At 40.0% G+C, this 144,179-nt stretch overlaps 1 protein-coding gene across 3 annotated transcripts; it reads left to right on the top strand.

Moving 5' to 3' along the window:
- The first annotated feature begins 29,487 nt into the window (after window positions 1-29,487).
- On the top strand, window positions 29,488-111,671 carry LOC149468500 (rho guanine nucleotide exchange factor 18-like). Of its 3 annotated transcripts, XM_089670015.1 has the most exons (21): window positions 29,488-29,552; window positions 35,089-35,146; window positions 39,269-39,407; window positions 44,294-44,406; window positions 50,836-50,976; window positions 51,099-51,346; window positions 56,778-56,903; window positions 59,101-59,218; window positions 64,219-64,467; window positions 68,081-68,157; window positions 69,814-69,992; window positions 71,763-71,851; window positions 71,970-72,158; window positions 72,397-72,522; window positions 80,001-80,086; window positions 84,259-84,318; window positions 86,178-86,225; window positions 89,013-89,477; window positions 92,597-92,930; window positions 95,733-95,855; window positions 106,909-111,671. In XM_089670015.1, the coding sequence occupies exons 3-21, from the start codon at window positions 39,343-39,345 to the stop codon at window positions 107,070-107,072; spliced, it is 3,000 nt and encodes a 999-aa protein (XP_089526141.1). In that variant the 5' UTR covers window positions 29,488-29,552; window positions 35,089-35,146; window positions 39,269-39,342; the 3' UTR covers window positions 107,073-111,671. The 3 variants fall into 3 exon arrangements, with proteins under 3 accessions (XP_089526141.1, XP_089526139.1, XP_089526140.1); XM_089670013.1 differs by lacking the exon at window positions 29,488-29,552 and having other exon boundaries at window positions 35,093-35,146; window positions 89,013-89,468; XM_089670014.1 differs by lacking the exons at window positions 29,488-29,552; window positions 84,259-84,318 and having other exon boundaries at window positions 35,093-35,146.
- The last annotated feature ends 32,508 nt before the right edge of the window (window positions 111,672-144,179 follow it).

Here is a 144,179-nt window from a genome sequence, read left to right as displayed (position 1 = left end):
CAGCACTGTGCTAATTTATTTATTTATTTCAGGTACTTGTATAGCTCCATCAATTTACGCCGTGCTTTACATATATATTGTACGTTCACATCAGTCCCTAACCCTCAAGGGGTGTACAATCTAAGGTCCCTAACTCACATTCATACACAGACTAGGATCAATTTAGACAGGAGCCAATTAACCTACCAGCATGTCTTTGGAGTGTGGGAGGAAACCAGAGTATCCGGAGGAAACCCACGCAGTCACAGGGAGAACATGCAAACTCCAGGAAGGTGGTTGGGATTTAACTGGCATTTGCACAGCCATGCAATACCCAAATTAAATTTATATAATTTCCCCCCACAAATAGAGCTTTCTTTTGGTGGTATTTGATCACCACTGGATTTTTTTAATATATAAACGAAAACATTTTGAAAAAAAAACCTCAATATTTTTACTTTTTTATAAAACACATCCAATAAAAAAAAATCTAATTCTTCATAAACTTTGGTCAAAATGTATTCTGCTACATATTTTGGTTAAAAAAAATTCCAATAAGTGTATATTTAAAGCAGTAGTAAACTGCCCCTCAGATGCTCCTCCTTGATAAAAGCAGTACAATAAAGCTTTTTGAAACATTCTGTATTATTATGAAGCCACTTCGCATGCCTCTTTAATTATTTTGAAGTGGTTTCTGAAATCATTCTTTTCTGGAGCAGTGGAGGCCATGTTGAGTAATGCTGTCTGAGTCAGCACTGTGCTTTACTTCCGCCCTTTCTTCTTGTCCCAGTGTAATCTCGCGCATGCTCGATAAATTTTAGCAGCAACTGTAGGGAAATAAAATCTCGCGGGATCTCACTGCAGTGCCGTAGCAAGAGGATATGACTGAGCCACGGCAAGTAATGAAAGGACCAACGGCACAATGAGTGTGCCATGAACAAGGGGAAATGTGCGCATGCGCTGGTGACGTCATAAAAAGAAACCGAACGGATTACAAGAAAATGAAGAAGGTTAGGATCCATGTACACACAGCGATCAGTAAAGTTTCTAAGGCTACTTTCACACTGATCCACCGCAAAAACGCATAGGTGTTTTTACTGCGCTGTCTGAGCTTTTTTAAAGGACCAGTGACTTAAAAACTGTACCAAAAACGCTTCTCAGAGGTGTTTTTCAGGTGCTTCCCTTTGATTTCAATGGGAAGAGGCGTTTTTGGGGCTTTTTTTTTTTAATTCCCCAAACGTACCCAAAAGATGCTGCAAACAGGAGTTTTTACACCGCACCACAAGCGCAACGCCTCAAAATAAAAACAGTATCGAGTCCACAGTACAACTTGAAAAGCTAGTGACGTACATGACAAGTATAGTACAGAGAGTCACCTAATTAGGTTATAAAATACGGCATAGAATAGGGGTTCGGCTGCATAAAGGACCAGAGATTTTTTTTTTCTTTTGGGGGGTGTGGTATAATGTGGGAAAGAACAAGTAGGCGGACTGCTATAAAGAAAGACAGAGACATGGGAAGAAATTAACTTACCTAGATACACAGATGTGAATGCAAGAGGATGGGGAGAGAAGCCAATGGAGACAGAGAAGAAAGGGGGAAAAACCCTCTAAATATTATGTGCAATATCACCAAAAAGAATGGAGTGCAAAACGTTGCAATTATTGAGAGAGATACATGCGTCAATTAGTATTCCTTTTTAACCTGTTCCTGCTAGCCATATGCATACATTGGGTGGGTGGGCTTTAACGCCAGGCAGCCACAGATATGCGTTCATTGGGAATGGCTTTTCTGTGCTGAGAGCGTGCTCACTGCGCAGTAACTAAAATGTCACAGGGCTCCCAATGCATACTTGCAATTGGTGGCTTCCACTCATGTAACCAGTCAGAAAACCCACGTCCACCTCCCTGCATTTAGATCCTCTTAAAGGGCCAAAGGCAAGGGGTTAAACGGAAGTACATGATCTGTAACTGTAGAAAAACACCTGTAGTTGATTCTGCCAGAAACCCAGTGAGGGGTATTTACTCAGGCTGGCCATAGATAGCCCCTGGAAAAAATGAGGAAAAAAATGAATGGGTTCCCCCATCCACACAATCCTACCTGCCGAGACATTGGAGGTTGATTTACTAAAACTGGAGAGTGCAAAATCTGATGCAGCTCTGCATAGAAACAGCTTCTAGGTTTTTTTTTTTATCCAGCTTAATTGAACAAGCTGAAGTTAGAAGTTGGTTGTCTACCATGCACAGCTGCTTCAATTTTTGCTCTCTCGAGTTTTAGTAAATCAGCCCCCACTGTATTTTGATAGCGGTGACCCCGCTAATGGGCTGCAGCAGCTGCTGACTTGAGAGTCAACATCAGTTGTTAGACTGACTACTGTTAGCAAGAGCAACCCCAAATAGATCGAAATTCAGCTGGTCCCTGCTGAACTGGCCAAATTTTAATCCATCTATTGCTAGTTTAAGACTGGAGCCGATGTGTATGGCAACCAGTTCAGTCTTTAGTTTCATTTTCAAAGCATAATTGTGCAAGCTTAAAATAGAAACTGGTTGGTTACTATGCATAGCTGCTTCAGATTCTGCCTGCTCCATTTTTAATCATTTCCCCACCACTTGTACTTGACATTTCCAGTGCACTGAACTAAAATTTTCAGCATTATTAAAGTGGAACTGAACTCAAAATTACAAAACCTATGAGCAGACGGGCTATTATTCTTGTCTAATATGTACAGGACAGTTTACATCATTGGCACGGTCCCTATGCGCTGGGATGACGGACTCCTGCACATGCACAGGAGTTACAAACATCAGACCGGTGGAGAGAAGGTAAGTATCATGAATTCAGTGCCACTTTAACAGCCTTCCCAGTTCTTTTCTGTAGACTACAGAACACCCCCATACTACTTAATAGACACAAAGAGTGGGGGGATTGTGAGCCTGTTCTAGGGTGACAACACTGTTCCTCCGTAAAGTAACGTCAGATGGGAAAAAAAATCAGCTGCAACCACCACATCTAAGGAAATGTTTGTTTTTGCATTTATATATAATTGAAAGTGGATCATGTCTGAAAGTTCAAAGTCTGTCTGAATTGTTGCTCTTCACCCATGAAAGCTATGAAAATAAAATATTTGAAGAAAAAATATTTCCATTACACCCTAATAAGAGTGATGTCATTGGACTTGCTCATATGAGGCTGCCAAATCCCATTGGAATTCATTTCTGCACTGTGGTGTCTGATGAGATTTAGGATCCTCAGCTTTCGCAGGCTCCTGCACTGAGGCCCAGTGATGTAAGCTGAGTATTTTTACATCTGTCTTCAAAGGTTTTATTCTGTTATAGCTTTCACTCAGTGCTTTTTATTCAGGAGTGGGGCTTACAACAAGCGTAGACCTTGTATTTCATTAAAGGTTCATTTTAAAAGTTTCCTGTTCACCCCAGCAAACAGAACCATACTTTCATTTTCCACCCCAGATGCTAGAAAGAACAGTTGGAAGCTTTTCACTTTTCCTATATAACACATTCTTTGTACATCAAGTCTGGACTTTTTACTATGTTAATAGGTGCTTTATGACAGATGGTTTAAAATGTAAGCCTTCATTTAAATCGGGGGTCCTCAAACTGTTTAAACAGGGGGCCCGGTTCACGGACCTTCACACTGTTGTTGGGCTGGCCTATAGTTTGAATAAAAATATGAACAAATTCCTCTGCACACCGCACTTATCTTATTTGTAGTGCAAAAAACAGGAAAAAAGCAACCCTCTGCAGATTGTTTTCAGTGAGTGGCATTCATGTAAACAGGCCCTAAAAAAAAACTGTAGCAGCAACTTAACTTTTAACTGTCACTTTGGAAGCCCAGATCTACATGGATTTTGAATGGTTGTTATGGGTAATATAAAATATTCCTGTTTAGTGCTATCGTAGTTTGTTGTCTTGGTTGTTGTAAATGGACAGTCTTGCACCTGTTACTTAAAAAAAATAAATGTGGAAAATTCCAAATGAAAGAGAAGAATTAAGACCTAAAATGTATGAGAAGAAATGTTAATATAAGAATTTGTTTTAGGCCCCTTTCACAAGGGGCGGACCCGTCAGTGGATCCACTTGGTAAGCGGGGGATGTCTCTGCTGATCCCTGCTGAGCAAGCAGATGACAGGTCCGTGTCCACTCCGCTGCTGCAGAGCGGATACAGACACAGCCTGCTGTCCTCTATGGGTGGTCAGATGGCAATGGACAGCATGTCCATTACCATCTGACTGTCATCCAATCCGACGGGCGGAAGGGGAATGGATCCCCATCCGTTTCTTTTTGGCAGAGCAGATCGGATTGGATGTCGGTGGGTGTAAACGGACACCTGTCTGTTTACACTCGCCGCTCCATAGAGGAGAATAGAGGTTTCGACCAGGTCCACCTGAAAAACAGACAGGAGGACCCAATCAAAATGTCCATGTGAAAGGTATCTTATGGAATGGTATGTATAATAGTGGGAAGTGCAAGTGTTTTGGCATTTTAAACATGGTTCATTATTTGTCTACTATGTACGCGTCAGATTTTAGGTGCCTGATTACAGCAGCATATCTAGATCGAAGTCAATACATACATTTACGCTGCATTCACATTATAGTGTTTAATGAATGCGTGTGTTCACAAAATGTGAAAAAAGTGTCGTCGTGCTCATGGTCGCTCATTGATTGTTAAAGCGAAACTAAACGCTGTCAAAGAATATTTAACTATTTGTAATAATTATGCTGCTAGCATTAGTACATGGAGAGGAAAGTGTATTATATTTACTTTTTTTAAAGGAGTGTGGGAAGTGAAAAAAAACAAAAACATAAAAACATACACATCTGTATAGTCCGATGCTGCAACTGTCTGCTGCTGGCTCTAAGCCCAAGAAAAGCAATCACATGACCGAAGATCGCTCAATTCTCAGTTTGCCCTGAGTAGAGGGAAGTGACTGTCAGTTATGGCTCTCTGCTCTGCCTCTCCAGTGCTCAGTGAAACAGTGAGCTGTGGAGGTAGGTGGGAGTAGCTTGCTTAGGCTCTCAGTGGGGCGTTGAGAGGCTGAGCCAACTGCCTGGTCAGGCACCTGGGTGGATCCCGACATTATTGTTGGAATACATCTAGAGACTGAAGTTTCTCTGTGATGTTAGCTGACAGTTTACTTTAGCCCGCGGTTGGCTGATTCTGGGTCACCAAAGAGTACAAGTGAAGTATGACCATAACTTTTTTTTTTAAAACATTTTTTTAAATTTTAACATTTCTTTAGTTTATTCCTGGTTTCTAGCATAGGCCAAAATGATATCATACATCCCAGGAGTTTTCTTCATGGGCATTTTTTAAATTTCATCTGGAGGAGGGTGTTTTCTCAGCTAGGCACACCCTCCTGTCTGCATGCTTGAGCTAAGGGCAGATGGATTCCAGGAAGTAAATGCTACTTAAATCATCTGCCCTTAATCGAGATGACCGCAGCTAGAAATGCTAGGGGGTGTTTTTCAAAGTGATTTCTTAACAAAATAAGGCATAGAGACATAAATAGATGGGTGAGTTTGCTATGAATATTATCCTCAAATACAGTTTAGTTCTGCTTTAATGGCACCCCAAATGCAGCAAAACAGATGCACGAAGCTCAGAGAGGTACATGAACTACTTTGACACATGTAGTGCAGCCCCTTGAAATAGGCGGTCCTGTACCACAAAAATATGATTTGGCACAGGATCACGAGATTCTATAGTGTGAATGCAGCCTAAATTTTTTTTTTTTTACTGCTATTTGGCTTACAAAGATAATTGTGGATTTTATATTACTGTAGGATGACTGGAGCTCATAAAATTTTGTCTGATCACCATATAAACATGTGCTGTATATCTGTCCTTCTATAAAGCGCCTTACCTGTCAAATATATAATTTATGGAATATTTCAGTTCCCAGGTTAGACACAGGAGATTCTACCATTTGCTTAAATGTGTGAATGACAGATCCATTTCCCCTTGTATGTTGTTAATGGCTGGGGGTATTCTCTTCCCTGTGGAGATGGTAATTATTCAATTGTGTAGGGTAATGTATACAACTGTTAAACTAAGTGAGCAATTACATGTTGCTCAGCGAGTGGTATGCCGCTTTGTACTCATGTGCCCTCTGTATTCAGTATATCCTGGGATCTACTAATAATAAAATATTATTTCTAAAAATGCATGTTTATAGAAGGTAACAGTAACCCAATGAGATGTTCGATGACTTAGCGTGCAGACAACCTGCATTTATCTCTGTAATAAAAGTAGGCTGGAAAGCATGCAGAGCAGAGGTCTTGTCAGCAGCATATCTCTGTGCACAATCTGCATGGAGCTACATCCCTGTGGTTGCTGATCTGTTTTATATGTGTGTTATATCTTGGCTTTCTCAGAAAGGTATCTATAGACTGAATGCCCATCAAAAAATGTCTGTTTGAAGTGCAATAACATGTGAAAATCAGTAAGAATCTCTCTGATCTGGCAAATTCAGGTTGTCACTATGGGCTGCTGCCTTTTGCAAGTTGTCATTAAAATAATTGAATATATGGCAGTATTACTTCAGACTATATGCTGTATTGTTTTATGTAAAAGTAAAACACATGTTCTTAGAAAATGGTACAGTACAAAGACGCAGTGATGGGAAATCTGATTTTGGCTGTTAATATAGTCAGACTGATGAAAATTGATTTCTTGTTAGTTTGTGCTGGTGATTTCATTCATCAATATAACCCAGTGAATACTATGATGGGTTGCATTGGATAACCTGCTGCCTTTATGGCCCTGGCCTCATGTACACTGCTGCTCCGAAACGTTTAGGAGTTTAGGAGCTTTTGACATTATTTTGCCAAAGCCCCTGAACTTAGATTAATAAAAGTTTGTGTACATGTACACATAGGCTTTTATCAGTTTAGGAGCAGTTAAACGTTCCTCTCCTAAACACAGAAGAATCACATTCAGGAAAGGAACTTTTTGGCCAAAAAAATCGCAAAACGCTATCCGTGTTTAGTGCTTGAGCGTTTATCCTTGTCAGTGGAAAATACTGTGGCCAATCAAATGAATAAATATCCAAGCGCTATATGTGGGTAAATGCGGTACTGCTTTTACACATGTTTTTGCCACATTTACTGTTTATCTGCTTCCAGGAGAGCCTAACGTCTACAGGAGTTCATGTATACATAAGGCCTTAGAAACCTTTTTAGGCATAGCATAAAAGAACTATTTGTGTAAAGTAACGTCTTTGTGGATACGTCATCTAGGATTTCATGTTTATACAATGTGCTTCATCACCTAAATGCTTTTGGAGGCAATGGTAATTTAATTGCAAACTTTACAAATTTCTGAAATGTTTTACATATTTGTCATCCTCTGTATCAATGACAGAACATATGTTACCCATCAAGCTAGGTAATCCTGACTCATGTTACAGGTTTTTCTTTTTGTTTTTTTTTTTGCTGGAAAAAAAAGAATGTGAAGAAAGATACATGTGACAATACTGTATTTAGGGTATTTTGTTATAATAATAATAGACCACATATCTTAAAATAATAAATGATGTAACTTTTATCAGAAGTGCAATTACAGTGTAAATTGCAAATGTATGTCACATTCATCTCCGATCTACTTAATTCTAGTGTAAATACACAGATCAGCCATAAGATTATTACCAGAGACTGGACTGATGTCTAAAGTGTCAGCTGGAAACAGGTCACAGGAGTGCTAAACAAACTTCACTCCTGTGATCCATAGAAGTACAGCCAAAATAGCTTTGACCATACTTCTTCCTAACCGCCTCCAAAGGGATTCCGACGCTGCACTTTCCTCATTAAAACACTGCAAGTGCATCAGCCGATTAATAATGGAAGTCACTCCCATTCAAATTCATTTTGCACAATTCACTAAAGGTTATCGCATGTGTTGTGAAAGTCACGTGACCACTAAATGCATTCGATAATAAAAAATGGAAATTCACTTTTGCTTGTATGCGGTATTTAGCGCAAACACAAAAAACGCTCCGTAAATACCACATAAAAAGGTGCTATTCACAGAAGGAAATAAATAAGTGCAGTAATTAAGTAGTGGTCTAAGCTTGCAATAACTATGTGATAAGTATGGCAATGATCCTGGGTAGTAGGTCAGTGATTGGTTTAAAAAAATAATAGGTGGAATACTGCAAGCTGGAGCAGGTGGCAGCTAGATTCCACTCTGGAGTTCTCTCTGGAGGCTGGCATACTGCATAGCACAGAAGATGGGGCCGTTTGAATTCTGTCGTCTGGAGTTTAAAGTAATGCAGAAGAGGAAGAGAAGATCTAAAGTTGTCTTTTTAAAGGAAAGATGCATTAAAGAGCGCACATTACTGGATAAATGCATGGATGCTGATACCCTGCGATCGTTCCAGCTATCCAAGGCACTATGGAGCTGCATATCCAACTCATAGGGTACCATGAACCCTAAACCAAGAGAAGTCATACCATACCAGCCATGAGAAAATTGTTGGCTGCCTTACAATTTTTGGGAACGCATCCTACCAGATGGTAGCTGGCGAGATAGTGGGAATTTTACAGGCCTTATTTTCCCGTCTCCTCACCAGTATATTGCACAGTTTCTGTTATGTTCACGTTCACTTACTGCATGGGCTCATGTGATAATTAGCTCATGTTTCAGAAATACATGCAAGATTTGAAGGAGCGTTTCTTCATGAATTACACTTTTTTTTTTTTTTTTTTAAACGCTTTGCATTATTTTACTGCATACTACAGGGGTGTGGAAATTTAAAAAAAAAAAACTACTTGTCCAAGGGACTAAATTGGGGCCCCAATCTACTTGTCCTTCATGACAATCTACTTGTCCAGATCTCCTCCCCTCCCTGCCTCTCTCCAGCACCGCACTTGGGGACTAGCAGAGAGCAGAAAGACACCGTGTAGTGTAATGAGCTGCTCCTCAGGAAAGCGGCGTGTCCGGGTTATCCTTTATCTCTTTCGCTGCCGGAGCCGTTTTTGCGTTTTTTGCACAAGATTAAAAAAATCATTTTAGGCCTCAAGATTATACAAAACCCCCAAACATGATATATTTTCTGAAATCAGAGGCCCTAGAGATACAAATAAGTTAATTTTAGGGCACAAAAAATAAATTACCCTTATTTTTTAAAAATATGAAAGATGAGGTGCAGCGAGTAAATAGATATCCAAAATGTCAAACGTTAAATTTGTGCGCACTTGTGAAATGGCGACGAACTTCAGTACTCTATATTTTCTATAGGTGACGCTTTTAAAGCCCCCTTTAGGTCATGAGTATAGTGTTACAGAGGAGGTCTGGTGCTAGGATTATTGCTCTCATTCTGGCGTGTGCGGTGATATGTAATGTGTATCGCAATCAACGTTTTCATGCGTAGGCACCCCAGCGTGTGCTTTTAAATTTGTATGTGCGTATATGTGGGGGGGGCTCAATTTTTTTTTTTTGGGGGGGTAGGATGTTATGTGCATCTTTCATTTTTTACAATCAAGAACAAAAGAAATTGTTTTTACTTTTTTTTTTCCATCACATAGTGGACAATGTCCCCTATATGATAATTTTTTGGTGACAGGTTCTCTTTATTGAGACATCCACGGTCTAAAATAAAAGACCCTGCATGTCTCTCCTCTACTCCCCTGAATGTAATGCAGTGCACATTGCACTGCATTACATTCTTTCCTGGCCTCAGTTGCTGGGAACCTGTCAACGGGGATCCAGAAGTGACATCATAGCATCACTTTCGGGTCAGGACAAGAAGGGGAGGGGAGCAGACGTGTCCGCTGTCCTCCCTCCTCTCTAGCCGCCGGCGGTGAGCTGGTCCCAGACCCTCAGATGGGCAAACGGAGCCTGGGAGACAGTGGTTGGGGGAAGCTTCACAAGGAGGGGTGCAGAGGCTGGCACTGTGTGGAAGCATTGGGGCGGCAGCGCTACCGCCCAAATACTTCCACCTGACAGATGAGCCCTGCTGCTTGCCCGCAGTAGGGCTGAAGGTAAAATAAAACCTACCTGCTCAATGCCCAGACCTACATGTCCCGGGTGTCGGTCGATAGGAATTCAACATGATACTAGGATGTGGTAAAATATGACTTAGTAAATTGTGCTCATTGAAACAGACCAAAAAAACTGTATTTTTTTTTTTTTTTTTCAGAGCAAAAAAAGGTAGGACTCTGCAACAAAGTTTGTTAAAATCCTTGCTATTTACATTGATTACCCAAAGGGGATTGTCTCAATAAACGTTCAGTTACTTTTTAAACCTCTGCTGGCTTGCGTTCTTCCCTTAGTGCCTCCTCATTCCATTTTTTCCCCCAGGTAAGGGATGCAGACTCACACACACACCGGGCCATCCACATAAAAGAAAATGTGATTCATCAGACTAGGCCACCTTCTTCCACTGCACCCTGGTCCGGTTCTAATACCCATTGTAGGTGCTTTTGGCTGTGGACTTGGGCCAGCATGGGTACCCTGATTGGTCTATGACAATGTTAATATTACGATTTGCCAGTACCCATGCTGTTCTATTTAGCCTCTATTTCTCACCCTTCCAAGCCTACTGGAAAACCAACAGTTCTGGGTATTTTAATCTTCTGTTTTGTTTTCCCCAGTGCAATCGCTGCTTCCTTCCTTTTGACCTCACATCACTGTAGGATACAACAGTGACATGTCAGAAGGAGAAACCCAGTGAGAGTTGAGGAGAACACAGAAGATCAGTGCATCTGTATGTGTGATATTCCCAGCAGACTTTGAAGAACTGTTTGTCATTCGAGGCAATGGGAAAGTCTTTACACTGTTCTTTAACCAGTGACAGCGTTTCTAAGCATTCTACATTCTATACATTATTTTTCACAGCGTATTTGACACATAGTGAAACATTTTTTTAGAGCATCAAGTTTAGGAAAACATATAAAGCTTATAGGATTAGTTCACCTTTTGGCCAAAAATAATAAATGTACATTTTTTGCAGGTTAAAAAAATGTGCATTTATTATTTTTGGCCAAAGGAGCCTGTAAAGGATCAGTAGATCACTGATGCCATGCAGGTCTCCTGCAGACCTATCACAATATCTGCTTGCCCTATGGGATGTATGGCCAAGCAGATATTCTGACAGGAAGCTTGAATGAGCTTCCACGGCGCTCCACAGTGCCGTGGTAGTTCATTGAAAACTACAAGCCCACAGCCGCTAGGGCAGCGGGACTTGTAGGCACTCATTCACAGAACTCTATGAATGAGTGACGCAGTAGTGTGGGTGGAGCCCCGCATGGCCACACTGTTTTCAAATCTGACAGATAATACGGGGAGAAGTTTCCCTGTACTATCTGTCAGAGGGAGCGGGGGGCAGCGGGAGCTGCTGCTGCTATGGGAACATGTTACATGTTCCGCCCTAAATATGAGTGGAACATGTAACAAGTTCCAAAAATGAACTTCTCCTTTAAAGCAACCCTGTAAAAGTACTTGTCGGCACCATTTCATGGAATCTCCATTCTGCAGCAAGATTTTCACATCTGAAACTCCCAGAACTCTGATTTGAAGGCCCTTTGAATAGTGTAGCTTTGCTGCAGGATGAAAGATTCCATCAACAGGAAAGTTGTATGGATCATGCCATTCCCTTCTCCCCAATGTGCTAACAATGGGGGCCATTCCATGTCGTGACCGCTCTTATCCGTCATACTGTAATGTCATCTAAAATGATTTCGGCATATATTGCTAGTGACAATTGAGTGTTTCAATGGTTCCTCTTACAATCCATCGGTTCCCCCACACATAGCCCTAGGCAATGGTCGCTATGTTGGCACATTGGGATCAGGGAATAGTCTGATTCATGCAAGTAAAGGGAAAATCTGAAAGCACACCAGAATCCCCTCAACCTGGGTAGGCATCAAGATTATACACATTGCTATCCTCTATAATGCTGGCCATATATGAAAAATCTGTCAAAATTTGAATGATTTGAACATTCAGCCGATTTTCTAATAGTAAGTGGATGACAAACGAGAATTGTTTTAAAATTTTCAGAGCCGAAAAGTTGAGTTTAAAATATTTTTATTGAATGAACAAAATTTCTAAGGTTAGTGGCTTTCACGCACAGTAAAAATCGGTACAGTTTTAATACGCATGTGCAAGGTCAATTTTATTTTAATCATTTTGATTCTAATATGACCACATCGAATGACAAACCAAATGATTTTTCTCTATTGAATGATTTATCTTTTTAAATTTGATCGCTACGTGATGGTATTTTTAAGACTGCCTAAAATTGTTTTGTTTTTCGAAAAGCGCTCTCAACTGATTTTTGGTATAGGGTATGGCCGGTAATCGGATCACATTACATCATTACACATTACACAGCTCACATTATATTGCATCATGCCCATTGGGTGCGTTTGTTAGGCATGGCTCCTCTCCTAAATAGATCGCCCTCCTTAACCCCCGTCTGAATTAACACATTTGAATAGGTGAGACATACACGGAGTGGGTGACTTCCTCTCCCAATATTCTCCCGGAGGGCACCTACACACAGATGACAGCAGTGATTGGTTTTAAAACACATGTTGGAATTTGGTCATTGTGACACACATACCCACCCCTCTCCTGAAGAAGTGAACCGATTGACAAAACTTTGAGAATGTATACAGCCAACTCATCATCAAATAATAGGTTATTTTATTAATATCCATTAATAAATTCTTCTGTATACAGTATATAGATAAGGGTATGGTTGGGTGGTGGTCAGAAGTGTGGATGAATACTGTACACGTTTCATCAAAACAATTCTTTATACAATATTAATACAATATAATTTATAGCAGTTGGTATATACATATTTTTATCCTAAAATTCCATTTTTTTTGTCATGGATTTGGTTACTGTTCTGTTTTAATTTTGTTTTTCTCACCATGCCTCTGGATGACCTTGAAATGATGTAGGTGAGACAGTAGCAAGACTACTAGGACAGGTAACAAAGAAATGTAGACAGAATCTGGAGAAATAACACATTGACGTTTAACGGCAAAAACTTTTTTTAAATTAAAGTTTTTGGATTGAGTGGAGATGGGTTAGAACACCTGTCAGTGTTTTACTGTCTGTGCCCCCGTTAGGGAGATTCACCCTCTCTGTTTGTCCTGTTTACCATTATCATTAAAAGTAAAGGAAAATCCCAAATTTTGGGTTGTCCCCAGAAAAGTAATAGAGGGGAAATCTTCCAATGGGGACACTAGTTCAGGTGAACTGGAGGGGGGGCAAAGGGTCCCGTTAATTTGCAGAGATTTCATCTTACTTCCTGTTTTGGCTATGGAACAGGAAGTGAAGGTAAATCTGCTCAATGGGACACAGATGGCAGAAAAGCTGACAGGGGGTATAACAGTCCTTTACTCTAACCGAAATGGGAAAAAAGTTTTGCCTATAGTTCTACTTTAAAGTGGAACTGCACTGCACCTGAGTACCACAAACCAAAAATGCTTTATTTTGCTGAGAAATAATTTTGAAAAACACCTCCTGGCATTTCTGGCAGTGACCATCTTGAGTAAGAAAATTAATGTGGCAGTTACTTCCTGGAATCCATCTGTCTTTAGCTCAGGTATTGATTGAACTGAGAACCCTCCCTCCCCTCCTGAAGACTTCTGGGATATATAACATAATTTGCCTAGGCATGCAAACCAGGAAGTAAATGAAGGAGTTAAAAAAAAAGATTAAAACGAGTAAATATGATATACTTTCCTATTAATTTACTAGTGCTAGCAGCATAAGGATTAGAAATAGTCCATGTGATTGAGAGAGTGAAGTTCCACTTTAATGAATGTATGCAGGTATGAAATATCCATACAGCCTATTGCTGTAACAAAATTTCTGTAGGATGCCTCTATTAAATGTTGGTGTGGGATGTTTTCTGAACAGCTATGAAACTGTATGACTTAACATTTATTTTGCAGAGCAAGTTAATTAGTGCATACTTTGCATTCCTGAGCCCAGCCCAGTTTTGGTTTCTCTTTATTTAGTTGCACAACATATTACTTCATGGGATCATTATTTTATACTCTTTTGATGTAGCAAAGTCTGTTTATTATGATATTAGTCTTCGTCATTTGGGATATCAGAATACCTTATTTTTGTTGTATTGTGTAAAAAAAAAAAAAAAAAAAAAAAACTAACAAGAACTTTCAGGATCCTGCGAATGCTAGCTTAAAGTGGTATTAAACCCAAAACCAAACATTTAATATGTCAGTTTACTAATCTTTCGATGTGGTGGCTGCATTTCTTTTTTTTTTTTTTTTGGCTTTTTTTTCTCCATTGTTTTTTTTTCACCAGGTGAAGGTAATATATAAAGAGCCTAAAAAAAGAAAACAAATGCAGCCACCACATCTAAGAATTATATAACAAGTATAACAAATATTTACTTTTGGGTTTAATAGCATTTTAATTTGACAAAAGTTTGGATATTTGAAGGATATATTTAGATTGGCGGATCACTAATGTGCCAGCTATGTGCATAGTCATTTATGCTGTCAGTATGTGGGTGTGTGTGAATGCTTATTTGTTCATACTAATGTTCATATTAATGTAATGAAATGACTACGTGAGGCTTTGACTCACTTTGGGCCTAAGGGCTCATTCACACTTTGAGGTGCATACGGGCGCGTGTGCTTTTTTTCTTTTTTACATAGCCTATTCATTTTATTGCTCTGCCCTGCATGTGTGAAACATGTAAAAATAGTGCAGGCAAATTTGTTTAAATCACACCACACCAAACCGCCTGGTATTATGAATTTCTCACATAATGTGCACTGATCAATTTCTTCTATCACTATAGTAATAGAAGAAATTGTTCACTATACTTTATGTGAGAAATTGATTTTATTTTCACAGCAAAAATAAGTTAGTTTATGGGGTCTTATATTAGATGAATTAATTTATTCCAATTACATGTGCAGTGCCATCCTTTAGAATATATTTAAAATAGGTTGTTAATTTATACAACAGGGAGGCAGCAGCATTGCTTATGTTTTTTTGTGAAGGTGGTTAATACATGCCAAAAACATGCTGTGGTGCAAATCCCCAGCTTTCTTTATTTTTGTTGCATAGTACTATGGTTTCATGTGTTTTGCTGTATGCAAACGCCTTTGCGTTTTCCAGATGTGTGAGATGCCATTAAGAATTAATGGAACCCATGCGCACCTGCAGAAAGGCGACACGTTTCTATGCGGTGCAGACTTGCATGTGTTCCCACACCACACCTGATGTGAACAATCCATATGTTCTCCACTAGCAGTGCCAAGTCTTTTCGAAGATGTGCCCAAAGGACATTCCCACTGCAACAGGTGACCTCAGCCAATACTCTTTCGTTGCTGTTAGGGGCAAATTTGCAGTATTTCTAGCTGTGGCTGTCGCCTACAACATAGATCCTGGGATCTTTTAATATCCATGTCAACCTTCTGGTTCTGGCGCCATGTGGAGCAGATGTAATTTTTGTCAGCTCCCGCTGAGCTTACTGTAATCAACCTTTAAAACCTGCCTTGCACCCTCTACCACCCAATCCTCCTCTGCTCCTCACAGCTTACATCCCATGGAGCGCTATCTGGACACGATCGGGTCCCGTTTGCAGCTGCCATCCTGCCAGCCAGCCTTACAGAAGCAGCCCCTGAAGCCATTGTGACAGATGCTACAGAAGTAGGCCACAGCACTGTCAATCACAACACTCCTGCTTCTCTGTGTACTAGGGATGACTCCTAGTCTGAACACTGGAGGATGAGCTGCAACACTCTTATGCTACTATCTAGCATCATTCAAAAATCCAACAATCTCTATTGGAGAAGGTGGAGGACCTAGAGAACCGATCAATGTACAGCAATCTGAAGGTGATCGGTCTTTCGGAGTCTTAAAGGTGAGATTTCTTATGAATTTTTGCTCTACTCAAATACCTGAAGCTCTGGGACTCAATTCACCATGTGTACCTGAAAGATCCCACAGTTTAGAGGTCCCTTCAGAAGAAAGCGCATCACCTTGTCCTGTTATTGTTAAGTATTTAAGCAGATAAGCTGGCTGTTTTGCAACGCTTTTGTGTTGCAAGCTCACCAACCATCGATGGCAACAACATTTTACTTATTGCTGATTACTCTCTGAAAGTAACCCGCAGGCGCAAGTCTTTTCAGCAAATATGCTGCACGTTATTACACAAAAATATGAGATTCACCTTAGCCTATCCAACTGTTTTACATCTACGCTTGCCAAATGAACAACTCTTTTAAGTCCCTCTCTGACACAGACCTTTCTGCAGTTCACCCACTCTGACTCTCATAGTAATTCTACCTTTCGGGACTCAGGCTCTCTCAGACCATTAGATCATTGCAGTCCCAGATAAGACTCTCTAAAGCGACTATGCATCTCCTGATTGCCACAGGCTTGCTCTCAGGGAGTTACTTTTTATGATTTCCTGATAAGTACAGTACTACATTTTTCTTATTTCTCTTTGTTACTTTTGATAGTTTTGTCTGATATTATGCTACTTTTTGCGGTTTGACTTGATGTGGGTGATGGAACTGCTACCTTGACCTTATCTCCGAAAGACTTTTTGTATCTGCCAATAGCCCGTATGTGAAGTTATTTGTAGGGTGGCAACAACACATAGTCCTATCCGACATAAGCTCATAGGAGTCATGTTATGCTAAGACTCCATGTGAGGAAATGTGAAGTCGCGAATCTCTGGTAGTTTAGTTATTATGTAGTTTAGTTACTACACTGTTGTTACCCTCTTTCTCTAGTGAGCACTTGCTCCTGGCTAGTCTTCCTACTTCTATTATTATGTCATTATATCTTGGCCAAAAAGATTCTCACTGCTGTGTCATCTTGCATACACACTTCTGCCCATCTGCTCCCTGTTTATTTATTAAATAAACAAAAAAATTGCCTCTGCATAGTTTTATTTATATATATATATATATATATATATATATATATATATATTACACATGCTACAAAACCCTTGTGAACTGTGTTGTGTCGATGTATATTTTACATATGAATAATCATTTTCAAAAAAATAATTTTTTTGAGAATAGCCTGCATGCTGGAAATTGTGCATCAAGAAACTTCTGTATGTGAAGTCTTAATAAATAACACTCCAATTCACTAATGCCAATATATATACACACACACTGTATGTAATGGTCCCAACTAAATCTTCACAATGTATAACCATTCCCTCTCTCCTACTGATATCAATATACTGATGGAAACCTTTTACTCTGCTCTGTATGTCTTTGAACCAATTGATCAAACACTACCTTTTTGGACAAACTAATTCTTCCCATGGTCACCTCTTCCCAGCTTGCAAAGTTAAATGCACCCATAACACAGAATGAAATCTCCCAGATAGTAAAGGGTCTAGAAAATAATAAAGCTCCAGGCCCAGATGGCTACTCCCCTGAATTTTTCAAAATGCTCCATTTCTTATCAACATTACTTGAGGTTTACAAATGGGATATGGATGGTTATTTTGCAGGCATATTTCAAACTGCTAGCAAAAAAGGGTAAAGATCCTACAAAATCTGGTTCCTACCAACCAATCTCATTGTTAAACATTGATGCTCATATCCTTTCTCTAATACATCCAGCACAATCTGAATTTGTGAAAGGTAGAACCCCTTCTGCCAACATCAGAAATATCCTAACGATTTTGGAACATGCTAAATCCAATACCTTGGATAATTTTGCTGTTGTTACATCTGACGAAGATAGCCTATGATAACGTCCACTTCCAATTACTTCCTAAGGTCTTTTCTTTGGTTCTCTCCTCCTTGCCTGTGGCCAGGAACAACATCACTTACTTGAGTGTTAAAATTGATAAATCATTGTCATCTCTGTACTATTTAATTTATCCTCCTTTTTGAATACGAAAATTGTGGATAAATTGGAGTTGCCTCTTTTGATCTTTGAGATGTCATTTGTTTAAAATGGTATGCTTCCTCGCTTGCTTTATCTGCTTCAAACCATTCCACTTTTGCTGAAGCACAAGGATATCCAAAAAATAGTGGTTTCTTCCTTTTTATGGCGAAACACCCAACCACGAATTGCTGTGTCAAAGCTGTATCTCCCTAGGAGCAAAGGCAGGGCTAACGCGCCGAACATTGGAATAAAGAATTTAGCTTGTCCTCTTTGTATAGGCCTAGACTGGGTATCACTGGTCATGCCTGCTTATCTCTACTTTTTGTGATAAGGTGGCCATCTTCATACATGGGATCACCAGAAGTCCCATCCCTAAGGATCCACTGCTACTGGTATTAGGCCCTGACCTGTCAACAGTACAACCTATCCTGCAACAATCTAATCTAGTGTTTCTTAACCTTTTTTAAGTCAAGGCACCTTTTAAAATTCTGCACAATCTTGGGGCACCCAATTGTAAAATGTAAAAAACAAAACTAATAGTTTTACATAACACAGCAACGTCCACACATGTAGGACTTCCATTGTTAGAGGTGATTTATTCTTCCAAAGCAAACATACCTTTTCACTCTGGTATTGACTAATATTCCAATGTTTTCTACGTAGACTAAGCACTCTATTTTATAGAGAAACACTTGAAATCAAACTGCCTAACTGTATCACTTAAAGCATTTTACCTCTAGATGGAAGGAATTTATAGATTTTACCTTTGGCAGATGTGGAAAAAACAGCCTTATTATCATTGTTCAGTTTCTCCACCTGGCTTCATTAGCCTTTCCTGACAACTTAGCAACACGTTGATCATTTCCTCCAACCTATGTACCAGCCTTTCAGCCTAGGCCTCATTGACCTTTCAGAGTTCTTCATATCCATGAGTCAACCAAGGACTGTAGTGCTCTACTCCTAGTAGTTAGGTATTTCTCTCAGTTTTAAGTATTATTTTGTTGTCCTTGTTCTTCCTATCCCTCACTTTTATCTTCCTCTTCTTCCCCTTTCATTTGGAACTATGACTGGCTGTCTTAGCCATATCTGGATCCCTCACGGCTGGCCCCAACCCACTCGGATGGGAGCGACCTCCTTGCTCAATCTACCATCCATGCTTCAGTACCCTCCAGGGATAGTTTTGAGTGTGTGTTGTTTTAGAGGATCTAACTTGGCTGTCAGTTTTGATTGCTGAATTTGTACATGTCCAAGTTATCTCTGTGACAATCCAGCTTGTACCGTGTTTTCTTTTGATTTCATGGTAAAATTCATTTTGCCTGAGGTGATTGTAGCCCTGTTAGTGCACTTGTGACAGAAACAATTGAGTGATGTCCGTGATACTTTTTTTATTTGCACTAACAATTTTGAGAGTACTGCTTGGACCTTGAAGAAAGGGACATACCCCGAAAGCTTGTTCTCCAAATTGTATGTTAGTGCAAATAAAGTATCACGGACAGTACTTAATTGTTTCTATGGTAAAATTCAGTAACATTTGTCAGAATTTTTTTTATTGCTTTATGCTCAATTAATGCGCAATCTGCTTCCAGCACCTTCCACAACAGATTCCAATTCTGACTGTACTGGGCCCCCACCTCTGTCTGTGCCTGAGGGCCTCTCTTACCATTTCTGATTCTGTCTTTTCAGCAATCTCCTGAAGAGCCTATATTCCAACAAATTCCAAATGACTAGCTGTACAAGGAGTCCTTGAAACTGATACAGTGCATTCTACCCTTCCAAGAGTCCTACCCTACTATTGGATGATCATCATAACCTGTCAGGCTAGGGAGGAGTCTTAGAGGGGGAGGGAGGGGAATTGCACTAATGTTTGGTAATAACAGTAGGAACTGTGTGAATATGATTTTATATGATAGTACGTTGTACAGAAAAGTTTAAATGTGTCATCTGTGACTGTATGGTTTTTTTTTTGTTTTGTTTTTTTACATAACCCTGGTTTGAGCTTTATTAACTGTTTTATATAATATGTTTTGCTGAAGCTAAATTTACTGTTTGGCTAATGGTATAGTTTTTGTTTTGTCTTCAGTAAAAAAACTTCATTAAATTGGAAGGAGAGAGTATTTGTAAAGTTACTGGAAATGTGGACTTTGTTTTGTAGATAATTAGGTCTTCAGTAGGTAACGGTTGAAAGTACAGGTCAGTCAGCAGGGTTCAATTTTTCTGTGATCAATATGTCTCCACCATACTAGAAATCAATGTTCAAAGCAGCAGGGACTCCAGGAAAACATTAACAGGCTAACAATCTGCACCCCAGTAGATGCTAGCACAGGAACTTGTTCAAATTAGCTGCTGCTAGCTTTCTGTTCTGTCTGCCGTTCTTCCAGTAACCAAGTTACACTATTGCAGATCATTACTGCTGCCTTTATTATGCAGAAAACTGGTCTGTCTGGCCAAAATACACATGAAGTGTGTGGTGTACTGTTTCCTGTCACTTATGTTGATGACATACAATGCAGGTGTGCACACTTTTGAAATCCTAAATGTTAACTATTACTTGGCTGTTGATAGGTGTGATTGATATATTTGCATATGAGACTGTTTTATATTTTGGAGAATAATAAGTGTCATTAAATCCATATTAAACCCAACAGTAAATAATTATAATATAGCTTACCAATTCTTAGGCTGTATTTAGGCTTTCTTTCTTTTATTTTCATCTGGTGATCCTGCCACTAAGTCTGTTATTTTTCAGCAGAAAAAGCTGTCCTGCAGATTTTGCAGTTAGAGGGATGAGACAAACAATTTAACACAGTGTTGCTTACAATGATCAGCTTTTATATACAGGATGTAAAACCTTTTTTCCCTAAAGGAAAACAGCTGTTGCTGTAACTGCTCAAAAAGTGTTAGCTGGAGTTTGGCTTCAATTTGTTTAGAGAGTCTAAATCTGCTAAGTTCATCTATCACTCCCCCCAGACTGACTATGTTGCTGTCCAAATGTGTCAATGTGCTACTTCATCTAGAGCAGTGGTCTCCAGACTGCTGCCCTTTGCTTGCCTTTTATGTCCTTGTGCTATTCATTCTACTGATACCAATCACTATTTCTCCCACTGACACCAATAGTGGTGCACAATTCCTCCCACTGACACCAGAGTGATATAATTGATTGCCAAAGATGGGGCATAATTCCTTCCACTAACGCCACCGGGGACATAATTCCTCCCACTAATACCAATGATGGGGCACTGTCCCCCCTCCTCCTACTGACCACAGGCATGATTTGTTTTTCTTTCCACCACCACCAAGCCTGAGGCATTGTTTGCTCCTAATGATGTCAGGAAATTTTCTGCTCCCACTTGTCCACAATCCAACCCCCTTAAAGTCTGAAGGACAACACAGTGGCCCTTTGTGTAGAAAGCTTGGAGACTACTGATCCAGAGTGTAGGTACTGTAATACAGGAGGTGTGTTCACATACCTTGGGTGTAATTGATGCACGTAGGGCAGCTCATTGATATAAATGGGCTGCCCTACATGCGGCACGCTGAAAACACGCGTGTACTATTGCACCTGCAAAGAAGATAAGTAGAACCTACATTTTTCAACTCGGGCCATTTTGGATTTCCGTTTTCTACTCATTCCTGTGAATTTTATTGCATTTTCAGGTCAACTGGAAGACTTAATTTTCTCTGTTCTGTTTCTGCCTGGGGACTCCTGTCTTGATGTTTTAATATGCTCTATACAGTGGAAACTCCCATGTGACATCCACATAATATGCTCCAAACCACCATATTTGGTACCTTTTGATTGGAATGAAAAGCAGAATGTTTGGAATTTGGATTATTGTCCTGAGACCACTTTAAGGGTCACTGATCCCAGTAAGCTTATTGCTATTGTACTAACATTTCATGCACTTTTTATCAATCATGAACAGTATCCCAAGAATTATACTGGAACACTGGGAAGTATGATCTCTCTATACATGGAAAGCACCCTCCGGTGTCTTTTCCAGAGTTTGTCATTATGGCCAATTACAGTGACACCACATCCACTTGCCATACATTTTGGTGGTTCCTTGCTTTTCACATCTGTAGTTTTTTTTTTTTTTTTTTTAAGGCTGCTTTCACACTGTTCTGTTGCAAAAACGCATATGCATTTTTGCTGTATTTCCAGTGTATTTTCTGATTGCCTGCACCTGTGAAAAATTGTTACTCAAAAAAGCTCAAACGCGGCGCATTTTTGATGTGTTTTTGCTGAGTGATGGAGAGAAGAGGGAGAATAGAAACATTAGAATACTATTCAATACCAGTGTGCAAAAGTGTATTTGCATTGGAAGAATAAATCCCGTCTAACATTGGGTGTCCTACATGTGTGGGTGTTGCTGCACTAGGTAAAACTATTAGAATAATTTTTTACATTTTAGAATGAGGTGCATTGAGACCGTCCATAATGTTAAAGGTTGCCTCAATACTGTTCATAACTTTAAAGGGTGCCTTGAATGAAAAAAGGTTGAGAAACACTGCTATAGCCAAACCAGGAAGTGAGAAAACCACTGAAAATTAAGGGAATTCCTTGGGGACCCCCAGATCACCAGAACTAGTGTCCCCATTGGAATATTTTCCGTCTATTACTTTTTTGGGGACAGCCCAAAATGTGGGGTTTCTTTTACTGTCATGTTTGATGACAATGGTAAACAGGACATATAGTGAGAGTGAATCTCCCTAATGGGGGCACAGACTGCAATAAAACCCTGACAGGCGCTCTAATTTGTCTCTATCCTGTCCAAAACTGAACAAAAAAGTTTTGCTTTTTAGTTATACTTTAAATATTAAATTGATTGTAAACCTACTTTTTAAAATTATTTTAATGAAATTAAAAAAGATGTTCTACTTGACTGTACAATGGTATTGCACAGAGAGGTCCCCCTTTTGAAGTCCCTGCTGGCACTCCACTCCTCTTCTGTGTGTGCCCCCATAGCAAGCCATGTGCTGGGGGGGCACTCTCTCAGGCTGTGCTCTGTGTGTCCATAGAGCACAGCTTGGCTCGGCCCTCTCCCCCGCTCCCTCTTCACAGAATTTGACTCACAACAGCAGGAGTCAATGGCTTGCTTTCAGTAAATCCAGTGAGACCAAGAAGAGAGATTGGTGCTACTGCACAGGGGCACAGCAATGGATTAAGAGATGGCTCAGGTATGTTTTTAGCTGTGTGGGGGATGGAAGGTTTTTCGACTTAATGCAGAGAATACATTAAGGTAAAAAAAATCTTTAGCGTTTGTAACCACTAAAGGTAAAAATTTTTTTTCTTTTTAAATTTTGGATAGAGATGAGAAAGAGTGATGACCCCTGTCAGTTTTATTTATGCCGTCTGTATTCCATTGGGGAGATTTTGCTTCACTTCCTGTTCCAATAACTAAAACAAAGTGAGAGGAAATCCCTCTAAACTGAGGGAATCCCTGGTTATCACCAGGGTCCCCAGAACAAGTGACCCCATTGGAAGATTTCTTGTTTACTACTGTTCTGGAGACAACCCAGGATTTTTTTTTTTTTCTTATACATTCACTTTCAGTGATAGCGGTAAACATGACAAACTAAGAGGGTGAATCTCAATAACAGGGATGCAAACAGTAATAAAAGCATGACAGGTATTCTAATCCCACTCTGCTTCATCCAAAACAAGGAACAAACTTTGCCGTTAGTTATACTTTAATGCTTAGGAAAATAGAAAAAAGTCTGCAGGAAAAAAAGTAAGTTTAAAAGCAGTTCATTAGCACCAATTAGGGTTTGCATAGGTTGCTTTAACTGAGGACGTATGCAGATCAAGGCTCACCCCTTTGATCTGCAGATGGATGAAGCAGTATTACTTTATATCTCTCAACTGATTCTTTTTCGGCATTTTTGCCATGATAGCAAAACGTTTTATGCATGGCAAATGTGCCACGATCGTGCAAACAAAATTGCAGGACGCCCAAAAAATTGTTCCAGAACCCATTGAAATCTGTTTAACCAAAAACACAAGGTTATGTGTTTAAAAAAAAAAAAAAAAAGAGTCCCTGGCCCTTTCCAAAAACGCGGCAGCCCAAAATAGCATAGATGTGAACGTGTCCTATAAGAAACTGTGTTAAATGGACTTCAGTCCATTTCTGCAAGAATCCCTAAAAAACTAGGCCTCAATGGGGTGGTGAGTTTTTGGTGTGTTTGTTTATTTTTCAACTCGCCAAATATGCACCAAAAATGCAGCAAGCAGGATTTGTAACACTACAAGGGAAACGCAATGGACCAATGTGAAGACACACATTGAATTTAAAGGGATGCATTTTTCTTGTGCCTTTTTTTAAAAACGTTTTTTAACACAAAAGCGCTGCAAAAACTGCTCAGTTTGAAAGCTACCTATTGGCCGAAAAGGCTCTGAAAATAAATTCATATTCATTTAAATTCATGATATTAACCACCTCCCGTCCGGCCGTTGTGCAGGGGCGGGTGGGCGTTTATAAAAGGCCTCCCCGCCCCCTGCTTGTGCGTGCTCCCTGGGAGTGCGCAGCACCGCGATCCGGTGCCCGCTGTGTCCTCCGGACACAGTGGAACACCGATCTTCATACGGGACCTCTGTGCAAGGTCCCGATCATGTGATCACTGATTGGCCAATCAGTGATCACATGCAGAGTAGTAAGCAAGATGTCACTTCTGATGTCACTTTACGTGTGAAATCTGTGACCAATCACAGCTCACACAGTATTTCTCATTGAGTGCATGAATGCAGACAGAGAGGAGAAATGATTGCTTTTACAGCTTTTATGGTTGTAAAAGCAATCGGTGTAAGAAAAAAAAAAAATTCTTCATCACCCCCCACAAGTGGTACAGGGTGACAGTATGTAAAAAAAAAATGTAAAAAATTTTTGGTTATAAACTAATTTGGGTTATTTTTTTTTTACTAAAAAGATAACTGAAGAAATTTTGGCCAAGATTTATGATGAAATATTATTTATTTGCAAAATTTTATAAGAAAAATGCTTTTTTAAAATTTTTTTGGACTTTTTCATTTATATAGCAAAAAAAAATAAAAATCCCTGCGGCGAATAAGTACCACCAAAATAAAGTTTTATCTGTCTCAAAAAAATGCAAAAATATTCATATGGGTACAGTGTTGCATGACTGCGCAATTGTCATTCAAAGTGTGATAGCACTGAAAATTGGCCTGGACAGGAAGGGGGTAAAAGTGTCTGGACTTGAAGTGGTTAATTAAAAAGTCGAATATAATACAATTATAAATAAAATAATACTTTTTTTTTTTTTTTAAACTGTCTACTTGGGATTTGGTTTTCGGCCAAATGCATCCTGAATTTTCGGTTTTGGTCCAAGAATTTTCATTTGGGTGTGCCACTAATAATAAACATGTTATACTAACTTGCCCTGTTCAATGGTATTTTGCAAAGCATCTGCGAACCTCCACTTCTGCGGTCCCTTGCTGGCATTTTCAGCTCCTCTTCTGTGTGTGCCCTCATAGCAAGCTGTGTGCTGTGCTGTTGCGCTCCTGAGCCCCGATGTGTTTGTCCATAGACCTCTACAGCGCAGCTCAGCCCCACCCCTGCTTCTTCCTAACAGGATTTGATTGACAGCAGCGGGAGCCTATGGAAACTGGCTGTTCTGTCTCCTTTGCATCAGCATCTTCAGTGTGTCCACTGCGCCTTCGCGAGTAGTGCTGCACATTGTGAATTGTCCCATAGTCTTCTGGGTCCTGTCACGTGTCCCAGAAGACTACAGCGAGGGTGACAACTTCCGCTTCCGATCGCTTAGGCGGTCATAGCGGAAGTGGGAGCGGGTATCTGTCAATCTGGTACTTGTTCTCCAAAGGTGCAAATTCCTCATGGGGAGCGAGGGACTAGTCCTTAAAGCAGAACGTCCCATTTTGGGTAGAGCTCCGCCTTTAAGGAAAGGATTATGAATATCTTGCCTTTAGAACCTCTTTAAGACAGGAAGTTAGTTACTGGCTGTATCACCTGGTTAAAATAAAGGAGAAAACTAATGCAGCCACCTCATGCAAGGATTGTTTATCTGCAATATGTTCTTTTTTTATTTTGGGTTTAATTTTGCATTAAAATGATATCAGCAAGGTCTGTGAGACCAGGCAGAGGAGAGAGAAGACTTGCAGCTGGGCACAGTACTGGATCAATAAATGTAAAGGTAAATGTTTTGAAGGGTGGGTGGTGTGGTAACAGGCAGTGCAAGTTTAAAACAGGTAGGGCACGCGCGCGAGGCATGTGCCTGCCCTACCCGTCCCGCCGATCGCGGCAGCGGGTGTCAATCACCGGGTCCCGGGCCAGTCATTACCCGCCGGGTTTCGGCGATTGCCGACAAACAGTGACACTGAGCACAGCTGCATTGTTTACAATGCAGCTCTGCTCCCTGTCAGCTCCTAGCACACTGATCCTGAGAGAGGAGTTTATCTCTCTCAGGATCAGCTTGTTCCTGTGAAGTACACCCCCCGCCCCCTAGTAAAACACTACCCTGACACAGTTAACCCTTTCATTGCCTAAAAAAAGTTAACCCCTTCCTCCCTAGTGCCATTAGTACAGTGTCAGTGTTTTCTTTTGCACTGATCACTGTATTGGTGTCACTGGGGATGTCAGTGACTCCAAGTCAGCCCCCCCCCCCCAGTGTCAATGTCCACCGCAGTCCCGCCATAAGTCGCTGATCACTGTCATAAATCGTTGATCGCCGCCATAAGTCGCTGATCGCCACCATTATTCGTATAAAAAAAAATCCCAGTATCTTTCCCGCCATTTGTAGACGCTATAACTTGTAAACCAATTAATTTGCACGTATTGGGATTTTTTTTTAGCAAAGACGTCGCAGAATACGTTTTGGCTGAAATTTATGACGAAATTTGATTTAAAAATTTTTTTATTACGGGACATGTTTTATAGCAAAAAGTCCAAAATATTGTTTTTTTTCTCAAAATTGTCAGCCTTTTTTTTTTTTTTATAGCGCAAAAAATAAAAAAACGCACAGGCGATCAAATACCACCGAAAGAAAGCTCAATTTGTGGGAAAAAAGGATGTAAATTTAATTTGGGTGCAGTGTTGCATGACCGCGCAATTGTCAGTTAAAGTAACGCAGCAACATAACACAAACCGCTTCTGTTACTGCTTCCTGACCGCCCTACAGCAGAAATACTGCTACAGGGTGTACTGGGTGTGCAAAATCACACACACACACACACACATACATATACATACATGATTTGCGCTTCCGTGGTTTTCACGCCCCTCCCAAATAGCGTCAGATTGCCATCACATTTAACCCCTTGATTGCCAGGATCATGCACAATAAACCTCCATTGCTAGTATAGTGTCTGAACGGATCAATATCTTGGATCAGATCAGCATTATACCAGCGTTAACATTAGTATAGCGTACCCAAAAATGCAGCGTTAGCGGGATCACCCTCGGCACCTGCCTGCACCTGCGTTTAGCCCCTACGCTTACCCCCCCCCTTCTCCCCCAGCAAGTGCAGTGTGAGTAGGTCACTGTCACTTGATACATTGCACACAAAACCGCAGTGTTCGCAGAATCAGGCCTGATCTCTGTTAGCGCTTGCCGGTAAATTTTGATGATCATATGCAGCAGAGTGCCATTACTAGTGCCGCTCTACCTTTTGGTGAACTGGCGAGTACCAGCCCTCTAGTACATCCTGGTCTTTCACATACCTCCTTGATTTTTGGAGCTGTTTTTCACGGAATATCTGTATGCATTGATTGTGGATCAAAGCAATTTATATGCACAACAATTTATCGCCACCAACCCAAATTCAAACCTTGCCAGACCATTCGCATGGAAACTCATTACGGTTTCCGAATTTACATTTTTTTTGGGCCTAACCCTCAACATGGGCATTACTAAAAGAAATGAATTGCGGTTGTATTGGTCCGCAGACCCGATTCATCTTATCCCATGTTCTCTGTTGCCATGGCCAGGCATAGATATGAGAGTATAATGTGTTTTATGCATTTCAACGACAATACACTCGTCCTCGAGGTGACCCTGAATTTGACCGGCTCCACAAAATTCAGCCCCTCGCAAATCACCTTTGCAGATGTCTATACTCCCCAGCAAAATCTGCGTTGATGAGTCCCTGATTAATTTTTCTGGCCATCTTGCATTCAAACAATTTCTCCCTAGCAAGCGTGCCAGATATGGGGTCAAGATGTATAAGACCTGTGAGAGGACAACAGGCTATACTTATAAGTTTCAGATTTACGAGGGAATAGATAGTCACGTGGAGCCCCCCGGATGCCCAGACTACATGGGGAGCAGTGCCAAGATAGTTTGGGACTTGGTGTCACCCTTTTTCCATATGGGGTACTACTTATACGTGGACAATTTTTATTCAAGCGTGCCACTATTTAGACATTTGTACAATCTTGGAACTGGTGCATGTGGCAAAGTGTGACCTAATGTGTGCCCACCATTAGAAGTGGGTGGATGCAGGGCGGTATATTCTAATGGTGGGCATACCACACACTTTTTCTGGCAGAGATTTTTTCTCTTTTTTTAATTCAGCCTACAGGATGCATACAAAAAAAAAAAAAACATAGCATATACACCCAACAACGACCAGCGATGTACTGGTACATCACTGGACTGTGAATGGTTATACCAGGATGATACAATAAAAATTGCACAGGTGATCAAATACCACCAAAAGAAATCTCTATTTGTGTGTCATTTATGTACCGTATTGCATGACCGTGCAATTGTCCATTAAACTAGCGCAGTGCTGTATAGCACAAAAATGGCGTAAATTGCAGTATCTATACCATAGTTTTGTAAATGCTATAACTTTCACACAAAGCAATCAATATACACTTATTGGGATTTTAATTACTAAAAACATGTAGCAGAATACATTTTGCATTTTGGCCTAAATTTATAACCAACTTTGAGTTTACTATATATTTTTTATAGCTGAAAGTAAAAAATATTTTTCTTCAAAATTTTCTGTCTATTTTTGTTTATAGCGTGAAAAATAAAAAGCGCACAGGTGATCAAATACCACCGAAAGAAAGCTCTATTTGTGTGAAAAAAAGGACGTAAATTTCGTTTGGGTGCAGCATTGCATGACTGCGCAATTATCAGTTAAATTAGTGCAGCGCCCAGTAGCAAAAAGAGGTCCGGTCATTAAGGGGGGTAAATCCTCAGGAGTGCAAGTAGTTAAGTTTTGCTTTGGGCATGGAATGATTTCCAACAAGGACATTTACGTGTTGCTCATATTATACAAGTTTCTAACTGTCAATTCTGCTGGAGTGTTGAAAATTAAGGATTTTGAATGAGTGCTGTCCGTGACAAGAAAAGTCATACATTTAACTCATAAGCCTCTGTTTTGGTTTTCAATTATAGGCAAATCAATTTCATATACAATATATTTTCATCAAAGAATAACAATATTTCTTGCATGTTTGATACTTAGGTCAAGCTTTTTCTTCTTATAGTGCACATTTCTGTTTGGTCACAGCATCGCATGTTTACATGCTTTTATTCAGTATCCTTTCTAATACTAAATCCATAGATTCTCTACATTTAGAATTTTTTTACGTAATTGCACAAGAAAATAAATTTGTTTTTTTAAATATTTATTTCAGACTGTGCTGTAAATGTTCATAAAAACTGCAAGACATTACTTCCTGAGTGTACCAGTAGCAAGTCAAAGGTAAATTATTATTTCGATCCTTGCTTATTATCTTCTGTCTGTATTTGGTGGTGATACATTTAGGCCTGTTTCACGCTGGCTTTGGCTTGTATAAAAGTGTGAACAGCAAGCTTAACAGTAACAGGAGCTACTAATGTTACTTTGGTGGTAGAATCCGCTGGATACGTAGCTTGGCTTAAAACCGTTGGGATCTTGTAAAGGCCAGTCACATCACCATATTCATAGGTCATGGCATGTGGCCTTTTGACTTTTGAAATTTAGTAGTCTATTCCGTATTGGTATTTAAAGCCCAACTCCAGTCAAAACTTTTTTTTTTTTGGGCTTTGAATAGACTTGGGAAGAATAGTCAGCAAGATGCAACCAAACCTCCTCTGACAGTAGGATGATAAAAGATGGAATCCGTTATCACTGTGGCTGAAAGACACAGGCAGTAATGATAACTTGATAGAGGTTATTATCTAACCATTCTCCATTTTACTGAAAAAAAAACAAAAAATAAATAAATTGTCCACATGATATTCAATACACATGGGTTATACTTCTGCCTCCTGGATGAGTTGAACATTCGTTTATAACAAATAGTAGCCATTACCACTATCTGCTATTCCACGTCAGTAAGGCTTAGTGTCCTAAGGAGGTAGGACATCTCTCTCTAGCTCCACTGGATCAAGACTTCACAAGTAAATTTATTTGATCAAGCAGCTGGTGGTCGATTCAGGCCAGATAACTGGAATCTTGGCTAGACTCTCCAAATCACTAATTGAGAGGACCTGAGCTCATTGAGTGACTATCTGTTTTTCTCTTCAACAGCCCTGTATAGTAGTGTCTGTGCAATGACATAACTGCACAGTGACACAAAGTATGTCTATTTACCGCAGCTGCCCTTTCCAGGTCTCAAAGCATATAGATTAAGTCTCCCATGACTCCTCTGAAGACTTGTCAGACTAGGTGAGTGGGATTTGGGGTCACTTGTCTACTGGTCCCAGGTTTTCTTAAGTGATTTTGGCAGTTATAATTTTAGTAATGCTAGAGCCCTTTTTTCCGACTGTCTGGTCTTGGCTTATGCTACCATTTTGGTGAAAGTGACTCTGCCGCCACACCCTTCCACCACAGCTGGTCCACAGCCTTAGCAGTGGATCGACCCATTTTTTACATTAACAAGGCAACTATGTATTTCTTGCCAGGTTTGCCCATTTGAATTTGGCCCCTGGGGTCCCAGATGGTTTCTGTTTAATGCGGGACCTTACGTTAGGAACCCTTTTATGGTATTTTCTGACTACTTAATTTCATTTGCCATGAAATACTGCAAGGGGGTTTTTTACTAAAACTGCATGATGCAAAAATGGGGAAGGTCTACTGTTTTAAGGGTTATTTGTTTCCCCCTCTGGAGTATTTCAAGGTTTTCTTCTCCAACAACTTTTCATGGTTCGCAAGGAAGGAGGGATTCATACAATCGTGGACCTTAAGATTCTCAATCCCTTTGTGCAATTTCAAAAGTTTTAGATTGAACCTCTTCGCTCAGTGGTTACCTTCTTTTGCTGGGCAGACTTGCAGACTTTCTGGCTTCCATAGACATTGAAAATGCCTATCTGTACATTTGCCAGATGAGAGGTTTCTTCAGAAAAAACTATTTGTGTTGCAAACTTAAATATTTTGGGCACAAACCGGTCTTCTTTGCACAGCTGTATGAGGACCCTGGGCTGATGATCTATCTGCTCAAGGTGGTTGCCTGCTTCCATAAGTTGCTTTTGCAAATGGAAAAATCATATCCAGGTAGTTCAAAACTTCTCAATGAAAAATGTAGCTGTCCTGCTGTGTTGGATAAACCTTTCCAATGCTATCTGCAGGTCTTTTCTTTCCCTTACTTGAAAGATTGGTATGATGGACTCAAGCCTTTGCTGTTAGGTCAGAATTCTGGGCACCCGTTCAATGCAGGATCATTGGTCAGTGTCTGAACTTGCAATCAGTCTGCTCGAGCTATAAGTGATTTGCATTTGTATTGAGATCTGGTAGGGTCTTCAACAGTGGCTTTAATGTCATGGCTGTTGAAGCAGAGTGCTGAGAGACAGGGTTCTTTCCAAATTTGTCAACCCTACTATGCTAAAAATTAACGTAAACCCTAACAATGAACTTCTCTTATTTGCTCTCTTTTGGTCTGTTTATATATACCATTTTGTTATTTATGTTGGGAATTTTCAAAGAAATACCTGTTGGTCCTCCAAGAAATCCAGTGAGCGCATGCATTATTTTACATTCTTCATTGTTATCCCCAAGCAACTCCCCGTGATATGGACTTGAGGGAGACGCCCTGTCCCAGGCTGACAACACTGACCTTCCATAGATGCTATATTGTGAGTGAGCCTTGTTGCCTTAGGTCAAGGGATGTTTAGCTCAATCACCAAGACAAAGTAAAGGGATAAAAAAAAAAAACCTCTAAAAACAAAAATAAAAACGAATGCAGCCACTAAAACGAAGCTGCAATATATTACGTATTTGACCTTCGGTTTAGATTAGTTTAGACTTTAAAATAACATTTCTGAATAGTTAGCCTTCGAATTCAGGCACCAAAATAGTATATGCATGACGGCAGCACAGGCTTTGTTCTTGTACTGTACATGTGACAGATGAACAACATACTGTATATATTCGGGGGATACCAAAATGAATCAGAGGTGCAGTGGGACAGGTCTCAAGCTTGGTACACTTTAAATCGTAACTATGGGCGTACCTTGTAACATGCTGCAAAAGGTGAACTTAGCCTTTAATACAGCCAACTGCTTTTTAAAGCTCTCTTTAACCTGGCAGGCCCAGAGAGATAACTTTAACCTGCCAGGTAGATAACTGGACTAGGACAATGAAGGACTGACATGACCCTATATATAAGGATTGTCCTGCTGATTGGCAACTACTACATTTGCCTTCTGCTCTTCTTTTTTGTGTAGATGCCCTTTGACGTGTTAAGAGACAAATATACAGAAAGGCTCTAAACTCCGTTCATACGTGCAGAATTTTATGTTTTAATCTTGGACAGCAGAAGCTGCTTGTAAAAGATGTTTAACCCCTAGCCTACCCTAAAGTCACTTTGGATTAAACTCAAAATTCTACCTCCTCACTGCTTTCTTCTTTCAAATCAGTCAAAAGCTGTCCAAAGACATTCAGATTTGCAGAATGCCTTGAAACACTCCTTGCCCCAGGCAGTCATTGTACCATTACCCAGGACAGGATCAAGGATTGTACTCAAACCTGTTCGCAGTATCAAAGTGCAACGGGGGATATTTGTCTTATCCTTGACTTAAAATCCCTCAACAAATGTCTTCAGATTCCAAAATTTCCCATGGAATCTACAAAGTCTTTAATTTGTTTCTCTGAGACCAGGGCACGTGACATTCCAAGATGCCTACCTGCATGTCCCCATTTACCTGCCTCAGTGATTTCTGTTTTTTGCAGTGACAGACGACCATTGTCAGTTTGGTATGCAGCATATCTTTTGCTCCCATGGTGTTCACAAAGGTCTTAGCACCCTTGCTTGCTTGGCCTGGATGGATAAATCTCTCTTCCTACTCTCAGCAAATGTCCAAGCAAACAGTTAAGCTGTTCCAGGCATTTGGCTGGATGATCACCTTCAATATATCTGCCCATCATTATTCTCTTTTGCATGGAATACTTGGATACAATCCTGCATACATCCCAAACCAAAGTCTTTCTTACAGAAAAGAGAGTTCTTTCTCTAAGAGCTCATGAAGAAATCCCACAGTGAGATTTGCCTTGAGACTGGGTGTAATATGAGTCTCCTTCAAGGTAGTACCTGTCTTCCAGTTCCAATCAAGAACTCAGCAATCATACATTTTATCAATATAGAAAAAGCAGACTCTTTCCTTGAATCTACCCATGCACTTAGTGGGGCAAAAAAGTATTTAGTCAGCCACCAATTGTGCAAGTTCTCCCACTTAAAAAGATGAGAGAGGCCTGTAATTGGCATCATAGGTAGACCTCAACTATGAGAGACAAAATGGGAAAAAAAATCCAGACAATCACATTGGCTGATTTGGAAAGAATTTATTTGCAAATTATGGTGGAAAATAAGTATTTGGTCAATATCAAAAGTTCATCTCAATACTTTGTTATATATCCTTTGTTGGCAATGACAGAGGTCAAACGTTTCCTGTAAGTCTGCACAAGGTTGACACACACTGTTGCTGGTATGTTGGTCCATTCCTCCATGCAGATCTCCTCTAGAGCAGTGATGTTTTGGGGCTGTTGCTGGGCAACACGGACTTTCAACTCCCGCCAAAGGTTTTCTATGGGGTGGAGATCTGGAGACTGGCTAGGCCACTCCAGGACCTTGAAATGCTTCTTACGAAGCCACTCCTTTGTTGCCTGAGCGATATGTTTGGGATCATTGTCATGTTGGAAGACCCAGCCACGTTTCATCTTCAGTGCCCTTGCTGATGGAAGGAGGTTTGCACTCCAAATCTCACGATACATGGCCCCATTCATTCTGTCCTGTACATGGATCAGTCATCCTGGTCCCTTTGCGGAGAAACAGTTCCAAAGCATGATGTTGCCACCCCCATGCTTCACAGTAGGTATGGTGTTCTTTGGATGCAACTCGGCATTCTCTCTCCTCCAAACACGACAAGTTGTGTTTCTACCAAACAGTTTTATTTTGGTTTTATCTGACCATATGACATTCTCCATTCTCCATGGACTCTCACTTCTGATTGGCTGAGGCAGCAGCGGGAGCCACTGGCTCCAACTACTGTCCTGTCATTCACAGCCAGTGAGCCAATCAAGAGAAAGAGGACGGGGCCAAGCCTTGGCTCTGTGTGTGAGTGGATATGCAGAGCCGCGGCTCAGGAGCACGCCTGCTCAGGTGTCTTGATAGCAAGCTGCTTGCTTTGGGGCATCTGACAGGAGTAAGGGGCCAGGAGCACCGGCAGAGGACCCGAGAAGAGGAGGATCCAGGCTGTTCTGTGGAAAACCACTGCGCAGAGCAGGTAAGTATGACATGTTTGTTATTTAGTTTTATTTTTTTTAAACACGACTTTAGTATCACTTTAAGGTAATCCATTGGAGTAAAAAAATGACCTGCCTTTACAACCACTGTAATGCAATTTCTGTGATTCCTATCCATATATATATATATATAAGTATTGCACCCACGTACCCATATATCCCTAACAGTGTTTCTGATAAAGCTGAGCTAATGTACGCATTACCTACCTTCCTTCAGTTGATGCAATGCCTTCATTGTCACCAAAATCTCTAGTGTTTTCGGCCATCTTGATTGGCATGCGTATGGGAGTTAATTCATCCTTGCACTAAGGCAAGCCCACATTTTTTACTTCCTGTCTTTTTAGTATACTGTTGTGAAGTAGTCATGAAATTAGCATGAATGTAAAAATGACAACAAGCATGTTAGTATTCAGAATAACAAAAAAATGAAAATTAACCAAAATCCGTTCCAAAATCCAAAATTGAGTTCAATGTTTGAAATATCTTGTTTGAAATTTTTAAATATTGTGTTTCTTTTTAGAGGGATACATTTTACAAGCCTGCAGTGTCTTCCCATGTATCTTCATTTTATCAGCAAGGTAAGGTTATTTCTTTTACTACGTATATGATTGTTACAGTAACAGTAGACCGAAAAATGCATATTCTAAAATTATATGGGTGACCTACAATCAACGTAATGCTCTTCAGAATGGAGTTCACATTAAGGAGCATATTTATAAAGTGGTAAATCTAACATTCACCAAAATTCACTACAGGTTAATCTTCCTGGTGCATCTCCTAAATGACAGTCATCAATGAAAGCCTTATTCACTGCTTTATAAATTTGTCCCTAAGGATCTAGCCATTTTCATCAAGAATGTGGGAGAAAATTGGGTTACAGTCCTGTGCAGTGGGATTTTCTCTGTAAGAGACCAGCTTTTTTGTAGGTGAGGAAAAGCTCCTTTAAGGTTGTTGAAGTGATGTCATTGCGGCTTAGCCGGCCAGATGGCTGGAGCTTGCGAACCCGGAAGGAGGACTGGGTGAAGATGGAAGCATCTACAGCAGTGACAGCGCGCCACTGGAGTGCTTTAGTAATTCACACCCTAAGTTTTACATACTGTGATAGTATGCAGCGCATACTAGGACATTATGCCTTTACCTTGCAGGGGTTTTCTTTTTTTTTTTTTTTGTCTGCAGTTTACTACTGCTAAACTTAGGGAATTAGACAGAATATACCTTTGCAGTGAAGCCCCACACCCTGCAGTGTAAGGGTTGAAGGCTTGTTTAGTCTAGATGTTCAGATATAAGGTGTGCCACTTACTTTAGTCTTGGCTCTGGCAGGCTCCTTTTACTGATGCGATTGGTTGGTCGCAACTGCAAGGGTAGATTTTGTTTATTTCCTAGAGTTCAGCTTTTCTTTTTTTTCAAAATTTAGGGGTTTTTTTGGTTTTAGAAAAATACTCTACAAAACAGCCTTGGGGCATTCTCTGGCTCAAAAGAAAACACAAAGAAAAAAATCCCAGCTGTAGTCCCCACTCTGGCACCCCTCAAAGGTAGCAGCATCCACACCCCAGACATCCCATATGCTAGTGCTGGACTGTTCCCATAATTTAGTCTTTTTGATTATTTGCATTTTGTAACAGGAAACTGTGGAATAGAGTCTAAGCCAGGTTTTTAGAGATTAGATATTTCTCTGTTGAAGCCAGAAAGTGAAATGCCTTTTGTAGTGGGCACAGACATTGAAGGTTATATGGAGGACCCAGACATGGTGTTACAGGAGACTGGAAGATATCTCACCCGCAGGTTACAGCTTCACTCTGTATACTTACCAATGTAGAGATGCTCACTTCTGCTGTGTGCAAAGTCTTGACATTGTCACACTTGTAAGTCTAAAAAGATATTCACCATTAATGAACAAATAGGATGCCCAATTTATTATGATTGGGTTAACTCTGATTCCCCTTGGAGAATCATTACTGAACTCCATCCAATGGAAAAGGCATTCATTAAAAAGTGGTATGTTCTTATAGTATCCTCTGCCATCTCAGTCATAAACATCTCACTGTGCCAGCTCTGCAAATGGCTATTGTTGCTATTTCTGTTTGCCAGACTGCAGCTAACTGGACTAGGACAATGAACAACAGGCAGGATCCTGTTTTCCAGGGCCAAACCTTGGTAGAGCATTTGCAGATACTGCCCCTCCACCTTACTCTTTTGTGTTGATGCCCTAGAATAGATCATGACACACATCCCCAGAATAGCCCTCATTTCTATCCATATGTGCAGAATTTTTGACTGAAGCTGCTGTTAGAAGGGGGTGGGAGCAGCTATAAGCTAAGTTAGAGTTTGGAATTACAGTTTAAGTGCTCCTAAGGGACAGGTTTTAGCCTTGTCCATTTTGTTCCAAAAATCCCTGGCCTCATTTTCCCTTGTAAAATGAAAACAAAACTTATTCAGGGTGTTTTTCAGTTTATACTACTCTTACAGCACCCTGTTCTTCCATGGGATCTTAAAATGCTATTAGTTAAAAACATATCATACTTACGTGCTCTGTGCAATGGTTTTGCACAGAGCAGCCCCGATCCTCTTCTTCTCGGGTCCCCTGCTGGTGCTTTTGACTCTTCTCCCTTGATCAATGCCCCCAAAAGCAAGCTGCTTGCTTATGGTGGCACTGGTGTGATAGAGCTGCGGCTCAGCCTCGCCCCACCTCACACTCTATCCTCGTATTCAGTTCCTTCAAACCTTCGGCTGGTCAATTAATTTTCCAAAGTCTGTCTTTCACACCTTCTCTAATACCTTTGTCTAATCTTGGACACAGTCCAAGTTAGAATCTTCCTCTCACCAGAAAGAAATTGCCCCTTTAAGGTCCCACATGTGTACCCCTGGATCTAAAAGGCCTAATGGTAGCCGCCTTCGAGGCCATTTGCTTTGCCCAGTTTCCATCCAGGCTACTTTAACTCAACATCCTTGCATGATGGAACAAACAGATCTGTGCTCGGGATTGTCCTGTTGGGTTGGGAAAGTCATTTCTTCATATGCCCTGAAAAGTGGTGACAGCAGACGCCAGCGTTACAGGCTGGGGGAGGGGAAGGGAGCTTATAACCACCTAACTGTCCAGGGGACCTGGTCCTCAGAGGAGTAAAAATTCCCTATTAACATTCTAGAACTGAGAACCATCAAATTAACTTTACAATACTGGACCCCCCAAGGTCACCCAGTACCGGGGCAGTCTGACAGTGCCACATCAGTGGCTTACATAAATCCTCAGGAGGACACCAGAAGTCCAGGTGCCCTAAGAGAAACAAATTTGATACTCTCCTGGGCAGAAATTCACATTCTAGCACTCTCTGCAGTCCACACATGAACAATTGTAGATGAGAAAAGGAGAGAAGCGCCTCTAAGTGCAATAAGTCTTTTTATTCAAGTCTAAATGTAGAAAAACTCACATGTGTGAAGTAATCATAAGCTTAAAAACCGTGGTTGACAATAGTTAACGGTGGGGTGGTAACCCGGGTGAAGAGCCATCATCTTACAGCGATGTGGGGAGGTCAGCTCTCGGCTGGAACCGCGTGGTGTCTGGAGGGGAACAGCGGTGAGGCTGGCCGACGTGCACGTCCTCTATCAGAGCCGTTAAATGGTTTGCCGCAATCCTCTGTCACTTTTGCTGGAAAGTCTGTTAAAGGAATCTGAAAAGTAACATTTTTACTGGTTGGATCACCAGGCAAAAAAGGGAAAAAGCCTAAAAAAGAAAACTCATGCATCCATCATATCTAAGGACTAGCATGCTGTAATATAAATCTCTCTCTCTCTCCCCCTCTCACTCTCTCTCTCATTTTTTTAAATTAATGGGTTTATTCCCACAAGCTGATGCCTAAGCTATTAACCATTGCAGGTTGGTAATTGTAGGTTGTCTACTTTCTGAACAAGATAAAGTCAAATCTTTGTAACCTTCTGTGCTATATTATTTGATGTAGAGGTGGTTGTCTTTGATGGTGCTTTATTGTACTCAAAATTACTGTACACAGTTTAGAATACATCCTTTATATCCCATTAGTGATTGTTACTCATGTTCAACATAATATACCCATTGCAGTGCTCACTTACCTTCTAACAATTAGATTGTGTTTTCAAATATGATTATTTTAAAATTCTGTTACCTCTGTCTCAGACTCATATGTTGAAATTTCATTATAATTGGTGTGGGAGACTTTTTTTTCTTTGTGAAGATCAGCTCTACACATGTGTTGCCAACAAAGCAGATTGTCAGTTAGCACTTACAGAGGTGTGCTAAAGTAATTTATCCCTTGGCCACAATTGGCTGTTAAAGAAGCTCCATGTGAAATTGTCTCTTAGATTGCCAGTCAGAGAAGCTTAGTCAATAATGGTTAGTTAAGCAGCAGGAGGGGTTTCTGAAATCATCGTTGGAAACTTTCAAAGCTAGAAATCCTGAGACATTGGCAGATTATTCAGAGCTGAGCATTGACTGAACTAAAGTATGGGGAATGCCAGCTTCAGAAGAGAGAAGGGCAGTGGTTGCCAGCTTTCCTCTTCTCGAATCTCTGTCTACAGCTCCTATCCAAAGAAATGGGGCAGGAACTTTGTTTTGAAAAATGAGCTTTTGACATTTCGCATTTTTTCTGCACTACAAAAGAAACCGAACAGCAGTTTTCAGCATGATGGTGTTCACTCCTATTCCAACTCAGTGTTTGCTTCTTTTGCAGCCTCATTGAAGGATCCTCATCGTATTGCTATTGTAGGACTGGATGGGGCTCATGCGCAGGGACGAGGGCTCGGAATGACTGTCACCAATAGAGGAAATTCAAGAGTGGAAATACACGCAACGGCAGGTAGCAGAACCAGGTAAGCACTGAATTTATTTAATTTAAAATGTATACATTGGTTAGAGTGGACTTAAAATAAGAGAGTAACAAAAAGAAGGAAAGAAGATATGGAAGAGCGCCTTATAATATAGTAGCTTTATTTGATGACCCTAAGAAAGAGAAAAACTACAGGTTTTTTAATGTACTAGCTCATAACATTATATAAAATTACAATTTAGTCACATATTTAGAAATGATATAAAGTACACATTAAATGCTGTTCCACCTATATATAAGCATCATATACATTATTTCACTCCAGATACCCTGATACATGTATTCAAATATATTGATTAATTTACAATGCATAATTCCATTATTTCGTTAAAGTAGGTATAAAGGTATCGAAAATGTAACATCCTTTTCAGGAATAAATAGGGGACAGTAGTCTGCAATGCTGTGATTTGCATCATAGATTTGGGTGGAAAACACCCATGGGTGGCTAATGTGATCATTACAGAGTTGTGTAAGAATAGGAAATTATAATATAAAGGAGTAATATATGATACGACAAAACAACTTTAATAGAGTGGCATAAGTAACAAAATCAAAGGTTAGAGGGACCTTTAATAGCTCTAAGAAAATAATGTTGGAGTCTGGTAGGCACTGTTGCAATAAGTTAGGGTTTTAAGATGCGTTTGGGGGCATTCGTTTGTTTCACATTTTTTATCTTTAGCGCATTAGGTTTGGGTTCCCTTCACTAACGTCAAGTTTGTTTGCACTTTTATTTATAGTAAGCAGGGTTGTATATATCTAAATAAGTTCCTGTACACACATTTACAAAGCTGTAGCAAAGTGGTCATCAGTACTTTGGTGTGGATTACTTTTTTGATTAGATGTCTATTGACTACACATTAACTACACATTTTTCTTTTTGAGATTACCAAATAGTTCACAACTGATCACATACATAGGTGTACCACCTGTCACTATTGGTTGACCGTATTGCCTGGGCTTTAATGTCATATATAGACTCTCAGGGGTTAGACAAAAAATAGAAACAGTACATGATTTGCAGGTGTGAAAGTGATATGTTTCACATTGAAAACGGAAGTGATGTAACGCTCTTTTTCTTCCACTGTGTGATAAGACACCTAGCTAACAGGTGGGAGGCCTCACTTTCGTCTTTCACTGCTTATGCTGCTAGTAATACAAAGTTATGGCAGAGCTTACGGAGCTTCAAAGAGGGCAAATTGTTGGTGCCTGCTTAGTTGGTGCCTTCGTGAATGAAGTTGCCAATTTATTTGATGTGTCGCGAGGTACCGTATCAAAAGTTATGGCGGCATATACAGTTTCTAGTAAAATGTCATTGATGAGCATAAACACGGTTGTCATGGTCAGCTGACCAGAAGAGACAAAGGACAGTGTGCAGAATTGTAACCTGGAATAAGAAAACCATTGCTGCAAAAGCTACTGCAGAGCTCAATCTCAGCCCCATTCAATATAATTAGTTGCTACTGAAAAGACATTGTACAGTATTATACAACAGAAACTTTTTTAGTCTGTAAAATCTGTATGCTTACTCTGTTTGTGAATATTGTTTATGTAAATGTTTGTTACAAGATGTTCCGGAGAGCGTGTCTCCATTTTCTGGTGTTGTAGTGCCTTCTCCAAAGGTTCCCTGTTTTTTTTTTTTTTTTTACGTACTATTCCATTTTTAGGTGGGGAGGTCCCCTTTGAGTTGGCTGCTACCCTTCCCCTTAATGCTCTGGAGTTTTCCTGAGCATCTATGGGAGGCTTCTGTGGGTGTAAATTATGTCACAATATTATGCAGCGGAATGTCATGACCTTTGTATTCGTTATGACGTAATTTTCCTGCATTTTTGACAGGAACAACCTCAGGAGCAGTAGGGGCCAAGGTCAATAAAGGGAGCTATAAATAGGCATAATTAGCTGCCAGTGTATCCACTTTACCATGGTGGCTTAGTGGTTAAGTCATGCTTATTTAATCATTGAAAGAGTATATATCTTTAATTGAGCTTTATGTTTTACAGCTAAACTAGATTAATGATTTTATGTTCTATATATGTGTTTTACATGTTAGTACAATACTTTATCTAAGAATCTATATTATGTGAAATTGAGTATCTTACCCCTTCTCTGCAGTTAATAGGCTGGATGATTTGGATATAATCACCACTGAGAATATTTTGTGTTATTTGTATAAAATGTTGGGTTATTGCTATTTTTGATAGCATATGATACAAATATACTTGGAGCTTACTGTCCCCCATTTATTCCTAAAAAGCGGTTATTGACCCGAGAAACACTTTTGAATTTTCGATACCTTGATACCTACTTTAATTCAAAATACAAATCCATTATTTCATTCATTAATATAGTTGAATACCAGTTCAGGGTTTCTGGGGTGAATTGATGTCAGTGAAGCTTATATATGTGTAACTGTGTTTAACTTGTTTTTTATATTAATATTTCTAATGATGTAAATGTAATTTTATGTAATGTTGTCAGTTTGATACCATCAAAGTCCTGTAGTCTTCCTTTTTTAGGGTTTTTTTTTTTATTTGATCAATTTAGGATGGGGTACCTTTAAATATTGATATACCTCCTTCTTTCTTGTTTTTGGATTAATTGTAAAAGGGTATAGAGAATCTTATATTATTAGTCAGGGTATAAAAGATACACATTCATCAAGTTCAACCAATAGAAAAAATAAGATAATAGAAAGCCTCCATATATAGGACCCCATACTCTCATATCTGTAGTGTATAATAAACAAAATCAATGTTATATACAGTGCCCTGAAAAAGTATTCATACCCCTTGAAATTTTCCACATTTTGTCATCTAACACCCAAAAACGTAAATGTATTTTATTGGGTTTTTATGTGATAGACCAACACATAGTGGCACATACTTTTGAAGTGGAAGGAAAATGATAAATGGTTTTCAAAATGTTTTACAAATAAATATCTGAAAAGTTTGGTGTGCATTTGTATTCAGCGCTCTTTACTCTGATACTCCTAACTAAAATCTAGTGTAACCAATTTTTTTCAGATGGCACCTAATTAGTAAATAGATTACACCTATGTGTAATTTAATCTCAATATAAATACAGCTGTCCTGTGAAACCCTCAGAGGTTTGTTAGAAAACATTAATGAACAAACAGCTTAGTGACGGCCAAGGAACACACCAGATAGGTCAGGGATAAAGTTGTGGAGACGTTTAAAGCAGGGTTAGGTTATAAAAAAAAATATTCTAAGCTTTGAACATCTCATGGAGCACTGTTCAATCCATCATCCGAAAATGGAAAGATTTTGGCACAAATGAAAACCTACCAAGACATGGCCATCCACCTAAACTGACAGGCCGGGCATGTTCGTTTTTTAAATTTGTTTTGTGAGTATCCATTTGTTACGTTTTTAATAAATTCATTTGTAAACCACGTTAATGCACGAGGAGAGAGCGCCCTTTTGTGTTTTTTGTTTGTTAGAAGAAAACCTGTTAGAGTCTGCAAAAGACTTGAGATTGGGGTGGAGGTTCACCTTCCAGCAGGACAACAACCCTAAACATACAGCCAGAGCTGCAATGGAATGGTTTAGATGAAAGCTTAGTCATGTGTTAGAATGGCCCAGTCAAAGTTTTGTTTTGGACAGAGTAGAGAAGGATTACAACGCATGTTAGGTTTTTATTGCTATCTGTGGCCCTTTTAGTGAGATCCACCTTCTCGGTTTGTCCTATTTACCGTTATCTAGAGTGAAAGTAAAAAAAAATCCCAAAATTTTGGGTTGTCTCCAAACCAAGAATAGAAGGGAAATCTTCCAATGAGTATATTAGTTCTGGTGACGGATTTTTTCACTATGAAGGGATTTCCTCTCACTACCTATTTTGGCTGTGCGACATCTCTGTCACTCAGTGCTGAGTTGAATCCAGTACATTGACCATCTGTGCAGTCATCATCAGAATAATCGGCAGACGTGGGTAGATTTGGTGTGCTATTGATTTCAACCAAGTCTAGAGCTTCTATATTTGATTGAAACTCTTGGAGATTAAATTATTTATCCCAAACTTTAAATAGTATTATTTTCAGCACCTCTGCCTTAACGTTTCTCTACCCACATATTTCTAGTGTGAAATTAGTTCTCTTATAATCTTATAATCACTTAACTTAAAAATATTTTTGGAAAATGGAGTGATTATTTAAAATAAATTTGGTTACCAACTTAGATCATTGCTTCAATCAATTACAATATACAGACTTATCTTGTGCAGGGCATTATTTAAACAGCTAGACTAAATGGCAGATGTTATCCCTATTACAATAGGCAACCCCCCTCCATCCAGCAGCTTTCGGACAGAAAATCAGTCAGAGCACTATGCATTTGTTGAGTGCAGTTATGTCTAGCACCCAGTTATGTCCAACTCCCTTGAAAATGTATGGCCATCCTGAGAGAGTTATGTTTGCCAGTTTAGAACCTTTTTTTAAAAAAAAAAAAAAAAACTGAAACATTAACATCAGCCTGACTAGAGCAAATAGCATGGTCCCTACAAAGAGCCATTATCTTTGTTTAGGAGTGTTCTGTTGGCTTCTATGGGTGCTTGGTGCCTTATCTTCTTTTTGCCAGGATAAGTTAGTGCCATGTACTGTATATTTAAAGAAAATGAGCCAATACACCTACTGCTTACTTTAGTTCAGTTTTTTTTTTTTAATAACCATTAAGTGAGAGGCTTCGTTATTCTTTTGTGTCCTATTTTGCTTTTTAAGTGCATATTGTAAAATCTCTGTGTATTTGAAGATAACCTTGCCCATTTCTGCTTTAAACCTTTCGTTATTAATTGTGCACATACTGCATGTTTGCACTCTGCAGGAATGTTTTTCCAATTTTTGTTCATTCATTTTTTTAGTTCCACCACAGCAGATATGGATGAATTGGACTCAAATTTTAGCAAACTAAAGTTCTTAACAGAAGACAGTTTGTCTTTGGCCCCATCAAGTACAGAGTCTTTCTTTGTGGAAGGTAATGTTTAAAAAATTATGTTCTTGTTCTGTCAGAGATATGCACCCATTTTACACCTCATGGCACAGAGACTGTTTTCACATGTTCCTATGTACACATAAAATACAGTTTTGCTTACTTTTTATTAATTTTTTAAGGTAAATTATGTAGAGCTTAATCAGGGGAATTCATAAATGATTTCATAGACCTTTTTCAAAATTTCATTGGACCTCTTCACCAAAATCGTTGGTGTTTGTGCCAGATTCAGATTCCAGGTAAGGCTGGCGTTTTGCACAGTGGACAACATGTAGCAAATTAAATAGACAAAAATATATATCAAACAGAATTAGATACCGATATGCCAGTCATAGAGGACACAGACACCTAATAGAATGAAGAAAATGTTGAGGCAGTATTGGAGGAAGATTGGAGGAATGTCCTGAACCACCTCTTGTCCAAGGTACCAGCTAGTACCGCAACAAGACAGGTTCAAAAGATTTTACTCAAACGTGTTACCAAAGCCCAACGGGAGTATTCATCCTATTCAAAATTTAAAAATCTTCAAGAAGTTCCTTTAAATTCCAAAATTTTGCATGGAATCAGTAATTGCCTCTCTGAGACCAGGGGAGTACATGACACATGTGGACATCCAAGATGCCTATCTACATGTAACCACCTCATCAAGGCTTCGCATTGGCAAACAACCACTTCCAGTTTGCCATTATGTTTTTGGCCTATCCTTTGCTCCCAGAGTGTTCGCAAAAGGTCTTAGGACTTCTGCTTGCTTGTCCTGCTCTGAATTCAGGGCATCAAAGTAACACGCTGTCTAGATGACCATCTGTAGGTTTTTTGTCGATTTTGACTATCAGAAAATGTCCATTAGACAGTGCATATGCTCCAAACCTTTGACTGGGGGATCAGTGTTAATAAATCTGCTCTTCAGCCTTCCCTTCACCTGGGTTACTTGGGTCTGGCCCTGGACATATCCCCAGCAAAAATCTTGGGATGTGTCCATAAGAGAACATTCTTTTGCTTAGGCAGCCCATGGAGTGTTTTTTTTTTTTTTTTTCTTTTCAACCAGCGAAATGAACAAAAAAAGACTTCATTTCCCCATCCACAAATTTGAGGTGGATGGCGGGGATCTTTCCCACTGAGCTATTGTGTTCTGACTTCCCAGCTGAACCAGAAAAGTTTTGATCCACGTATGGCCGACTTTAGAACACAGGCTCGAGAATTGAGATTCAAGCGACATGTCATATTGAGGTTCTCCAGGAGTTCTAGGCCTAATGGTAGCCTCATTCACAGCAGTACCATTAACCCAGTTCCATTCAAGAAATTTTGCTGGATGACCACACAAGCCTAACAGTGGGGAAGTTCTACTTTCCCTATCTCTAGAAATTTATTGCAACAGATGCAAGTGTCTCAGGATATGGAGTAGTGTTCAAATCCCTAACGATCCAAGGAACATAGTCAGTGATTGAAGCCAAGCTTCAACATCATGACGTTCAGAGCAGTCAGGCTGGCTCGGTAGCAATGGAACCTTTTTCTGAAGGGGCACCCAGTGAGGGTGCACTCAGACAATGCCAGGTTATAATCTTGCAATGTGAAATGGCAGCAAAGCATAGAACACTTCAGTGATGTGATAACCACTTATGACCAGACATACTTTTATGCACCTGTCAAACAGCCCAGCTTAATAATGTAATGCAGCTACAGATTGCAAATAGTATAGTGTATCTGCAGGCAGTATCTAAACTTTGTCACCACTAGCAACATATATACAGGTGAAACTCGAAAAATTAGAATATCGTGCAAAAGTTCATTTATTTCAGTAATGCAACTTAAAAGGTGAAACTAATATATGAGATAGACTCATTGCATGCAAAGCAAGATAGTTCAAGCTGTGATTTGTCATAATTGTGATGATTATGGCTTACAGCTCATGAAAATCCCAAATCCACAATCTCAGAAAATTAGAATATTACATGCAATCAATAAAACAAGGACCTCTGAAAAGTATAAGCATGCATATGTACTCAGTACTTGGTTTGGGCCCCTTTTGCTGCAATTACTGCTTCAATGCGGCATGGCATAGAAGCCATCAGCCTGTGGCACTGCTGAGGTGTTATGGAAGACCAGGATGCTTCAATAGCGGCCTTCAGCTCTTCTGCATTGTTCGGTCTCATGTCTCTCATCTTTCTCTTGGCAATGCCCCATAGATTCTCTATGGGTTTCAGGTCAGGCAAGTTTGCTGGCCAATCAAGCACAGTCATTGAACCAGGTTTTGGTGCTTTTGGCAGTTTGGGCAGGTGCCAAGTCCTGCTGGAAAATGAAGTCAGCATCCCCATAAAGCTCGTCTGCGGAAGGAAGAATGAAGTGCTTCAAAATCTCCTGGTAGACGGCTGCGTTGACCTTGGACTTAATGAAGCACAGTGGACCAACACCAGAAGATGACATGACTCCCCAAATCAACGCAGACTGTGGAAACTTCACACTGGAGTTCAAGCATCTTGCAGTGTGTGCGCCTCTCAATTCTTCCTCCATACTCTGGGTCCTTGGTTTCCAAATGAGATGCAAAAGTTGCTCTCATCAGAAAAGAGGACTTTGGACCATTGAGCAACAGACCAGGTCTGTTTTTTTTTTAGCCCAGGTAAGACGCTTCTGATGTTGTTTGTTGTTCAGGAGTGGCTTGACAAGAGGAATACAACATTTGAAGCCCATGTCCATGATCCGCCTGTGTGTGGTGGCTCTTGATGCACTGACTCCAGCCTCAGTCCACTCCTTGTGAAAGTCCCCAACACTATTGAATGGCCTTTTCCTGACAATCCTCTCCAGGCTGCGGTCATCCCTGCTTCTTGTGCACCTTTTTTCTTCCACACTTTTCCCTTCCACATAACTTTTCTATTTATGTGCTTTGATACAGCACTTTGGGAATATCCAACTTCTTTTGCAATTACCTTTTTGAGGCTTTCCCTCCTTATGGAGGGTGTCAGTGATGGTTTTCTGCACAACTGTCAGGTCAGCAGTCTTTCCCATGATTGTGATTCCTACTGAACCAGACTGAGGGACCATTTAAAGGCTCAGGAACCCTTTGCAGGTGTTATGGCTGTGGTGGTTTATGTAAGGATATATATTATTTATAAAGGGCGTGTCCCTTTCCCTTAGATGAAATATTACAGTGCCTCCAGCCGTTAAAATACGGCAAATATTTAATAAACCAATAATTTGGACACCTCGATAATTTGATCACCACTTCTTATTATACCTTGAATTCTTTTAGCCAATATGATTTCGTACCATACACACAAAATTTGCCTTATAATAGATAAATATAAAAATTTATTTATGTACAAAAATTATATATATATTAACACAAAACGTAAAAGACTGGTGATAAATGAATATTGGTACACATAATCAAAAATATATCCTACCAATGTAAGACACAATAATAAGGTCTCTAACTAATTACATCAATATCACAATTTTTAAATGATATGATTATTTATTAAATTTATTAATAATTAATAATTTCGAATATCTTAAAGGTTATATTCTCACAAGCCGTGGCCATAGGATTGCAAGAAGGAAGCCCTTGATATGATACTCTGGTTATTAATATTCAATAAATTATGAAATATAAAAAAAAATATAATATGGCAATAAACAATTTTTAACAGTAAAACAGGATCTCTCTACATATATCTAACTACCCAATATTGTTGTGATACACTAAGGTAATTTTATGATTCCACACAACAGAGAAAATAGGTAATACAAAATCAAATAAACATCTCACCACACCCGGAATTCAGACTAGGCAACTCTCCCGTGGATTTAGCTGGCAGTGGAACGCCTTTAGACTGATATTATAGGGCAAGTGATAGATATTCAGTAGGGGAGAATGTAGGAAGTTATAAGGTTAGAGGTTTAGAAATTTAGTTAAAGTTTTAGGAAGTTTGAAAGTATGAAAGAGTAGTTATTCAGCAGAGATCTTCTTCAGATGTCAGGGTCTTCTTGTGATGAGGTCTCTTCTTGAGCTTTTTCTTGATCAGCTTTTTCTTGTTAAAGGTACAAAGGCTTTTATATCCACTAATCCATTGTTCTAAGATACCTTCCCACCAGGCTTCCTGATTGGCTAGTTGAGAAATGTGTGTACATAAGCTATTTCTCACCTGCCCGCCAGGTGGCGGTCATGTATCATAGAACAATTTGAGTATTTGAGATGACTCATACCTTGGGTGGAATCTTAAGGTAATTTCAGGAATCAAATATACGTCTTTTTCCAGATATAAGTGATCATACCTATGATATTCTAAATAGGGACCATGGAATATAGGTGTATATTCAGTTATTCCTTCTTGAAATACCATCCTGTTTGTTTCCTGATAAGACATGTAACTAATGCTAGTTTATAATACATCTTACTTCCCATCATCTCAATACTCAAGTTAGTGATATATGGTTCCCATTTCTGAATATTTAGTGGTGTGTAAAATCCATAACATCTCATTCATAATATGTTTTTGTAATATATTTTTGTAATTATATACAGTCAACTTTTAGACTTTATATACAGTCAACTTTTAGACTTAAATGTCCTAAATTTCACCCCTTTGTTTTAGAATCAACATTTTCTCTGTGTGGAAAAAAAAACTTTGTTTGCCTGGCCCTTGTGTTGGACTCATGGTAAACAACTGTTAATGCTTTCACCCTTGGTGAACAATAGTATATTTCAGAGGTCTGTTGGTTCATCACACTCTGCACGTTTTGGTTAAGCTTTCAACCAGTTGAGTTCCCGTCTCATTATTGTTAAAATGTTTGAAAGTCGAAGTCCTATCTGGCTATTTGTTTGACTTTCTGTATCTGCATTCTTCTCAACCTCAATATACAAATAGTCCTTGTTGACAGTTCAAACAGTCTTATTGTCTTGGAAAAGTCTCACTTCCCCCCTTCTCCATTTCTTAACTAGAATCCTTGATGGTTCAACCAAGACAAAATTAACTCTTAGCATCCGCTTATACTGAGCTGTTTGCCATATAATATTATGTCTTGATAAAGTCATATTTTTGAGACATAATTCAAAAGGTCCACAACATGGCTTAATTAGCTGATTAGAGTGGGACACTTTGAGCCTAGAATATTGCACCTTTTCACAATATTCTAATTTTCTGAGATTGTGGATTTGGGGTTTTAATGAGCTGTAAGCCATAATCATCACAATTATGACAAATCACAGCTTGAACTATCTTGCTTTGCATGCAATGAGTCTATCTCATATATTAGTTTCACCTTTTAAGTTGCATTACTGAAATAAATGAACTTTTGCACCATATTCTAATTTTTTGATAACAGGATACACTGTTATTACTTTATCCCTTTGCATTGATACGACCATATCAGCAATTTTTCTTGCTGCTGACTTTGTGGCCAAACAAGCACAAAGTTGTATATGCCTTATATGGCTTTTGTTATTCTAAGGCAATGTTGGCGATATGCTTTACTATTTGCTATTTGTAGCTGCTATACATGATTGTGGAGCCGCCATTTTGAGCAGAGAGATTTTTTTTTTTTGTCTGCAGGGGAGACTTGTCCCTTTTACTTAACCCTTATTGACTTATCCAGCCAGTATATTGTGTGGACTCTATTGATACATCTTTTTCAGTATCTGGAGATCATTTTATATGCAGCTATTGGAATGAGGAGATTTTTGAGGATGCTGGTCTATCCCTTGTTTATAGAGAATGAAAACTATATAATACATCTTAGGTATGGATAGAAGAGTTTTTAGTTGTATTTTTAGATATGTATTTACAGCTTCAGATTGGATGATGTGAATGAGCTCATATCTCAGCATCTGTTCTGAAGAAGTGAATATCGTTCTCGAAACATGTTGATTTTGATCGCTGTAGAAATCAATAAGATTATAGACTGATCTTATATGCAGTCTGGTTGATATGTTTTAGTGACGTGAATTGTTTTTAATGTATACAAAAATTATGTTTTTATTGTTTATAAATGATTGTGTTTTTGAAAATTAGCCTAGGAGGTTCATTCAAAATCCCGCTTTATGCTCCCAACCATACATGGGTGGGTTTTCCATTTGATACTGAATTTTTGTGGGATGGTATGTTTAAAGGGTTTATCATTATTGAATAACCTTTTCTTCCACAAATAGAAATTTGAACCAATATGGGTAGTATTTTTTTTTAAATTATGGAAGAAGTTTTCCAGCAGGTTCAAAATAATATAATATATCATCATCCCACAAAGAAATATTGATAATTTATATAAAGGTAAGTTCACTTGGTCCTCAAGTAAAACGAATATAAAACAGTATTGTTTAACTTTCTGAAAATTGTGGGAGAGATTTGTAGTTTTACATCTTAGCACAATTTCACTCATGTTAGAATTCACAATCTGTTAGTTGCTATATGTTTTATTTTTCAGAAGCGATTTATGCCTCTGTTAGATCTGAGTTAGAAGCTGATGCTGTTGAGCTTGAGACAGAGTCTTGGAGCAGTGCGGTAGAACCTCCATTTGCCAGAAAACAGAAGAAAGAGGTTATCAAGAGGCAGGATGTAATTTATGGTGAGAAATCCAATCTTGTATCCAATTGAATTGCTCACTTAAATCAACATGGTTTATGTTGTTAAGCATTTCCAGCTAATTGTGGATTTTTTTAAAGTTTTGTTTACTTTGCTGTTTTTCAGAACTAATGCAAACAGAAATGCACCATGTCAGGACACTTAAAATCATGTTGAAAGTGTATTGTAGAGCACTTAGAGAAGAACTGCACTGGAATAAAGAAATCAACCAACTCTTGCCCTGTGTGGATGAACTTCTGGAGCTGCACGGGCAGTTCTTGACTCGATTTAAAGAGAGGCGCAAAGAATCCTTAGAAGAGGGGAGTGATCGGAACTACTTCATACAGAAGATCGGTGATATTCTTGTACAACAGGTAGAAGAATTATCATTCATTGATCCCTGGTGCGCACAGATCAGTTGTTAAGTTTATAACATGATAGTCTTCATTGTGGAATAAGAATGCATAGGTTCTCAGCACCTTTTTATTGTTTTTGCCTTCCATAAAATACTGTTCCCTAGAAAACATATGCATCACATTCACTGCTATATTTAGTAGTTTGGTAGCATTTCATATTTGCCTTTATGAGGCTACTCAGATTATGTGAATATATTTTTGAGATACAGTTAGGTCCATATATATTTGGACACAGGCACAATTTTCATACTTTTGGCTCTGTATGCCACCAGAATAATTTAAAACGAAGCAATCCAAATGAATTTGAAGTGCAGACTTTAAGCTTTAATTAAAGGGGTTGAACATAAATATCAAGTAAAAATGTTAGGAACTGAAGCCATTTTTATACACAGTCCCTCCATTTTCAGAGACTCAAATGTAATTGTACAAATGAATATAATCCTAAATAAATTGTTCATTTTAATATTTTGTTGAGAATCCTTTACTGGCAATGACTGCCTGAAGTCTGGAACCCATGGACATTACCAAAGACTGGGTTTCCTCCTTTCTGATGCTTTGCCAGACTCTAACTGCAGCTGTCTTCGTTTGTTATTTGTTTGTGGGTCTTTCTGCCTTTAGTTCTGCTTTCAGCAAGTGAAATGCATGCTCAATTGGATTGAGATCAGGCGTTTGCAGAATATTCCACTTATTTTTGTTCAAAAGCTCCAGGGTTGCTTTTCCAGTGTGTTTTGGATCATTGTCCATCTGTCCTGTGAAGCGCCGTCCAATCAAGTTTTGCTGCATTTGGCTGAATCTGGGCTGACAGTATATCTCTAAACACTGCAGAATTCATCCAGCTGCTTCTGTCACATCATCAATAAACACCAATGACCCAGTGTTACTAGAAGCCATGCATGCCCATGCCATCTCACTGCCGCCACCATGTTTTACAGATGATGTTGTTTACTTTGGATAATGAGCTGTTCCATACCTTCCCCACACTTTTTTCTTCCTGTCATTCTGGTACAACTTAATCTTAGTTTAATTCGTTCAAAGAATGCTTTTCCAGAACTGATTTGGCTTTTTTAGATGTTTGTTGTTTGTTTGCAGGTCTTTCTGCCTTTAGTTTTGCCTTCAGCAAGTGAAATGTATGCTCAATTGGGTTGAGATCAGGTGATTGACTCGCCCATTGCAGAATATTCCACTTCTTTTCCTTCAAAAGCTCCTGGGTTGCTTTTGCATCATGGGTGTGTTTTGGATCATTAATAATATTGATATATGAGCGCTGGGTGATGAGAGTAAAAAGCGGCCAGCATCAAGAGGCAAACCTCAGAGTCCTCCAATGTGAAACCAAATAGATATATATAAATGCAGCACTGAAAAGTATTAAAACATATTAAAGGTAGTTGAACACTATTGTAGGTATGGCATCAAGAAATGAGTCCATAAGGTGCAAGTGGCAATGGTGATAAATTCAATGTGAAGATAGTAGCTTCTGTGACTGTCGTGGCTGTGAAGAATAAATGTATAATGCACTAACCAGATAGCACAAATGATTGTGCGTTGGAGTATATAAGACCTACTCCACGGTGCTCAGGGAATGGGAACTCTGCATACGGATGAAGTTGTCAGGTATGGATTAGCCACCAGGTGTCATCCATCCAGGACAGGTTACCACTCTCCATTAGTATGAGATCACATCTAACAGACCAGGTTAGAAGTATCCAGCAATACGGGTTTCAGCCACCAGGGGGATCATGCATTTAAATATGGCTCCAATGCAAAACAAGCACCTTAAGGGAAGGGGGCTCAGAAAAGCCAAAAAACGAGCCCAACAGAGGAAAAAGCTCCAATAGTGTAGTATTTTTAATATTCTAAGTGAAGTAACATCAAAAAATTCAATAAAAGGTAAACACAATAGGAGAAATCCAATATGGCTGCCGTACATGAATAGGGCCATGCGGTGAGCGAGTAAGGGAGTTGCCCCCAACTATTACTCACTCACCGCATGGCCCTATTCATGTACGGCAGCCATATTGGATTTCTCCTATTGTAAGTGTTTACCTTTTATTGAATTTTTTGATGTTACTTCACTTGGAATATCAAAAATACTACACTATTGGGAGCTTTTTCTCTTTTGGGCTCGTTTTTTGGCTTTTCTGAGCCCCTTCCCTTAAGGTGCTTGTTTTGCATTGGAGCCATACTTAAATGCATGATCCCCCTGGTGGCTGAAACCCGTATTGCTGGATACTGCTAACCTGGTCTGTTAGATGTGATCTCATACTAATGGAGAGTGGTAACCTGTCCTGGATGGATGACACCTGGTGGCTAATCCCTACCTGACGACTTCATCCGTATGCAGAGTTCCCATTCCCTGAGCACCGTGGAGTAGGTCTTATATACTCCAACGCACAATCATTTGTGCTATCTGGTTAGTGCATTCTACACTTATTCTTCACAGCCACGACAGTCACGGAAGCTACTATCTTCACATTGAATTTATCACCTTGTTGCACCTTATGGACTAATTTCTTGATGCCATACCTACAATAGTGTTCAACTACCTTTAATGTTTTAATACTTTTCAGTGCTGCATTTATATATATCTATTTTGTTTTGGATCATTGTCCATCTGTACTGTGAAGCACCATCCAATCAACTTTGCTGCATTTGGCTCAGTCTGAGCTGACAGTATATCTCTAAACACTGCTCCTGTCTTCTGTCACATCATCAATAAACACCAATGACCCAGTGCCACTGCAAGCCATGCATGCCCATGCCATCACACTGCCTCCACCATGTTTTACAGATGAAGTTGTGTGCTTTGGATCATGAGCTGTTCCAAGCCTTCTCCACACTTTTTTCTTCTCGTCATTCTGGTACAGATTAATCTTAGTTTCATCCATCCAAAGAATGCTTTTCCAGAACTGGTCTGGCTTTTTTAGATGTTTTTTGGCAAAGTCTAATCTGGTTTTTCTATTCTTCAGGCTTATGAAAAGTTTGCGTCTTGTGAACTCTGGATTTGCTCTCTTGAAGTCTTCTCTTGATTGTAGACTTTGACAATGATACACCCATCTCCTGGAGAGTGTCCTTCACTTGTCTGGTTGTTGTGAATGGGTTTTTCTTTATTGTAGCGAGGACCCTGTGATCATCCACCACTGTTGTCTTCCGTGGACGTCCATGCCTTTTTATGTTGCTAAGCTCACCAGTGCGTTCTTCTGTCCTCAGAATGTACCAAATAGTTGATTTGGCCACTCCTAATGTTGCTGCCATCTCTCTGATGGATTTGTTTTGTTTTTGAAGCCTTACAATGGCCTGTTTCACTTGCATGGATAGCTCCTTTGAACGCATGATGTAGGTTCACAGCAATAGATTCCAAATGCAAATGCCACATTTAGAATCAACTCCAGATCTTTTATTTGCTTAACTGATGAAGAATTTGGATGTACATTCCCTCAAATTAAACCTGAGAGTGTGTACTTTCAGCCCACATCCATTATATAACTATACCTTGAATATGTTTTGGTAAATACCTGAAAAAACTAAAATTGTGCCTGTGTCCAAATATATATGAACCTAACTGTACTTTGTTTTTTTTCCTATACAGTTGTGTTTTACAAACAAACAGAAAACCTCCATACACACAATCCTATACCTACAGTTGATCCAGAGGAAGGCAAAAAAAAAAACACAGTAAAGCATGATCCAATTTGCCCCAGTGGGGAAAAAAATTCCCCATAAGGCAATCAGATATTCCTTGGATCAGCTACCCCTGTTATTACTTTTAGGGGTATGGAAATATTTTTAAAAAAACGGCTTGTCCAAGGGACTAAATCAGGGTCCCAATCTTCTTCACAATGTACTTGTCCTAATACACAAAAATCATAGTTTTTATCTCCCTGCTTTTCAGGGAGACAGAAGCTGGCACATTACTGCTGTCTGTAGAAAGCTCTGTGTTTACCAACACAGGGCTCTCTCCTGTCATTTGCTCCAGCGATCAGCTGGTCCCAGCCATAGATCATGAGCCGGGGGCCTAGTGTTTGGCATGTAGTGGAGCAAATATGAGCACATCCGGGGAGGTGGGTGCACACGCCCCCTACCCAAAAGAGCTGGATCGCTGCTTGCCCGCAGAAGGGTGCTGTATCCCATCACCATGCTTTGCCGTCAATGCGTTGCGTCACGCTTCCATGTGACTTCTTCAGTCTTCTTGAGTCCAGTGTGGTTATAGTTTCCAGGAGACCAAGCAGTAAAGAGTGCACATACAGGGAGGATCCTGAGGTGATTCAAAAGGCTCTGTGGCCCTTTGGGGTCGCCGAGTGGAGGTGAGAGGCCATTGCAGCCATTTAAGGATCACTTATCGGTGTGCTGTGCATCCACACTGCATATGTTGCATGACAAGAAGTAGTGAAGCACCTTGATTGTGTTTTTTCACATATTGGACATTTTGTTCACAATTGGACTTTGTTGTAAATTTTCACGTATATTATTATATTTACTTGTTTGTAATTAAGGTTTTTTACTATTTTGAACACAGTGTGTGGTTTTTATCCCTCATTAGGGATTCACATATCCATATGTAGTATATCTAATTATTGCATAGGTTTTTGTGTCATATATTGGGTATCACTGGCAACGGTATTTATGGTTGTATCCCTGTAGGGATCGAGTTCACAATTATTTCCACTTAATTAACACTGTTTCTACTTAGTCATCACTATAGGTCACAATTTTGGCTTTCTGTATGTTAATGTTAAATCTCTCTTCCTCCAGATGTAAAGAGTGCCCCCTTGTCCTCTGAAATGACCTGAAAGTAAATAACTCTACCCCAAGTTCACTATATGGACCACTTGTATATATACACATGTTGATTATATCGCCCCTTAACCTCCTCCCCAAGAGAGAAAAAATTCAGTTCAATAATCTTTCCTCATTGCTGAGCTCACTCAATGCCTCTTACGAGGTTGATTGCCTTTCTCTGCACTTTCTCTGTTTCTGTGACATCCTTTTTGTGAACAGGTGCCCAAAATTAAAGTGCATATTCCAGATAAGGCATTTCTAATGATTTGTACAAGGGCAAAATTATTTATTTCTCTCTCTTGAGTCCTCTTTTGATAAAATTATTTATTTAAAAGTATTTCTCTTAATAAATATATATATATCTCCAGCAGCACTGATTGTTCGGGGAAAAACCCAGCGGCTGTTTGTATACAAATCGATCGGTAGATCACCATGTGTACAATCAGCTAGCCCATACTCGGATCGAAATTCGTCTGGTCTCTGCTAAACCAGCCGAATTTTGATCCGTGTATGGCTGGCTAAAATCATTTTTTTCCTAATCATTATATTATACATGGGCATCAATTAATTGTTTAGTCAATTACTGAATGTTTGTAATTTTGGTTAACTTCAGTTCTCAGGTGACACTGGGGCAAGGATGGAGGACAAATATGGTGTGTTCTGTAGTCAGCACAACAGAGCAGTTAGTTACTACAAGTTCCTGATGAGAGAGAATAAGAAGTTTCAGAACCTCATGAAGGTGAGTACAGATTACTGTTTAACGCTCCCACGTTTTGTGCACAAAGATCTAGTTTAAATGTAAACCTATTAGTGATTGGAGTCAGCTCTGGATCAAAAATGCATTAGGACTGTTTAATTGTTAGTTTGTTGACCGCCTATAATAGATAACCTGTGTCCTGTAATGTACTCCAAGAAAAGGATTTTAAAGATTAACCAAAAATCATATTTTTCCCAACCCTGTATCTGCCACTTTAGCTAGACAGTTTGGACTGTTACAGGAAGTGGGAAAATTAACATCCACTGTCCAGATCAACAGGTAATTAAACTGTGACAAAAACTGATGTGTTAATTCTAGTGACAGACTGCATCACACTATATGTAATATTAGTTTCTATTTTGCCTATAGTTCTACTTTAATTATTTTTATTATGTTGTCCAAAACTCCTTGTTTAGTAGCGTAATGGAAGTATATGGAGTGCAAAATGAAAACAAATTGTCCACAGCGCAGAATACAAAATAACAATAGCAGTAAATGAACCGTTATGTCATTCTTTTATTCACCACTTGTCCTTTACTTCTTGTATAAGTGGACAATAAAATGTTGTAAATAACGGAAAAAAAAAAAAAAACCAGCGCAAAAATTAAATATAAATAATCACAAATAAATAAATGTCTGTGCAAAAATATATATATAATATTTCAAACATAAGTCCTTATTTTCCCAAAAGGATTTTCAAAACAATGTTCCAAAATGTGCTTCCACCTAATCACCACGTGAAAAATAATATTGACCGCACTCACCAGATGGAGGTGAGTAATAAGCCTCATAGGATATAAGGGATCCTATAGCCCCTCAGGAGGAACTCAAATCGCCTTCACCCTGCTTATATACAGCAATCGACTCCACTCTACTTCTCCATGGAATCCTCAATAGTGTGCAAGGAAAGAAAGGCTACATAGTGTATTACTGCCACTCAATACCATATAAATCCATAGAATAAGGACACTCACATGTTTCAATAAAATAACAGGCCTTGTTTAATAGCCTCAAAGGCTTCAAAGGAACAAGTTTCCAAATTGTAAATATAGGGATCTCACGCTTTAAGGATCACTGTAGAGGATGACCAGCTTTCCACCTCAAAAATGGCCGCTTGAACCGCAAAAGTCTGCGTGCGTTCCAAATACCGGAAGTGACATAGGCCAAGAAGACGGCAGACCGGAAGAGCGTCAACGCGTTTCGCCCCACCCACAGGGCGTTTTCAAGACACCATTTTCAGTATCTGGCCGTCTTTTATACCCCTTAGGGAGAGCTCTCATCCATCTCCTATGCAAATTAATAGAAACTACCTCCCATTACCACACCTGATCATTAAACCATTATAATTACCATACAAAGTACCCACCCTCTGGTCTTATTTCATCCTCTATATACTCAGCGTGAGAACCCTTCACAACTTAAATACAAGACAATGATCCGCAATTAAAACAATGAAACAAAATTCCTCATAAATATAAATACAAATCACCATATATTCCAATTTATCTTTAATACTCTCTGGGAAATAATGATAGAATAAAAATAAAAATGTATTAAAAATTAAAAAAAAAAAGAAGAAAAAAAGAAAAAATATAATATATAAAAAATAATCTATAAAATATATTTTATATATTTTTTATATTTTTTATTTATTTATTTTTTTTTTAATTTTTAATACATTTTTATTTTTATTCTTTCATTATTTCCCAGAGAGTATTAAAGATAATTGGAATATATGGTGATTTGTATTTATATTTATGAGGAATTTTGTTTCATTGTTTTAATTGCGGATCATTGTTCCTCCTGAGGGGCTATAGGATCCCTTATATCCTATGAGGCTTATTACTCACCTCCATCTGGTGAGTGCGGTCAATATTATTTTTCACGTGGTGATTAGGTGGAAGCACATTTTGGAACATTGTTTTGAAAATCCTTTTGGGAAAATAAGGACTTATGTTTGAAATATTATATATATATTTTTGCACAGACATTTATTTATTTGTGATTATTTTTATTTATTTTTTGCGCTGTTTTTTTTTTTCTGTTATTTATTATTGGTGGTTTTCACTGGTGCACAGCTGCATAATTGTATACTTTCTTTGATTGGCGCTGGGATTTTTTTAGTTTGTGAATAAAGTGTTGTAGGATATTTAAGTTTATACTTTGTTTCTTTGAACAGAAAATAGGCAACTCCTCTATTGTTAGGCGCCTGGGAGTCCCTGAGTGTATACTCTTGGTTACACAGAGAATTACAAAATATCCAGTCCTTGTGGAGAGGATAATTAAAAACACAGAAGGTAGGACAAATACTCAGTGTATTCCTATTATTTATTAAAAAAAAAAAAGAAGAAACATTTGTGAAAGTTTAAAAATAAGAACCTTTTCAGTTGTCTGATCATGTTTGTCTCAAGGTAAAGAATTCCACTTTTGTTGAGAAAATAAAAGCATTCCCCTCTGGGAATTCTATAAATATTGCAAGGATTTTAACAAACTTTTGATGCAGATTCTTACCTTTTTTGTTCTGAAGAAATATCTACTGGTTTGTCTGTGTTCATGTGTAGAGTGAATCTCTGTGGGAGAAGTTTTATAATTATCAGCTGAGGCATTTGCAGGGCTCTAATGAGGAAAGTTGCAAGGTTTGCACCCCGTTAGACATAATTTCCCTTTGAAAGCATCTCACCAAAAAATAAAAATTTTTGTTACAGGGGATGCCCAAACTCTTGACTTGTATCTTAGAGCACACTTCTTAAAAAAAATCAATAAACCGATCACACACGCAGGACATTACATTTCTGGGGGGGCGTTCTGTCTACCATCTGTGCACAGAATGCCTCCAGGTAACCATATGCATTGCAGGTTTGGCCTTCTGGGTGCCCCCCCTACTCAATTACAGTAGGTGGGAGATAGAGCCTTCTATTGCTATGCTCCAAAACTCTGGAATTCACTTCCAAGGAACATCAGAAAGTCATCTTCTCTAAACTCATTCAAATCAAATCTAAAAAGTTTTTTCTTTAGACGAGCTTTCACTTAATTGTCCTTTTTTTCCCCTTTGTTTTATCCTGAGTGTTCCTTGTGTTCTCTTTGTAAAGTGCTTTGAGAAACTACCTCTAAAGGTTCTATATAAAATACAGTTTATTATTATTTTACAGAAAATTGAATTGCCGAAAATGGAAAAGGAGAGGTCATTTTTGCTAACATTCAATTACAATATGACTTGTATTGCAGTTGTATACACTATATGTTTTTTTTTTTCCTTTGCTACTTTTTTCTCACAAAAGTGGAGTTTTCCTTTAACATAATTCTAAGACCGTAACTGTACTATGTGGAGGAAAAAATCATAGTGATATAACGTTGCCAACATTCTTTTTATGGCATGATTGTGTTACTTTTAAAATGCAACTTGAAATGCCACACACACCTTTTGTTTCTTCATGTTAACATGATTCAAGTGGGGGTACCTCACCCGGCCCATTTTGCAGTAGCACATCACTAATTCACTTGATCTCACTAGCAATGGATCATTGTCTCCTCTTTGTCCCCTGCATGCCAGACCCATAGGGGGTTATCTACTAAACCAATCCGCTTCCAGTTTTGTTTTGTTTTTTCAAAGCTTAAGTGAACAAGCTGAAGCTGGTGTAGCTGTGCATGGTAGCCAGTCGGATTCTGAGTGCTCCAACTTTAGTAAATCTCCTCCATAACATTCGGGAGGTTATGCTGATAATGTCATAATGATGTAACTTGCATTGTCATGATAAGTAAAAATGTTGAAACTAGTTTTTATTAGTGATATCCAGTGCTCTTTTGAAGGTTCTGCAGTGCATTGTGAAGCTTAGGAGCAAAGCAGATTTGAGCTGATCACCAGTGGGTGTCTGCCATTCACTGCTGCCCATGTTCTGATATCATATAAAAATTCTGAAGCCTGCTTATTTATTTCAGGTACTTACAGTTAGGTCCATATATATTTGGACACAGGCACAATTTTATTTTTTTTCAGGTATTTAGCAAAACATATTCAAGCTATAGTTATATAATGGATATGGGCTGAAAGTGCACACGCTCAGGTTTAATTTGAGGTATGTACATCCAAATTGGAGGAAGGGTTTAGGAATTACTGCTCTTAAGAGTAGCCATCCCCCCTTTTTCAAGGGCCAAAAATAATTGGACAATTGAATGAAAAGCTGTTTCATGGCCAGGCGTAGGCTACTCCTTCGTTATTTCTTAAGCAGGTAATAAAAGGTCTGAAGTTGATTCTAAGTGTGGTTATTTGCATTTGTAATCTATTGCTGTAAACCTACATCATGCGCTCAAAGGAGCTGTCCATGCAAGTGATGCAGGCCATTGTCCCGCTTCAAAAACTAAAATTGATCAGAGAGATAGCAACATTAGGAATGGCCAAATCAACAGTTTGGTACATTCTGAGCAAAGAAGAATGCACTGGTGAGCTCAGCAACATAAAAAGGCATGGACGTCCATGAAAGACAACAGTGGTAGATGATCGCAGAATCTTGTCTATGGTAAAGAAAAATCCATTCACAACATCCAGACAAGTGAAGGACACTCTACAGGAAGTGGGCGTATCATTGTCAAAGTCTACAATCAAGAGAAGACTTCACAAGAGCAAATACATAGGGTTCACCACAAGGTGCAAGCCATTCATAAGCCTGGAGAATACAAAAGCCAGATTAAACTTTGCCAAAAAAACATCTAAAAAGCCAGACCAGTTCTGGAAAAGCATGCTTTTGTCAGATGAAACTAAGATTAATCTGTACCAGAATGACGGGAAGAAAAAGTGTGGACAAGGCTTGGAACAGCTCATGATCTCAAAGCACACAACATCATCTGTAAAACATGGTGGAGGCAGTGTGATGGCATGGGCATGCACGGCTTCCAATGGCACTGGGTCATTGGTGTTTACTGATGATGTGACAAAAGACAGAAACAGCCGGATGAATTCTGCAGTGTTTAGAGATATATTGTCAGCCCAGATTTACCCAAATGCAGCCACGTTGATTGGATGGCGCTTCACAGTACAGATGGACAATGATCCAAAACACACTGCAAAAGCAACCCAGGAGCTTTTGAAGGAAAAAAAGTGGAATATTCTGCAATGGGCGAGTCAATCACCTGATCTCAACCCAATTGAGCATGCATTTCACTTGCTGAAGGCAAAACCAAAGGCAGGAAGACCCACAAACAAAGAACATGTCATGTACCGCCTGGCGGTATCTCTAGCAACCCACAGGACAGAATTCCCCAGGGCGCGGGGTCTAAGTCCCAGTCTGCTTATTCACCAGGGCCCCTGATGGTGGGGATGGACTTGGAGCAGACTGTGACCAGGTCACGGCCCCTGAGTGCACCCGCCTGTGGTAGAGCGAACCGCCAGAGGTATGTACTGGGAGAGAGCCTGATGTGAAGAGGCGGATATACCTGGGCAGCAGTGACCGGATCCGTGCAGGATGGATGGATGGCAGGGTAGTGTAGCGTAGTCAGATGGCCCGGGTCGGTAACAGCGGAGACAGAACGGTACAGAGCAGCAGACAGAGAGTAGTCGGGTCACACGCCAGGTTCAGCAGGAGGTCAGATAATCAGGAGTATGCAGGAGAGTAGTCAAACGAGCCAGGGATCAGAGCAGGAGAAGGTCAGCAGAGATCAGGATCAAGCAGGGTCGGCAACAAGGTCAATCAGCAGGCAAAACAAGCAGGAACAGATAATAAGACCATACGGCAATGTGAGTCTGTGCAGGGCTGGTTTAAATAGTGCGCCCTGCACTGTCATTGGTGCCAGGCGCGCATCTGCGATTGCGAGTGCGCATGCGTGGCCGCCGTAGCTGCCTAGGTCCTAGCGCCCGCCGGTTAAAGTGTATCGGCGTTCTGCGCATGTGCAAACCCGCTCGCTGCAGCGATCCCTGACAGAACAACTGAAGGCAGCTGCAGTTAGAGCCTGGCAAAGCATCGGAGAGGAGGAAAACCAGTCTTTGGTAATGGCCTTGGGCTCCAGACTTCAGGCAGTCATTGCCAGTAAAGAATTCTCATCAAAATATTAAAAATGAACATTTTATCTATGATTATATTCATTGGTCCCTTGAAAAAAGGGGGGGGGGGCTACTTTTAAGAGCTGTAATTCCTAAACCCTTCCACCAATTTGGATGTATATACCCTCAAATTAATCCCGAGAGTGTGCACTTTCAACCCATATCCATTATATAACTATAGCTTAAATATGTTTTGGCAAGTACCTGAAAAAAAGTAAAATTGTCCCTGCGTCCAAATCTATATGGACCTAACTGTATATAGCGCCGTCAATTTACACATCGCTTTACATACATATATTGTACATTCACATCTGTCCCTAACCAAGGGGCGTACAATCGAAGGTCCCTAACTTACAGTCATACATACACATATTAGGGACAATTTAGACAGGATCCAATTAACCTACCAGCATGTCTTTGGGGTGTGGGAGGAAACCGGAGTACACAGATGAAACCCACGCAGGCACAGGGAGAACATGGAAACTCCAGGCAGGTGATGCTGTGGTCGGGATTCAAACCAGCAACCCTAATACTGCCAGGCAGAAGTGCTAACCAGTAAGCCACTGTGCTTCCCACAAGCTTAATGTTATGGGTTGGTGGGGAGAGGGCAATGTAATTTTCACACTCCACTGCATAGTGTCAAAAAGAACTCGATCACTGGTACTGCACCATCTTTGTATTTGCAGTGCTCTTAGTACCCTACGGCTACAATTTTCTTCAAAAGAGAAGTATGGGGTTTCTATTTTTTATACTTCCCTAGGTGGATGCAGCATCGGTGCGATGCTGCATGTGTTCCCCACCAGCTCTAAGAGTGCGAACTCAGCGATCACATGACCGCTGACTTCTCACCGCTTTGAGCAGAGAGTGATGTCTGCACCAACCCCCCCCCCCCCCACCCCCATTGGAACGCTTAGTTGTGAAGAGGGAGGGAGCAGCTGGCTCAGGCTCCCAGCAGGGTCATCCCGACTTTAAAGTTGTGATGTTTCCCCAGACCGGACCAGATGAGTGACCTCAGCGAACAGTGGGCTTCAGCCCACTGTCAGTTGAAAACTGGTCACAGGAATGCAGAACAAACTGCACTCCTGTGATCCACAGATGTACAGCCAAAGCTCTTTTCTCTTCTCCTTTAACGTTGCCAGAATGTGTTTTTTTATTTTAATTTCTTTAGAACATTTAATGGATTTGTTTAGCTTTAATATATCTTGTTTAGAGTTTGTACCTTTTTTTTTTTTTTTTTTTTTTTTTTTTTGTATATTTTTTTCCTAGAAGGGACAGAAGACTATGAAGCGTTGACTCAGGCTCTTACACTCATAAAGGAAACCATTACAGAAATAGACTTGCGTGTTCATAGGAGTGAGAAAGGTCAACGATTGGTTGAAATCATAGCCAAAATGGAGCCAAAATCCTCTGTTAAATTAAAGAATGGGATGACATTTAGGAAGCATAACATGGAGAACCGGCAACTTCTTCACGATGGCATGCTTTATTGGAAGACTGCTTCAGGAAGATTGAAAGGTATATGGGGAAAATAGATTTAGTGACCTATTTTTAACCACTTGCCTACCAGGCACTTATACCCCCTTCCTTACCAGGCCAATTTTCAGCTTTCAGCGGTGCCGCACTTTGATTGACAATTGCGCGGTCATGCAACATTGTACCCATATGAAATTTAGATCATTTTTTTCTCACAAATAGAGCTTTCTTTTGGTGGTATTTAATCGCCACTGGGCGCTTTACTTTTTGCGCTATAAATTAAAAAAAGTGCAAAAAATTTGAAAAAAAAAAAAAGTTTATTTGTTTCTTTTATAAAATTTTTCAAACAGGTATTTTTTCTCCTTCACTGATTTGCGTTGATGAGGCGGCACTGATGGGCACTGATAGGCGGCACTGATAGGCAGCACTAAAGGGCACTGATAGGCAGTACTAATGAGGTGGCACGGATAGGCGGCACTGATAGACAGCACTAATTAGGGGTCACGGATAGGCGGCACTGATATGCAGCACTGATAGGCGGCACTGATAGGTGACACTGATGATGGGTACTGATAGACGGCACTGACTGGCATCACTTCTGGGCACTGACTGGCGGCACTGACTGGCACAACCCCTGGGCACTGACTGGTGGCACTGACTGGCAGCACTGGTGGGTGGCACTGGTGGACAGCACTGGTGGGTGGGCACAGGTGGGTGGCACTGGTGGGCACAGGTGGGTGGCGCTGGTGGGCACAGGTGGGTGGGCACAGGTGGGTGGCACTGCTGGGCACATGTAGGTGGCACTGCTGGGCACAGGTAGGTGGCACTGCAGAGTGGCACAGGTGGGGGCACTGCTGGGCACAGGTGGGGGCACTGCTGGGAATGGGTGGGCGGGGCTAGTGGGCGCACCGCTGATCGGAACTTGCGGGGGTCACTGCTGGGCACCGATCATCAGGGCACTGATCATCAGTGCCCTGATGATCGGTGCCGATCCCCGCTCTGACAACTGCCGGTTCTCGGCAGTACTTTCCTCACGATCTGACAGCGTGAGGAAAGTGCAGCCGAGAACCGGCACTTGCATTTTCCTGTGATCAGCGTGTCATTGGACACCGCTGATCACGTGGTAAAAGGCCGGTGGGATCGGCCTTTCACCACATCTCGTGATCAGCTGTGTCCGTAGGACACAGCGATCACGGAGATCGCCGGGTGCGCGCCCCCTGGGGCGCGCAGGAGAGCGCGTTCTGGGAGGACGTCATATGACGTCCACTCAGAACTGGCCGGCCGCGGTGAAGCCGTCTTTCGGCTATGCGCGGTCGGCAAGTGGTTAAAGGGGCCCTTGTTTGTATCAGTTTTTGCGATTGCGATTATGGGTTTACAATTGTTATTGAAGTGTTTACAATAGTTTAATAAGGGTGTTTCCTTATTCTCCACTTCAAGATTAAGGAATGTTTTAAGTTATTCACAAACTGTATTAATTTCATTGCATTTATAAAATGTTTAGATCAGGGTCCATCACCCCCTCCAAAAAAACAAAACAAAAAGATGGCATTATTTTTTCTTTTTATGCCAATATTAACCACTTGAGCCCCAGAGGATTTACCTCCCTTAATGACCAGGCCTTTTTTTGCTGTTTGGCGCTGCACTAATTCAAATGATAATTGCGCGGTCATGCAATGCTGTACCCAAACAAAATTTACGTCCTTTTTTTCACACAAATAGAGCTTTCTTTTGGTGGTATTTGATCACCTGTGCGCTTCTTATTTTTTGCGCTATAAACAAAAAAACCACAAATTTTGAAAAAAAACATTATTTTCTACTTTCAGCTATAAAAAATATATCGTAAACTCAAAGTTAGTCATAAATTTAAGCCAAAATGTATTCTGCTACATGTTTTTGGTAAAAAAAAATCCCGTGCATTAGCGGGCAAACTGGCGCTATCTAGGAGGGGCGCTAACACTATCTGAAGTCACCAGTGACACTAATACAGTGATCAGTAAAAATCTGTTCACTGTAATCAATGACACTGGTGACAGGGCAGTGAAGGGGTTAACTGGGGGGGGGGAGGGGGGCAATCAAGGGGTTAAATGGGATTTCTGGTGCACTAGGAGGGGCGCTAACACTATCGGAAGTCACCAGTGACACTAATACAGTGATCAGTAAAAAATCTGTTCACTGTAATCAATGACACTGGTGACAGGGCAGTGAAGGGGTTAACTGGGGGGGGGGGGGCGATCAAGGGGTTAAATGGGATTTCTGGTGCACTAGCGGGCAAACTGGCGCTATCTGGGAGGGGCGCTAACACTATCGGAAGTCGCCAGCAACACTGATACAGTGATCAGTAAAAATCTGTTCACTGATCAATGACACTGGTGACAGGGCAGTGAAGGGGTCAACTCGGGGGGGGGGGGGGGGCGATCAAGGGGTTAGAAGGGATTATTGGTGTATTAGCGGGCAATCTGGCGCTATCTGGGAGGGGCGCTAACACTATCGGAAGTCGCCAGCGACACTGATACAGTGATCAGTAAAAATCGGTTCACTGATCAGTGACACTGGTGACAGGGCAGTGAAGGGGTTAACTGGGGAGGGGGGAGATTAAGGGGTTAAATGGGATTACTGGTGTACTAGCGGGCAATCTGGCGCTATCTGGGAGGGGCGCTAACACTATCGGAAGTCGCCAGCGACACTGATACAGTGATCAGTAAAAATTGGTTCACTGATCAGTGACACTGGTGACAGGGCAGTGAAGGGGTTAACTGGGGGGGTGATCAAGGGGTTAAACGGGATTACTGGTGTACTGGCGGGCAAACTGGCGCTATCTGGGAGGGGCGCTAACACTATCGGAAGTCGCCAGCGACACTGATCAGTAAAAATCGCTTCACTGATCAGTGACACTGGTGACAGGGCAGTGAAGGGGTTAACTGGGGGGGGGGGGATCAGGGGGTTAAATGTGACCTAGAGTGTTCTAACTGTCAGTGTGTAGTGTTTTACTCACTGTTTGGATGTCTTCTTCTCTGTCTGGAACGGAATGTGCCCAGGCAGAGAAGAATGACATCATATCCTGCCCTGTGTAAATGTCAACACAGGACAGGATAGGACAGGGACCGATCATGTGATTTCAGCCAGAAATCACTGGCTGAAATCGTGTCACCCGCGGGTCGGCGGGAGCGCGCGCGCGCCCCCTACCCGCGAATGTGTCGGGAGCGCGGAGCACGTTTTAAAACGTGCTTTTGCGCTCCACTGCCGCCCTGCACACGTATATACACAGTGGCAGGGCGGCAAGCGGTTAAACTGCAATTCATGTGCATTGTAATGCAGAACTCTTCCTGTCTTCCACCTTCCATGGCATGTTCCATTTTAGACCCATAGTAAGGGTGTTTACATAATGGCATTCTCCCAGCCTCCTTGTCATCCGTGTTTTATATTTATTTATTTTTAACTGTGGAATATGCCTTATACTTCATTGAAAATCCACTTTACTGTTTGTTAATGTTAAACAGTCTAAAGTTCTCCACTTTATAAATACCTAATAAAACTACCAGCAAAGTCTCTTTTGAAATTAGTGAAGTTAAAGCATCACTTATTTATGTACTAAATTCAATACTGCAAAAGATTCTGATTTGTAACCCAGTTTTTATAATTGCTTCTTGGTGTGTAGATATCTTGGCCGTTTTGTTGACCGATGTATTGCTGCTTCTTCAAGAGAAGGATCAAAAGTATATATTTTCTTCTGTGGTAAGTGTGTTAAATCCTTCATTTTTTTAAAAACCATGTAGTCAAGAGTCGTGTGTGTTTTTTTTTTTTTTAACATTTTGTAAGTACCATATTATTGTTTATGGTTTTCCATTGTTTAAGTGATGAAAGCAATGCTATCAAAATCCTAACGTTCAGAAATTTATTTTTTTTTCTTGTTGGTGGTAAACCTGGTGCTTTCAAACTTATTCAGATTGGATATAGTAAAAAAAGATCTATAGCATAGTCATGTAAGATTGCCTTTCTTTCACAAAACATCTCTATTCAAGCTTAGTTTGCTCCTTACAAAAGCTACTGTATGCATAGTTATTTCAGGATAAATCTATTTCATTATAAAGTTATTTCAGAAAACATAATGACTGACTTGCTGGCAGTTATTTTTTTTTTTAAGATTTTTCACACACATTAAAAACCCAACATTTTTTTGCTATAAAATTACTTAGAATCCCCAAACACTATTTATTTTCTGAGAGCAGAGGCTGTGAAGAATACAGTGGTAGTGGCAATTTTTTTTATGTCACATGATTTTTGCACAGCTGTTTATCAAGTGCAAATTTTCAGATAAAAATACACTAAAATGAATTTTACTGAACACAAACACTATATAATACCTAATTTTTGGTAAATTATTAAAAAAAAATGATGTTGCAGTTAGTAATTAGATAGCAAACATGTCAAGACTCAAAATTGCATATGCCTATGAAATGGCAACAAAATATGGTGCCTAGAGCTTTTCATGGGTGACGCTTTAAAAGCCTTTACAGGTTATTATAAAGTTAATGATGGCCTTGGAATTATTGATCTCACTCTGGCATTCACTGAAATACCTCAGATGTGTTTAACCGTCGCTGTTTACATACATGCGCATTTGGATGCATGGCTGGGAGGGGGTTGATTGGGAGCGGGGTGCCTTTTACATTAATTTACATTTTTTTTTTTCCATTTAATGTTCTTGCTATCACAAGGGGGCTGAAGAAAATGACACCAGCTTGTTATATCCACTTGCAGCCAGGAGGTTTTTGTATATTTGGTAGATAGCAAGTGGTTTAAACTGTGATGCTAAACTCTAGTTTTAAAAAATATTCTATTCAAGTATGTATTCTTAACTCATATAGTACCTTCTATTGCTCTCATTCTATTCCAAATCTTCAAATTCTTCTTTTTGCTGCTGTGATGCTACTTCCTGATTGAGGGTGTTTACTTTTGTTCTATATGGTTCCACTGTATGTAGGAACATAGCCAGTCTCTTACTCACTCCTGAGATGGACTATGGACCTTGGGGTTTGTAATGTGTATCGAGCAATGCATGGGACCATAACTAAAGTGTACTGCTCATTTCAAAGAAACCGAAGTTAGGAGGGAAAAGGAGAGGTTCAGAGGCTCATGGAGATCAGTAAAAGGAGGCAGATAAACACAAACAATTTCATGAAAAATAGAGTACAGGACAATTAAGTTGTAAATTTATATGGATTCTTTTTTGAGAATAATTAGTTTCTATTAGTCTTTAGTGTCACTTCAAATTAATCTACATAGGCCAAGTTACTAATATTTGAAACTGTATAGATGTTTGTTAAAACAAAAGTGTGTTTAATTGAAACCATTTCATCATGCATATGAACAAACCATTTTATCTTCTAGGATGCCAAACCTCCTGTTATTTCATTACAAAAGCTGATAGTCCGAGAGGTGGCTAATGAGGAAAAGGCCATGTTCCTCATAAGTGCTTCACTGAAAGGCCCAGAGATGTATGAAATTCATACGGCCTCCAAAGAAGAGAGGAATACTTGGATGACACTGATTCGTGGTGCTGTGGAGAGGTACACCACAGCAGTCTGATGGATCCCTGATTTTAATAGGGTTTTTATATCTATGGCTAAATGTGCATGCTGTTGCATGTTACAGCAGGATGTTCGTTTTTGACTCTTGAACAAATTTCTATATGAATTTGTTTGCTGCCCCTCCCAATTACAGTCCTTATATTGTTCTCAGTTATGAACAAAACAGCATAAATTGATTATGGACAATAAGTGTTTTTTTTCCTTTAACCACTTCCATACCGGGCACTTTTAACGTTCCTACCCAGGCCAATTTTCATGTTTCAGCGCTCTCACACTTTGAATGACAATTGGGCGGTCATACAACATTGTACCCAAACTAAAATGTTATCATTTTCTTCACAAAGATCTTTCTTTTGGTGGTATTTAATCACCACCGGGGTTTTTATTTTTTGCTAAATTAACAAAAAAAAAGACCGAAAATTTGTTTGTTAACCCCACGTTTTCTTTGTTTCTGTTATAAAAGTTTGCAAATAAATAATTGTTCTTCATAAATTTAGGCCAAGATGTGTTCTGCTACATTTCTTTGGTGAAAATAATCCAAATCAGTATTTATTATTTAGACTGTAGGAAAGTTATAGAGTTCACAAACTATGGGCTATATCTGAAAATTGATCAGTCCTGAAGTACTGACAGCCAATCTAATTTCTTGAGGTCCAAGAATGTCAGAACAGTACAGATATCCTCCAAATGACCCCTTTTTGCAAAGTAGACAGCCCGACGTATTTCATAACAGGCATGGCGAGTTTTTTTGAAGTTGTAATTTTTTTGTGATTTTTTGGAAAATGAAGAAATTAAAAAAAATATATATTTTCACTATTTTTTTTTTTTTTTACATACTGTAACCAGTGCAGTACAGTGTCATCATATAACTGGCATGGCGGTGATCAGGGACACTGACTGGTGAGAGTACAAAAAAAAAATTATATATTTTTTATTACATTTTTTTCTTTTTTTTTTAAGATTTTTTTTTTTTCATATTGCACTATGACCAAAGTAGTATAATGTTACCATAGTAACATTGTACTACTTTGGGGAAGTAATCAGTATTTTTTTTTTTTTTTTGTAATGAAATTTGCTTAGAGCAAAGAATTACTTTGCTATAAGCAAGCATTTACCTGAATGAAATCGATTCATTCAAGGTTTTTTTTTTTTTGTGTGATTAGCTGTGATTTGGTCACGGCTAATCACATGACACAACTGGGCTGTGATTGGCCCAGCTTGTGCATGTGATCGCTGTGACCATTCACAGCTAGACACACTTGTATATAATGGATGGCATGAAAGGAAGCCATCCATTGTATACAACTGTCATGTGACCTGCTGTGATTGGTCACAGCAGGTCACATGGTACTGGCAACGGGGCCGGTACACAGATCTGTCATCGGCCTTGTCTGTGGTACATGGCCGGTGACAGATCTTGCCACAGCGCGGCCCCGCGGGCGTGCACAATGCGCGTTCCGGAAAGGACACCATATGGTGTCCACCCAGAGGGACGAGCTGTTCGCCCGGCAACCATCTGGCTATAGGCCGGGCTGCAACTGGTTAAACCCCTTTTATTAGGAGCCCCAGTGTCCTTAACAATTAGAACGTTTATCTGTGTAGTTGAATAATATCTTAACTTACTATACAGTATTTTAAACTGGTGCTCTTGTGGGCTCCATCTTTAATATGTAGAATTAGTCTTTTGATCTCTACTTGTACTATACTTATCTTGTCAGTTTATTTAAAATTACCTATTCTTTTGTTAAGTTGTCCAGATGAAGAAGAAATAACAAATGAAGCGGATATTGAACGGAAACAGGCATACGAGCGTGCTGCTAGAATTAAGGATTACGAAGGTAAATAAAAATCTAAGATTTGTTTTTCTAAACTTAATTAGTGCTACTTTAATTACTTTTAAATGCCATATACACACTCAGTGTCATATCTGCAGTCATGTATTGTTTTCTTATGCAGAGCGTCTGAATTTGAAGGATACATATATAATGCAAACGTTAAGTGAAAAGCTACAGCTTTTTATAGACATGGCTGACATAAATGGTTTTGATGATACTTCTCAAGGATCCAGGATGAGACTTTTTGTTGCATCTGAAAGTGCAGACAACCTACAAGGAGAAAGCACACTAGTCTCTGCCATAGTGGAAGGTATTAACGAATGCGCAAAAAATAAAAAAATACTAATTTTGTTTGTTTTCGAATGGTTGTAATATGAGAAATATGACAATAATATAGGTATAGGTTTTCTGTGTCTTTCAGGGATATGGTTTTTTTGCTTATTGTTCTTTATACATCCATTGTTAAACAATGTAACAAAGGAGAAAGGATTACTGTTTTCTTGTCAGTTTGGTCATTCCTGACTTAGATGCATCCTTTATTCTTGCAGCTGAAAAGATCTATACCATGCTATGTCTCTTCTCCAATCCACATGAAGATACAAACACAAGTGTTTGTGCATTGCCAAGACGATCTGAGACATTTGGAGGTTATGACAGCTCTGGACATTCAAAAAGTGAGATTGGATTTTAATAAGGAATTAAAGTGAAGGTGTTAATGAATGGCAGTAATGATATGTTTTGTTTACTAATAACTAATTTTTATTTAGTTTATTAATAGTTGTTATAGTGAATGTCTTCATATCATGAGAAATGCTGCCAATTATTCTTTTAATAGTGTTTAGAGGTTTCCCCCTATCTATTGCATCTCTATCACAAAAAATGTTACAGGAGTGTTGACACCTCCCTATTCTATATAAAAAAAAAAGTTTTGGCTGTATTTTAATATATTTACCCAAGATAGGTGTTTGCCATAGATTTGTGTAGGTTGTATACTTCTGCGTGCATGATACAACTATTCATATTATTCATGTGATCGCCAAGAGAAAAAGAAAACCCAAGTCAGCTGGATAATTTACAGTTATCTGATCTCAACCATAGGACTTCACATTATATTGTTTTTTTTATCTGCATTTAGCACCACCAGGCTGAAGCTATGTAGAAAATACTTTTTTAACCGCTGCCCGACTTCCCTATAGCAGAAGAACTACTACAGGGCAGCAGGGATGCTCAAAATCACGTGTGTATACGTGATTTTGTATTTCCAGGTAGGGGGCACGCACACTTTCTACCCATGCCACTATTGGCTCTTCGGCATGTCATTTGCCGGCTCCCGGCCGCCAATTCTCAGCCGGGACTTGGTTATCATCTGCAGAGCTGACGGGAGAGGTATGTATATAAACAATACAGATCTCTCCCCTGTCGGCACAGACAGGCTGCTTTGTATTGCTCTACAAAGCAGCTTGTCTACACAGTAAAACACACACAGCACACCTTTAACCCTTTGATCACCCAAGGTGTTAACCCTTTCCTGCCCATTGTCATTAGTACAGTGTCAGTGCTTTTTATTAGCACTGATCACTGCATTAATTGCACTGAAGATGTCAGTGGCAGTTAGTCAGTTCCCCCCCCAGTGTTAGAATGCCCACCGCAGTCCCACAATAAGTCGCTGATTGCCACCATTAGTAGTGAAAAAAAAATTCCAGTATATATATGTCCATTTGTAGACACTATAACTTTCATGTAAACCAATTAATTTATGTGTATTGGAGTTTTTTTGCATTCTTGCAGCCATTGAGAAATACTGTGAGAGCTGTGATTGGTCACAGCTTGTCACATGGTAAAAGGCTGTTGTGAATAGCCTTGTACCATGTGACCTCTGTGATCGTTCACAGAATTCACAAGTAGTAAGCAATGATGTCTGGAAGTGACATCTTGTTTACTACTGTTCATGTGATCACGAATTGGCCAATCAGTGATGACATGATCGGGACCTCACACAGAGGTTCTGTACAGCGATCGGTGTTCTGCTGTGTCAGGGAGCACGCACAGGCAGAGAATGCAAGAGGACGTTTATAAACGGCCACCCGCTCCTGCACTGCTCCTGTCCGTCCGTTTATGTACATGGGCCGGACGGGAAGTGGTTAAACAGTGCTGGTAAAGTCATTGTGAATGGACACTGCACAATTGCACAGTTATAGTGCAAAAGTTAGCAGATTTATGCAGGAGCTGTAAATTAACTCAAATATAAGGTCTACATGTAAAAGCCATTAGGTTAACACCTTAGCAAGTTTGCAGTCCATGTTTGCATGGGCACAGCATTGTATTCATTTGAGTGGACTGCCATGCCTGCATTTCCTGCAGGAAAAAAGGCATGCACCTTTTCCAAATGCGGATGCAGGGAAATTGCATGGTGCTTTTGCATTAAGCAATTTCAATGCGGTTCCTGCACCCATAAACTTGCTGCAGTTTGAGATGGATGGGGGTGCTGTTAAGAATAAATTGGCAGTTCTGCGTATTTTTAAACAGCAGCACGTTTGACTGCGGGAATCACCGTGATTCCTGCACTCACCCACCCACGATCGTGAGGCCTAAATTAAACTGGAGGTTGTATTTATCTTGAAGCTGAAATCCAAACAAAGCAAGTATTATCTGAAAACAAGGAACCCATGTGGATTCTCACTTAAATCTTGGTTTCCTTTTGTGTAATTCTTTCAAGTTGTGTGTAGTAATCCAGAATGAAAGTATGCCTCTGTGCTTCCTGTGGAATATAGACCAGTCACTGCTGCTGACTCCCCATGTGCAAGATCACTGGTCATGTAGCCATGTAGTATTTGTAGGCAGATTGTAGGTAGTTGGACCTGCTGGGTCCCAGCCAAGGTTCTGCTACACCCACTGCACCCCCCCCAGATAATATCAAATAATATTTTCGCTAAAAATCCATTCAAACCATAATTAGAGGGGACAAACACAACAGAATTCCTGCTAAATCTAAAAAATAAAAGTATATTGAGTGAATAAATAAGGCTAATAAAGGTCTTGTAACTCATTCAGATTGGTGCTTTTGCCTGTAGAGTTTAATTTAGTGGTTTGTTTGTGGCTGGGCTTGAGCTGCCTGGATCTGTGTGCAGTCAGTCTATGTAATGCTATGGGGATGCTGCAGGTCATAATTTGACAGGAGTGTGGGTGTAGGTGTATGACCCTAAACACAGACAGTGTGCATTCAGGGTCACTTACTCATGCCTGCACACCTGTCAGATTGGGAACTTGCGGCTGTGTTCGTACAGCTGCTGCGTACCCTTAGAATAACAATCCGTTCTAGCCACATGAACAATTAATTCACATGGTGGGAGTACCTGTGTGAATGAGTCCTAAGGGCTTTGGGGTGGTAAAACCCCAAAGTTGAGCTGTACGTTTACCAGCCACTAAACCGTGGCAGTGGCTAGGGGGTTATGGCAGAAATTATACCCCTGTCAAACAAGACCCAATAACAAGTGAATAGCACGGCTCTGCAAGCCTGCTAGTGCAGGGTTAAATCACACAGTGAGGAGGCTATATACCTTCTCACCACCTGTCAAATGCTCTTCAAAGAGGGATCCAAATTTACATTGTATGGAGGAGGTGTAGGGTTAGATTTACCCTAGGCGCCAAGTGTTCCCCCTTGACCAACATCGTTTTTAATCCAAGTTTCTCACATAGTCTGGCCATGGTTCGTATGTGTCCTTAGGCCGAAGCTAATCTATTCCAACTGCAACATGTGGTCAATCCAGTAACTCGCAAGCTTAAATCCTTTCCTGACATTCAAAAGCTGCTCGTATGCCACCCCATCAGTTTTTTGTTTATCTATAGATACGTAATTTTTTTGCCTCCAAAGCCTCTTCGCTGACTCTTGCGAAACATACCCTTTTGAGCATATCTGCATCCAAGGCCCATACCAACGGGGCATAATATCTGCTACGTATAAATTGCTTTTAGATGCCTGTCCTCTTTCTATTGATACTCCCCTTTATATGCGTAAATGGTCCAGTTTCCTTCAATGCGATATTGGTTTGGATCAATGGAACAGGGGCCGCCTTTAAATCTTCTGTGTGTTAGTGTACAAAGAAATTACTTATAAGATCCTGATGTTTTGGTATAGGACTCCTGAGGTTCTCCATGCTTGTAACCCGAATGTTTATTCTGTTTGCTGGCGTTGTGGGAAGGAAACTAGAACTCTTTTTCGGGATTGCCTGTCCATTGCACCCTTTTGGAGGGAGGTCCTTACTCTATTGGGATTACTTTTGCGGGCTCCTGTTCCTTTTGAGCCCATTTACTTTCTTCTGGGTGTACCTTTTTCGAGTCTCTCTAAATGTGCACGGAAACTTTCCACCCACATTTTAACGGCAGCCAGGAGAACCACTCCAATGCATTGGTTTTCTTCTATATCCCCCATGTTACTGGAACTGATGAAGGTTCTAGCAGAGATTAGAAAGATGGAGTACCTAACTGCTTTACACTCTGCTACTGTCCCTGCGTTTGAAACAGTTTGGGACCCATGGGACACCTATAACACTGATCTGTCTGCTCAGATTGTTTGTGAATGATTGCCATTTCACTGTTCTGTATTGACATTGTACGTACTTATGAACCTCTCATTGATGAGCTTGTTTTTCGGCTTTCTCTCCCTCTCTTATTTTGCATTTACCTTTTCGACTGCTTGTTGTAATATGTTTAAAAATCAATAAAAAATTAATTGATCCAAATATTGAAAGCTCTTCAGAGACCAAGCACATTTGAACAAGCCCTTAATTTCTCTTAAATTATTTTCTAGAATTTTTTTTACATTTTTTTGGTAGCTTTGGTGGAATATCACATACCCTTGATGTCTGACTTTTGAGACACAGAAAGGAACCAAGGAAATACATTCCTTTGTCCCTTTCTCTGCAGCCTCAGCTGCACTGGACAGTCAATGATTGGGAAGCAGTACCGGTCACGCACTATGTTCATTGTGGAAAGAAAGGTTCCCCCCTGTCTGCCCTCAGCAATTACCGGAGGGAGAGGGCAGAAGTCGGCTCAGCTGCTTGGGAGGGGGGGTCGGAGGAGTGGTAAGCAGGGGGTGGGGGCGCAGATACTTGAGTGGGTCACCCTGTTGTGAAGTTGGAAGGAGGGACAAAAGGATAGGCTAGCAGCGATTCAGGGAAAGCCGAAAGAGGAGCAATAAGGCAGGACAGCTATCCCTCCCCCCTCAGCAGGCCCCTTTTTTGAACTGTTAGGGGCCCGGTTCAGGTGGGCCAGTTATACCGCCTTATCAGCATCCCTGAGTATATGGATATATTTGGATGACACCAAGTCCGTTCCCTCCAGTGTCGGAATGCCCGCAGCAGTGCCACTATAAGTCGCTGATTGCTGCCATTACTAGTAAAAATAAATAATTAAAAAAGTATATATACCACCATTTGTAAATGCTATAACTTTCACTTAAACCAATACATTTACACAGTGTTTTGTTTTTTGGTTTTTTCTTAGCAAAGACATGTAGCACAATACATTTTGGCCTAAATTTATGACGAAATTAGATTTTTTTTTTACTAGACGCGTTTAACCACTTGCCTACCAGGCACTTATACCCCCTTCCTTACCAGGCCAATTTTCAGCTTTCAGCGCTGCCACACTTTGATTGACAATTGCGCGGTCATGCAACATTGTACCCATATGAAATTTTGATCATTTTTTTCTCACAAATAGAGCTTTCTTTTGGTGGTATTTAATCGCCACTGGGCGCTTTACTTTTTGCGCTATAAATTAAAAAAAGTGCAAAAAATTTGGAAAAAAAAAAAAAGTTTATTTGTTTCTTTTATAAAATTTTTCAAACAGGTATTTTTCCTCCTTCACTGATTTGCGTTGATGAGGCGGCACTGATGGGCACTGATAGGCGGCACTGATGGGCACTGATAGGCAGCACTAAAGGGCACTGATAGGCAGTACTAATGAGGTGGCACGGATAGGCGGCACTGATAGACAGCACTAATTAGGGGTCACGGATAGGCGGCACTGATATGCAGCACTGATAGGCGGCACTGATAGGTGACACTGATGATGGGTACTGATAGACGGCACTGACTGGCATCACTTCTGGGCACTGACTGGCGGCACTGACTGGCACAACCCCTGGGCACTGACTGGTGGCACTGACTGGCAGCACTGGTGGGTGGCACTGGTGGGTGGCACTGGTGGACAGCACTGGTGGGTGGGCACAGGTGGGTGGCGCTGGTGGGCACAGGTGGGTGGGCACAGGTGGGTGGCACTGCTGGGCACAGGTAGGTGGCACTGCAGAGTGGCACAGGTAGGTGGCACTGCAGAGTGGCACAGGTGGGGGCACTGCTGGGCACAGGTGGGGGCACTGCTGGGCACAGGTGGGGGCACTGCTGGGCACAGGTGGGGGCACTGCTGGGAATGGGTGGGCGGGGCTAGTGGGCGCACAGCTGATCGGAACTTGCGGGGGTCACTGCTGGGCACCGATCATCAGGGCACTGATCATCAGTGCCCTGATGATCGGTGCCGATCCCCGCTCTGACAACTGCCGGTTCTCGGCAGTACTTTCCTCACGATCTGACAGCGTGAGGAAAGTGCAGCCGAGAACCGGCACTTGCATTTTCCTGTGATCAGCGTGTCATTGGACACCGCTGATCACGTGGTAAAAGGCCGGTGGGATCGGCCTTTCACCACATCTCGTGATCAGCTGTGTCCGTAGGACACAGCGATCACGGAGATCGCCGGGTGCGCGCCCCCTGGGGCGCGCAGGAGAGCGCGTTCTGGGAGGACGTCATATGACGTCCACTCAGAACTGGCCGGCCGCGGTGAAGCCGTCATTCGGCTATGCGCGGTCGGCAAGTGGTTAATAGCAAAAAATCTAAAAATTTTTTTTTTTGTCTTAATAGCACAAAAAAATAAAAAAAACCGCAGAGGTGATCAAATACCACCAAAAGAAAGCTCTATTTATGGGGGAATAAAAAGGACGTAAATTTAATTTGGGTGCACCGTTGCATGTCCAGCTTCTAGTACTGAGCAGCGTTGCATATCCAGCTTCTAGTGCTGAGCTTCTAGTATTCCCCCCAGCCCGTGCCCCCCCCCCCCCGACTTCTCCATCAATATCAACAACACTACCATCAGTCCCACCCCTCACGCCAAGGTACTAGGTGTAATCCTAGACTCCAATCTGTCCTTTCAGCCCCAAATCCAATCACTGACAAACTCATGTAGACTTCACCTCCGCAACATCTCCAAGATACGACTGTTCCTAACCTCTGAAATTACTAAGCAACTCACTCACTCCCTTATTATATCACGCCTTGACTACTGTAACTCCCTCCTCACTGGCCTACCTCATCGCAGGCTATCCCCACTCCAGTCCATCATGAATGCTGCTGCCAGACTCATTCATCTTACTAACCGCTCTGTATATGCCACCCCTCTCTGCCAATCCCTCCACTGGCTTCCAATTGCCCAACGGATAAAATTCAAAACACTAACACTGACGTATAAAGCCGTTCATAACACTGCCCCAAATTACATCACCGACCTTGTCTCTAAATACCACCCAAATCGTACTCTCCGCTCCTCGCAAGACCTCCTACTCTCTAGCTCCCTTGTCTCCTCCTCCCATGCTCGTCTCCAGGATTTCTCAAGGGCTTCACCCATCCTCTGGAACTCCCTACCCCAAGCTATCAGGCTATCACCTACTCTGCTCACTTTTAGGCGCACTCTGAAAACCCATCTCTTCAGGGAAGCCTACCCCGACCCCAGCTAAATACTGGAAACCCCTACTCCTCCTACCAGTCCATCCCCCACAGCTAATTCCCTCTTGTACCACTATCCCCTCCCTCCTAGATTGTAAGCTCCAAGGAGCAGTACCCTCTAATCCCTCTTGTATTGAACTGTATTGTTACTGTACTGTCTCTCTCCATAATGTAAAGCGCTGAGCAAACTGTCGGCGCTTTAGAAGTCCTGTATAATAATAATAATAATGTCCACACAATTGTCAGATAAAGTAACGCAGCGCCGTAACGCAAACAAAGGCCTGGTCAGGAAGGGGAGTAGTAAGTGCTCTGGAGGGCAAGTGTTTAACTATGATTAAAGCCATTAATGTAGGAAATGTTTTTTTTTTTTTTTTTTGCAGGTGGCAGCTTTAAACAGAGGGTCAAAGAGCGACGTACAACATCCACTAGCTCAGAAAGCCAAATTCAAGATCTTGTGAATAGTGAGGTAAAAGTATCCCAATATGTCATTCAAGAATTGCTTGTGAAATTTCATTATGCATTTGCAAAATAGATGCAGGAACATTTATACATATTTAAAGAGAATCAATTGCCAACGACAGGGTTTAAGTGTTGGTGTTTTTTTCTTTTTAATACTATGCACAGATATGGGGATATTGGAATAGCTGATCATTATTCACGTGTTGCACATAGTTATAGCTGTTCAAGAGGATGCTGCCAGAGGACACTGCTGTCTCCCCTGCACAGCACAAATTACTTGTGGCATCTGCTTGATGCTAGGACAGATGTGTGTATACATTGTTTCATTTTCTAATGGAGAGAGAGTCAATACAGAGTCTGCTGTACATTGCTGTGTGTGAGACCTAATGTTTTTAAGGTGAGTTGCTTACAGTTTATCTAGCATACATATAGTTTAGTTCCACTTTAAAGTGATATTAACCACTTCAGCTCCAGGCCATTTCAGGTACTTTTGGTTTACACGTTACGTTAAAATCAGTATTTTTTGCTAGAACATGTCTTAGAACTCCCAAACATTATATATTGTTTTTAAAGTAGAGGTCCTAGAGAATAACTTTATGGGCTTTGCTTTTTTTTTTTTTTTTTTTGTCACATTTGCGCAGCAGTTTTGCAAATGCATTTTTTAGGAAAAAATACACTTTTTTGAATTTATATTAAAAATAACACAATACTTATCCCAATTTTTTTGTAAAATATAAAATATGATAATACACTGAGAAAATAGACACCAAACATGTCACATCTTAAAATTGCGCATGCCTGTGCAATGGCGACAACGTAAATTTTACTACTCAAATGTGACACTTTAAAAGTCTTTACAGGTTACCACTTTAGATTTACAGAGGAGGTCAAGAATTACTGCCCATGATCTGACATTCGCTGTGATACCTCACGTGTGGGATGATCTCTGTTTGTGTGCGTGCGCCTTTGCACGTGAGGGTGGGGCACTTATTTTTTTTTTTATTTTATTTTTACACTGTCGCTTTAATTTTTTTTTTAATCACTTTGCATTCCTTGTGATAGCAATAAAACATTGATTGTGACAGCAATAGACACATGACAGGTACTCTTTATGGAGGGATCAGGGGTCTAATGGACCCTAGATCCCTCCTCTGCACTTAAAAGCATTCAATAAAACAAGGTTGATGTTTTTGTATGCTTTCAGTTTTTAAAAATTGACGCCGTTTAGTTCAGAGTAAACTGAATGTGATGTCAGTTCATCGCTTCCAGTTAAGTATAAGGGAGAGCCGATCAATGCCAATCTTGGCATTGTTCGGCTGTCTGGCTCTAAAAAAACGGTACCGAGGTGATGCCTGTAGTATAACCATCCAAAGTCCAGTGACTCACTGGTTCATCACTGGTCCTGAAGTGGTTAAAGGCAATTAAGGAAAAAAAAAACCCAGAACATGTCATACTTACCTGCTCTGTGGTGTGGTTTTGCACAGAACAGCCCCGATCCTCCTCTTCTTGGGTGCCCTGCTGGTGCCGCTGACTCCTCCCTCCTGCTGAGTGCCCCCAGAACAAGCAGCTTGCTATGGGGACACCCAAGCAGGCTTGCTCCTGAACCACTGCTCTGCGTTTCCATTTACACACATAGCTGTAGCTCAGTCCCGCTCTCTCTCATTACTGGCTGTGATTGACATCAGGGGGAGCCAGTGGCTCCCACTACTGTGTCAGCCAATGAGGAGTAAGAGTCCTTGGAGAGCCGAGTCTCCCGTGCACATCACTGGATCGCGATGGGGCTCAGGCAAGTATTACGGGGCTGGGGGGGCTGCTGCACATATAAGGTTTTTTTACATTTCTTTTCATAGAATACATGAAGGTAAATAACCACTTAACTCCTGTCTGACCTTAGTGTTTTTAAGAGACATGAAAACTGTCTTTAGGACAAGGATGCTGTTAAGGACTACCTGGGAGTAAATTCGTCTTCCTTAAGTGACTGTGTTACTCTGCTTCAACAGCCCAGACAGAGTTTTCAGCCTTGAGTTCAGACACAAGAAAAGTCATCCTTTGCAGCTTGACACTGAGGAGACATTTGTATTCTGACAAGGAAAGTTTAGAAGTGAAATAACAGCACATTTTGTATACCTCTAAGAGGTAAGGTTACACTAATATCACAGTTCAGGCCTATTCTACTATGTCTATTCTGCAGTAAAGACTCCTAACTGCTTGTCCACCCTTTACACTGGGCTGTGCACAAGCAGTTTAGTGCACAACTTCATCAATGCTGTGATGAACTCTCATGCATGCGTGGGAGTGTCGTCATCTTGGCCTGGCCAATGAAAATGGCCAGAGATTGATACCCGGAAGCAAACTAGCCAAAGATGTCTGTGGTGCCAAAAAGCTGCAGAACACCGCAGCACTGAAAAGGAGAGTATAATTCCACTTTAAGAATCACTACCCACTGCAGTTTCCTTTAGGTGGCATTTCAAACATAGAGTGGTGGGGGTAAGTGGATAGCCAGAAGAGAAGACCTGAACTCTACAGATAGATTTAGAAAAAAAGTTTTCTTTTTGTAACAATTATGTAAATTACTACTCAGAATTTTTTTGTAATGGTCTTTATTGAATTTTAACAAGGACAGTACAAAATGTGTCAGTATAAAGTACAATAGTACCAGTTTGATCACCAAACATCAGTTTCAGCAAGTTGGACTGTGCAGTACAAAATAACCAAGAGTGTCCTGAATGAGACCTACATTCAGCATAGGCGAACAGATACTGTACTGAAATTATAAAACAAAGAAAGGAAGCGCTCCTTCTTAATGTACTCTCAAAGTGTTGATACAAATCTAAATAAATCCTTAAACCAAAAATAAATATAAATCAATATAATAAAATACAGTAAATTATCCCCAGCAAAAAATGTCCTTATATAACTTATTCAATAAACCCAGAATGTGGGAGAAAAAATATATAGTTTAAGTATTTGTTTAGATTTGTTTCAGCACTTTGAGAGTATATTAAGAAGGAGCGCTGCCTTTCTTTGTTTTATATGTAAAGCTTGTTAAGGGTCGGATTAGCTGCTCTTTCAAATTTATATATAAATTTACATATTGGTTGGTTGATTTAATTTTCAGTGGCGCTGTCCATATTCTAATTGCTGTACTGAAATTGGATAACAGACAAGGAAAGAGGAAGAAGGGATTTATGGAGCAGAGCAGGAAAGGTAATTGGGGTAGAAGATAAAGAAAGGAAAGACTTCAGAAATCAATGCAGGTCTCATGCTTAAAGAGAAGCTGCAGTCAAACACGCATAATCCAAAAAATATAACAGTATGCAGTTCATTAGGCATTAGCATTGTGTTAAACCTTACTTATTACCCGTCAAACTGCTCGTTTTTCATACCCCACGCTTCTTGTGTGAGCTGCCATGTTTACTGAGGGCAATTGAAGCCCATGCCGCAGTTTTCCTGTATTCATGTTGCTCCACCTTGCCGGCCGGTAAAGTTTCGCGCATGCACAGTACAATGCCATCTGGTCGCACATGCACAGTAAGCAGAGCTCTGGAAGTGAATGCACATCAAGGGCGCAGCCGCACCTGCGCAGTAGAGATACAGCGCTTCCAGCCCTTTGATTACATGTTGCTATAGCGGCGTCAACGTACGTTTGCTCACGCTGCTATAGTAATGTTTACACATTAGATCGGAAGCACTCTGCTTACTGCGCATGCGCGTCTGCAAAGCATTGTGTTTCTCCTGTTTCCACCCTCAGCTCTCCTGTGACTTCCCTCAGCCCTCCTCCACTTTCCCTGCCCACCTTCCCTGCTAGCAAATGCTCACTAGAGTGAGAGGGAAAAAAAAAAACAATACCTGACGATTCTGTCCTGGGAGTCAGTGCGAGTGCTGTACAACACGTCACTTGCCTATGCGTACAAGAAAAGCAGAAAGCAGAAATATAAAATATATGGTATTTACTGGCACCAAATGAATGTTTGACTTTTCAAAGATAACACAGGGCAGAATATTTAATATCAGGAAAAATAACAAAATGACTGAAGGTCCGTTTGAAGCATCATGTCATAAAATGATGCCAACCAAATGAAAAAAACCTAGAGCGAGGCCCTTTGAAAGATCAGTGCTTACAGATATACGTCATTTTAATGAGTTATTCAGTTTAACTTTTTTGCATTTATTCCACAGTCGGAAATGTCAGTGACATTGCTGGAAAACAGCAATCCTTCCACATGTCAAGAATCAGAGGTAATAAAACTAACATTTTAAAATGAATACCACCATTAAAATATTAAAAACAACCCTCTCATTATTCTTAAATTGATGGGTGGGACCACCAAGCACTGTGGGGGGAGATACATGTGGTCAATATTGCTGATTGGTGTAAGTATTGGTTTCTGCAAAGACTTTACCTGGCAATTTCCTCTTTCTGTTTGACCTAAACTTAGAAAATGCAGGATCTAGACCCAGTTATTTTGACAGTTCAGTATAGATACAAGAAAGCAAGAGCTGCTTAACTTCTACATGTATCTTGTAAGAGACCTTTCTCTTGATGTTCTGCATCTCATTAAGTGTCAAAAGTAGGAATTGGTATTAAAAATGCTTTGCTGAGCCCACATTAAAGTGGTATTTAAGGTAAATTAAAAATGGACATATATGACACAGTCTATCTTTAGCGTTGACAACACAATCTTGGTTGGCTAAGAATGCTACTGTATTTGCTGTAATGGATAGGAGGGTTTAGGTATTTATTAAAGCAAAATTAAACCCACCAGTTTCCCAAAAGAGTTACATTCCAGGGATTTGTGCAGCACCATGGCAACTGCAGAGGCTAGAATGGCAGCTTCCTTGGCTGTAAAGGATTAGAAGGTTTAGTTCTGCTTTAAATGGTAATTCTTCCTTTCGACAGTTAAACACAAAAAACAAAAAAATTACTGCAATGTACACATTGTGTACATGAAGCAGAAGTGTTTATTGTAAGCTGAATTCTGCCTTTGCCTGTGATTGTTAATGGCCTTTTTGTTACTCCTTGATGTTCCTGGTTTAACATGGCTGCATTTTCTCCTTGTGATGGAGGGGAGGGAATTATTTGTGTGTAATACATTAGTTAAGCCTCAAACTGCATTACCCTGAATGCCTTGTGCTAGACCAGGGAAAGCTCGTAAATGAGCTTCCCCACATGAGACCTGTCTAGGTGTACAGATCCCTCCTGTAACACCCCTGGGCTCGCTGATCATCTCCACAGTGTGGCTCTCACTTTCAGACTGGAGCTGTCTTGCAATGGAGAGACTGGAGTTTGTGTAATGTAGCCTCTAAATAATATATAAGTTCACTGATCACACAGAGGGTACGTTGATTTTACACATACACAGGGGACAGACATCTATTTTACCAGGTATCCTTTTTCTGAAGGATTCATCTTCATAACTTAAAATATATAAGTGCAGCACTAAAAATAAAGAGTATTATAATTGTCTGTCCATCAATAAATAATTTCAATAAAATTAAATTAAATGCCCAGTATATGTTAAAATGAAGGTGACAGTCTGTGCAGATAAATAGTGTGGAATCACAGTAAAATCCAGTAGTGGTGCTCCAAATAGTGTGGTAAAATTACGCACTCACCAGATGCGTAATATATATATACGCATTAAATGAATCAGTAGAGGTCTCCTTAAGGATATGGATCTGGTCTAGGTCAAGGATAATCCTCCCTCTAGGTGGGTGGTGTCAGAAGCACATGGAAAATAAAAGGATCCAGCTGGCCAGAGGTCCCTTTAAGGGATGGATGGGTGCTGATGCCTGCTTACAGGAACTCCCTTCTCTGGATAGTTTAGATGGCTGGATCATGTGGGATTACATCACAGAAACCTGACATTTTAACAGGGGTGTGTAGACTTTATATCAACTGTATTCATTGGTTATAATAGGGGTTGTATAGATGCTTTTTCCCATTGGTAATAAAGTTGTTAGCTGTATAGTTACCTGTGGCTGAGATTTCTGTGGCTTTTACACAATATGCTTCTTTTGTAGTATTGTTTCTTAGTGGTGATTGATATTTCTAAATAAATATAGTTATGCATTCTGACCTTGATATTTTCTTACAGCTCGTCAACAAGATGCAAACACTGTTGCAGTTGCTGTATAGTCTACAGGCAAGTAACTTTTTTTTTCTTTTTAACAATTTGTTGTTGGTGTAGTACTTGTAATGGATTTGTGTCTGCCAATAAATGTGATCAATGTATTCACTCTTGTCAGGTGGAAGCAGGAGTTCCTGTTTGATATAAAATAATTTGTTTCCAAATCATTTGTTAATGCTAATTGATTAGTATACAGTGATGTAAGTACTTCACCTGTTATCTGCCTTGACCCACCCATTTGAGATGGTTATTTTACAGTGTAGAAAAGAATCACCTTCCCTTTAAAATCACATTTTGGTATGTTGCAGCCTGAAATGAAGACGGACAAAGTTTTTGTTTTATCCAGCTGTATTTGCTCAGGTTAAACTTATAACATCCAAGTGAACGATATAACACCAACGTGTCAGAAAAAACAAAAACGGAATCACTGAGTTGGAATTTTTTTTTTTCAGTATTAATTTATTAACTGTGTCCGTCTTCAAAAGCAACAAAATGTGAGTATTTTAAAGGGGGTGATTCTTTTCTATACCCACTGCACATATATTACACAATAAAATGCAGAGGCATGTTTTTAAAATGGTGAGTCTGGCATTCAGCAAATACTCTCTGGAGGTAACATTTCCAGGTCTATGTGTTTTTATTTCCCATAGCTCTTTATTGAAGATTTAGAACAGTATATCGGTACAAGAAGGTTAAGGTTTCTTTAGCATAGACAGCATTTCCAATGGTTACAGCAGGGGCACATGCTTATAAACAGCAGAGATCAAATAGGATTAGAAGATTGTGTATGAGCTTACAAACAACCCTGTCAATGAATAGTAGGATGGTGACTCCATGGTGGAGGGGGAAGGAATGGAATGGGAAACTACTCTTTTAAGTAGGAAGCAGAGCCTCGATATAATAGGAAGATATATAACTTCAAGGTTACTCTAACCTTTCGCTGTTGGAGGGGGTTTTTTGTTTTTTTTTGGGGGGCTTCTTTTGCACGTTTTTAAATGCACATTTTAGGCCTGAAGATTACGTAAACCCCCAAACCAGGGAGTGGGACAAAAAGGGACACTGTAGCATAAAATGGCAGTTGCAGTTTCTTACATATATCTTATATCAGGATTATTGTGCCACTGTTTATCAAATCTATATTGTTCACACAAACACAATATAATACCATATATTTGGGTACAATTTAGAAGATAACGTTGTACCAAGTAAATACATACCCAATACATCAAAAGTTAGGGGTGTGTACTAAGCGGATTACAGTAAATTATGCTGTATTAGTATTGTTGAAATGTTTATTCTTACTGATACATCAGTATCCCACTGATTACAAAATTATTTCTCCCATGGTTCCTTGCAATGCCCCAAGTCATTGTACTGCTGATCATCTGAAACAGGGTGAAATAACTAATTCCCAGGCACCCTTTGGACGTTCATGTTCCAGGGAGAGAGATGGGCACTGGTTGGTGTAGGCTTTTGTTGTGTAGTATATCATTTGCTTAATTACAATCTGCCAGACCTACTTTTGGAGCAGTAATCAAACAACTGATCAGCACAGCTAAAGTCTTCATGGTCCAATGGCCTTTAGACATACTTGTCTAAAGGGATCCTGGGGTTATGTTCTTTCACGCTGTCTCACCATTCATCATCACCTATACTAGTTTCTGCTGTCAGTGCATCTGAATGGGTGGCTACAAAGGGAAATATTGATAGAGCAGAATGATTTGTAGACAAAAAAAATAAAGGAAATGAATGCAGATGGGTAACTCTGGAATATTTTATGGTATTTATGAGGATTGATGCACATAGAATTAAAAAAAAAATATAATGAAACAATTGAAAATTTTAAACTTGATGCATAAATGTAATTTTTGTTTTCTGACTTTTTATGCTTTATAAAACTTCATAAATAGTCACGTAGTATACCCAATGCCTGGACCAGCCTAATGGTACCAGACCCTGGTCCTGTAGAGTTGATTTGTAACCAGACTAGATAGTTTTTCTTAGTCGGTTGGATAGCTTGATTAGACATTACATATGCGTTTGTGCTTTATTATTGTCTCTTTCTCCTTGCTTACATCTGCTATCACAAGGAGATAGACACACATTAAAAACTGTTCTACTGTACAGTATGTAAAAGCAATGCTATTAGTTTGATGGTCTTTTTAATCTAAATTAATAGTAATTGGACAGGCTATTTCATGACAGTTTTATAGCAAAAATATCCTTGTTAATTGAGAAATAACACAATTTTCTGTACAAGTAGCTATATATATTTGAGGTCCTTGTAATCTGTATAAATATGAGGAAATATTTGAAAGTTAATATATTTAACAATAATAACTATTAAATAGTCTATTTCGGTAAAACAGTGACATGTAAAATTACGACTTACAAAACATACATCTACCAGATTTAGGAAAGGACATCCTCTTTAGTGCCTAGAGACTTTTTTTTTTTTTTTATCTGTATCTTCTAGCTGGCCATTCAAACAAGTGAGATGCATAGAGGAATTCCCCGTGGCTGGGATGTTGTATTCTGACAGCAGGACTCAACTATGAGAATGTGCTTATCAGTGGCTGCAGCCGCCAATCAACAAGTCTTCCAATTTGTCACTCTGTATGAAGTCGATCAAATGATCCACTTCTGTTGAACAGGGATGACCACATATTGATCAAAATTTGAACAGCCCCTGCTAAACCAACTAAATTTTGATCACGTTTTAGCCTTCCATAGTAATGAAATTGTTTGATAATTCTGATCAAAAAGCTGAGTGGAATATCTAATTATATTGATCTTTTACAGGCCATAGTCATACAACAAGACAGCTACTTTGAGGTGCAGAGAGAACGAGAGAAACAGCTGAGACAGCAATCATCAAGAGGTAATTGGTTGTTGGAGCAGGAGAAACAACGCAATTTTGAAAAGCAAAGAGAAGAGTTGGCTAATGTACAAAAACAGCAGGAGCAATTAAAACAAGAAAAGCAGCGATGGGAACGTGAAAGAACTAAGCATCAAAAAGAGATGGAGGCTGCTGAGATGAGGCTATGGAAAAGAGAGGAGACTTCTCGGATAGACAAGGAGAAGTTAGACCAGGAACGGTCAGATTTGGAAAAACAAAGACAAGCTTATCAACATGATTTGGAGAGGCTCCGTGAGGCACAAAGAGCAGTCGAGAAGGACAGAGAGCGCTTGGAGCAGTTGAAGAAGATAAAAAAAACAAGTGTTAGTGCTGGGTCCTTTTCACCAGACCTGGTCCAGGTAACTTTGGTAAGAGTTCAGTTTTTTAATGCTTTGGTAAAGCTAATTTTCACTCTAATTAATCTATGGTCTGTAATTCAGCTTCATAGTACAAGATAGAGAAAGTCACTGTAAAGCTAAGCAAATGGGGATCATGTCTTTTAACTGTAGCAAGTTGGCAGAGGTTTCTTCATCTTCAGTCCATGAGTTATATAAGAAATTAGGGGTTAACCACCATGTAGGGCCAATCCCAAGAAAAACGCATGCTCCATACTTGTTTGTCTTCTCTACACTGTAGTTGAGAAGGAGTTTGAGTCGAGCTGCCTTTCTCAACATATTTGAAACGTCAAACCGTATATATTCATATTCTGCCAGGCTAGTATCCTCTCCATAGTTTCTACTAATCATCTTTATTGCAAACCTGCCCCCAGGATAAACTGCTTCTAAGATTGTAAAGATGGCGCAATGCAGTGTACACAGACTCTTCCTTTATGTTAGCAAAACACATTGTAGTCAGAATGTAGCTAGTTACGTATGCTGTCAATTCAGTTTTGCATTCATTCGTTATATCTAAAAAAGTATATGTGATGGGAAACCAGTTATTTTTCAGTATGTGCATAGTTTGAGCTTTTATATAAACGTTTAGTTGTAGTAATTTTACTTCCTTGGCTTTGTTTGATTTTCCACAGTTTGGTATTTATTTTCTTGTACTAATTTATACATGTTGTCTCGCATGGTCGACTGTATATCAGGTAATACATTAGTAGTTTTTTCAGGAAGAACTATTGAGGTAACTACATTTAAAGGTGACCTGCATGCAGATAAAAAAAGACACAAATTAATGTAGCTATTTGATAATAATTGGATACATTTACAGTATCTCACAGAAGTGAGTACACCCCTCACATTTTTGTAAATATTTTATTCTATCTTTTCATGTGACAACTCTGAAGAAATGACACTTTGCTACACTGAAAGTAGTGAGTGTACAGCTTGTATAACAGTGTAAATTTGCTTTCCCCTCATAATAAGTCAACACACAGCCATTAATGTCTAAACCGCTGGCAACAAAAGTGAGTACACCCCTAAGTGAAAATGTCCAAATTGGGCCCAATTAGCCATTTTCCCTCCTCAGTCATGTGACTCGTTCATGTTACAAGGTCTCAGATGTGAATGGGAAGCAGATGTGTTAAATTTGGTGTCATCACTCTCACTCTCTCATACTGGTCACTGGAAGTTCAACATGGCACCTCATGGCAAAGAACTCTCTGAGGATCTGAAAAAAAGAATTGTTGCTCTACATAAAGATGGCCTAGGCTATAAGAAGATTGCCAAGACCCTGAAACTGAGCTGCAGCACGGTGGCCAAGACCATACAGCAGTTTAACAGGACAGGTTCCACTCAGAACAGGCCTCACTATGGTCGACCTCGAGTGCACGTGCTCAGCATCATATCCAGAGGTTGTCTTTGGGAAATAGACGTATAAGTGCTGCCAGCATTGCTGCAGAGGTTGAAGGGGTGGTGGGTAGCTTGTCCATGCTCAGACCATACGCCGCACACTGCATCAAATTGGTCTGCATGGCTGTCATCCCAGCAGGAAGCCTCTTCTAAAGATGATGCACAAGAAAGCCTGCGAACAGTTTGCTGAAGACAAGCAGACTAAGGACATGTATTACTGGGACCATGTCCTGTGGTCTGATGAGACCAAGATAAACTTATTTGGTTCAGATGGTGTCAACCGTGTGTGGCGGCAACATGGTGAGGAGTACAAAGACAAGTGTCCCAATTTGAACCTTGTCACTTAGGGGTTTACTCACTTTTGTTGCCAGCGGTTTAGACATTAATGGCTGTGTGTTGAGTTATTTTGAGGGGACAGCAAATTTACACTGTTATACAAGCTGTACACTCACTACTGTACATTGTAGCAAAGTGTAATTTCTTCAGTGTCACATGAACAGATATAATAAAATATTTACAAAAATGTGAGGGGTGAACTCACTTCTGTGAGATACTGTATATATTGTTTTAAAGGCGTATACTGTGAGTACTTTTGAATATGACTTTATATCAACCTTTTGATGTCTCCTATATAGCAGCACTCTGATTGGGAAGGGCCAATTAAGGCCTCGTTTACACTCTTGTTGTTCCCTGAAGAGTGATCTGTGTTTGAATTGAAATTCAAAGAGCATGTGGCTGTAAAATGCTGGACTACCATGCCTCAACTGTGTGCATTGCACTTGAATGAGCATCATTCAGCCAGCAGTAGTGCCAGCTTAATTTGACAGGGGGTATAATTCCAGCCATGAAGCATCTGGGGGAGCAATATGTGTACACTTTCAAACTCCACTTTCCATATTGTCACCTGCTTTGGAGGACTCTGGGGGACAAATAAGCCTGGTGCGTGTAGTGGTGGTGGAGGAGGGCCATACCATGTCCTACATGTGGGAATGTTCCAGTATCTTTATAGGCACTGTAATCACTTCCATAAAAAAAAATCTGGTGGGGGAGGGGTATTGAATGTAAACAGACTCTCCTGACTGCTGTAGCATCCGTGGGTCTGTTTACATGCTGGCACTGTCTTGGAATTAATAGTCGTGTAAGCTGCAGCAAAAAAAAAAGGTTAAAAGAAATTTGTTCTTGAAGAAATACATGGAACTGTCTGCCTCTCTCTGTATTTAATACTTTACTCACTGACCTAGAAAAGGAATGTAGATTTAAAAGTCAGGCTATGTAAATACCCTAGAAATATCGAAGTCATTGAATTAACTTTTTGTGTAGCACTGCCTACAGCTGTCTATGTGCATATGTTTTTCCTGGCAGTTTGTGTAATTGTAGTAGCATTTTAGCCATACTATCTTTTGAGTTGTTCACACAAGAGAAAATCTAGTTGCTTGGGTTAGTGGACCTTTTTTTTTGGTTCAACTCGGTCATATAGAAAATATTGGTATAATAAAATTGCCTGATATGCCTTGATAATTTGGCCTTAGTATTTATATGCAGCCTGATTGTATTACAGCAAATAAAGAAGATTCTTTTGAGCTTTACCATCTAAACCAATATGCTTTGCAACTCTTTTTTTTTTTTTTTTTTTGGTCACTAGTTATTGTCTGGACGTTTTATTTCTATTCAACTTTTTTTTATTTTTCTAGGGTGTACCACATTCAGCAAGCTTTAACGGTGAAGGAATGCAGAGCCTGGAAGGGGCTAGTCAGCTTGTTATGAAACCTTTAACCAAAACCAGTGCTTCTGTATCAGCAGCTGATTACCTGGAGAGACCTGAAGTTATGCGTCGGGATAGTAGTTCCACAGACACAAGGCCAGCATTGAAAAATGATGTGCCTATCCATTTGTTAAGTGCCACTAATCAGATCCAAAAGCAACCATTACTTGCTAAGCAACAGATTCCCACTAAACTCGCCCTGAGCAAAAGCGGGAAGGAAAAATCTGGCAGAGGAAAAGCCTCTCATCGCACAGATAGTTCAGGTGAGCACTTTGATCTTTTTCATTTGTAACATTCCTTACACAAGGAATTTTGACATATCTGAATTAACGGTTATGTAGCCTCTAAATTATTATTTTTTTCTTAAAGCATCATTTTAAAATGAAGATTAATTATAATAGGTTATATGACTTGTTTGATGCAATAGAAAGGATAGAACTAAGCACACATATCTAATCATACAGCTGAACAGAAGGATTAATGTGATAGATCATACTTTTAGGGCTCATTCACGCCCCAGCAGTCTAACATGCATTGTGTTAACCACTTCATCCCCCCGCCATTTCTGGCATTCCTCTCCTACATGTAAAAATCATAATTTTTGTGCTAGAAAATTACTTAGAACCCCCAAATCTTACATATATTTTAAAAGGAGCTAGAAAATAAAATGGTGGTAGTTGCAATTTTTCATAGTATTTGCGTAGCAGTTTTTTCAAACGCTTTGTTTTTGAGGAAAAATACACTTCAATGAATTTTAGTGCACAAAAAACAATCTAATACCCAATTGTTTGGTAAAATATAAAATAAGATGTTATGGCGAGTAAATAGATACCTAACATGTCGCACTTTAAAATTGCACACACTTGTGGAATAGCAACAAAGTACGGTACATTAAATTATCCATAGGCAACGCTTTAAAAGCCTTTACAGGTTACCAATTTAGAGTTACACAGGAGGTCTGGTGCCAGGATTATTGCTCTCACTATAACTTTCATGGCGATACCTCACGTTTGGTGCGAAAACCATTTTACATATGCATGTGCGACCTATGTATGCATTCATCTTAGCGCGTGAGCACAGGAGGATGGAGGCGCTTTAACTTTTCATTTATTTTATTTTTTGTTTTTACACTCTTTCATTTTTTTTTTTTTTCTGCTTTTATGGATGAACATCCCTTGTGATAGATGGAGCAGTGACAGGGTCTGTTAGATCCCAGATTTTTCCTCATCAGATCATACCCAGATTGGTTTGACCTGATGCTTTCACAAGCAAGTAATTGTAATCCCGGCAAAACCTGAAGTGACAAATTGTCACTTCCGGTTTTCTTAGGCCATAAAGATGACTGGGGTTGTTCCATTCCTTGGCCATCTCTATGATCAGTCGGCCGAACCGCCGACTTCAGTCCGGGTCTCTTCAGTGGGATGGGGAGAGCCCTGGAAGGGGACAGGAGTGGGGGACCCCCTGCCACCTCTTGTAAAAGCAATCCAGGGGCTTATTAACAGTTAAGATCGCTGTTGCATGAAAGCCCATCGCCAGAAAAAAAAAAAAGATACCAGCTGCAGGCATCATTCTGGTTTAACCATGTAACCTGGAGATGTATGGGTACGTCACGGAGGCTGAAGTGATTAAGGAAGCCATTCATTTGAATTGACTAATGCACCACAGTGGACAAAGCATCAGATCTGCCTCATTTTTGTAAACTCACGCAAAGGTAGTACATTAAAATGCAGGTGCGTTGAAGTGCCATTAGAGTGAATGGCACCACAGCATGCTCACACACATGACTTGTGTTACCGCATGGAATAGTGTGCTTGGGCCCTTATTGTTGAACGTAGGAACGTAGAGCTCTGATAGTACTTCCAGAGGGCCAGAAAAGTTTCCATTGCTGGACATGGAAGATTAGGCACACCTTCTTCCAAATCCCACAATGCTTCATTCAGAGCCTGACAACCTCACCGCTTGCTAGATTTTATTAATCTAATTGTGAAACCGTCTAAAGATCATGGAATCCAAGATCCTTATCTAGTACAGTGCTGCTTAATAAACTCCAAGAAATACACAAATATAAATGTGACAAAAATGCTCATTCAGTAAATAAATATAAGCATTCAGATCACAGTATTATGTCCATAAATTACATAACCTTAAACTATAGTGTTCATATAATATCTCCAAATGTCCACCCAGTGTGTTAATGAAATAGCAAGATAAGTAGTCTTCCATGCTCCCTTCATCACACTCTTGGAGTTGCACTCACTGAATGTGTTTGCCCTTCTCACTTTTCTGTAAACAGCCCAGATAAGGGATCCACTTTTTAAGCACCTAGAATGATTCTTCTCCACTAGCCTACCTTTAGTGGTTTTTCACAAGCTCCCCATCCAACCTGATGGAGCTTGAGAGGTACTGCAAAGAAGAATGGGAGAAATTGCCCAAAAATAGGTGTGCCAAGCTTGTAGCATCATACTCAAAATGATTCGAGGCTGTAATTGGTGCTAAAGGTGCTTCAACAAAGTATTGAGCAAAGGCTGTGAATACTTATGTACATGTGGGTTTTTTTTTTTTTTTTTTTTTTTTTTTTAAGAACTTGCAAAGATTTCAAAACAAACTTCTTTCACATTGTCATTATGGGGTATTGTTTGTAGAATGTTGAGGAAAAAAAATAATTTAATCCATTTTGGAATAAGGCTGTAACATAACAAAATGTGACAAAAGTTAAGCGCTGTGAATACCTTCTGGATGCACTGTAGATGGCATACTCCTACAATGATAAAAGACTGCAGGCAAAACACAAGATATGTGAACATCACATTTATGCACCTAAAAGAGCACCCTGAATAAGCTACAGACTCCAGCAGGCCACCAGCTTCCCAGCTCCTAATAGCTCACAGAGATACGATGTATTCACAATCCACCCCTATGCACATTTCGTCATCTGAGACTTTGTCAAGGGGATGTCCAGCACTGCTGCTGGAAACCTTCTATAAAGAAAAGTATTGGATTACTCATTTAATGTGAATAAGGAAACCAGCACATTAATTTTACTTTTTTTTGTAATTTTTTTGCAGCATCTATAGATCACAGGCTACTGTTCCCATCTAAGCTCTCTGGAAAAGATGAAAGTACAGTGAGGAGCAGACGATCAGCAAGTCCTAGTCTCACAAATAGTCTTATCACAATCTTTCCTCAAGGTAAGCTTCTTGTCAGGAACATATATTTCATTGCTACTTCTGTTCACCGCTTTAAAGCCCATTTTCAGGATTGATGTATTGCAAAATTGTTCGTTTAGACGAAAATGGTTCAAACAAACTATTTCCTTCATTAATTTTTGTGCCTCTTGTCAGCACTGTATAAACTGTATGTAGCATCAGATACATATGTATACAGTGCTATGTTCTGGCCACAGCGCATGGACTTCCTGCCCCGTACCCAGAACAAAATCGAGTCAGGCTTAGTACTGCTCAGTCACTCACAGAATGCTTTGTATTTTTATGAATGCAGACTACTCCTGCCAGTTCTTAGAAACACCACTTTGGGCGTCTCTGCCGATGAAACCACTGACGGGCTTTTAGCACAGCTTCTCCTTATTGATTCCTATACCCACCTGTGAACTCCACAAAGATCCCAGGATGGGAGCTCATGAGGCATAGAGAGCAACCACTCTGATCCTGCGTGGAGCCTTAACAGATATAAGTTTTCTTTTATCCTTTCTCCTCCTACTGAGAAACTACTCTCCATGATAAGGATATAATACTCATGCACTGCCACAAATAAATGATAAGCTGCTGCAAGCACCTGAATGTGTTCCCACATCAATAAAAACTCCCCAAGAATAGTGCTGTGCTGCCCTCCAGTGACCCAAAAAATACACTAATAAACATCCTCCTGAGCATCAATCCCAATGTATAAGAATAAATCTGCGAAACAAAGTCAATAGTAAATTAAAAAAAAAAAAACTGGCTGAGCCACTAAATCCAAATGATATGTGAAATATATATAAAAAATCAAAATCAAGTGGCAATAAACACCTGGCCAACCTATAATAAACACCTGGCTGAGCTGAAGAATAAAGTGTAAAAACAACAAAAACAGTAAAATACCATATTTTTTCACTCCAAAGGATGTACCTGACCATAAGACGCACCTAGGTTTTAGAGGAGGAAAGCAAGAAAAAATATATTCTGAACCAATGGACTGCAGACATAGTAAATAAACAGAGACTGCGGATGTACTACAGGAAATGACCAGAGACTGCAGACGTAGTACAGGAGATGACCAGAGACTGCGGACATAGTACAGGAGATGACCAGAGACTGCGGACATAGTACAGGAGATGACCAGAGACTGCGGACATAGTACAGGAGATGACCAGAGACTGCGGACATAGTACAGGAGATGACCAGAGACTGCGGACATAGTACAGGAGATGACCAGAGACTGCGGACATAGTACAGGAGATGACCAGAGACTGCGGACACAGTGCAGGAGATGACCAGAGACTGCAGACATAGTGCAGGAGATGACCAAAGACTGCAGATGTAGTACAGGAAATGGCCAGAGACTGCAGATGTACTACAGGAGATGACCAGAGACTGCGGACATAGTACAGGAGATGACCAGAGACTGCGGACATAGTGCAGGGAATGACCAGAGACTGCGGACATAGTGCAGGAGATGACCAGAGACTGCGGACATAGTGCAGGAGATGACCAGAGACTGCGGACATAGTGCAGGAGATGACCAGAGACTGCAGACCAATTGGGGAGCGAGTACCCGAATTTGACAGGTACCCGCTCCCACTTCCGTTGCGATTGCCTAGGCGATCAGAAGCAGAAGTTGTCCTCCCTCCCTCCCTGTAGTCTTCTGAGACACGTGACAGGTCCCAGAAGACTACGGGGCCATTCACAAAGCCGCAAGCTGTCACAGCCGGATGCTCACACTGAAGATGCCGGCGCCAGGGATAGAAGACGGCCGGTGAAACCAGCAGTGATGAGGACACCGCAGGACCAAGGAACAGGTAGGACTGAGGAGCAGGAACTGCTGCACAGAAGAGCCGAGCGGCCAGCCTCATACTCTAACATGGCGGCGGCGACAGAGAGTACCGGGTCGGCCGTTCCATATTCACTCCATAAGACACACAGACATTTTCCCCCATTTTTGGGGGGGGGGAGTGCATCTTATGCAGCGAAAAATACGGTATGTGAAACGTATATCAGAAATAAAACATGATCACAATAGCAGTAAATACCTGGCTGAGCTGTAATAAACACCCAGCTGACCTGAAGCATAAAGTGTGAAAATCAACAAAAACGTATTAAATGATTGTAAAACAAATTCCCGGCTGAGCAATCACCCCCCCAGTGGAATAAATATATGATGAGTCAAGTAAATGTTCAACTGGGCTAAATATTCACAAAGAGTGCGTAAGAAAAAAAAAAAAAAGGAGATAAGCAGCTCTTCTGAATTTATACAAAAACAGATAAATGGTGAATGATAGCTAACACTTAATAAAGTGCAAAATGCAGTCCAAAAGAGATATAACAGTCTTTCTTCCAACATTTAAAGTAATGCACCAGTGACTTCAACAGATGTGCAAATCTATCGTGCTCCTCTTCCTTCAGGCATGCACGCTCACCTTTAACAGCTGACCCATAGAAAGTATAGTTCACTCAATATGTATCCCATTGGATTCTCTGCTTCCACAAGTCTTTCCAGGGAACAATCTTTACGTCCGCACTCCGATGGATAGGTGCTCAAAAGATAAGGAACTCCTCTTACTGTAGTAAGGCTTTATTACCATAAAAAATGCCACTTACATAGATACAAGGTTCACAGAACCTATTACAAGCATTTAAGGGAAAAACAGGGCGAACACAGATGGCGGCTCCTGCACGCACCAGAAAAGTCACAAGCTTTCATCCATACTCTCCATGATATCCACCCCTCTCTTGAAGTTTTTTTTACTGTTTAATTAAATAAACTACTACACTATACGGGCTCTAAAATCCCAATAAAATACATTTACGTTTTTGGTTATAACATGACAAAATGTGGAAAGTTTCAAGGGGTATGAATACCTTTTCAAGGCACTGTACAGTGGGGATCGAAAGTTTGGGCACCCCAGCTAAAAATTTGTATTAATGTGCATAAAGAAGCCAAGGAAAGATGGAAAAATCTACAAAAGGCATCAAATTACAGATTAGACATTCTTATAATATGTCAACAAAAGTTAGATTTTATTTCCATCATTTACACTTTCAAAATAACAGAAAACAAAAAAATGGCATCTGCAAAAGTTTGCGCACCCTGCAGAGTTAATATCTTGTACTGCCCCCTTTGGCAAGTATCACAGCTTGTAAACGCTTTTTGTAGCCAGCCAAGAGTCTTTCAATTCTTGTTTGAGGTATCTTTGCCCATTCTTCCTTACAAAAGTCTTCCAGTTCTTTGAGATTTCTGGGCTGTCTGTCACGCACTGCTCTTTTATGGTCTATCCATAGATTTTCAATTATGTTGAGGTCAGGAGATTGTGAAGGCCATGGCAAAACCTTCAGTTTACGTCTCTTGATGTAATCCCCCGTGGATTTCGAGGTGTGTTTAGGATCATTATCCATTTGTAGAAGCCATCCTTTCTTTAACTTCAGCTTTTTCACAGATGGCATCAAGTTACCATCCAAAATTTGCTGAAATTTGATTGAATCCATTTTTCCTTCTACTCGTGAGATGTTCCCTGTGCCACTGGCTGCAACACAACCCCAAAGCATGATTGATCCAACCCCATGCTTAACAGTTGGACAGAGGTTCTTTTCATTAAATTCTGTGCCCCTTCTTCTCCAAACGTACCTTTGCTTATTCCGGCCAAAAAGTTCAAATTTAACCTCATCGGTCCACAGAACTTGTTTCCAAAATGCATCAGGCTTGTCTATATGTTCATTTTCAAAGTTCAAACGATGATTTTTGTGGTGAGGACGTAGAAGAGGTTTTCTTCTGATGACTCTTCCATGAAGACCATATTTGTACAAGTATCTCTTTATAGTGCACCACAACTCCAGTGTCTGCCAGATCTTTCTGGAGGGATCGTGCAGTCAAACGTGGGTTTTGAATTGTTTTTCTCACAATCCTGCAAGCTGTTCTGTCTGATATTTTTCTTGGTCTTCCAGATCTTGCTTTAACTTCCACTGTTCCTGATGACTGCCATTTCTTAATTACATTCCGAACAGAGGATATTGACATCTGAAAACGCTTTGCTATCTTCTTATAGCCTTCTCCAGCTTTGTGAGCGTCAACTATTTTCAGTTTGATTGTTGGGGCAAGGTCAGATGAGTCTGGGCATTTAAAACCTTTGAGATTGACATCACCTGGTCTTCCAAGATGATGATTGAGAACAATCCATGACACTGGCAGGTCTCAGCTTTGCAAAGGGGGCAGTGCATGCTATAAATTCTGCAGGGTGCCCAAACTTTTGCAGACGCCATTTTTTTGTTTTCTGTTATTTTGAAAGTGTAAATGATGGATATAAAATCTAACTTTTGTTGACATATTATAAGAATGTCTAATCTGTAATTTGATGCCTTTTGGAGATTTTTCCATCTTTCCTTGGCTTCTTTATGCACATTAATACAAATTTTTAGCTGGGGTGCCCAAACTTTCGATCCCCACTGTATATCTACTTGTAACTATTTGAGTACTTGTGGCTATTTACCAGAATCTAGTTAGAGTGGAAATTATGCCTTTCTTTCGTCCTGGGAGGATTTTCCTTACAAGCATCTCCACTTGCCTTGAGACTAGTCTCCACATGTCTTGAGACTAGTTCATTTTAAAAGTCAGTTTTCTCAAGTTCAAGGGATCTCCCTGCTGGTCAGTTGTAATTTCTCTACTTTATTTCATTTGTAGGCTGCAAGATCTTTATCACCATAAAAAACGTCAAGTAGAGCTACCAGTCGGATTCTTTTTTTTTTTGCCGTTTGTGTCCCGTTTCAGAGATTTCCCTTCACTTCCTGTCCCGATAGCCAAATGGGAAGTTAGAGGAAATCCCTGCAAATGAAGGGATTCCCTTGGGGACCCCAGCTCACCAGAACAAGTGTCTCCATTAGAAGATTTCCCTTTTATTACTTTTCTGGGGACAAGCCAAAATTTGGGATTCTCTTTACGTTCACTTTTGATGATGATGGTAAACAGGACAAATAGAGAGTGTGTATTTCCATAACGGGGGATGGGGGGGGCACATACTGCAATAGAAATGACAGAGGTTCTAATCCCTCTCCACTCTACCCAAAACTAAAAATAAAGTTTTGCTGTTCTACTTTCAGCACTCCTGTAGCTGACGGGTGACTGATCTGCTCCAAAACACTGTTGAGTCTGCTTTCATAGTCTACACTGTTTCCTTTTAGACTCAACTATTGCTTCGAGCTTCCTGAATCTGATATTCTCCACTTTAAGCAGTGAGGTTCATGCATGCAAAAGTACCTTGTTTTTTTCCTTCATGCCTATCTTCAACAACTCCTATCTATCTTTTACTTCCTGTGAGGTAAGTACACAGGATGTTATTTATTACCAAGCAGCATAGTTTCCCTCAGTTGGATAGTTCCGATGCCTTTGCGGAACTGCCTTGCTGGGTAATAGATCCTCTGTCAGACAAATTTTCCGAGTGCTTGTGTATGCATTCCTACTTCTAACTCCAGTTAGACAAATTTTGCCTTTTTATAGGGCTCGATTTCATGATTCACAGAACCTTAAAATAAATGGCCAAGCAGGCTTTACTATGGCTATCATGCCTCAGGCACACCTTTTGGTTATGCTTTGGACGGTTGTCTTCTCATCCTTCTGGTCCTGCTGTTCTTGTCTATCAATTTGTGTTAATATGTATCTTCCTGCCTACCCTTTTATATAGGTGCTACAGATCCCCTCAACCCTTCCTTTGAAGGGGTTTACAATCACTACTCTATTCTTCCAGTTTATGGTCGTCTTCCCTTTCTTTAATTAGATTGCTGAGAGTGCTATTATACCCATGCATATCTAAGAGATTACTTATCCATAAGGGTACAGTACATGCTTTATTTTATGAACCTTGAACTCAAGCAAAGGTGTTTTCTTTTAGCCTCCGACTGTGAACTAGTTAGTCTTTTGTGTGGATATATCCTACTTCTAAATTGTAAATCTTTGGCAGAGCCCATCCTCTTTGGGAAACCTGACCAGGATGAATTGAACAATTTGAGTCATTTGTTGACTCTGCTGTGCAAAATGTAAATGCCGTCTGAATTAAATAACAAGGGTTCATTCACACAATATCCTGAATATCCACTTCTGGGGCTGTCCACCCATGTAACATAGCAAACCAAAAAGTGACAAGGAGAGAAGGATTTAAGATGACTGCCCCAGAAGTGTACAGAATAAACAGAGTTGCATTCAGATGCATATAAAATTATAACTAATTCTTTATTACAAAAATCCAATACAGTTATTTTAAAAAAAATGAATTCATATCCCAACAAAGTATAATGCCATACACAAGTCTTTGACTTCAAGCACAAGTCTACATGTTTTTCCTCAGGACTGCAAGTCAGCTTGAAACTTATGTTACATCTACAAAAACAGACAAGATCAACATATTTGAATTCTACATATGCAAAAGCATCAAATCATTCTTCATTTATATAATCGCTAGTGTGTGTACATAGTCATTTTATAATTATTATACCCATACCAAATACTATGAACACTTCAGACAAATACAAGAAAGGCTGTCTGACTTTGTTACGATTTTACATGTATCTGGATGCAACTGTATTTGTTCTGTACACTTCTGGGGCAGATATCTTAAATCCCTCTCTTCGTATCCTTTTTATTTTTTTAATATGTAAATGCCTCTATTGTGGGAGATCCCTAGTGTTTTCCCTGCTTTCAGGCTGTAAAGGTAATTTAGGGGCACCCCCCTGGGAGCTGCATGTGGCCAATCTGGTTGGAACCGCTAGAAGACACCATTGCCTTTTACGCTATGGTGTATCAGTGTTCATGTGTGCATGCCACCCAGCCCGGTTCGTAAGAGACCACTAGTCCAGTGCTGAGGCATGACCAGCTTTGGGTGCGCAGCTCGACCATGACACTGCACAGACGCGCCTTGCCAGCCTTTACTACTGCCCAAGTATGGCCAGGAAAACAGACTGAGCTTGTGCAAACACCACATTGGTTCTGGAGTTTTCCAAGACTGAACAGCAACCTAGTAGCTACTCCCTCTATATGCTTTTGCATTAGAGTGCTAGGTTTGATGAATGCCTCCTTTGAAGCAGTACCATATGCTCAGTTTCTTTCAAGACTGTTGCATCTCAAAATCCTGACAGCAGGGGACAAATGGACTGTTTCCGTGGAATACCCCATGCATTTTGAACAAAAAAAAACTTATTCTTTCAATGGTGACTTTCTAACCTGATGCTGGAGGAGAGGAAATCCTTTCCCCCAATGATGTGGAAAGTACTGAGAATGGACTTCTGCCTGTTAGGCAAGGGTAGAGGCCTGAATCTCCTGTCCGTTCAGGGGACATGGTCCTGAGAGGAAACTTAGATGCCAATCAATGTCGTGGAGATCAGGGCAAATCCGCTTGTGCTTTAGCACTGGAACCCCCCCCCCCCCCCAACCTCTCTCCCCACTCCAGGGACTCCTTGTTTGGATCCAAGCCGACAAGGCCCTGTTGGGAAATACATCAAGATCATCAAGACAGAACCAGGAGTCCAGCTGCTTTTCAAGAAGCTGAGCTCATTCTGACTTCATGCTCTAGCCCTGTGCATAGTACACATCCCGGGTGTGGAAAATTGGCAAGCGGACCTCTTAAGGCCCCAATGGCTGGGTTTTACTCTGTGTTTCTGGTGAGGGAGGACAGATTTAGACTTACTGGTGTCCACAAACTGGACAGGTTCATGTCCAGGGATCCATGAGTATTCAGGGTTGTGTTCTAGTCACGCCATGGAATCAGTTCAGCCTGATTTGTGTGTTCCCCCTCTCAAACACCTAGCCTATCTGCTTTATAAGAAAGATGGTCAAGACTCCTAGCAAGCTCTACTTGGGTCCTACTGGACCATCCAAACCTTTCACAAGGTTCCATGTTCCATTCTGCTTCACGGTCTCTGGCTTTGACGACTTGGCTGTCAAAGCCCAAGTCCTGAGAGGCAGAGTCTTTCAAGACAACTATTCCCATCTTGCAGAAGGCCTAAAAGCTCTCATCTCGTAGGGTTTAGTACAGCACTTTGCTTGGTGCCTACTCTGCCTTGGTGGTGCTGTTCCAAATACTTTTAGCTTCCCAGTCTTTATTTAGAGCCTTTGGACAAGACATCACTCACATTGAACTGCTGGTAAGCTCTCCGTTAAGTCTGTAGGACCTCTGACTGGTGGTGGCCATCCTTCAGAGACCACCTATTTGGGTAATTTTTCTTCCTCTCTCTTTCATGCAAGGTTGCCTTACTTGTGGATATCGCCTTGATCAGAAGAATGTCTGAACATGGCCTTATCCTTAAAGAAAGATCAGATTGTTTTAGGACAATGGTCTAAGCATTAACTCTCCTTTATCTTTTGATTTACAATTAAGAGAACAGGATTTTTTTATTTACTTGTAAAATTCCTTTCTTCGATTACATCACAGGATATTGCTTGCTAACAAAATTGTAACAATGCTGGGTGTGGGTGGGGTGTGCAGGGCTTTGCTATTTGCCAGTGTTCAACTGGCAATCAACTGGAGGTGGAGCATAACCCCCGTGTTCTAAGAATTAGCTCTCCAGTGTCCTGTAATGTACTCCAAGACATTTATTTTACTGGCAAGCCAAAAATCCCATTTTGTCCTACCAGACTTTCCCTGAAGCCGAGGGTTAAAGGTGTGCTATGTTAGCCCTCAGCTATTATCTGGCTGGCCTTCTAGTTTTCACTTACCTCTTTTGTGCAGTCCAGGGCTAGGTATTCTAGGTTTCTTCTTTTACACGAGTAAACCTTTTTCTCTGATCAACTTAGCTGTTGGTTTAAAATTGTATTCTGCTATTCAGGTAATTATTGTTGTGCCACCTGTTTTCTTGTAGCTCATGATTGGTTCACCTCCATATTGTCCGCTGAAAGTCACCAGTTTTTCAGGTTTCCCTTTAGTGGTGATTACCTGTTCTAATTACCTGTTCTGGAACTCAAGATTGATCCCTATGTTCCATATTTGCTTACCTTTTTTATCTAGCCTTTTTTTAGACATTGACTCTATCACATACTCCATTTAGCAAGATTTGAACGTTTCCACACCCCTCAGATTTTGAACATCCCAATGTCTAAGAATTGCTACATTCCTGTGTCCCTTAATGGACAGTAAAGAAAGCAATATTTTTTACTTACTTTTTCTTGAAGTCCACTTAGGGACACAGATCTCACCCTGTCCTATTGGCCTTCTGTACTGCTTGCTCACAGTGCCTTGCTCAGTGTCCAAGCCTCCTGAAGGTGGCAGTATAACCCAGTGTCTAAGAATTACTATAATGGGCTTCAAGAATAGAAATTTTGTGGCAAAAACTTCTGTTTAAAGTTATTACTGCACATGTAGCATGCCAATAAAAAAAACAACCTGTACTTTAGCTACTGTATTACCTACAGAGTTGATTATATCCTTTTGACCACAGAGTTCCACATTTGTGTGGCTGGGTTTCTAAGTCCTGAAGCCTGTGCTGCATTGCTTCCTCACTCTTCACTTGCTGTGTCACTAGATTCAAATGTTCAGGACAGTTTTCCATCTGATTGATGAGAAACTTATTTTATATGTAGTTTGTTTACCAGGCTTTCCTGTATGCAAGTGAAGGGAAGCATTACTGGGCATGTTGAAATTGCTTCTGTAGCATTACAGATTACTGTAAAGGATCCCCAGATTACTGACCAACGGGAGTTAGGAGGCCTAATGCTTTTCAGATATACCTAGGTGAAAAACTGAAGTTGTTAGTAGTGATCCCTGTTGTAGCAAACTTGCTCATCAGAGTTGGACGCGGAGTTCCCCTTTTTTATTAGAAGTATTCCTCAATCCTTTATTCCCTACCCCCTCCCTTCCTGAGAGGCACAGGGACAGATGTGTGTTAAAAGTTGCTGGCAGGCTAGAGCAGCAGGGGGCCCAGCGCTACAAAGCCCCCCCCCATAGAGACAGCAGACTCTCTGTCCAAGGGACCTGTGTGATTTCACACCTCGGGGAAGAATGACAGAACCTTCTCAAGAGTTCAAGGCATTCCCCAGAAGCACAAACAAGATAACATTTTTAACAGATCTGGTTTTCCCCTATGTTTCATATCATGGATTATGACAGATGTTGGTTCTAACTCAGAGTTCGCCGGACTGACCCCTCCCTAAACAGTGTATTGGCCAGTTACTCAGACCCACCCCCCTTGTTGGGGGACTTTAAAAAACACAGGCTGTAGGCCTGAGTTAAGCCAAACATATCTCCCAATTTTAACATCATAACAGCAGGAGATCAAAGACCCTTCGCTCTGCAACTTGGATCTGCTTACCTTAACATGGCAAGTAACTTAACCTTTTAACTTCTCCCTGTTATCTCTTTGCTGTACTTTTTTATTTTTATATATAAATATATATCTTAGTTACATTTCCTTTGTAAATATTTTATTGCACCTGTTTGACTCTTTTAGTAATAAATCTTTCTTTCTGAAAGTGTTACACTGTTTCTAAAGCGCTTAATTGCAATTTACGAATTCCTGTCTTTTGAAGAGACGCTACTGTGTTTGTTTAATCCTCTGCCCAATCGGCCTGCGGTGACTGTATTGGACAGGCGACTTTTCAACCATTACAGTGTATATTGGATAAAGAGAGTTTCCCCTTTCTCTGTACAAAAAGGGGTGGTGGCAGTGAAGGGTTAGTTGCGTAATTAACCCGACCCAGTAACAAGCGCATTCAGGCTGCCGGTGCGTCGATTGCGTTCCATTAGCTGGACAATCGTTGTGCAGGGTGCAGCTGAGTGTGGCATTGTTACGCACGCTACACCGCGGTTCTAGATTGGCCGGTCCTTTGGTCACGAGTTTGGTGAGAGAGTCTAGGGTCTGGCACCGCGGGCATGACGTATTGGTGGTTGCGGGCGTGAGATTGTCGCATGTTGAGGGTGGCGATCGGGCGACTGTGACATATGTGTGCTTTTAATTGCTCTATTTTTAAACGTCAGCTGTAGTTTATAGGCAAACAGGTTGTAAGTATTTTATTTTTCCTATCAAAGTCTGTTTTCTCATTTTCTTTGCTATGTAGACCCTTCAGGACAAGGAGATCCCATCAATGAGACACCACCATATCATTCAAGCTTGCATCGGCAAAGCAGTGCTCATCTACTGACACCCTCTATTCCTCCTCCACCACCTCCTGCTCCAGCTACCGAGGAAGATACAAATAAAGAAGATGTTATATTTTTCTAGATGCATCACTGACTTTTTATACACTTTTCATGGCACAGACTAAAATATTGTGGATTAATGCTTTTACCACTAAGGCCTTTTTTATGAAGTTTTAAATAGGTTAATTAAATGGAGTCTGTACAAGTAACAGGTTTTAAAATGGTGTGGCATTCAGTCCAAAGAATAATGAAGGGATATTCACCAGTAGATTTGCCAAATGCAATATAGTTTTTTTTTGTTTTTTATTTTTTTGTTTTTTTTTTCTTGTTCTGCTAACCATGTGGGCTTACGACCTGACATCTCTGTTCCAAGTGCAATTGGAGTGAAGTCAAAGGTTAATGGTGCATCTGTCTGTCAAACTGAAGCGTGGCCTGCTGGACAGGACTGCTTAATATTTAGGTTAAAGTGATGTCCTATACTTGTTGTCTTGTCTCATAAACATTTCCTGAGGGCCAAAAAGAATTGGTATTACCGACAGCCTGTCCCTGCTTCCTTTAGTATTCAATAAGTAGCATGTCTGCTATTAAGGGGTCTGTTTATATCTATGTATAAAATACACTGTGTGAATGTATAAGCATTCCCAAAAACAGTTGTAAATAATTTCTTTGCTAATGTTTTTAAAATGTTCAAAATTTATTTTTTTTAAATTTCAGTTCTTTTGCAGTGCAAATGTACCACACATTTGGCTAATCCTGTTTGTTCCAGTGTTGTCAAATCAAATGTAATTATACAATATGTAAACTATTATACATGTTGTATGGTTTTCTTTGTAGCATATAAGCAGAACTGGATGCTGCATATTTTAAGAACATTCACTCCTGAGGCTGCATTCACACCTGAGCATGCCAACAGTTTGAACAGGCACCATAAAGAACAATTGATTTGTATCGATGTATACAGTTTTTTTAAGGTTTTTAGTAACTTCAAGCTACAAAACGTTGAGGCGTGAATGCAGCCTGAGAGAGAAAATACCTTAAGTACATTCAATCTTTAGAGAAAGTACTCTACAAACATTCAATCAGAAAAGAAAGTACTAGATTTGAAGGTGCTGCTCGAGGCTCCAACAGGTTGTCTTCCGTACTCAACTGCTGGGAGTACAGGCGAGGATGGAGCTCGTCTCAGATCCAAATGTCAATGCAAGGGAAAGAAAAAGTACTATAAGCCACACATCACTACAAGACCCTGTGTGTAGAGTGTGAAACAGCCTCAGTCCAGGCTCCAACCAGGCCACACCCCCAATGCGTTTTGTTTCATCGCTAGGGCTTAGTCATGGGGTTCCATTAAGAACATTCGATCAGAAAAGAAAACAACATTCACACAAGGGCTTTATACATTGTGCAAAAAATCCCAAAAATTTATGATTGAATGCTCATGAAATTACACAGAACGGACATACAGTTTCGCTGGACGAATAGCTATGCAGATTTTTGCATTCTAAGTAAACCCCTTAGTGTCTAAAGAAGTCAAACTTTAAGAAATCGTCCTTGTAGAATGTTTTGCTTTCTTGTGACGTGCCTCTGTGTGACAGTAATAAACCAAATTTTTATTCACCTATAGAATTAGGAACTATCTAAAAATAAGGATGTTTTGGCAACAGTGATTTGCCTGCTGTTAACAAACAGTCCTAATTGTTTTGTTTCAGTCAGCAATATCAGTTTTTAAGTAACATGGCCATTGGACCAAATGATGCAAGTGGTTTTTGTGAACATTCTGGGCTTGTTTAAATACATTATATTTTTTTGCCATTTAATAAATCACATCCATTTTTATTTTTGCTTCATTGTAGAGAATACTGTGTCATTGCTCACAGATCTCTGACCACCAACACTCTCCTTTTCCGTATACTGTATATGTAAGGCACAGCCACAGTTATAACCTACCTAATTTCTACAAACATAATAATTTTTATAGTGCCATAGTAGCATTGTCCCTGATCTATACATTTGTCTTTTCCTCCATTGATGCTTAAGCACTTTAGCAAAGAGTGCAATTGTGAAGTATTTAAAGCCACTCTGGCTAATTCAGTCCTTGATTGTATCTGTGTTGAAATGTTTATCACAGGTTATTGGTTTTAAGTTTAAAATTACATTAATTTAACCTTTTGCGATAGTAACTTTAATGACAAAACATTTATACTGTAGTTCTCAAGATGGGAAAGAGGATTTTGGGGAAGTCAGTACTTATTTTGCTGATTAATATTTTATGCATTTTGGAAGTCTGCATTAAGACCAACTCCAATTGTGTGTTCTTTCATGCTTTTAATATATTAAACTGTTACACTGCCACTGAAAGCAGTGCCAGTTTAGCCTGTAGAATAGTTATTGATCACACATGAGGGCAAAGTGCAAAGCTTGTACATTGCATAGTGTATGGCCAGCTGTGGGAAAACCTAGTGTGTTAACTTGTAGCAAGTGTAGCTGTCACTTAGCTCCTCAGTATTTCAGTGTAATTATTGAGGAGGTGTAACAACAGGGATTACATCATATCCTCTCCTCTGTCTGCAATGAAAGGAACCTACAGTTCCCATCAACCACAGGAAATTGTAGTGAATGTGGGCGGGTATACTAGGCCATACGTGTTGAATATGTCTTGAGAGTCTCGGTCCGCCCACCACTGCAAGTGGGGCTGAAATACATCACTGCTTCCTGGAGAAAGAACTACAGGAGGGATGTACCAAGTGGCTGGGGGAATAGGAGGCATAGCAGCCACCCGTCTTACAAACAGGAGACCAAAGAGAATTAACCATTTGATTTGAAAGTGAATAGGCTATTTCAGAGCAACTACTGAGTGAACCAGAAGATGATATATTCAGTGAAAGTAGGAAATCAACAACAAGGGCATGTAAAGACGTTTTTGCCTGGAGTTCTGCTGTAAGCCAGTGTACATGGAGCTTTAAAGTACCGCTGTTATGAGAGAAACAGAGACTGCCGTTGCTGACCTTCCCTTATGAAAATGCTAGTTACTTGGCTGTTTTGCATCTGTATTTTGATTTTCTGACCGGAGACTTGTTGTGGGTCAGTGACTCTGAGAAACAGAAGCATCACAGCCATACAATTAGTTTTCAACATTGTTGGCCGCCATATTTCTGTCATGACAGATTTATAATTTAGTCAATCTTCCAAAATGCCCTAAAACCTTACAGATTACAAAAAAAAAAAAAAAAAACTGGCACTGCAGCACAAGAGTACACATTCCTAAGCCATTACCACTCATCTTTAACTAGAAAATCTGCTGGAAAGTATTTTAGTTCATTAATCTTTAATGATTTTAACATCACTTTGTGATTTGGCCATATAAATGCAAGTGTAAAAAAAAATACCCATGCACCAATGTTTGTTTCAAGTCTTTTTTGATGATGGAGGCTGGTCCTCATTCTTTAGTATACAAGTTGATGTATGATGCAAGATAAGAATTTGCACATGAAACTATTTTAAACACACTTCTTTTTTATCACTTAAGGCATGTATAGCTGACAAAAACTGTTCATTAGTCTTCGTTGTATTGAACAATAGTTCTGTTTTAGACTCTTCCATGCACTCTGTATTTTATCAGTACAAGTTTGAAAGAGACAGCAAGTTTATTAAGAAATACTTAAAGAACTATGTAATAATTCTAACACACAGAGCAGTGATATCTTGCAAGTAATTGCTAACAAATTGTGGAATCCAAAATCTGTTTAGTGTAGTGAAACTGCAAATGTGTACATTTCTGAGATTTGTCGTCTTTACTTTTTTTTTTTTTTTTTTTTAACTGGCAGTGTACGTTTTTGCTTGCTCAAATTGGAAATACTCGTAACTTGGAAAAGACCCAACAAATGATCAGTTTTTAGTCAACAAAAGAGCTACTAGTCCATAAAACCATGGGCAGGGGCCTGAGTAATATACACAGGACGTTTAAGGCATTTAACACATTTTCTCATTGTTGCGAAGCATTTAATGAACAACAAGAAGCATCTTAATTTGACAGCTTCTAAATGAAGTACTTGTATTAGACAGACTGATGGCATTCTTTCCTTACTGTCATTCATTGAAGTAGCCTCTTAAATGTCAGTTCAGTGCTTCATTACTGAGTAAATGAATCCAGTCCTTGGTTTTCAGTACTGCGTAATGCACTTCATTTTATATATATATATATATATATATATGTATATATATATATGTGTATGTATTTGACTACTTCCAAATGTCCAGAGCTGTAGTACTTATCTGATTTGGGCTCTCTAGCTTACCTTACAATGCATGTATGGGTTATGATGCAAATTATAGGTGCTGGGAATTAAACTTATCTTGGTTTCCGGGTTAAAATAAAATGTATTTAGGAGTAAAATACAACAAACCCAGTGGTGAATGAATGTATAGTTTTGTAAATATAGCATTCTATTTTTTCTGAAATGTATCATATGTAATGTGTCACAAACTATGTTTCTGTTGTGTGTCTCATGAACAAATACTACCCTGCAGTATATAGCTATGCTGACACAGGTAGATAATTCTGTATGTTTAAAAGTGGGTGTAATTTGTTTTATTAAGCAAGAATAAACTGAATTTCACAGCGTTCATAATGTCCTGCCTCTTATGAATCTGCATTGTTAGTAATTAAAAAAGAAAAGTGGCATAACAATTTGTTTTTGCTTTTTTTTTTTCTCTAATGAAAATATTTTGAAATTTTACGTTTCATCAGCTATAGTTACAAATGATCTAAATGCCTTATTTCCTCTGAAGCTTGAAGACCTGCATAAATATCACAATAGACACTGGCATCCCAAAATAAATCTATAGAAACATATTTTGTTTATGTGAAGTAATAGTTTTTTACAGTGTCTAAATAGAATTGAATTAAAATTAATAAAAAATACTTTTGTTCTCAAACATCTTTCAATTACATAGTTAAACTTAAAAAGATAATGACATAATCAAGTTGAAAAAAGACACTCCAGTTTGTTCAACCAGTAGGATACAATAAAAAAAAATGAAAATGCCCATACAAACATTGCTATACCAACAACTGATACAGAGAAAGGCAAAACAACCCTACGAAGCATGATCCAATTTGCTCCAGCAGGGAAAAGATTCTTCCCTGATCCCTGTGAAGTCAATTGGATATTCCCTGGATCGACAATCTGGTGTTACCTGTAAATGATAATTATTAACTAGCTATATTTTGTGATTTAGGGATGTATCCAGCTCTTTTTTAAAACAATCTGCAGAGCTAGTTCTTTAGGGATCCTATTCCACATTTTCACAGAACTTGCTGTGAAAAAGCCTTTTCATACTTGGAGGTTAAATCTCTTTTCTTCTACACAAAAAGTGTGCCCCCTTGTCGTCTTTAATGACCTGAAAGTGACTAACTCAACGCTAAATTCACTATATTGGCCACCGGTGTATTTATGTATGTTGATCATATCCCCCCTTAATTGCCTTTTCTCGGGATAATAAATTCAGTTCCGTCAATTTCCTCAGAGGTACAGTATGGGAGAAGTTCTTTCTTGCAACACAACTTACAATTTGGATTTAATTAACCCCTAACTTACTGTTGACACATTATCAGTAGTCAAGTTTAACTCGTTTATACTACAGCACAGTACTCCGTTTCCTTCAAAGGATGAAGGCCCAAGAAGATGTAAAGGCCTTTTAATGTTCTTTCAAGACAACTGCCGAAGGGCAGTCCTTGTTCAGTCATTGAGGTTGGAAGACTGCCAAATACATGCTTTCAGGATGCCCTGGATTATAAAATGTTGAAAGCAGAGATCCTGTGGTGTCTGGGGGTTCAACGTCAGTGATTGTGTAGTGCCTACACAGCTTAAGTTACCAGATGGAGGGGTCTCCCAAATTCCAAATGTTTGACCTCATCCACTTGGTTAAACTGTGGCTGCAACCCAATGTTTTTACAGGTCCACAGATCATAAAAGGGTCATCATGGAACAGGTGAGTGAGCCAAAACTGCTTCAAAATTGTCCAGTCAACTGGTGTAGTTTTATCCTGCGTCGGAAGACCTCATGACCAAATGTACAGCTTTGATATCCTTAACAATCGAGGTCATGTCCGTTGGCAACAAGATTATAAATGGCTTTGCAACCTGTAAAGCCACAAAGAGGAGCCACTAAGAGACTGGCAAGAATGGCCACAAGTCTGCCTCTGCCTCCTGTTGGAAAGCTTTGCTTGATAAGCCTGGGTGGAACCCATGGGCATTTTTAGTTCTGACAGAGCAATGAATGGTATCATATTGCTGATAGGGAGCCTATGACCTAGTCCGGTGGTTATCCTTGTTTGCACACCCAGGACTGGTTGCTGATCTTGACATGTTGTATTAAGTAGGAAAAGCATGTACACCCTCTGACTCCAGGATCCTGGTTATCTCCAGGTAGGAGTGGTGTATTTACATGGTATCTGTAAGAAGTACAGTTGCACCTTGCAGCATTGGTAGCCTTTAAAACCAGTAGCAGGACTGTATGCCATGAAGTAGCTGTATTATCATTATTGTTACATAGTATGATCCCAGGAAGAGACACAGGAAGTGTGCAGTAAGGAGAAAAAAAGTCTCTGAACCTTAAAACACCATCATGTCCCCTGAGTGGACACTTGGCTCATTTGCACATAACTTTCATGCTACTGCTGTATGGGTGATCACTTATGAAAGTATATCTTCCCAGACCCTCGGCATGCCCAGTATAGCAAAGATAGAGATCTCTTGAAACCATTTTCAAAAGCATGGATGTGAAGGTAGCAAACGGAAGTCAGTAAGTCCCAGGGTTCAGTGTGTCCTCATATTTCCAAAAACAGAGAATATTTTTTTTTTCATTTCAGTATGTTCGTATGCCTGCAGAGGGTCCTGCTACATTTCAGTAAATGACTAATGGGATCCTTGAACTTCATCTACATTTTGTGTTGGCCTACTTAGATAATGTTGTGGTCTTTAGCACTGACTGAGATACTCCTCTCACTAGTTTACAGAAACTATAGATCTGGAGGAGGCAAAATACCTTGGTTACACCACTGGACAAAGCCTCATAAAACCACAGAAGGTGGAAACAATTAGGGATTGCCCTAATCCCTTGAACAAAACGCAGGTTAGGACCTTCCTGAGCATCTTAGAATACTGTAGACATTTGGATCTGAATTTTGCTACTTTAGCAGCAACTTTGACTGTTCTGACCAAAATAAAAACGCTACATTGAGTAACTGGGGTCCTGATGCACAATATGCCTTTCAGAGTCTGAAACAGGCCTTTTTTGAGAGCCAGTGCTGGTAGGTCCAGACTGATGCTTCCAGTGTTTGTCTGAGGACTGGTTTGTAATGAATGGTGAATGGAGATCATTCAGTAGTTTGAGTTGAAAGCAGATGTCAACTGAAGGGAACTACAGCATAGTAGAGCAATAATGCCTGGCTTTAAATTGGAACTGTAGGCTTTGTGATAATATTTACAGGGATGTTGCTTTAGACTAATAGACCATGCTTCTCTACAAAAGATGGCCAAGACCAAAGAACAAAACCTGAGAGTCACAATGTCCTTGCTCTTTGGTTGAGCATATTCCCACAAAAAATGCAGATACAGTCCCTAGAGTCCACAGTATGGTAGCTAGTGTTCCAACCTCCTGGTTCAAAAGGGAATGGGTAAGTGACAAACAGCCTGTTTAGGTCCAGGGCAGAGTTGTGGATGTGGTTTATCTTATCTTTATTCGTAACATGTTACACACATATTCAGGGTGTAACATGTTACGCAGCCCCTGGTCCCCTATTGTGACAGCTAGTGGGGTCAGGATTGTGTGATGTACAATGTGCAGGGCTCAGAAGTATGAAACATACAGGCTAGTGTGTAAAGCGTAACCAAAAAGTACCTCCTCCTCCTCCCAGTACAAATTCCCCCACAAGCCTATATTCCTCACAGTGCAGATCTCCCTCTAAAGCCCAAATTTCCCACCCAGTTAAGCTTTTCCCCCCACAGCCCTAAACTTTCACAGCACAAACACCCTTTACAGCCCGCCCTCTCTGTACATATATGTATGCAGCCACTACTTTGAAGGATTGGTAAGCCGCGGTCTGTAAAATGTTTATACTTAGGCTTAGATACACTTTCAAAATTGTATACTTACTAATAAAGGTAGCACATCCATTTTAAAATTGTGACAGTGTAGCTTTAGTTTAATTCTAAAGTGACCCTGAAGTACGGCAGAGAGAGAAAATGTCTTTTGCATACCATATGCTATTTTTGCATCTACTCTCTTGACAACTTAGTCCTGGGGCGAGAGCAGACTTGTTACATGCAATGGCATTGATCCATGATCTTGGTCCTAAATGCAAGATGTGAGCCAGGGTTCCATAATCTTTCTTTCATATGTGATAAATTGATGTGTTACACTTTGTAGGTTACTTGGTCTTCTGCCTATGTGGATTGCTCTGGGTGGTAAGACAACCCAAAAGGTCCAGCAAGGAAATAAACTCTGTTCCACCCATACCAAAGGAACTACGTGCTGTGAGATTTTGTTGTTTGAGACAGGCCACATTGTTCCTAAACTTCACTGTGTCACTAATCAGGTACCAAAGGATTGTAAAGTGATTTGGACTGCAGAGGAATTAGAGGAGGAAATATAGATAATACAGGACCAGGGGCATTAAAGGGAGGCAAAAGGGGAGCTGACTGTGAACCTGGAGGGGAGAGAAATATGTGTGCAGTAGCTCACAGGAAAGGGAGAAGTTAGGTGGAATTGAAAGGGGAGCAGCATTTGATTGTATTTAATTGAATGCAAATGCAGAGCAGGAGCAAGTCAAGGAATGGAAAGGGTAGCTGGGTGAGAGGAAGCAGAAAAGTATTGGTTCCTGGCTGGGGGGGAGAGACTGGGAGCAGATTGTAGATGCTGGATGGAAAGTGGGTATTAATTGTGTCAATGGGTGGAGGGGAGATTACTTATGTATCATTATGAAAAGAGACATAGAGAGAACTGATGAGAGACTAACAGAGGAGAGAGAGGAAGATGAGACCATGGGCTATGGTTAGATGAGGCAGAGTGGCAGCTGATCCTTAAACATCAGGTACAGAGGGAGATAGTGGTCATGGGGTAAAAGAAATTACATAAAAATGGAGGGTGTGGAGGGATGGATCTCTTTATATTAATGAGAATCCTGATTAGGTGTCTTGTATAGTATGACATTTTTATTAGGCAGAGCCCTGAGAAACGGGTCATATGGATAAAACTAAAGTGTAATTACAGCCACAATAACAACACAAACATCAGCGCAAGGGACATTGTAAGGGGGGCTGGTGGTTGACTGAGAGCACCAATTCCCTGCCCCGCTTCTTCTCTGATAGAACACCAACCCATCTGCTGGTATCCCTTTACACCCTCCACCTTCGCCATATTGTGCCTAACTCCATGCCAGAGGCCTTCCATGACATCTTTGGCTATTAACCTTTATATATCAAAGAAAGGAATGTCCACACAAAATGTATTGTTTCTGCACATTACTGATGTTAGTTCGGAAGATGGCAGTGATAAGTCACATCACATAGGCATACTATCCAGGGTCACTTGGCATTGCTTTGCCAATCACATATAGTGGACTAACCACAACAGTCATTATGTAAAAGCAGCACACAGCACATCGCCCTTAGGCCACTTTCCCTTTGCAAAGGCTCTCTCTCCTTCCCAGGGTTCTTAGTACTCACTGAGAGGGCTCTGACTTGCCATAGGCTTTATGTATTCAGCTCATGACTCCCTGTTTGTCATTTCAGAGACAGAATCACTGCAACTGCACCTGAACTCAATGTGAACAACACTTGGCCTGGGTTGAAAGGCCTTTTGCAACCCGCTCTGGCCTCCACCAACCATAAGAGACAGGATGACTACAACTGCTTCTCCTTGGTACAGATTAGTCTTACCCTGTTCTCTGCCCTGTTCAGGGCCTCTACACCAATTGACTACATCTGTATGCTGGTGGGGTATCTGAGTCCCATGCCCCAGCTACACTAGGCTCCTCCCAACCTGATATATGTACCCTATGTTGCCAAAAGTATTGGGACACTTGCCTTTAAACGCACAAGAACTTTAATGACATTCCAGTATTATTCCATAGGGTTAAATATTGAGTTGGCCCACCCTTTGCAGCTATAACAGTTTCAACTGTTCTGGGAAGGCTGTCCACAAGGTTTAGGAGTGTGTCTATGGGAATGTTTGACCATTCTTCCAGAAGTGCATTTGTGAGGTCAGGCACTGATATTGGACGAGAAGGCCTGTCTCACAGTCTCCGCTCTAATTCATCCCAAAGGTGTTCTATCGGGTTGAGGTCAGGACTCTGTGCAGGTCAGTCAAGTTCCTCCACCCCAAACTTGCTCATCCTTTTCTTTATAAACCTGGCTTTGTTTACTGGTGCGCAGTCATGTTGGAACAGGAAGGGACTATCCCCAAACTGTTCCTGCAAAGTTGTCCAAAATGTCTTGGTATGCTGACGCCTTAAGAGTTCCCTTCACTGGAACTAAGGGGCCAAGCCAAACCCCTGAAAAACAACCCCACACCATAATCCCCCCTCCATCAAACTTTACACTTGGCACCATGCAGTCAGGCAAGTACCATTCTCCTGGCAACTGCCAAACCCAGACACGTCCATCGGATTGCCAGACACAGAAGAGTGATTTGTCACTCCAGAGAACACATCTCCACTGCTCTAGAGTCCAGTGGCGATGTGCTTTACACCACTGCATCTGACACTTTGCATTGCACTTGATGATGTAAGGCTTGGATGCAGCTGCTCAGCCATGGAAACCCATTCACTGTTGTGCTAATCTGAAGGCCACACCAAGTTTGAAGGTCTTTAGCTATTGACTCTGCAAACAGTTGGCGACTTCTGCGCACTGTGCACTTCAGAATGCGCTGACCCCGCTTTGTCATTTTACGTGGCCTACCACTTCGTGGCTGAGTTGCTGTTGTTCCCAGTTGCTTCCACTTTGTTATAATACCACTAACAGTTGATCGTGGAATATTTTGTAGAAAAGAAATTTCATGAATGGACTTTTTGCACAGCAACCTATCACGGTACCACGCTTGAATTCGCTAAGCTTCTGAGAGTGACCCATTCTTTCCCAAATGTATGTACAAGTAGTCTGCATGCCTAGGTGATTGATTTTATACACCTGTGACCATGGAGGTGATTGGAACACCTGAATCCAATGATTTGGAGGGGTGTCCCAATACTTTTGGCGATATAGTGTATATTATGTAGGCACTGACTTGATCCCTTGCATCAGTACAAAAAGTCTTTGTCCAAAAAAGAACCTAGCACCCGATTACATTATTCACTGTTACCATACACTATTTTGGAACAGAGCCACCTAGTTGCAGACTAGCTAACTGCACCTGCTTACAACATTCCTTTCAGTCAGTACGATGTGTCCCTTGGGCTGATGTCTCTTTTGTTGGGTGTAATTCTCTGCCCATGCACCCCCCTCCAACATAATCTTTTAGTTTGGTGGGGGTTAATGGAACTGTGGTAGCTGTCACAGTGTTGCATCAAAAGTCCCCAACTATGTTATGCCCGCTTATGAATTGAGGATGGGTGGATAAGTGAAAATTTTGCCCTCCCCATTCATAGATCATGTTTCATTCACAGAAGCTGTAGTATGACTTCTACGAATAGTGGAACTGGGCAGAAAGGGCGTGCATAGCCAGGCACTCTCGATAAGAGCCTGTGACTGCTCCTTAGTTCTATTAACCCCCATTGCGCCAAAAGATTATGGGTGGAGGATAATTCCACTTAACAGAAGAGGCATTAGCACCAGAGAGACATCCTCCTGACTATAAGTTGTGTCCTTTGTGCTGAATTTTGTGTTTTTTTATTTTGAGTACATTTAGGCTTTAAGCCTAGAAATGGCAGTGTAAGTGCAAAGAGCCTACAATGTAGTTCATATGAAATATTAGGAACTAAGTGTGAACTATTTTGTGTTACGCAGACAACATGGTGTTAGTCATTTGTGACCTTTATGCAATTTAATTAGTTTTAAATCAATTATATTGTATTTGTTTTATCTGTTGAGTTTCATTTATTGCAAACCACATCTGGGAAGAGCATCTGCTTCTATTGATGTGTCTCACACTTTTCTAAAAACATACAGTGAATAGTACATTGAGTAATATAAAGAAAAGGCTATGTCTTTTATTTCTTTTCAGCATGTTCTACTGAACAATGGCTTTCTGGCAGAGCACCCTTATTGTTAAAATGTGACTCAGAGTTAGTCTTCAATTGCTCCACACTCTATCATTAGTACTGACCCCCATTTCAGTTTTAAAAGCTTTCATTTGGATATTTGAGGTATAGTGGGCCTCAGCTGTTAAAGAGATTCCTATGAATTCTGTCACAACGGAAGCTACATCTTCAGCACTTGATCTTAAGGTCAAGGACTGATGAGAGATGAATTGTTGACGTGACTACAGTGATGCTCAACTAGGTTTTGCTGCCTCTGATGCACACTAGCTATATAAATAATGGAGAAGATCGATTACAAACACAGAAGAACTAGAATTCCAAGTGCGAAATGTCTGCTTTTGATAAAGGGATGTTTGCTATTGATTTTAAACAGTCTAAAACTACACGAGATGGCTTTAATCCTGTAATGACCCAAAAGAACATTCCACAGTTCGTTATTCCACCCCTCGCTGGGCTTGATAGCAAATATGTCTTCAGGAACATGAAATCTACTATGTGCAAGTTTAGACTATGGCATAGTCAGGATGAAGAAGTTTTGGAGGGGAAGACCATGCAGCCCTTTTATTTCAGCTTTGAAGACCCTGTCACCAGAGCAGCAATGTCTCTCCCACATTTAGCAAAAACTACCACCCCCTATGGATTTCTTATGCTTGCGGAGAGCCCACATGTACCAAATGGAGAAGATGTTTTCTTTCAGATGAGGACCTCAAGGAGAAGAAAGCCAATGGTAAGATCTTCCAGCATGCAGAATACCTTAATTTCAGATACTGAGTGTACTCGTTATGTTGCTACATCACCAGATACTGTAGCACAGCCATCAGATCAAAATTCTACCACAAAGAGCTTTTTTCCATTTCGGAGGAAATGTTTTTTTTTTAGACAAAGTTCCTTGCCAGTCATCAATAATGGTAGTGATGCCAACACCTCAGTAGAAGATAAAAAACATGCAGCAATTCTCCACCGGAATAAATCCTTTCCAAAGATCATCACAAGAAGATCTTCAATGAATCTTTTACAGACTGTTAATAAAGAACATTCTCCCATGAAGAATTAGTCAAAATTCATGTTTTGAAACTGCAAAAAGTGAGCAGTATTAGTCTTCAGAAAATTCCCTCTATTCCTCAGAAAGATGTAAATGGACATTAACTTATTGTGACACGTAGATTATTTTAGTTGAAAAGTATCTGTTTTATTATAATACTATCCAGAGCCTAAACTGCAAATTTGTTAACTTGCAAGGCAGAATAAATGTTTAAAAATGATTAACAATCTTATTGTGATTCCTGGTGATATGTTTGTAATACTGGACGGTTCTTTCTATTCGGACGATTCTTGCTAATTGGTTCATTGATAAGATGAATATTTTTAGCTGCCAGAACAGCAAAAGCAAATACCAAAAAAAACAGATGAAACTATTTAAAATGTATGAGCTATAAACTTTCATTCACTCAAAGTACTCTCTCTATAATGATCATTTAAATGGGAATACCATCCTAAAATGCTATATCGCCTTTTACCAAAGCTATAATTTTGCAATGTATACAGTGTGTGGTTAACCAAATCTGTTTTAAAGAGGAAAAAAGTGAATTACACTTTTTATTACTGACATTTAAAGGCATCAAGCCAACCTCCTTTGTCCTTATAAAGAGAGATGTTCATTCTATAAGCTAAGACAATCACATCTGATTTTTGCTTACGTGTGTGAGACATAATCGTGATGAGGTTTCATGTTGCTAAAAGTTTGAAAATGAACACATAAAAGACGCAGCTGTGCTTGAGCTGTCCTCACAACTGCATGTAGGAAACACAAAAAAAGGACTGCAGTTTCCTGCTTATTGACATACAGAAAAAATATAAACACAGTGGGGTTGATTTTTCTAAAGGAAAGGAAAGTTCACTTTGCAAGGGAATCATCCCCAGAGTTTAGTGAACTAGGTGTAGCTTTGCTGACTTCTAACATCTAGCCATGTGCAAGGATTTTTGTTATTTTCCTTGCTTGTGATTGGGTATTCTTTACAAAGTAATACTTCACTAAATTCACTAAGCTCTGCGGCAAATTCCCTTGCAAAGTGCAACTTCCTTTGAACAGCCTATTTGTCTTTCTGTCATTGCATTTTTCAGCCCTAAAAACAAATGTACATTTTTTAATATGTGCACCCATACCCCACCTATCAACTATCCGAATCACTTAACCCCAGCTTAACATTAAACCCTGGCTGACCTAAAACCATCTTAATTATTCACCCTTAACACTTAGCTTACAACCAACAGCTTAAAGCCCAACTCAAAGCCAGGCACACCACCCCACTCCACCACCTATTGGAGCACCCCCTGCACCTATATATTTTTTTTAACTGAATGTCTATACCTTCCATTTTTCTAGCATTCTTTTGTCCAATCATGTGATGTCTTGGGTCCTCTTTTCTTGCCCCGGTACTAAATGCTGCAGAGAGCAGCACCTTACATTTTTGTGGCACCAATCTTTACAGCATTCTCCTTTGAGTCCATGAAGGTCTGGGATCACAATTGACTTGAATGATCCCGAGAGTCATTCAGCCTAGAAGAAGAGCAGCACTTGACCACGTAGGAGGATGATGCATGGGGTAGCGATGAAGCAGAAAGAGAATGAGCACTTCTTGGCAATTTTTTTTTTGTTCCTACAAAGGACGGTGATAGCCACATTTAATACAAATAATGAAAAAAGAGGCTGGGGTTGGTCTTGAGCCATGTATCCTAACCCAAAAAATGTATTGCCTAAACTGAGACTTAAAATGTACAGTTAACCTAATCTTTAAAAATCCTGAAGTTTAACCTGAACACAAAACCTATCCTTTCTCCGAAGTTTTTTACTTTTAGCCTAATGTAAAATAGAATCCCCTAACCTTTTTTTTAAATTATTATTTAGTATTTATTGATGTTTTTTTTTATTTTAACCATTATTTAACCCCCTGACATTTGGTCTAACACTATTTCTGTAATAAAGCTGCATTATTACCTTATTGGTGCTGAAACCTAACATTGGGCCTCGATCTACTAGCTCCAATATCTTGGTGCAGCTAATACCTGTTTCAAGCTGATTTAAGCCTACTACACACCGTAAGAAAATTGGACGAATGATCGTTCAATTTTCCACGAAAGTGCATATCTTGATCTGGTCTGAATAGTATTGACGTGTAAGAAAATCCTCGTCTGACAAAGGCAAACATAGCTAAGTGTTAGTAGAAGAGGTGTAGAGTTGTCCTATGCTTCTGATCACACGCATTTTTGCTATTTAATTATTTCTGTATGATTACTGTACACAATAAATGAAAATCAGCCGTTCACTCACGATAAAATGTTCTAACCTTCAGTTTTCGTCGTCTGAAAAGTCGTAGTTGGCCGTCGAAACCACTATACTAACGATCAGATATTCGGCCAATCGTTCGTCGTGCGGAAATACTCATACAATTTTCTTATCATGTGTATGAGCCTTTAAAGTGAATGACTGCTTAAAACCTGGATCCTGCAATACTTGTCACCTTTATATTTATTATAATACGTTTGAATACAACAGGATTGGATGGAAGTAGAGGAAAAGTGGAAAACCTGTTTAATTTCACACCTGGATAGTCTATATATACATTTTCACTATTATAATTAATGTGTTTGCAAGCATTTACTGTACACTAAAAATACTGTGCAGTGCTCTTCAGTTTCCAGTCCTCACTAGTTTCTTCCAACATATGTTATGTCTTCACACTTACTGCACAGACCGGATTCTTGTTATTAACTGTCACATTACTATCAGACTTACATTAAATAGCAGGGCACTTTCAGGTTTTAACAAGTATCTTGATTTTTGCTTTCCACTTCACATTTTTTTCACATAAAAAGAGATTTTCTTTGGTGTAATGTGTAAATATAACATTCAGTATTCAATTCAATAAAAATATATGTAAACCTATTTAAAAATCACATTTCAGTTGTCCCACCCATGTACATATTAAAGTATACCTAAAGGCAAAACTTTTTTTTTAGTTGTGGATAGAGTGGAGAGGGATTAGACCTTCTGTTAGGTTTTATTGCTGTCTGTGTCCCCATTAGGGAGATTCATCCTCTCTATTTGTCCTGTTTACTGTTATCATTGAAAGTGAAAGTAAAAGAAAATCCCAAATTTTGGGGTGTCTCCAGAAAAGTAATAGAGGGAAATCTTCCAGTGGGGACACTAGTTCTGGTAACCTGGGGGTCCCCAAGAAATTCCCTTAATTTGCAGAGATTTTTTCACTCCCTGTTTTGGCTGTGGGACAGGACGTGAAAGTAAATCTCTCCAATGGGACACAGATGGCACCAAAAAAAAAACTGACAGGGATTATAACCTTGTCTTACTCTATCCTATACTTTAATGCCTCACTTTATTTTTGTATATCTATAATGATAATGAAGCAAAATCAGAAATTCAGGCGTACCTTGGTTTATGAATTGAATGCGTTCTGCGGGACTTTTCGTATTGCTAAAAATTCAGAAACCGAAATGCGGTTTCCCATAGGAATGCATTGAAAACCAATTAATCCGTTCCGGAGGTCAGAAAAAAAGTAGAAAAAAAAAGTCTTTTATCTGTTCAAAACTCTTCATAAAGTGCACTTTAAAGGTATAAATACTGTACAGGGACATGACTAAAAATGAATTTGTAAATGCACTGAAAACCAATTAATGTGTTCCGGAGGTCAGAAAAAAGTAAAAAAAAGTCTTATCTGTTGAAAACTCTTTATAAAGTGCACTTTAAAGGCATAAAGGGACATGATTAGAAAAAAATTTGTAAATGCATTGAAAACCAATTAATCCATTCCGGAGGTCAGAAAAATGTAAAAAAAAGTCTTATCTGTTCAAAACTCTTTATTAAGTGCACTTTAAAGGCATAGTATTGTACAGGGACATGATTAAAAAAAATTTGTAAATGCAATTCGTAAATCGAGGCATTATTTTCAATGGATTTTCATTCGCAATCCGAAAATTACGTTAACCGAGGCGTTCGTAAACCGAGGTACGCCTGTACTAGAAACAGAACTATACAAGTATTATTTTTCAGTGGTGATTGCTCTGATTTACTGTTGCTGCAATCATATACCCAGGGACTGCAGTCATCAGCTTCTGGCCATTAATAAAACAAAATAAAAAGATTTCATGACTATTTTGGGCAGTGATTAAGCATTAAATATTTATTAACAGCTTCTGTGCCGCCCTATAGCAGAAATACTGCTACAGGGTGACACTGGTGCGCAAAATCAGGTATATATACATGATTTTGCAGTTTCATTCACAGCCTCAGCTGTCAGTCTGCATAGCACAGCCATACAAAGCAGTGTGCTTACAGTGAAGCACCCACAGCCCCCATAGTAAAACAGCACACAGTAAAATCTTTGATCGCCCCACATGTTAACCCCTTCCTGCCCAGTGTCATTAGTACTGTGTCAGTGCTTTTTATTAGCACTGATCACTGTCTTGGTGTAACTGGGGATGTCAGTGGCAGTTAGTTTCCCCCAGTATCAGAATGCCCGCCGCAGTCCGCTATAAGTCACTGATCGCTGCCATTACTAGTAAGAAAAAAAAAATTCCAGTATATATACCATGCCATTTGTAAATGCTATAACTTTCACGTAAACCAATTAATTTACATGTATTGCCATTTTTTTAGCAAAAACGTAGCAGAATACATCTTGGCCTAAATTTTTTTACTGGATATGTTTTACAGCGTAAAGTCAAAAATATAGTTTTTTTTCAAAATTATCAGTCTTTTTTTGTTTATAGCGCAAAAAATAAAAAATGAACAGGCGTTCAAATACCACCAAAAGAAAGCTCTATTTGTGAGAAAAAAGGATGTAAATTTAATTTGGGTGCAGCATTCCATGACTGCGCAATTGTTAGTTAAAGTAACACAGTGCCATATTGCAGAAAATGGCCTGGTCAGGAAGGGGAGTAAATACTCTGCAGGGCAAGTGGTTAATATATTTTATTTGAATCTTTTTACATTTTAAAATTTTTTGTGCATGTTTTTATGTAACTTTTCCACCAGATGGTGCTAGAAGTCTGTATTGGTCCCTATCCACATGCAGGAGAAAGTAATGACAAAGGTAAAAAAAAAAGTAATAACATGTCAGTCTGTGCCTTCTGTTTTATTATACATCCCTTTCTCACCTGTCTATCTGAAAAGGTGACAGAAATATGAATTGGCATAAAAACATACAATTTGGTTTTTCATACAGACAATATTCTGAAAGTTTAATTTTGATTTTCATTTTGATACAAATTATTATTATTATTATACAGGATTTATATAGTGCCAACAGTTTGCTCAGCGCTTTACAATATAAAGGGAGACAACACAGCAATAATACAGTTCAATAAAAAAGGGTTACGAGGGCCTGATCTTGGGAGCTTACAATCTAAGAGATGGATTAATATAATGTGGACTAAGTACCATGTTAGCCATAGATATGTTTATGCAATTCTGTCTTTAAAGTGGTTCTAAAAGCAGAAGGTATTTCTCTGCATTAAGGTAAAAAAAACCTTCTGCAAGCAGCACACCCCATAAATACTTACTTTGAGCCTGATTTCGATCCAGCGATGTGCACAAGAGGCTCTCTCTTCTCATTGGTTTAGGCACAGCAGCAGCTCCTGCTGCTGTCAATGACAGCCAGTGAAGAGGGAGTGGGGGGGGGCCGAGCCGTGCTCTGTGTGTCTTTTGGACACACAGAGACAGCTCATGAATGATCCCGCACAAGTGCCCCCATAGCAAGCAGCTTGCTATAGGGGCACTTGGAAAGAGGGAGGGACCAGGAGCGCCAGCAGGGGACCTGAGAAGAGGAGGATTGGAGCTTCTCTGTTCAAAACCATTACACAGAGCAGGTAAGTATAATGTTTGTTGTTTAATAAAAAAAATAGTGCCCTTACAATCACTTTAAACTAAAACTTTAAACGTTTTCCCTGTAAGGAAGATCATAGGTGCTTACCCCCCACTTGTACCACTGATTCTCACTCCACTGGATATAAACTTTTCTGCAAAGTCAGAAACAAACAATCCTTAAAGTGTTGATCTCCTTGTCTTGTGCGTTCAGGGATTCCTTGCAATGGAAACCCTTTTTTTAAAGTTTCAGTTCAGCAAAAGAGTCAATTTAATAAATAAAAAATATAATGAAATACCACCAAAAGTCCATGTGGTATGGTTGAACATTGAAGCAAAGCCAATCAGGTTGTCCAGAATGTCAATGTGGAAATATGGGCTGCTGCATTTATAAATAAGCAGTACTCTTCATTAAATCATGATTTGAAATTTAGGTAAAGGTATAGACTCCAGAGAGAGAGATATCATATTACCCCTTGTACAAATCATTAGTAAGACCTCATCAGTTTTGGGCACCAATTCACAAAAAGAACATTGGGGAACTGGAGAAAGTACTGAGAAGGGCAACTAAACTGATACGAGGCATAGAGGAGCTCAGCTACGAGGAAAGATTAGAGCAACTGAATTTATTCTCTCTTGAGAAGAGGAGATTAAGGTGGGATATGATCTCCATGTATAAATACATCAGTGGTTCATATAGTGAACTTGGTGTAGAGCTATTCACCCTGAGGTCATCACAGAGGACAAGGGGGCAATCTTTACATTTGGAGGAAAATAAATTTAATCTCCAAACATGGAAAGGTTTCTTCACAGTAAGAGCTGTGAAAATGTGGTTCTGGCCAGCTCAGTGGATTGCTTAAAAAAAGCCTGGATTCTTTCCTAGATACAGAGAATATAACTTTATACTAACATTTATAGGTAAAGTTGATCCAGGGAATATCCGATTGCCTCTCGGGGGATCAGGAAGGACTTTTTTTCCCCTATAGGAGCAAATTGGATCATGCTTTGCTGGGTTTTTTTTGCCTTACTCTGGATCAACTGTGGGTATAGGATTGTAACTTTTTTTTTTTAATGGTTGAACTGGATGGACTTTTGTCTTTTTTCAGCCAGACTAATTATGTAGGTTAAAAGAAAGAAAAATCGGGTTTAAAGTGGTAGTAAATCTCTAGTTGAATTTTTTTTTTAAAGTTCCCCTGCAAAGAAATGTCATAATGTGGTAGTATACATGTACAAGCTAGCACATTATGAAAGACTTACCTTAAAATGAAGGCCTCCAGCAGCACGCTTCCATCTTCACCTGGTCTTCCTTCCGGGTTCGCGAGCTCCAGTCATCTGACTGGCCGAGCCGCGATGACGTCACTTCTGCACATGCCGGCAGGAGTTCGAGCCATGGCACAGTGCCCTGAAGGAACAGCGCGTTTACGAGACATTCATTTTACCTACAGGGAAGATTTATTAGAAGCTTACCTATACGTAAAAGATGGAAAAGTGAGTTTACTTCCATTTTAATCCTTCAGAAAAAGCAAGTGGCTTTAATTTATTGAAAAGCAAAATAATAAGGATTAGTTTTCTAGAGATTTTTACTGGATCATTGAATGCAACAGGTAATAAGAAATGATGAACAGTTTTTGAAACTCTATTTTTTCTCTGTTTTTGATAGCTAGAATCTTTTTTTGAAATCCTTCCATAGAGCTGAACAAAACATGCAAAAAAAAGTATCATTTTCAGGTTACGCCACACCAGAGACAAACCAGAGAGTCCACAGTACAACTACATAACATTGAAAAGGTCACGGAAAAAAACTCAACAAAAAATGGTGTATGGAAAAAAAGTTGTTTATTGCTGGGGCATCCTGACATTAGGTTGCATGCAAGGATACTATATTCTTAAAACAACTTATATAGAAAATCATAGAAACGCATTACCACAACAAGGACAGATAAACAGGGGAAAGAACAAATCCACAGAGACACACCACAAGGAATAGGGGGGAAGGGGAGAGAGCAGAAAAAGGGGGGGGGGGGGACACCCCTTAAGTAAACCGTGTAAGAAAACCCATAATGAACTAGTTGTTCTCTATTGAGCCTGACATGTAACTTTTATTGAGAAAGGTTTGAGTGGTAGCCTTGGGAGAATTTGAACGCATTCCAGTAAAACTGTTTTTGCAGTGTTGCTATTAGCTGCCGTAAGTGCTCCCATCAGTTGGATATCATTAATCACAGAAAACCGTTGTCCCTTCTTGGGGGTTCAGTGCACATCAACATATATATAAAGATCCTAGCTGCATTATTTGGTGGACTAGAAGAGATTTCTTATAGTGCCTTTTAGGTATCGGAGTAAGATGTAGTAAAAACTCCTAAGTTCAAAACAATTTTCTGGACCTTTTCCCAAAACGTTCATATTTGTGGGCAATGACAGAAAATGTGAAGGAGAGTCCCACGTTCCTTTGACACATCCAACACATTGGTGGGGTGGCTAGAAACATTTATGTAAAAGGGAAGGCACACTATACCACCAAGTCAGTAGTTTATACCCAGGCTCCCTGAATCTGCTTTAGATCTTTTGACCTCCAAACAAAAAATAAAACATGACCCAGTTGTTCATCTGTGAGACAAGGACCTAGCTCATTCTTTACTAAAAAAAAGATGGGGCATACTCATCTATTTAAAAATAAATAACTCCTGCTCTCCCAAACCAGATACCAAAACCACAGAAAACACATAATAAACAACCAATGATATAATGGTAGCAGCAAACACTGAATTGTGTTCCCACAGCACCAGAAATAAAGTATAATATTAAGTGCTGCGCTACCTAAAACTAAATTATCCACAAATATGTATCACTTTGTGCAGTAAATCAATACATTCAGGTGCAATGATTATGCATACAATGAAATAAATACTTGTGTATTCAACAAAAATGACTGTGTCATTCTTATTTTAAATATTGATATCTGTACAAAATGTAGCGCTTAATCTCTCATAACAACATAAACATTACAAATGAAAGAAAAGTCTTAAAAAGAAACAGTCCTTAGACTTGTGATGAAATCTTCCATATAACACATGGGAAAAAAGGAGTGATGAGTCGTCCTAAAGGGAAAGAGAAGAAATCCTCCACCAACACCATATACAGCCTCTTACCAGAGGGTAAGACCACAGGTCATGAGGTCATATACAGCATTTAACCACTTCCCGTCTGGCCCATGTATATAAACGGCCAGACGGGAGCAGTGCAGGGGTGGGTGGCCTTTTATAAACATCCTACCCACACCCTGCTTGCGTGCGCTCCCTGGGAGAATGCAGCACTGCAATCTGGTGCCCACTGTGTCCAGAGGACACAGCAGAACACCGATCGTTGTACGGGATCTCTGTGCGAGGTCCCGATCATGTGATCACTGATTGACCAATCAGTGATCACATGAAGAGTAGTAAGCAAGATGTCACTTCTGACATCATTGCTTACTATGTGTGAAATTTGTGAATGATCACAGAGATCACATGGTACAAGACTATTCACAACAGCCTTGTGCCATGTGACAAGCTGTGATCAATCACAGCTCACACAGTATTTTTCAATGGCTGCAAGAATGTAGCCAGAGAGCAGGAGAAATGATTGCTTTTACAGCCTTTATGGGTGTAAAAGCAATCAGTGTAAAAAAAAAAATCTTCATCACCCCCCACAAGTAGTACTATGGTGACACAGTACTGCTAGGGCGATGGTATGTAAAAAAAAAACCAAATAATAATATAAAAAATTTAAATAAAAATGTAAAAAAAAATGTAAAAATAATAATTTTTGGTTATAAACTAATTCAGGTTATTTTTTTTTATTAAAAAGATAACTGAATAAATTTTGGCCAAGATTTATGAAGAAAGATTATTTGCAAAATAATTATTTTGCACTTTTATTAACACTTTTTTTCAAAATTTTTGGACTTTTTAATTTATATAGCAAAAACATAAAAATCCCAGTGGTGAATAAATACCACCAAAATAAAGTTTTATCTGTCTCAAAAAAATATGGGTACAGTGTTGCATGACCGCGCAATTGTCATTCAAAGTGTGATAGCACTGAAAGCTGAAAATTGTTCTGGACAGGAAGGGGGTAAAAGTGTCCGGACTTGAAGTGGTTAAGGACAGTCAGATGGCGAAATAAGCCAAATATCTTCTCCACCTGAAGGCACCTCCACGACTCACTCCAGAAAGATAGTAACTCAAAATAATGATTTAAACCGCATAGGCATGGAAATATGGAACCATAGAGCTAGTAGTATGAAGATATACTTCATTGAACCATCTTAACCATTTGCCGCCTGCCCTATGGCCAAATGGCGGCTGACAAATGTCATCAGCGTTCCGGGTGGATGCCATATGGCGTCCTCCCGCACATGCGCAGATTGCGCTCCTGCAGAGCCGCGCAGCGGTGTGATCTGTCACCGGCTGTGTACCTCGGACACGGCCGATGACAGATCTGAGTACCGTCTCCCGTTGCCGGTACCATGTGACCTGCTGTGACCTATCACAGCAGGTCATATGACAGTTGTATACAATGGATGGCTTCATTCATGCTTTTCCATTGTATACTAGTGTCTAGCTGTGAATGGTCACAGCTAATCACATGCACATGTCATGTGATTAGCTGTGGCCAAATCACAGCTAAGCACAAAAAAGAAAAAAAAAACCCCTGAATGAATCAATGTCATTCAGGTAAATGCTTGCTTATAGCAAAGCAATTCTTTGGTAACATTGTACTACTACTATGGTAACATTGTACTACTTTTGTCATAGTGAAATATGAAAAAAAAATCTTAAAAAAATAAAAAAAAATGTAATAAAAAATAAAAAATAATAAAAAAAATAAAAAAATATATATATTTTTTTTTTCATACTGTCACCAGTCAGTGTCCCTGATCACCGCCATGCCAGTTATATGATGATGCTGTACTGCACTGGTGACAAAAAGTAAAAAAAATAGTGAAACAAATTTTTAAATTTTTTTTCATTTTCTGAAAAATTATGACAAAAAAAATACAACTTCAAAAAACTCGCCATGCCTCTTATGAAGTACGTCGGACTGTCTACTTTGCAAAAAGGGGACATTTGGGGGATATCTGTACTGTTCTGACATTCTTGGACCTCAAGAAATTAGATTGGCTGTCAATACTTCAGGATTGATCAATATTCAGATCTATACCATAGTTTGTGAACTCTATAACTTTCCTACAGACTAAAAAAATACATCCTAATTTGGGTTATTTTCACCAAAGACATGTAGCAGAATACATCTTGGCCTAAATTTATGAAGAACAATTATTTATTTGCAAACTTTTATAACAGAAACAAAGAAAAACGTGTGTTTTTTTCAAAATGTTTGGTCTTTTTTTGTTAATTTAGCAAAAAATAAAACCCCTGCGGTGATTAAATAGCACCAAAAGAAAGCTCTAGTTGTGTGAAGAAAATGATAACATTTTAGTTTTGGTACAATGTTGTATGACCGCGCAATTGTCATTCAAAGTGGGAGAGCGCTGAAACCTGAAAAATGGCCTGGGCAGGAAGATGTAAAAGTGCCCGGTATTGAATTGGTTAATGAACTGTCCCTGTAAAAAAAATTAAAATAAAGTATAATAATAAGTGCTGCGCTACCTAAAACTAAATAAACCACAAATTTGTGTCACTTTGTGCAGTAAATCATTACATTCGGGTGCAATGATTATGCATACAATTAAATAAATGTGTATTCAACAAAAATGACTGTGTTCAAAAATAGTCCATTTTTATTGTAAATATTACTTAATAGTGACAGTTCATCAAAAGCTCTGTATTGGTGCAATATCCTTAGCTCAAGTAAATATATGTGTAACTATGTGTTATATAACTGTCTTCCCATTCACCACTGTGCTCTCAATGCTCTCACCTTGGTAATGTAACCTACAACACATGTATGGTGAAATAACACATGTGCTGATTCCAGCAGATATTTCTCAATTCTCTGTCCTCTGTGCACTTGTGATGAGATCTCAAGCTCCTCTTGTCCACTAGGGTGCCCATGTCTTCCAGGATGCTCTTCCTTAGAAATTGGGTGCTGGTCCCTTTAAGACTGCCTTACACTCATGCTGCCATGTTGAATCATTGCGTATTTCTATGACTGGATTAAAAAAGCCACCTCCATGGCATGCAGGTATTTGCAACTCGCTTCCTTTGCAGAGCCATGTGTCTCCTTCTGCTGCCCTTTGAAGAGAGTATAGTTGTCTGTGATGCTTATCCAGTGGATCTTCAAAGTATCAACTGAGCACCATCCGGCAGTACAGATGTGGATCCTTCTCTCCCTCTAGGCTCTCATCCTGCTAATTTCCAGGTATATTTTTTGAACACCTTCACCCACCAATCAGTCGCCTCTACCTCTCTGACCTCACCTCTTGTGCCGCTTCCCACATACCTCTGCTGTGCCTCTGCTGATGTTGCAACGCCAGTAGAATCACACAGCAGAGGCATGTGGGAAGCAGCACAGGAGCTGATGACAGTCAGGAAGAGGCATCTGATTGGTGGATGAAGATGTAGCAGAATACATTTTGGCCTAAATTTATGAAGAAATTAGATTTTGAAAAACATTTTTATTGGATAAGTTTTGTAGCAGAAATTAAAAAAAGTTTTTTTTGTTTCAAACTTTTCTGTATTTTTGTTTATATAATAAAAAATAAAAAAACCCAGTGGTGATCATATACCACCATAACAAAGCTCTATTTGTGAGAAAAAAGATTATATAAATTTTGTTTGGGTACAGCGTTGCATGACTACACAATTACCAGTTAAAATAGCGCAGTGCTAAATAGTAAAAAATGGCCTGGTCATGAAGGGGGTAAAACCTTTTGGAGCTGAAGTGGATATCCAAACCCAAAACCAAAAATGTAATATATTGCAGGTTACCAGTATTTAGATGACTGCATTATTTTACTATTTACAGGCTGTTCTGCATATAACACATTTCTTGCCACTGGGTGACTATGTTTACTTCTCCACTGTATCTATGGAGGGAGCAATGATTGTCTCACAAGTCAGAGCTGTAGATATTTTTTCCTGGGGAAGGTCTGACTTGGGTACCCATAGGAAAATAATTAGGAGGTGCATGCAGATCACTGCAGTGAACTGTAAGTGTGGCAAAATAGCGATAACAGTGGGAGGGGCATAGAACCTGAGGCTACTCAATGCACATGGCACAGAAGTGTAAATAAAAGTAAATAACGATGCTGCACTGCTCAGAACATACACCAAATAAATATCATCCTAGTGACATCAGTGCTTGTAACAACCAAATATAAAAAATAAATGAATAAATAAAAATACATTTTTCATTACATAAAAAATTAAGTGTGCCAGTCTTTTAAGTCCATCCACAGCGATGATTGAATTATCTCCAAAGTCTGTTCATCAATCTATTAAGTGACACTCTTCCACCTCAATTTCCAATGTTCCACAGCACACATGAGAGACCAGGCTCCACCACAGTGACAGTTACAGTATCTCCCAGAAGTGAGTACACCCCTCAAATTTTTTGTAAATATTGTATTATATCTTTTCATGTGACATCACTGCAGAAATGACACGTTGCTACAATGTAAAGTAGTGAGTGTACAGCTTGTATAATGGTGTATATTTGCTGTCCCCTCAAAATAACTCAACACACAGCCATTAATGTTTAAACAGCTGGCAACAAAAGTGAGTACACCCCTTTTGTTGCCAGCTGTGAGTACAAGTGAAAATGTCCAAATTGGGCCCAAAGTGTCAATATTTTGTGTGGCCACCACTATTTTTCAGCACTGCCTTAACCCTCTTGGGCATGGAGTTCACCAGAGCTTCACAGGTTGCCACTAGAGTCCTCTTCCACTGCTGCATGACAAGATCACGGAGCTAATGGATGTTAGAGACCTTGTGATCCTCCACCTTCCGTTTGCGGATGCCCCACATATGCTCAATAGGGTTTAGGTCTGGGGACATGCTTGACCAGTCCATCACCTTTACCTCAGCTTCTTTAGCAAGGCAGTGGTCATCTTGGAGGTGTGTTTGGGGTCGTTATCATGTTGGAATACTGCCCTGCGGCCCAGTCTCTGAAGGGAGGGGATCATGCTCTGCTTCAGTATTACACAGTACATGTTGGCATTCATGGTTCCCTCAATGAACTGTAGCTCCCCAGTACCGGCAGCACTCATGCAGCCCCAGACCATAACACTCCCACCACCATGCTTGACTGCAGGCAAGACACACTTGTCTTTGTACTCCTCACCTGGTTGCCACCACACACGCTTGACACCATCTGAACCAAATAAGTTTATCTTAGTCTCATCAGACCACAGGACATGGTTCCAGTAATCCATGTCCTTAGTCTGCTTGTCTTCAGCAAACTGCAGGCTTTCTTGTGCATCATCTTTAGAAGAGGCTTCCTTCTGGGACAACTGTGAGATAGGGAAACAGCTCTCATTGAACACTGTTTGTGTGCAGTAAATTATTGTGTGGAGTAAATTAAATGTTCTGGAGTGACATTCTGCAGTTTAGCCACAAGATGCCACTGTTTTCCTAACACAGCCTCAGACTGCATAGATATCTCTGTGTTCCTGAAAAGGTGGGGTTTTCACACTGAGTTTGGAGAACAGGAAGGAGAGAGACAGCAGCCATGTTTAGAGGATGGTGAATGCAGGAGCCGTGTGAGCAGAGAATCTGATGGCATCCAGGTGTGAGAGCATCCCTCAGTAACCAGAGCTGCAGCTAGGTGAAGCTGATCGTGTCCAAGACCCTGTTTCTGTTCAGAGAAAGGAAGATTGCTGCCAGGAATGCTGATGAGAGCAGAGGAACAAAGCAACATACACTGCAATACCGCATGCTTGTTGGAGAGACATTTGTTCTGTTCAGAGTCACCAGCGGATGCAAAGCAGACCCGGGTCGGTAAGATCGTGCCCGCACCTCATTTCAGTGTTGGCGCCTAGAGACTGAGTCCAGGCCTATAGTTAGTTAGTTAGGATCTCTGTTTGTGTCAGGCCACAAGTGTTATTACTGATCATTGGAAGGACTCCATAACTTAAAGTGACATTTCACATTGGAGTGCTGATAACATCCCACAAACTCAAGCCAGACTGGTTTTTTGCTCAGAAGGAATACTCAGGCACATGCTACAGGACCAGTTATGGGAGGGGGAATACTGTAGATTTGTGTAAGATTGTAAGCTGTTGTGCTGCACCGCAGGCTACCCCATACCATACACCCATACACTGATTCCTGCTCTTTTAGGGTAATAACGGGTAAGGTGTGGCAGCTTGGTTGTGCCCGCCAGTAGGTAAATTACAACACCTTCTACCTTCATCCATCAGGAGGCACCGTGCTGTGCAGTGCAAGGGTCTCAGCCTTTGGGCTGGGCGTATGTAAATTTATTGTATGTTCTCAGCATTTGTGGCTGTGTTTATTTGCCACATCTAAGTAAAATTCTGTTGTGGCAAAAGCTGGTGTTGGAGTTGCTTTCCTCGTTCGTATCCTACTTCACTGTATCCTGGGGAGCCCACCCCGGTACACGGCTTACACAACAGCCATGCAGCGCAATTTGATGCAGTCTGCGGCGTATGGTCTGAGCACTGACAGGCTACCCTTTACCCCTTCAATCTCTGCAGCAATGCTGGCAGCACTCATATGTCTATTTCCCAAAGGCAACCTCTGGATATAACACTGAGCACGTGCACTCAACTTCTTTGGTCGACCATGGCTAGCCTGCTCTGAGTGGAACCTGTCCTGTTACACCGCTGTATGGTCTTGGCCCCAACCCCCACCCTTCTCACCAACTTGTGTCAAAGGACCAGCCAATCTCGCACCGCGCAGTCACATGCGTAACAATGCCACTCTCAGCTGCACCGTGCACAAAGATTTTCCAGCTCTATCCACAATCTATGTGCTAGCAGCCTGAGAGCGATTGTTACTGGGTTAGGTTAATTACGCAATTAACCATTCACACTGCCACCACGACCTTTTTACAGAGAAAATCCTGGCAATAACACTATGATATTAGCATAAACGTCTGTAACACCCACTGTCACCACAGACAGGGATATTCAGAGGATTATTACATACAGCTGCACTCTTCAAGAGACAGGGATTCTTTAGTTTGCATTAAAAGCTTTAGAGACAGTTTCAACACTTTTCAAAATAGGGTTTATTACTAAAAAGGTCACAATGGTGCAATTAAAATATATACAGAAATAGATGTTACAAAGACATAAATAGAACAATAATGCAACAGATAAATAAAAGAAAGGAGTTAAGAAGGCAGAACACTTGCAAAGTCCTGGTTTAGCAGAGTCCAATTGTCTGACCAAAAATGGTACCTTAGCTCTCAAGTCCCTTAAGATGTTTCTTGATTGATGTTAAACGAGAGCTCCTCTTCACCAGGCCTGTTAGTCCTTTTCTAGGATATTAAAGGGGTGTCACCTGAGAACAAATGACAAATCACCCGGTTTAGGGGATGGGTTCTAGGAGATCACCAAGTTTATGACCAAGTCCCAACTACAACTTCATACTAATATTAATAACTTCCAGTATTTGCAGGTGGTATTCTAGCAACTGGCAGATTAATATTCAGAATTATATTTCAAACCCAGAGATACCAAACACAGTGTACCTTTGTCACCCAGGGGGGAAGAGACTGCTTTCTTCCCTTTCCTATTTGCTAACATAGTAATGTAGGACCTTGTTTGGCTCAGCATGAAATACCGTATTCAAATATATACCTAATATGAATGTAGCAAGTTCCTGTTGGATGCTATGAACTGTATGTGAAATGGTTACATGGGGAATAGACGTTTTATGGCACGCTTTGCATTCCTAAGCTCTAATGGCCTAACAGGTCATGTGTGATGGCTGACTGAGTTATTGTTTTACGATCGGGCAGAGGAAAGTATCTTTGCAAATAGACATTGTGCCAAGGCTAATTAGCAGTTTACAGCTCTGGAGCTGACCTCTATTTGTGTTTTATTTAAGATAAGAGGCTCTTTTGGAGTCCCAACTTACAGCCACAAATTCCATTTCAAGATGAGGGAGGAGGGGTGAAAGATGATTGTTCATGAAAAACAAAATGGCTGAGACCTTAACAAGATAGCTGTCGCATACAGCTTCCAGGTCTCTATTGCACATAACCGTTACAAGGTATACCGCACATCTCCTATTTAATGGGGAAGAGGAGGGGCTTAGGGTCACTTCCACTCTCAATTAATCTGCTTCACCAATTCCCAATGTAGTGTGATCTTCTTTAAAAGCCTGGATGTTTTCTTCTGTCCACCAATTATGCTTTCACTTTCAGCCGAAAGTGCTCAGAAGGAATAAAGGGATGCCATAGTGCAGTAATTTCTATCAAACACTTTATTAGTAAAGACAATGTTGCACTCACATAAAACAGTGCACAGAACTTGTTGCACTATAGCAAAATCGCCACAGAGTTTTACCAGCATCACTCCGGCGCCGTACTTCTGATAATTGCGTCTGATGTCACCCGGCTCCATCCATTGTGTTGCATCATTGGTCACATTACCAGTGACTGGACATGAGCTGTATTCCCCTGTAGCCGCCGTTGGGAGCCAATCATGTGACAAGCATGGAGCGCCCTGAGAATAGGTAAGTATAAGCATCTAGTTTCTACAGGGTAGTTAGTATAGGTGTTACTTGGGGCGTGCGAGCAGTTTGAAGCTTAGCTAGTTCTAGCTTGGAATTTCATTTCAATTTAGAAAACTACAGAGTGTGTGATATAGTCTCCTTCTACTTTGAAATGTGTTTATCTGTTTTAGTTGTTCAATAATCTCTTGCTAGATATTTTAAATAAAAGTGGATTTTATAGTATTACAAGCTGGTAAATCATCAGAGCAAGTATAAGTCATACGTAATGACTAATTGAAAGAATATTTCTTTAGTTTAACTTTCGTTGGGCTGCATCATCTTAAACATAACCTTGCTTGTTTCATGCTAATGAGTTGCTTAGCAAGTACAATAGATATTGTAAACGGCAAAGTTTTTTGAATGGCCAGAACCAGTCTGTGAAGTTTCATAATGTCTGTTATTACACAAACAAGTGGATTTCATAAATAGCCATCAATGGACCTAATTAACCAGAAAATGCTTAGCCTTGTAGGTCAAAGATTACATTTTAGCTTTTGACCATAAAAATAGCCCAAAGATGATTCTGAATTGGTAATTAATGTGAACCTGCGTCAGTGAGGGAGAACTGAACAAGCAAGTGAATAAGCTGTCAGTACATATCACTTAAATTCACTTCAGTCTCTGCTGTCCAGTTTGGGGCACCCTCACTTCCTGTCCTCCACTTAGTACAGAAGAACATACAAAGTTTTGCTCAAAGGTTTGCATACACTTGGAGAATTGGTAATATACAGTATGTTTATGAGTGACCAGGCAAAGCACATTTCTTTTATTTTTTATGGAATTCATATTTACAGTAACTGTAACAGAATGACACAATCATGAAACAAAACATGACAACAAGTAAACAAATGAAATGACCCCTGTTCAAAAGTCTGCATACCCTCGGTTCTTAATACTGTGTATTGCCCCCTTTAGCATCAATCACAGTGTGCAGTCTTTTTTAATAGTTGTCTATGAGGCCCCAAAATCTTGCAGGTCATATAGCTGCCCAAAATCTTTAGTCATCTTGCATGAACAGAACGTTTGAGATGGCTAGATTATATTAAGGTCAGGACACTGTGATGGCCACTTCAGAACCTTCACCTTTTTCTGCTGTAACCACTGGAGGATCAACTTGGCATTGTGCTTAGGATCATTGTCATGTTGGAAATTCCAAGAATGTCTCATGAACAACTTCCGTACAGAAGAATGAAAATTGTCTGCCAGTATTTTCTGATAACATGCTGCATTAATCTTGCCATATATTTTCACAAGATTCCCCATACCTTTAGAACTGAGCTACCACCATGCTCCACAGTGGAAATGACCTTGGCTTGGTATCAAGAGATCCCTGAACAGTACTGACTGGCATATTCAAGGGTTTGGATATCTTTTTATATCCTTTTCCATCTTTATAAAGTTCTATTACTTATTTTGCAGGTCTTTTGACAGTTCTTTTCTGCTCCCCATGGCCCAGTATCTAGCCTACTCAGTGCATGAGCTAAGAAACTCGTTGACTATTTATACACAGACACTAATTGCAATTTCAAAAGCCCCAGATGTGGGAAATTAACCTTTAATTACCATTGTAACCTGTGTGTCACCTTTTGTGCCTGTACCAAAGGTCAAACATTCCAGGGAATGTAATCTTTTAATCAGGACCATATGGGTGATTTCTGTTATCATTATAAATTAAAAAGGAGCCAACAACTATTTGATAATAAATGGCTTCATATGATTACTATCCTTAAATAAAAGATTTTGGCATGATCAGTCATATTTTCAATATGAACTATTGAGTTTTGCTGGGAGGTGCTAGATGGGAACCAATGTAAAGGTTACTGGTGTCTACTGACTGCTTACAGTGAGGAACATAAGTATTTGAACACCCGGTGATTTTGCAAGTTCTCCCACTTAGAAATCATGGAGGGGTATGAAATTCACATTGTAGGTGCATTCCCACCCTGAGAGACAGAATTTAAAAAAAAATTCAGGAAATCACATTGTAGGTGCATTCCCACTCTGAGAGAGGCAGAATTAAAAAAAAAAATTCAAGAAATCACATTGTATGATTTTTAAAGAATTTATTTGTCTTGCACTGCTGAACATAAGTATTTGAACACCTAAGAAACAGCAAGAATTCTGGCTCTCAAAGACCTGTTAGTGTGCCTTTAAAAAGTCCACCTCTACTCCACTCATTAATCTAACTTAGTAGCACCTGTCTGAGCTCTTTAAAAACACCTGTCCACCCCACAGTCAGTCAGACGTCAACTACTACCATGGGCAAGACTAGAGAGCTGACAAAAGACACCAGAGACAAAATTATGGACCTCCACAAGGCTGGAAAGGGCTACGGGGCAATTGCCAAGCAGCTTGGTGAAAACAGATCAACTGTTGGAGCAATTGTTAGAAAATGGAAGAGGCTAAAGACGACTGTCAGTCTCCCTCTGACTGGGGCTCCATGCAAGATCTCACCTCCTGGGGTATCACTGATGATAAGAAAGGTGAGGAATAAGCCCAGAACTACAAGGGAGGAGCTGGTCAATGACATGAAGAGAGCTGGGACCACAGTTTCAAAGGTCACTGTCGGTAGAACACTACGCCGTCATGGTTTCAAATCATGCATTGCACGGAAGGTTCCCCTGCTCAAGTCATCACATGTCCAGGCCCGTCTGAAGTTTGTCAATGACCATCTGGATGATCCACAGGAGGTATGGGAGAAAGTCATGTGGTCAGATGAGACCAAAGTAGAACTTTTTGGTCTAAACTTCACTCGTCGTGTTTGGAGGAAAAAGAAGGATGAGTTGCATCCCAAGAACACCATCCCTACTGTGAAGCATGGGGGTGGTAACATCATGCTTTGGGGGTGCTTTTCTGTGAAGGGGACAGGACGACTGCACTGTATTAAGGAGAGGATGAATGGGGCCATTTATTGTGAGATTTTGAGCAACAACCTCCTTCCCTCAGTCAGAGCATTGAAGATGGGTCGTGGCTGGGTCTTCCAACATGGCAACGACCCGAAGCACACAGCCAGGATAACCAAGGAGTGGCTCCGTAAGAAGCATATTAAGGTTCTGGAATGGCCTAGCCAGTCTCCAGACCTAAATCCAATAGAACATCTTTGGAGGGAGCTGAAACTCCGTGTTGCTCTGCGACAGAACTGAAACCTGACAGATCTAGAGGAGATCTGTGTGGAGGAGTGGGCCAAAATCCCTGTTGCAGTGTGTGCAAACCTGGTCAAGAACTACAGGAAACGTTTGACCTCTGTAATTGCAAACAAAGGCTTCTGTACCAAATATTAACACTGATTTTCTCAGGTGTTCAAATACTTATGTTCAGCAGTGCAAGACAAATAAATTCTTTAAAAATCATACAATGTGATTTCCTGATTTTTTTTTTTTAATTCTGTCTCTCAGAGTGGGAATGCACCTACAATGTGAATTTCAGACCCCTCCATGATTTCTAAGTGGGAGAACTTGCAAAATCGGAGGGTGTTGAAATACTTCTGTTCCTCACTGTATGTTGTCATCAGACTTATCCTGCTATTTGTTTATGTAACACCCTATAGGTAACTGAGTGGTGTTTGATGGTGTTGGTAGTGGGAAAGGAAAGTATTGTATTCTTTTGCTGAGACAGATTTGGTTCTCTTTTTTTACCCTGACAGGGTTGCTTTAGGAAGATACCAAGAACTGTGAACATCTAATTCATATGCCTATTGCAAATCATACATTACCCCAAAATACCTTATAATGCAAGATCTGCTTGTTTAAGGATTTATTGGACAGATTTGACATAATAATGTGAGAAAAATTGAGACAATCTATATTGTCTATATTGAATTTTTGATATTTCTCAAAATATACTGATCAGCTTTAACTTTATGACCACCCTCCTAATTCTTAGTAGGTTTGCCACGATAACAACCCTGACCCATCAATGCATGGATGCCACCAGACCTCTGAAGGTATTCTGTGGTATCTGGCACCAATCCCTCAGAAGCAGAACCTTTAACTCCTGTAAGTTTCTAGGTGGGGTCTCCATGGATCAGACTTGTATTTCCAGCACATCCCACGGATGCTTGATGGACTGAGATCTAAAAAATTTGGAGGTCATGTCAACACCTAAAACACGTTGTGTTCCTCAAAACATTCTTGAACATTCTTCATTTTTGCAGTGTGGCTCATTATCCTGCTGAAAGAGGCCACTGTCATCAGAGAATACTGTAAAAGGTGTCAGCAAAAATTATACGTAGGTAGGTGATACATGTCAAGTAACATTCACATGAATAGCAGGACCCAAGGCTTACTAGCAAAACATTGCCCAAAACATCACACTGCCTCAAATGGCTTGTCTTCTACCTATAGTGTACTCTGTTGACATCTCTTCTCTAGATAAGCAATGCACGTGTACCTAGCCAATCCAATGGGATTATGAAGGGATATTTACAACAAAGTGTGCACATCAACCTCTTTATTTAATCCTCCAGCGGTAAGGGTAATTAGAGAATACAGTCATGGCCGAAATTGTTGGCACCCTTGATATTTCTCCAGGAAATCATGTATTTCTCACGAAACGTATTGCATTAACACATGTTTTGCTATACACATGTTTATTCCCTTTGTGTGTATTGGGACAAAACAAAAAAAGGGAGGAAAGAAAGCAAATTCGACATAATGTCACACAAACCTCCAAAAATGGGCTGGACAAAAGTATTGGCACCCTTTCACAACTGCGGATAAATAAGAATGTTACAAGCATGTGATGCTCCTGTAAACTCACCTGGGGCAAGTAACAGGTGTGGGCAATATAGAAATCACACCTGAAAGCAGATAAAAAGGAGAGACGTTCACTTAACCTTTGCATTGTGTGTCTGTCTGTGCCACACTAAGCATGGACAACAGAAAGAGGAGACGAGAACTGTCTGAGGACCTGAGAACCAAAATTGTGGCAAAATATCAACAATCTCAAGGTTACAAGTCCATCTCCAGAGAACTAGATTTGCCTTTGTCCACAGTGCGCAACATTATCAAGAAGTTTGCAACCCATGGCACTGTAGCTAATCTCCCTGGTCGTGGACGGATGAGGAAAATTGATGAAAGATTGCAACGCAGAATAGTCCGGATGGTGGATAAGCAGCCCCAAACATGTTCCAAAGACATTCAAGCTGTCCTGCAGGCTCAGGGAGCATCAGTGTCAGCGCGAACTATCCGTCGACATTTAAATGAAATGAAACGCTATGGCAGGAGACCCAGGAGGACCCCACTGCTGACACAGAGACATAAAAAAGCAAGACTACAGTTTGCCAAAATGTACTTGAGTAAGCCAAAAGCCTTCTGGGAAAACGTCTTGTGGACAGATGAGACCAAGATAGAGCTTTTCGGTAAAGCACATCATTCTACTGTTTACCGAAAACGGAATGAGGCCTACAAAGAACAAAACACAGTACCTACGGTAAAATATGGTGGAGGTTCAATGATGTTTTGGGGTTGTTTTGCTGCCTCTGGCACTGGGTGCCTTGACTGTGTGCAAGGCATCATGAAATCTGAGGATTACCAAAGGATTTTGGGTCGCACTGTAGGGCCCAGTGTCAGAAAGCTGGGTTTGCGTCCAAGATCCTGGGTCTTCCAGCAGGACAATGACCCCAAACATACGTCAAAAAGCACTCAGAAATGGATGGCAAAGAAGCGCTGGAGAGTTCTGAAGTGGCCAGCAATGAGCCCAGATCTAAATCCCATTGAACACCTGTGGAGAGATCTTAAAATTGCTGTTGGGAAAAGGTGTCCTTCCAATAAGAGAGACCTGGAGCTGTTTGCAAAGGAAGAGTGGTCCAAAATTCCGGGTGAGAGGTGTCAGAAGCTTATTGATGGTTATAGGAAGCGACTGATTTCAGTTATGTTTTCCAAAGGGTGTGCAACCAAATATTAAGTTAAGGGTGCCAATACTTTTGTCCAGCCCATTTTTGGGGTTTTGTGTGACATTATGTCATATTTGCTTTTCTGCCTCTGTTTTATATTTGTTCCAATACATACAAAGGGAATAAACATGTGTATAGCAAAACATGTGTTAATGCAATACCTTTTTTGTGTGAAATACTTGATTTTCAGGAAAAATATCAAGGGTGCCAACAATTTCGGCCATGACTGTATATCCAATAGGTTTGCTGTTGGCATAAATGCTTAAAGCATTCAGCAGCAGGTAAATATTTTGGGATGCCCTCTATTACCCATACTTTTAGCCCTTCGGTGGACCTCTGATGGTGCTCAAGGAAGTGTCTCTGGATACTATATAAACACTCCACAGCGCAAAAAAATTATTAATGTGAAAAAATTAATGTGAAAAAAAGTCCAAATAAAGTCCCAAAGATATATAAAAAATATATCAATTGTGCTCATTCCCA

This window comes from Staurois parvus, unplaced genomic scaffold (genome assembly GCF_062004578.1).
Source record: "Staurois parvus isolate SC_StPar_1 unplaced genomic scaffold, SC_StPar_1.0 ptg000086l, whole genome shotgun sequence".
NCBI lineage: Eukaryota > Metazoa > Chordata > Amphibia > Anura > Ranidae > Staurois > Staurois parvus.
Note: the sequence above shows the minus strand (reverse complement) of the source record. Positions and strands in the feature narration are given on the sequence as shown.

Coding starts and splice junctions, on each gene's coding strand:
- LOC149468500 (XM_089670015.1), top strand. CDS start 39,343: ATGACTGTCACCAATAGAGGAAATTCAAGAGTGGAAATACACGCAACG. Junction 84,319..86,177: donor CCACATGTCAAGAATCAGAG/GTAATAAAACTA, acceptor ATTTTCTTACAG/CTCGTCAACAAGATGCAAAC. Junction 86,226..89,012: donor AGTTGCTGTATAGTCTACAG/GCAAGTAACTTT, acceptor GATCTTTTACAG/GCCATAGTCATACAACAAGA.